Genomic DNA, 144,179 nt, shown 5'->3' on the forward strand with positions numbered 1-144,179 from the left:
TGGTCTGATCCTTCCCTTAGTGACCTGGGGCTCCGATTCCCAGTCCCCTGAAAAACTAGCTTAAACTCTCCCGAGTAGGTTGGCCAGCAAACCTCCTGGCCAGGATATTGGTCCCCCTCCAGTTCAGCTGCAACCCATCCCTCTTGTACAGGTCACCCCTTCCCCAGAAAAGGTTCCAATGATTCAAGAGCTTGAAACCCTGACCCTACTCACTCTGTCTCCTCAGCCACTCATTCATCCGTGCTATCATCCCATCCCTACCTGCACTAGCCCATAAAGGGAGTAATCTGGAGATTACAACCTTGGGGGTCTTCTCTTCAGTTTCTTTCCTAACCCTTCAGCATAGGACCACTTCTCCTTTTCTGCCCATGTCATCGGTGCCATGACCTCTGGCTGTACCCCCTTCCCCTTGAGAATATCCTGCAGCTGCTCCAATACATCATGGACCCTAGCACCTGGGAGGCAACACACCATCCTGGTGTCTCTCTTGTGGCACCAGAGTTTCTTTTCCGTCCCCTATAACTACCGCACTGCCTGAACTTGCCCTTCCCTGTTAAACCTCAGAGCTGGCCACAGTGCCAACAGCCTGGCAGCTGCTGCCATGATCTGACAGCTCATTCCCCCAGCAGTGTCCAAAGGGGAATTCTTGCTGCGCTTTCTGTAGGCTTTCCCATTCTTTGGCATTGGGATCTCTCTCACTCTATCATCTACCTCATTAAGATGTAGGGTCATGAATCTGCTAAGGGTTTGTGGAGGGGGGTGAGTTATTGTTTATGATTGGTGTTGGGGGGTGCTGCATTGTAGGGAGTGCTCAGATTTGTGTGGGTGTAGAGTTTAGGATTTGTTTTGTGTGGCACGTGGCCAAGTGGTTAAGGCGTTCATCTACTGATCTGAAGGTCACTGGTTCGAGCCTCAGCTGTGGCAGCGTGTTTGTGCCCTTGAGCAAGGCACTTAACCACACATTGCTCTAGACTGTGTGAGGAGTGGCACCCCACACAGACTTCCAATCTGCGCCTTGTAAGGCATGAAAATGCCCGACGCAGGCCTCTCATGGTCTGAGTCGACATTCCCTTTGTGTGGGTGTGGAATTTAGGGTTGGAACAGTGTTGAGATGAAGGTAAGTGCCTGGTGGGGAGAGAGAGGGAAGCCCGGTGAGGCCAGGATTTGTGGGAGTGTGGACCCATAGAAGTGTGTGGAGCTTTGGGTTAGGGTTAGTGTTGAGGTGAAGGTGAGAGCCTGGGGGAGAGAGAGAGAGGGTCCTGGTGGGGAGAGTGGTAGGCCTGGCAAATAGAGAGGGAGGGCCCGGTGTGGAGAGTGGGAGAGATCTGACGGGGAGAGAGGGTGTTCCTGGCGGGAAAAGGGAGGGGAACCTGATGAAGAGCAGAAGGGGGACCTGGCAGAGAAGGGTTTTTGCCTGGCCTGGGGAGTTGTTATTCTGAAACACTATATTGCTGTACATCCACCTGCAGGATGAGGTGGGGTGCCCCTTGAGTTGGTCTGTAACAGAGAATATACCTGGCTGTAGGTGAATTCAAGGAAGACATACCTTCCCTGCTTTGTGTGTTTTATGGTGATCTCTTTTGTATCCGGGTGCGTGGGAGTCCCCAGTCTGGATTAAATTAACAGGGAACATGTCATCACATTCTCAAGGCTCTAATGTTATAGATCCAATCAGTAATTTTAGGCCTAGTTATTAGGCTTAGTTTTGACCATTTGGGGAGTGGATTTATTTTATAGGCCTAGTTATTAGGCTTAGTTTTGACTATTTGGGGAGGAGATTTTATTTTTTTGTCCTTGTTCTTTGTTTAGGCCATTTGGGGAGTTGGTTTGTAATGTTCCAATCCACTTCCTCTCTGCTCTTTTCCCTTGAAGATTTGACCAGTCCATGTTAGTTTCCAGGACCAGGATCTCCAATGAGTGGACCCTATTTTGCTAGAAATGTCTACTAACAAGTTAGTTCTGGTCTTCTCTTGCAATATCACGGAGGTGCCCTGTACGCCTGGGTCTTAGACTGTTGCCTGTCTCTCCTGTGTATATGAAATGGCATTGTTTACACTGAATTGCCTATACTACATTCTGTTCACAAGTTATCCCCTGCTCTATCTGGGCCCACTTTCCAGTAGCTCTGTGCTGTATGCTTTATGATATCACCAAGTGTTGGCATGTCTTACATTTTCCCATCCCACAGGTTGGTGCTGCATGTAGCTTGGTACTGACTAGCATGTCCCTCAAGTTTTTACCCCTCTTAAAAGCTGACACTATTGTACATCGACCCAGTGGGCTCCCCTCTGCCTTAAGCTGTTCAAAGTGGGTTTAATTGTGACTAGGAGAGAATCCATTTTAATTTCCTCAGGGGAAAAGTATTTGGAAATCCAGGTGGGCTGCTGTGCCTGCTCCTCTGGAAGGTTCTTCCACTCACTTGCTCGGCACTGTTTTAAAAAAAAACCCTGTCTGCGTGCGGGACGCAACTTCACACTTCCTGTTGTGATTGTCTGTTCTAACCTGATGGGAGTCTAGTTAAGGTCACCTGACCCCAACCTGCTGGAATAGAACAGAACGTTATTGTCATTGCTCAAGGCAATGAGATTGCAGTGCTACTCCAGTCCATGCAAAACAGATACTTACAATCGTAAACACAAGGAAATCTGCAGATGCTGGAAATTCAAGCAACACACACAAAATTGCTGGTGAACGCAGCAGGCTGGGCAGCATCTCTAGGAAGAGGTACAGTTGACGTTTCGGGCCGAGACCTTTCGTCAGGACTAACTGAAGGAAGAGTTAGTAAGAGATTTGAAAGTGGGAGGGGGAGGGGGAGATTCGAAATGATAGGAGAAGACAGGAAGGGGAGGGATGGAGCCGAGAGCTGGACAGGTGATTGGCAAAAGGGATACGAGGCTGGAGAAGGGAGAGGATCATGGGATGGAAGGTCTTGGAAGAAAGAAAGGGGGAGGGGAGCATCAAAGGAAGATGGAGAACGGGCAAGGAGTTATTGTGAGAAGAAAAGAGAGAAATAAACAAACAAACAAGTAAATAAATAAATAAATAAATAAGAGGGATGGGGTAAGAGGGAAACTTTCAAATCTCTTACTATCTCTTTTTTCTGTTAGTCCTGACGAAGGGTCTCGACCCAAAACGTCGAGGGTACTTCTTCCTATTGATGCTGCCTGGCCTGCTGCGTTCCATCAGCATTTTGTGTGAGTAGTAGATATTTACAATGCATGGGGGATGGTTTAATTTAAAAAATGTCCCGTATTTACCTGCAATTAGTGACTTTGATTATCCATAACACTCAAAGGCCATTGACAAGCTGGAGTGTGCCATTATTCAGCTGCACAACAGCCCTCAGGAAGAAGCTGTTTTCCAGTCTTACTGACTTGGCCAAGATGTTTCTGTATCTCCTATCAGATGGCAGGAGATTGAACAGACAATGCCCATGGTGAGATGGGACTTTAACGATGTTACGGGAGCACCACAGGCATCGAGAGTTGGAGATTGTCTCCAGATCTGGTAGTTGAGTCCCAGTGATGTGCCGAGCTGTCCTAATCTCCTGTTGGAGTGCTTTGTGATCCGTCTTCTTGAAGTTAGAGTACCACACTGTCACTCCATATGTCAGTATGCTCGCTATCGCACATGAATTAAAGTTGGCCAGCAATTTTTGGGACAGCTTAGATCTCCCGGAGCACACGCGCACAGCTCTCCGGTGAAAATGATATCGTCTCTGTTAAATAGGGGCTGTGGACAATTCTGATTTGATGGAGACAGACATGAAAGCACAGAAGAACATCTGGAGGAATTTCTGAAACGCCCGTTCGCTGCTGTTGTTACTGCGCGATCGAGAATCTCCGGAGTGTAGGCCCCCAAATCCCCGGCTTTGCCTGCTGTTGGCAACCGAGATTGAGGTCGAATCGTTCGGATAGAGATGGTGCTTGGTACTCGGTGTTGGAGGGCTGATCAGAGCTCGAAGTTTTCGGATGACTCAGAGTCGGACTGTGGTCGGGCATGGCAGGGAGAGTTTTCTTCCTTCTCCCGTCTCCGTGAGATGTGGGACTTTCGAGAGACTTTGAACTTTTTTACTGTGCCCATGGGCTGTTCTTCATCAAGTTATGGTATTGTTGCACTGTTGTAACTATATGTTATAATTATGAGGTTTTGTTAGTTTTTCCAGTCTTGGTCTGTCCTGTGTTTTGTGATATCACACCGGAGGAATAATGTATCATTTCTTAATGCATGCATTACTAAATGAGAATAAAAAGAGGACTGCGTGTCCTCATAATCTAATCTAAATCTAATAAACTTTTTAAGAGATTTCTAACTCCTAATTTTAGCCAAAGTTTAATGACTCTCCTCTTGCCATGTAGTCGTGGGGCTTTATACACCATGGGTTCTGAATGGTTCTGAGGAACCACTTGCTTGTTTGCACAGTAATCTGGCCATTCATCTTATTAATTCTATCCTCTTTTGTTGGTCATGTTGTGGGTACTGGAACATTCGGTTGCACAGTCCCATTCCCTCTCCTTTGCTTTGGTTTTGCTTCTGGATGGGGTCTGCCTCCTATTCACCCAGACCTTCCTCATTTCTCTCGTTAATTTAGAGTTTGGTTATTTTGTTATCACCTTAGTGTCAGGGAACCCCTTCCCCCTCCCCACTCCAAGCCCTTTGCTTAGGGGCTCTGTGGTGTGGTTCAGTAGTGACTTGTTTTCTGTTGTCCCAGTTTGGGTTTGATTTTCTGGTTTCTTCTTGCCTTCTTGGTACATGTTTTTTATTGGCGTTTCATGAACTGGGTAATGAAAAGGCTGTCACTTCTGGTTAGGATGTAGTTACATGGGCAGTGGGTAAGTTATTCCTCTGGTCTTTCTTAATCTCATTAAGGAGATTTAGAGTCAGAGTTAGGGTCACAAGGGGAGACAAATTCCAAAGTTTATCAAGAATTGTAACTCTTTTGACTTGGGGACCTATCAAAAGTATTTCAGTTTTATCTTCATTTAGTTTGAGGGAATTATTCCCCACCCATTGGTTTATTGCAGCCAAACCAGAAGTCCGAGAAGACAGGGAGTTACTGTATCATTGTCAGGCTCAACCGAGATGTACAATTGTGTGTCATCTATATAACTGTGGCAATCAAGTTTATGCTCTCTAATGATGTCTCCTCAGGGGAACATGTATTAGGAGAAGAGTAGGGGATCAGGGCACCATATGACTAACACCAAAAGGTACATTGTATCTCTTAGAAAAATGGTCTCCAAGACAGACAAAATATTTTCTCTCTGAGCCATATAAGTGATACCAATTAAGGGCATCACCAGAGAGGCCAACTTAGATCTCAAGGTTATCTAGGAGAATAATATAAATATAATATCAAAGAGGTTTTTCAGATAGAGTGAAAGAGAGGTGAGAGTGGATGTTGGACCACTGGAAAATGACACAAGAGAGATAGTAGTGAAAATAACAAGGAAATGGCAGACAATTGAACAAGTATCAGTCTTCACTGTGGAAGACACTAGCAGAATGTTGGAAGTTCCAGAGTGTCAGGGGCAGAGGATAGTGCAGTTGCTCTTAATAATGAGAAGGTTTTTGTGAAGCTGAAAAATCACCTGGACCAGATGGACTCCATCCCAGGGTTCTGAAAAGGGTAACTGAAGATTGCGGAGTTTAAGGAGATGTAGTACATTACCAACGACTTTAGCAAATTTCTATAGATGTACCATAGAGAGCATTCTAACTGGTTACATCACTGTTTGGTATGGAGGGGGCAAGGCACAGGATCAGAAAATGCTGCAGAAGGTTGTAAACTCAGCCAACGAGTTCTGCATGCGTGCAGGAAGCAGCACCAATGCAGTCGTCGATGTAGCGAAGGAAAAGTGGGGGACAGATACCAGAATAGGCACGGAACATAGATTGTTCCACAAACCCAACAAAAAGGCAGGCGTAGCTAGGACCCATACGGGTGCCCATAGCTACACCTTTAGTTTGGAGGAAACGCATGCAGAACTCGTTGACTTTATTAACTTTGCCTCCAACTTTCACCCTGCCCTCAAGTTTACCTGGTCCATTTCCGACACCTCCCTCCCCTTTCTAGATCTTTCTGTCTCTGTCTCTGGAGACAGCTTATCCACTGATGCCTACTATAAGCCTACTGACTTTCACAGCTATCTGGACTATTCCTCTTCTCACCCTGTCTCTTGCAAAAACGCCATCCCCTTCTCGCAATTCCTCCGTCTCCGCCGCATCTGCTCTCAGGATGAGGCTTTTCATTCTAGGACGAGGGAGATGTCTTCATTTTTTAAAGAAAGGGGCTTCCCTTCCTCCACCATCAACTCTGCTCTTAAACGCATCTCCCCCATTTCACGTACATCTGCTCTCACTCCATCCTCCCACCACCCCACTAAGAATAGGGTTCCCCTGGTCCTCACCTACCACCCCACCAGCCTCCGGGTCCAACATATTATTCTCCGTAACTTCCGCCACCTCCAACGGGATCCCACCACTAAGCACATCTTTCCCTCCCCCCCCCTCTGCATTCCGCAGGGATCGCTCCCTACACAACTCCCTTGTCCATTCGTCCCCCCCATCCCTCCCCACTGATCTCCCTCCTGGCACTTATCCGTGTAAGCGGAACAAGTGCTACACATGCCCTTACACTTCCTCCCTTACCACCATTCAGGGCCCCAAACAGTCCTTCCAGGTGAGGCATCACTTCACCTGTGAGTCGACTGGGGTGATATACTGCGTCCGGTGCTCCCGATGTGGCCTTTTATATATTGGTGAGACCCGACGCAGACTGGGAGACCGCTTTGCTGAACATCTACACTCTGTCCGCCAGAGAAAGCAGGATCTCCCAGTGGCCACACATTTTAATTCCACATCCCATTCCCATTCTGACATGTCTATCCACGGCCTCCTCTACTGTAAAGATGAAGCCACACTCAGGTTGGAGGAACAACACCTTATATTCCGTCTGGGTAGCCTCCAACCCGATGGCATGAACATCGACTTCTCTAACTTCCGCTAAGGCCCCACCTCCCCCTCGTACCCCATCTGTTACTCATTTTTATGCACACATTCTTTCTCTCTCTCTCCTTTTTCTCCCTCTGTCCCTCTGAATATACCTCTTGCCCATCCTCTGGGTCACCCCCCCTCCTGTCTTTCTTCCCGGATCTCCTGTCCCATGATCCTCTCGTATCCCCTTTTGCCTATCACCTGTCCAGCTCTTGGCTCCATCCCTCCCCCTCCTGTCTTCTCCTATCATTTTGGATCTCCCCCTCCCCCTCCCACTTTCAAATCTCTTACTAGCTCTTCCTTCAGTTAGTCCTGACGAAGGGTCTCGGCCTGAAACGTCGACTGCGCCTCTTCCTATAGATGCTGCTTGGCCTGCTGCGTTCACCAGCAACTTTGATGTATGTTGCTTGAATTTCCAGCATCTGCAGAATTCCTGTTGTCTCAGTATTTTAGGAACAGTTTCTTCCCCTCTGCCATCAGATTTGTGAAGAGGCAATGCTGCCCCTTTACCTTCCTGCCTGTCTTGTCGATACAATGGGTATCCTTGGACATTACGCTCACAGCTATAGTCCTTCAGCCCTGATTCAGCGATGCCTACAATGTTATACCTGCCAATCTGCAACTGTGCTTCAAGTCATCTACCTTATTCCATATTATGAACAATTCTAAAGGGAATGCAAGAAGAGGAGATCTATATACACGAGTCTGAAGGCAAGAAAGGTTGAGAAAGCCATTTAAGGAAAGTCATAAGGCAATCAGGTCTTTGCAATGGCAATATGTACAGAAACAGGAACATAATCTAAAATCTCTGTAACTGGCGATAACTAGATTTTATCGGGCCCAATTCCGATTCTATGGCACTGAGCTGCGGTCTCTGCTGAAGTTGTGGCTCATATTTAGTTGTTTTTTTTAATTTTATAGGGATGGTTTTGGGACAGACAGGGAAGTTAGAGGCTAGCTAGGCTAGGGTTTTGGAACAGGGATGTGTGTGTGGGAGTGGGGGGGGGTTAGTATGTCAAGTTAGGGTTTAGGGACAGAGATGTGGGGGAATTAGAGGTCAGATTAGGGACATGGATGTGGGGAGTTAGAGGTCAGATTAGGGTTTAGGGGGCAGGGATGTAGGGGAGTTAGAGGTCAGATTAGGGACATGGATGTGGAGAGTTAGTCAGATTAGGGTTTAGGGGGCAGGGATATAGGGGAGTTAGAGGTCAGATTAGGGTTTAGGGGACAGGGATGTGGGGGAGTTAGAGGTCAGATTAGGGTTTAGGGACAGAGATGTGGGGGAGTTAGAGGTCATATTAGGGACATGGATGTGGAGAGTTAGAGGTCAGATTAGGGTTTAGGGGGCAGGGATGTAGGGGAGTTAGAGGTCAGATTCGGGTTTAGGGGACAGGGATGTGGGGGAGTTAGAGGTCAGATTAGGGTTTAGGGACAGAGATGTGGGGGAGTTAGAGGTCATATTAGGGTTTAGGGATAGGGATGTGGGGGAATCGGAGATCAGATTAGGGTTTAGGGGACAGGGATGTAGGGGAGTTAGAGGTCAGATGACAGGGATGGGAGGGAGTTGGAGGTCAGGCTGTGCTTGAAGGCCAACAATATGCATGTGTGATGAGAAGGTCCATGAATATCAGGCTGTCACAGGTTGGTGGGGCCCCTGTTTGGATGTCCATATGAGCAGAAGGCACGAGGATTCATGAGGGCTTGTTAGTTGGTGAGCCTGGAGTTCGAGCCTGGCATTCTGGGTCCCATCATTGGCTAGTTTGAGGATCAATACAGTAGGTCAAAGCCTGAAGGTTGATTGGAGGTTTGGGAGTCGAAGCCCAACAGCTGGAGCCTGGAGTCTGGAGGCTCAGTGGTCAGTCTGTCTGTCTGTCTGTGTGGGTGGGAGGGAGGAAAGGGGAACATTTAGCTGTGTTTGTTTCGTTGCTTGATGTTTTGCCAACCATTGTGGGATTGCAATGTTGGCGCCAGAATGTGTGACGACACGTCCAGTCAGCCCTCAGCACAACCTTAGGTGCGTTGGTTGTTAATGCAAACTGTGTTTCTCTGTATGTTTTGATGTACATGTGATAAATAAATCTATTTCTGAATCTGAAATGGGAAAAATGCATAGGACTGTCAAGAAAGAAATGCTGAAATGGAAATTGAGTGATTTCTCTTTCAGAGACTCAACTGTTTCAATGGGACAAATAAGCTTTTTCTCAGATATTAGAATTCCAGGATTTTTTTTTAACATTACCTCAAACTGAAATTGTAGGTCTTACAGAAGACAAACGGCAGTACTTCACTTGCACTTCCTTGAAAAGCCTCTAGGTGGTGCTGCCATCCATAGATTTTTCCCGATTGGGGAATTGATAACACTGGACAATTTTGTTGAAAGTGATGTTTCCTCAGAACGTTTTTTTGTTATGATAGACCACTTGAAGTTGATCACAAATATAATTTCAGGTTACTTGTATCACATAGGAATTTGGAGAAACAAGGAGTTAACTTTCATTAAATAAAATGTGCTTAATTGCACAACAGTGTTGATGCTTTGCAATTGTGTAACTGAGCTAAAAATGTTTTGTTGATGATTTTCATTTGCACTTAGTGTTTCAGGCTTCTCACTTCAGTATCCAACGATAATCAGCCAGTTTTGTTGGATTCCGGTGGCCCTGATACAGTTTCTCCAAGAATGCAGTGTCCAGTGCCTCGGTGAAACTTTTCACCGTGCTCGTCACTGACAGCAGCAAGATTTGTAGGGAAGATATTCTAAATGGGAATGTGGACAATGAATCTTTAGTGACGTTTTGCACTTCATGGCTTTGTATGCTTGAAGCATGTTGTCAACCAGCTGCACATAGCTTGGTGCTCTGTAGTTGCCAAGAAAATTTTCTACAACTTGCTTAGATGTATGAGTATCACAATGGAGTAAAGAGAAATACAGAGATATGAGAGAGGAGCTTGCCCAGGTGGATTGGAGGAGGATATACTTGTGGGCATGTCAGCAGAGCAGAGGTGGCTGAAGTTTCTGGGAATAGTTCACAAGGCAGAGGCCAGATGTGTCCCACAGAGAGAAAAGTTCGCAAATGATAGGGGTAGGCAACCGTGGCTGACAAAGGAAGTTAAGGACTGAATAAAACTAAGGAAAGGGTATATAAGGTAGCAAAAGTGAGTGAGAAGTCGGATGATTGGGAAGCTCTTAAAATCCAACAAAAGGCAACTAAAAAAAACTATAAGAAGAGAAAAGACAAAATATGAGGGCAAACTAGCGAATAATATAAACCAGGATACCGTAAGTTTTTTTGTTATACGAGGTGTAAAAGGGAGGTGAGAGTCATATTGGACCACTGGAAAATGATGTTGGTGAGGTAGTAATGGGGGATAAGGGAATGACAGATGGACTTAATGGGTACTTTGCATCTGTCTTCACTGTGGAAGCCACCAGCAATGTGCCAGAGGTCCTTGAGCATCAGGGAGCAGGAGTGAGTGCCATTGCCATTACAAAGGAGAAAGTTCTAGACAAACTCAAAGGTCTTAAGGTGGATTTGTCACCTGGGCCAGATGGACTACATCCCCAGAGTCCTGAGAGAGGTTGCTGAAGAGATAACGGATGCATTGGTCATGATCTTTCAAGAATCACTTGATTCTGGCATGGTTCCGGAGGATTGGAAGATTGCAAATGTCAATCCATTCTTTAAGAAGGGAGGAAGGCCTAACAAAGGAAATTACAGGCCAGTTAGCCTAACCTCAGTGGTTGGGGAAGTGTTGGAGTCTATTACTAAGGATGAGGTTTCGACGTACTTGGAGACTAATGATAAAATAAGTCAAAGTCAGCATGATTTCTGTAAAGGGAAATCTTGCCTGACAAATCTGTTAGAGTTCTTTGAGAAAGTAACAAGCTGGGTGGACAAAGGAGAGGCAGTGGATGTCAGTTACTTGGATTTTCAGAAGGCATTTGATAAGGTGACACATATGAGGCTGCTTAACAAGATAAAATCCTGTGGTGTTACAGGAAAAATATTGGTATTGATAGAGGAACGGCTGACAGGCAGGAGGCAGCAAATGGGAATAAAAGAGGCCTTTTCTGGCTGGTTGCTGGTGACTAGTGGTGTTCTTCAGGGGTCAGTATTGGGAGCACTGCTTTTCACTGTTTGTCAATGATTTAGCTAATAGAATTGACGGATTTGTGGCAAAATTTGTGGATGATATGAAGATGGTGGAGGGGTAGGTAGTGCTGAGGAAGCAATACAATTGCAGCAGGACTTAGACAAATGGGCAGTAAAGCGGCAGATGGAATACAGTGTTGGGAAATGAATGATAATGCATTTTGATGAAAGGAGCAATATTGTGGATGATTATCTAAATAGGGAGAAGATTCAAACATCAGATGTGCAGAGGAACTTAGGATTCCTTGTTCAAGACTCCCAGAAGGTTAATTTAGAGGTTGAGTTTGTGTTAAAGAAATCAAATGCAATGTTGGCATTTATTTCAAGGGGAATAGAATATAAAAGCAAGGAGATAATGCTGAGCCTTTATAAGACACTAGTCAGGCTGCACTTAGAGTACTGTCAACAGTTTTAGATCATAAGACCATAAAGACATAGGAGCAGAATTAGGCCATATGGCCCATCCAGTCTGCTCCACCATTCAATCGTGGCTGATCCTTTTTTCTTTCTCCTCCTCAACCCTAGTTTTCGGCCTTCTCCCCATAACCTTTGTTGCCATGTCCAATCAAGAACCTATTAATCTCCCCCTATCTCAGAAAGGATATGTTATTATTGGAGAGAGTCCAGAGGAGGTTCACAAGGATGATTCCAGGAATGAAGGGGTTAACATATGAGGAGCGTTTAGCAGCTTTGGGCTTGTACTCACTGGAATTTAGAAGAATGCAGAGGTTTCTCAGTGAAACCTCTTGAATGTCGAAAGGACTAGAGAGGGTGGATGTGGAGAGTATGTTTCCTATGGTGGGGGTATCCAGAACCAGAGGGCACAACCTCAAATTGAGGGATGACTCTTTAGAACAGAAGTAAGGAGGAATTCTATTAGCCAAAGTGTAGTAAATCTGTGGAATGTTCTGCCACAGACTATGGTGGCGGCCAGTCCGTGCATATATTTAAGACGGAAGTTGATCATTTCTTGATCAGTCAGGGCATCAAAGGATATGGCGAGAAGGCAGGTGCATGGGGTTGAATAGGATCTGGGATCAGTCACGATTGAATGACAGAACATACTCGATGGGCTGAATGGCCTAATTCTGCTACTATGTTTTACATCTTACGGTCTTATGCCTTCCTTGCAACTTCCCTGGTCCCACTAGAAGTTCTTCAAATTGCCTATCAAGAACTTGTTTGATTTGAGGACCAACAACACTGCCTTCTTTAATCTTGGCATCAGTTATTCTGATTTGCATGATGAATTAGAACATAGAACGTAGAACATAGAATAGTACAGCACAGTACAGGCCCTTCAGCTCACAATGTTGTGCCCACCCTCAAACCCTGCCTCCCATATAAGCCCCCACCTTAGATTCCTCCATATACCTGTCTAGTAGTCTCTTAAACTTCACTAGTGTATCTGCCTCCACCACTGACTCAGACAGTGCATTCCAAACACCAACCACTCTCTGAGTAAAAAACCTTCCTCTAATATCCCTCTTGAACTTCCCACCCCTTAACTTAAAGCCACGTCCTCTTGTATTGAGCAGTGGTGCCCTGGGGAAGAGGCGCTGGCTATCCACTCTATCTATTCCTCTTATTATCTTGTACACCTCTATCATGTCTCCTCTCATCCTCCTTCTCTCCAAAGAGTAAAGCCCTAGCTCCCTTAATCTCTGATCATAATGCATACTTTCTAAACCAGGCAGCATCCTGGTAAATCTCTTCTGTACCCTTTCCAATGCTTCCACATCCTTCCTATAGTGAGGTGACCAGAACTGGACACAGTACTCCAAGCGTGGCCTAACCAGAGTTTTATAGAGCTGCATCATTACATCGCGACTCTTAAACTCTATCCCTCGACTTATGAAAGCTAACACCCCATAAGCTTTTTTATCTACCCTATCCACCTGTGAGGCAACTTTCAGGGATCTGTGGACATGTGCCCCGAGATCCCTCTGCTCCTCCACACTACCAAGTATCCTGCCATTTACTTTGTACTCTGCCTTGGAGTTTGTCCTTCCAAAGTGTACCACCTCACACTTCTCCGGGTTGAACTCCATCTGCCACTTCTCAGCCCATTTCTGCATCCTATCAATGTCTCTCTGCAATCTTTGACAATCCTCTGCACTATCTACAACACCACCAACTTTTGTGTCATCTGCAAACTTGCCAACCCACCCTTCTACCCCCACATCCAGGTATTTAATAAAAATCACGAAAAGTAGAGGTCCCAGAACAGATCCTTGTGGGACACCACTAGTCACAGTCCTCCAATCTGAATGTACTCCCTCCACCACCACCCTCTGCCGTCTGCAGGCAAGCCAATTCTGAATCCACCTGGCCAAACTTCCCTGGATCCCATGCCTTCTAACTTTCTGAATAAGCCTACCGTGTGGAACCTTGTCAAATGCCTTACTAAAATCCATAGAGATTACATCCACTGCACTACCCTCATCTATATGCCTGGTCACCTTCTCAAAGAACTCTCTCAGGCTTGTTAGACACGATCTGCCCTTCACAAAGCCATGCTGACTGTCCCTGATCAGACCATGATTCTCTAAATGCCCAGAGATCCTATCTCTAAGAATGTTTTCCAACAGCTTTCCCACCACAGATGTAAGGCTCACTGGTCTATAATTACCTGGACTATCCCTACTACCTTTTTTGAACAAGGGAACAACATTCGCCTCCCTCCAATCCTCCGGTACCATTCCCGTGGACAACGAGGACATAAAGATCCTTGCCAGAGGCTCAGCAATCTCTTCTCTCACCTCTTGGAGCAGCCTGGGGAATATTCCGTTGGGCCCCGGGGACTTATCCGTCCTAATGTATTTTAACAACTCCAACACCTCCTCTCCCTTAATATCAACATGCTCCAGAACATCAACCTCACTCATATTGTCCTCACCATCATCAAGTTCCCTCTCATTGGTGAATACCGAAGAGAAGTATTCATTGAGGACCTCGCTCACTTCCACAGCCTCCACGCACATCTTCCCACCTTTATCTCTAAGCGGTCCTACCTTCACTCCTGTCATCCTTTTTTTCTTCACATAATTGAAGAATGCCTTGGGGTTTTCCTTTACCCTACTCGCCAAGGCCTTCTCATGCCCCCTTCTTGCTCTTCTCAGCCCCTTCTTAAGCTCCTAATTGAAAGCTTCTAATTGAAATGACAAATATAGGCTATAACAGAACAATGGTTTACGTTAGAGAAATTTCATGGTGATTTTCATGATCAGCAGCCCAAAATACATAGGATACACCCAAGAGTATTCAGGAAGCAAAATCTTTGTCGACCAGTGTACTTTGCCTTGTTAAAGGTGCTTATTATAAACATAGGGCAGAAAGTCCAATGGATATATTCACATTTTTAAGACAGTTATATAGGATCCTGGTCAGATCCCACTTGGAGTACTGTGCTCAGTACTGGTCGCCTCACTACGGGAAGGATGTGAAAGCTATAGAAAGGGTGCAGAGGAGATTTACAAGGATGTTGCCTGGATTGGGGGGCATGCTTTACGAGAATAGGTTGAGTGAACTTGGCCTTTTCTCTTTGGAATGGTGGAGGATGAGAGGTGACCCGATAGAGGTGTATAAGATTAGATTATTAGATTAGATTATGAGGACATGCAGTCCTCTTTTATTGTCATTTAGTAATGCATGCATTAAGAAATGATACAATGTTTTTCCAGAATGATATCACAGAAACACATGACAAACCGACTTAAAAACTGACAAAAAAACACATAATTATAACATATAGTTACAACAGTGCAAAGCAATACCGTAATTTAATAAGGACAGACTATGGGCACGGTAAAAAGTCTCAAAGTCTCTCGAAAGTCCCATCATCTCACGCAGACGGTGAACTTCCAGTGCCGCAAACTTGCTGATGCAGTATTCTGGAAGCATCCGACCACAGTCTGACTCCGAGTCCGTCCGAAAACTCCGAGCCTCTGACCAGCTCTCCGACACCGAGCACCGAGCACCATCTCTGTTGAGCACTTCAACCCTGGCCCTGGCAACAGGCAATAGGCAAAGCCGAGGATTTGGGGCCTTTCCCTCCGGAGATTCTCGATCGCACAGTAGCAGCGGCAGTGAAGCAGGCGTTTCAGAAGTTTCTCCAGGTTTTCCTCCATGCTTCTCACGGCTGTCTCCATCAAATCCGGATTGTGCACGGCCCACTAGTTAACACATAATCGATATCATTTGGTACGGCTGCGCCCTGCGTCGCGCCGCCATCTTCTCCTCCCTGGATTCTGTTGGTGTTTCTGTAGCCCTGGGTTTTTTATGAGATGAGGCTGCTCGCTCCATGCCTAACACTCCACCTTTCACAGCCGGGCTTGGAACCATCTATGGCAGGGCTCACAAGTTATTACCAGTCCAAGTTAGAGTTACAGTCCAGTGGGAGGCTTGTCCACTGTAATGGGCTACGAAGCAAAGTCAGCTGACAGCAAAGGCCCCCTCCTCAATGAGATTGTTTTGAACAGGAGGGTGATGAAGTGACACAGTACTCCGGTACATCAGTTCCCACAGTCACCTTTGTAGGTGTAAGGCCAGGTCTTCTGGAGAGTGAACCAAGGTAAAACATCCAGCCCAGATGGTGAACATGGCCGTGTCCTCAGATCAGCTGGCAGGAGTACTTGCACGTATTTTTAACATCTCCCAGCTGCAATCAGAGGTTCAAGTTCAAATTCAGGTTTAATTGTCATCCACCCAGCCACATGTATACAGCTAAATGAAATATCATTTGGACCAAGGTGCAAAACACAGTTCATACAGTCACATAAAGCACATATTGTTGCAGAGTCACACACAGTTCCAGGCCAGGACGTCCAGACTCAAAAACAGCCACTTTCCCCAAACAGTAAGTCTAACCAACACCTCCACCCACTGTCTCCACCACTGCTTTATTATTTCCCATCGGTCACCTTACGTACAGCCTGGTGTCACCTCATGGACAAACAATCAATCTATGTAGGTAAGCTATCTTATGCATTTATATTTATTGGGTGTGTTTTATATTATTATTGTTGTGTTCGTTAGCTTTCATTTTTTATAGAAATATAGAAAACGTACAGCACAATACAGGCCCTTTGGCCCACAACGCTGTGCCAAACATGTACTTACTTTAGAAATTACATCACGGGAAATATGGACTCTACATGCACTTTCCACTGGCTTAAGAAAACAGCCAGCATAATCAAAGACCTTTTCCAACCCAGATATTGGCCATGATGGAATGGCAGAGCAGACTCAATGGGCCGAGCGGCCTAATTCTGCTCCTGCGACTTATGGACGTTCTCTCCACTTTTACATACCATCCATTGGACATAGGCTAGAAAAGCTTAAAAGCCTGCACCACCAGGCCTAAGGCCTGCCTCTATCGTGCTGTTGTAGTCCTCCTGTATGTTAAAGATGAACTCTTAATCTAATAATCTGCCAACAATTTGGTCTGCCAGCACCTTCTCCGTAAGTGTAACACTATATCCTGCTTTCTGTTATTGCTCCTCCCTTTCTACGGCCTCGTGGTACCCATGTTTTTAAATGATCAGTTTCAATGATGTACAGAATAATTTCATCCACTGTTTCACAGTATACACTCTGTGGCCACATTATTAGTTCCCTCCAGAACCTGATAAAGTGGCCACTGAACATACAGCATGTCTGTGGTCTTCTGCTGCTGTAGCCCAAGTCCATCCACTTCAAAACACATGTTGTGTGTTCAGAGATGCTCTTCTGCACACTGTTGTAACGTGTGGTTATCTGAATTACTGTCACCTTCCTGTCAGCATGAACCAGTCTGGCCATTCTACTATGGCCTTTCTCATTAACAAGGCACTTTTGCCCAAAGAACTGCCACTCACCGGATGTTTATTTTTGTTTTTCACATCACTCTCTGTAAACCCTAGAGACTGTTGTGTGTGAAAATCCCAGGAGGTCAGCAGTTTCTGAGATACTCAAACCAACAATCATTCCACGGTCAAAGTCACTTAGATCACATTTCTTCCCCCACTCTGATGTTTGGTCTGAACAACAACTGAACCTCTTGACCACGTCAGTATGCTTTTAGGCATTGAGTTGCTGCCACATGATTGGCTGATTAGATATTTGCATTAATGAGCAGGTGTACAGGTGTACCGAATAAAGTGGCCACAGAGTGCATGTGGCACATATCGGCTGCCAGAAAAAGACACTACTGGATGCACCTTCTCCTCGCCTAAAAGCCTTGGGAAGGAACCACTTGTCTACAGGACACTTTGCTGTGTTGTTCCATCTCCTCCGGCAACCACCACACTTCTATAACCGCCTGCTCTCTCACCACAACCAGAGCCCCGGCTATCTCTGCAGATGAAGCAGGGAGTTACTTAAACAGCACACACAAAATGCTGGAGGAACTCAACAGGTCAGGCAGCGTCCATAGAAATGAATAAACAGTCGATGTTTTGGGCTGAGACTTTTCATCGAACCGAAACGTTGACGCTCCACAGATGCTGCCTGACCTGCTGAGTTTCAGCAGCATTTTGTGAGTGTTGCTCTGGATTTCCACCATCTGTAGAATCTCTTGTGTAGAATGACTTACTTAAACATCTCTCCATGTAACACACTACCGAATGCAGACTGGGCAATCAGAACCTACATTTGCTGTTCACTTCAGCTCTCCACTCCCACTCTTACCTCATAAACACAGAAGAATCTGCAGGTACTGGAAACTCAGAGCAACGCACACAAAATACTGGAGGAACTCAGTAGGTCAGGCAGCATCTATGGAAGGTTCAAAGTTCAAAGATCAAAATACATTTATATCAAAGTATGCTTACCATAAACAACCTTGTGATTCATTGTCTTACAGGCAGCCACAAGACAAAGAAACATAGAAACATAGAAACATAGAAAATAGGTGCAGGAGTAGGCCATTCGGCCCTTTGAGCCTGCACCGCCATTTATTATGATCATGGCTGATCATCCAACTCAGAACCCAGCCTTCCCTCCATACCCCCTGACCCCTGTAGCCACAAGGGCCATATCTAACTCCCTCTTAAACATAGCCAATGAACTGGCCTCAACAGTTTGCTGTGGCAGAGAATTCCACAGATTCACCACTCTCTGTGTGAAGAAGTTTTTCCTAATCTCGGTCCTAAAAGGCTTCCCCTCTATCCTCAAACTGTGACCCCTCGTTCTGGACCTCCCCAACATCGGGAACAATCTTCCCGCATCTAGCCTGTCCAATCCCTTTAGGATCTTATACGTTTCAATCAGATCCCCCCTCAATCTTCTAAATTCCAACGAGTACAAGCCCAGGTCATCCAGTCTTTTTTCAAATGAAAGACCTGCCATCCCAGGAATCAATCTGGTGAACCTTCTTTGTACTCCCTCTATGGCAAAGATGTCTTTCCTCAGATAAAGAAACCCAATAGAACCCGATAAGAAAAAGACCCAATGTGCAGAAAAAAAACAAATCATGCAAACAATAAAAGTAAGGAGATAGCATTCGGAACTAAAGTTTGCGAAAGTGAGTCGACAGCCCCAAAGGCAGCCCAGCCGATCCAGGAGCCCGTTAGCTGCAGGCCACAGCCTCAGTTCAGTGCAGAGAAGGGTCAACCTCGTGGAGCAGGGAGCTGAACCGGCCCCTCCCTCGCTTCCAGCCCCGACACCCTGACCTTGTTGTCAATCCAAAATCACCCAAACCTCGGATCATTCCTTGCTATGCTCTTGGGCCCGGGCCCCAACGCCTCAGTTCAGCCGAATTTGAACCGGAGTTTAAATAGATCCTGTTAATCATAAGTTGGAACAATTTGATTCATACTGGGAAAAATAGTTTAACTACATAACACCTCATAGGCCTGATTTTATTCTACAAATCAATGAATATGTTGTTAAAAAAAAAGATCACTCCCTACTTGTACATAGTTTTCTCCTTTTGCTTGTTCTTTCTTTCCTCTCTTTTCTAGAAGTGTATACTTCAGATAAATATTATGTGGAAATATGATTATATGATATACATGTACAGTATTTGAAATACATCTTATGAAAATGTTTGTTTGATGATGAAATTTAATAAAAAATGAATTACAAAAAAAAAATCAGATCTCAGTTCTTTCCTCGCTTTTGGACCTGGGCACCACCTCAACACTGCCTCGCCTCGGTTATGCCCCATCAAATTGGCTCCAAGCTTGCCCCAGCAATGGTCAAGTATTGGCTCATTCCATGGTCTTTTGTACCCAGGCCAAGCTGCTTCGAATCAGCCCGAACACGCCATACTGCAACCATCTTGCCCCTTCAAAACCTCAGTTCACACCGCAAAAATGCCAGGTCACGCAGGCGGTTCGAAAGCTCAGCTCCAAACGGGAAGTTACAAGTTATTGATTGCAGTGATTGTTCACCAGAAAAAGTGTGACTAATACAGTTGATGGTAGTTTTCTTTGTATTGCTTGCCAGCAAGTAGTCATGAAGCATTACCAGCACCATCCTAAATCAGAAGGGAACAAACAGTCGATGTCTTCTGTTTACTGCTCTCCATACTGACTACCTGACTTGCTGACTACCCCCAGCATTTTGTGCACGTTGCCCGCTCTTACCCCTCTTGGAGGCCAAAAAAGATGGCCTGTCCTGGAGTTAGAGGTAGGCGGGTGGGAGAGAGTTTTACTGTGGCTGCTTTCTCATTTTGTGTGTTCTGCTCTGGTGTGTTCTAGGTGGGCCTGCTATTCTGGTGCAGGAATGGGTGGCAACACTTACGGGCTGCCCCCAGTACGTCCTTGGGTGTGTTGAGTGTTAACACAATTGACCCAGTTCACTGCATGTTTCAATGGTTATGTGATGAATAAATCTGAATCTGAATCAGTCTTCAGCCTCTTAAACTACATTAACGAATGAAGCTCAACGCTAGTTCAGGCAGTTTGATTTTTTTTCCAATCGGTCATTTTTCAGGATCTGTGCATGTTTGGCAAGGCCACACTTACTGCCCTTTCTTACTTGTCCTGGAGATAGTGTTCATGTGGAATCTTCTCGAACTATTTTGGTCCATGAGGTCGAAAGATCCAGATTTAGATCTGACAGCAATGAAGGACCAGCACTCTACCACCCAGTGGCCACTTCATGAGGTACACCTGTACACCACTGCAAACATCTAATCTGCCAATCATCTGGCAGCAACTCAATGCATGAAAGCATGCAGACGTGGTCAAGAGGTTTGGTTGTTGTTCGGACCAATGTTCAGAATGGGGAAGAAATGTGATCTAAGTGAGTTTGACTGTGGAATGATTGTTGGTGCCAGACTGGGTGGTTTGAGTATCTAGGAAACTGCTGATCTCCTGAGACTTTCACACACACACAATCTCTAGAGTTTACGGAGAATGATGCAAAAAAAATGATGCTGTGCCCTCTGGTCCTAGACTCCCCGACCATAGAAAACATCCTCTCCACGTCCATTCTATTGTGATCTTTCAATATTCGATAGGTTTCAATGAGCTTCCCTCTCATTTTTCTGAATCCCAGTGAGTACAGGTCCAGAGACATCTTCATATGATAACCTTTTCGTCCCCGGAATCGTTCTCACAAACTTCCTCTGAACCCTCTCCAATGTCACCACATCCTTTCTTAGAAAAGGGGCCCAAAACTGCTTACAGTACTCCGAGTGAGGCCTCATCAGTGCCTTATAAAGTCTCAGTATCACATTCCTGCTCTTGTATTCTAGACCTCCGGAAAAGAATGCTAACATTGCATTGCCTTGCTCACCACCGACTCTCCCTGCAAGTTAACCTTTAGGGTGTTCTGCACAAGGACTCCCAAGTCCCTTTGCACCTCAGATTTTTGAATTTTCTCTCCATGTAGGAAATAGTCTATGCTTCTACTTCTTCTACCAAAGTGTATGACCATACACTTCCCGACACTGTCTGCTAAAACTGTGGACGTGTGCGGTTCAATGCTATTTTCCATCTGCAAAAAGGACAGTGACCCACCCACCTGGCTCACATTACTGACCTTCGACTGAACACAAATGACTCAAGTGATTCTGTGCATTTTCATTTTTTTCGTGTTGCAGTCATTCAGATTTATTTATTTATGACAAGTACATGGAAGCTCACAGTGCAATGCGTCGCTGTGTTCTGGGTGTTTGGGGGGCAGCCGGCATTGATGAGGACACAGGCAGACTAAAAGATGATTGGTGTAAGGTCAGTGTGAATGGGTGTAAGGTCAGTGTGAATGGGTGTAAGGTTAGTGTGAATGGGTGTAAGGTCAGTGTGAATGGGTGTAAGGTTAGTGTGAATGGGTGTAAGGTCAGTGTGAATGGGTGTAAGGTTAGTGTGAATGGGTGTAAGGTCAGTGTGAATGGGTGTAAGGTTAGTGTGAATGGGTGTAAGGTCAGTGTGAATGGGTGTAAGGTTAGTGTGAATGGGTGTAAGGTCAGGGTGAATGGGTGTAAGGTTAGTGTGAATGGGTGTAAGGTTAGTGTGAATGGGTGTAAGGTCAGTGTGAATGGGTGTAAGGTTAGTGTGAATGGGTGTAAGGTCAGTGTGAATGGGTGTAAGGTTAGTGTGAATGGGTGTAAGGTTAGTGTGAATGGGTGTAAGGTCAGGGTGAATGGGTGTAAGGTTAGTGTGAATGGGTGCCTGAGGGTCAGTCTGAGCTGAGAGGTTTGTTTCTGTGCTGTACAACTCTAGTGTGAGTTAGGGTGTGTGCCACCTGACTGGACTGATTGGAGTTGGCTGGGAAGAATTCGGGTACGTTACATTTCTGGAAAAGATTCAGGTTCGCTTGTTACACGTCGAACTGTGAAGTGGACGGGCTACAGCAGCAGAAGACCACAGACATACACTCAGTGGCCCCCCAAGTGGACTTCCAGCTCAGAACAGGGTGTTATTCACAGGGGAGTCTATAGGTGGCAGTATCGGCCTGCGTCTGCTGCATCTGAACCTGATGCTGGTGCTGGTGCAGGCTAGGCAGGTGTAACTGGGTGAGTAATGGCAATGCAGGCTGGGGCGGGGGGTGGCGACAAAGCAGACGGCGCTGGAGGGGATGGATGCTCAGGCTGGCCGTGGTGCCAGCCACACAGGCGGTTTACTCCTTGTCCGCAACGCACTTCTAGAGAGCTGACGAAGACGCAGCCCACCGGGCAAGTGGATTGTATTCCAACACACTTCAGGACATGCCTTGTCAAAGTAAATTTATTGCTGGGCTCTATCCACTGATTTCTGTAGACTTTTCCATTCCTGGGCATCCGCGTTTCCATACCATGATGCAACCAGTCAGGATACTCTCCACTGAAGTTAGTCAAAGTTTTTGGTGACACGTTTTGGTGTAGGTCGTGGAGAGTCTTTGTCAAGTCTGGTATGAGTCACTTATCACAGGACACATATCTGCAGTCTCCCATGTACCCAGTCTCTGGATGCTCTTGTCCAGAGTGTTTGGTGTGGCTAAAACAGTTGGATTTCTGATCTGTGGTGATGGTGGGCTACCCAGTAATGAGAGTAAAGGGTAAGTTTAATCAGGGGTAATCGGGGCCTTGCTTGATGATGAAAGAGCAGGCATCAATTACCTCTCCTGTGATTACTGTTATGCTTTGTAACTGCAGAAGCTAATCGAAAGAAAAGAACAGGAGCTGAGAGAACGAGAACACCGCCTTTACTTTAGCGAGGTGAGTTCTGATGATGTGCTGATTTAATATCATATGCCATTCACATACTTTTACATACATTATAATACATAATGAATTATGTGAATAAAGAATGTATTAATCAAATAATATATTTACAATATTACTGAACTATTAAGTACACAACAGTCTTCCCTGCTTAGCTATAAGCCCCAACTCAACAGAGAATACGTCTCAACTATAGACACAATCTACTATATAACACAATTACTAAATACAGACATCCACAGCATCATAAATTTTACATTGTCCCATTCAAGCCTAAAGATTTAATGGCTGTGGAGGATTTCTTACTCTTGCGGGATAACGTCTTTCCTGACCGGGGGTGGGGGTGCATCACTCTGCTTGGCAGGTGAGACTTGTGCTTGTGAAGGCTCTGAGGCCTCCTGTAGGCATTGACTCTGGGACTGCAGGAAGTGGTTCTAACAGCTTGGAACATCTTTCTTCTCCAACAATTGACTCTGTTTTCCTCAGCTGATCGATGTGTCATCTCCAGGTGACATTAGATGCAATCTCCACTGTGTGGGAGAGTGGTCCAGTTCTGTCCTTAATCTTTTGGAGTGTCCAGTTAGGATTACCTTTGTAGACCTTCGCTAGATCTGCTTGTCCAGGAGTGAAACATTGAACCTTCTTGTTGGAGGAGCCCTCAACTTGCCTCATCTGTTTGTCCTGCATTCTCCTTCTGAGATTGGCTTTGAGGAGATCCAAGTGTGAGTGTAATGGACAACCAAGGGACAGCATAGCTGGTGAGTTGTTGGTTATGGAGTGTGTTGCAACGTAATATGCAGGTTGGAAACTGGCGAGCTTCTGGTTCAGAGTTAGTGTGGTGTGTTCTGCTGACATTGCTCACAAGTGCTTTTTTTGGACCCTGGACAAGCCTTTCTGCATGCTATTCGTAGCTGTGTGGCGGCGGGGTAGGGGGGTACAGTGCAGATGTAATGTGTCTTATTCCATTCACTTTCAGGAATGACTGAAACAGTTCCACAGCAAACCGTGATCCATTGTCACTGACAAAGTGTTCTGGAACACCAGTCCTTGAGAAAGGCTTCTCAACACATCAACAGCATACAAGGCTGATGAGAACACTCTAGGCCACTTTGTAGTTGCATCCACTACTACCAAGAAATTTGTATGCTGAATGATCCGGCAAGACCCCCATGAATCCTCTGCCAGGGCAATGCAGGCCACTCCCAGGGATGGAGAGGAGCTGCTCTGGGCATCTCCTGTACGTCTTGGCATCCTGACCAGTGCACGGCAAGCTGCCCGATCTGCTGATCTGTCCCAGGCCGCCAGACAAAGCTCTGAGTCAATGTTTTCGTTTTGACCGTGCCTGGATAACCCAGACTAAATGTGGCTCCCCCAATGCTTACGCTGTCAGCTCGGGTGGTGCAACAACTCATTGTCCCCAAATAAGGCAACACTGGTAAAGGCCAAGTTCACCCCGGCGCTGGTAAAGCTGGGGGAGCTGGGATTTCTGTTGCATACTTCAGCCCTTTTGGGTCTCCACGTAGACCCGAGACAGTGTGGGGTCTTTTCTGGGTTCTGTTTGGATCATCTCTGCTGTAATAAGGAAACCTTTCAATTTGCATTGGGGAGAGTACGTCAAGAGGAGTGTCCTCTTCCGTAAATTTTTCAGGTATTTCCTTTTCCAAGGGTAAATGGAGCAATCCATTAGTTGTTCCATGATTAGCTGTCCTTTGAGTTTCACTTTGTAATTGTGTCCTGCAGGAAACAGAACCCATTTCTACACTCGAGCTGCCGCTGTTAGTGGAGCACCCTTCTTCAGATTGAAAATGGACACCAGTGGCTGACGACCCATAATGAGGGTAAACTCCCTCCCATAAAAGTACTGGTTGAAATGTGTTAAACCCAAAAGCAGGCTCAAGGCCCCTCTGTTAATGTGCATATTTTTTCTCTGCAGTGGTTAGGGAACATGATGCAAAGGGAAAGGCCCATTTGCTTCCATTGCTTCTGCTTCTCTCTTTGTTCTCGTGACAACACACTCATACCGTAAAGCGAGACGAGATGTCACTGGTAAGGTTCACTGGATGGTGCAGGGACCTCCAGTCAAGTTGTCGTTGTCTCAGCCACTCATGTCCCCACAGTGCTGGTCCTCCGGTTTTACCACATACAAGGCCAGTCTGGCTTGTTAGGTGTTGTATTTCACTGTTACAAATGCCATTCCCACAGGAATAGGATCTTAGCTGGATATCTGCAAACTTCAGTTCAGTACCTTTGAAGTGCCAGTCAAATTTATTTTGTGGAATGACTGAAACAGCTGAACCAGTGTCTATTTCCATTTTAATTAATTTGCCCTTCTCCTCTGGTATAAACTATCTTGCTTGTCTCTTGTTAGTTTTCACACTGTAAATATCAAGGCTACCCAGCCCTGTGTCACTCCCATCATTCTCAGATTTTTCATCAACAGCATGCTGATTAGTGCTCTTTTTGAAACAGCAACTTGACTTTCTTTATCTTTTTCGCTTCCCTGTGCAGTCCATTTATATTTGTCTGCTCAAAATGCTCTTTGTATGTGTCCTACTTTGTTGCATTTTCTGCAATTATCACTTTTAAACCTGCATTGGTCTTGTGTATGTGAGCCCTGCAAAACGGTAATACAATTTGTTTAGCCAGGTAGATTTCTGTTTTGACATCGCAATTTTGTTCACACTCACTGTCATTCCTGAGTGCAACTCAGTTGTGTCTCTACCTGTTGTTTCCACTGATACAGTGATTTTAACTGCTCTTTTAAATGTGAATTGTGCTTCCCTTGGGAGCTGGTTTTGAATGCTTTCTTGTAAGATTCCAGAAACTAAACGATCTCTCAGTGCATCATTAAGCCCATCACTGAACTCTCAATGTTCAGACAATTTCTTCAATTCTTCCTTTTGTTTTTGCTTGTGAAACCTTTATGGTTCTAAATGTTCCTGCATTACATTCATGATATCAGCAAAGTTGATTTTGGCTGGTTTGGTTGAAGCAGTCAAACTTCTAAGCAAGCTGTATACTCTTCCACCAATTACATTCAGCAAAACTAGCATTTGTTTTTTATTGGCTATTTCATTTACTTCAGGATACTGCTCGATTTGTTCAGTATAGATGATCCAGTTATCTATTGTGCAATCAAATGTGTCTATCTTTCCAATGTAGCCAGCCATTTCTGCTTTCTTTTTTATTATTGTTATCACCCAGTACTGACTGTTTATGAAACCATGAATTTCATCCATTTCTTCCTTTTTTTAACTCAGCCATCTCTCTCTCTTCTGAAGAGACACATGCTGAGCTTTTTTAAAACTCAAATGACTCCCCTCTTGCAGAGAAAATAATACATGCTCCACTTTATTTTACATAACCGTTTCTCTCCTCTTGAGTAAAAAGCATTAGAAATATAGAAACGTAGAAATCTATAGCACATTACAGGCCCTTTGGTCCACAATGTTGTGCCGACCATGTAACCTACTCTAGAAACTGCCTCGAATTTCCCTACCACACAGCCCTCTATTTTTATACTGCGCTTTTTTTAAAACTCGAACGGTCTCACTGCACTTCAACAAGTAGGTAGTTATATTTTAAAACATACTCTTTGCCAGTGTTTTGTAACTGCAGAAACTAATCAAAAGAAAAAGATGGAGCCTGGGAGAATGTGTACACTTAGTTTTCACATCAGTGTAGCACGCCTTATGATGTGATGACATGATGCTGTATGCCATTCACATACTTTTACATATATCCCATAATGAATTATGTAAACCAAGAATGCGTAATCAAGCAATACATTAACAATATTACTCAAATATTAAATATACTGCAGTTGTATGTCTAGGTGCCGTAAGAAGAGAGGTGGCTACTGTTGGAGATGGGACTGCACAGCAGAATGTCCTTCTGAATGCTTTCGATTCCCTTTTATTGGAGATGTTCATTGCTGTCACTTTTGTGATGCTAATTCCATACTGTGCCTCCGAATAAATAAATCACTGCAAATAGTACTTGCCACCTCTTAGCCATCACAAGAGTGACATCTTGATCATGCTATGTTCAGGCGCACTGCTTCATTCGGTGAGGAATTATAAATAGAATTGAACAGAGTTTAGATACCAGTGAACATCTGACCTTATAATGGAAGGAAGGTCTCTGATGAAGCTGCGGAAGTGGTTGGATCTAGGATGCTAGCTTGAGGGTGATACCAGTGAAATCCTGGGACAGAGGTGACTGACCTCTAACAACAATCACCATAGACACAAGAGATCTTGCATTTGCTGGAAATCCAAAGCAACACGCACACAATGCTGGAGGAACTCAACAGGTCAGGTTGCATCTCTGGAAAAGAATAAACAGGTCAACGTTTCGGACCGAGACCATGCATAAGGTCCATGATCTCTCCCCTGAATGTCTGTTAGTTCCCTACATTGATGCTGCCTGACCTGCATTTTGTATGTGTTGAACACAACTGCCCTCTTTTGTTCAGGGTGTGAATCTAGTCATTGGAGTGTTTTGCTCTTGATGTCCATTGATGACAGCTTTGTTGAAGCCCTTGATGTCACATTTGATCAAATTCTTCCCTATCTCCCTTCTAAATGGATGTCTTTCTATTCTGAGGCTGTATCCTCTGGTCTTAGACTCCCCCATAACAGGAAACATCCTCTCCACATCCACCCCTTCGATGCCTTTAACATTTGATAGGTTTCAATGAAATCTTCCCTCATTCTTCTGAATTCCAGTGAATACAGACCCAGAACCATCAAACGTTCCTCATATGATAAGCCTTTCAATCGCAGAATAATCTTCGTAAACTTCCTGTGGACCCTCTTCGATGTAAGCACACCCTTTCTTAGATAATGGGCCCAAAACTGCTCACAACACTCCAAGTGAGGCCTCACTGGTGCTTTATAAAGCCTCAACATCACATCCTTGCTTTTATATCCTAGTCCTCTTGAAATGAACTTGCAAATTAACCTTTAGGGAATTCTGCACAAGGATCTTCAAGTCCCTTTGCACCTCAAATTTTTGTTTTCTCTCCATTTAGAAAATAGTCTACGCTTTTATTTTTTCTATCAAAGTGCATGACCATAGACTTTCCAATGCGGCATTCCATCTACCGCTTCTTTGCCCATTCTCCTAACCTGTCTAGGTCCTTCTGTAGTCTCTCTGCTTCCTCATAGCTACCTGCCTCTCCACCTATCTTTGTATTGTCCACAAACTAGGCCACAATTCTGTCATCCAAATCATTGACATATAATGTAAAAAGAAATGGTACCAACCAGAGGAGGCTCCCTTTATTCCCCCTCTTTGTCTCCTGCCAACCAGCCAATGCTCTATCCATGCTAGTATATTTCCTGTAATACCATGGGGTTCTTATCTTATTACGCAGCCTCACGAACGGCATCTTGTCAAAGGCCTTCTGAAAACCCAAGTACACAACATCCACTGATTCTCCTTTGTCTATCCTGTTTGTTACTTCTTCAAAGAACTTCAACAAATTTGTCAGACAAGACTTTCCCTTAAGGAAACCATTCTGAATATGGCCTATTTTATCATGTGCCTCCAATACAGGTTTCTCCTGCCATCCGAAGGTAGAGCGTTCCTATGAAACGGACCGTAAGCTGAAATGTCGTAAAGCGAAGAAGCAATTACCATTTATTTATATGGGAAAAATTTGTGAGCGTTCGCAGACCCAAAAATACCTTACCAAATCATGCCAAATAACACATAAAACCTAAAATAACAGTAACATATAGTAAAATCAGGAATGATATGACAAATACACAGCCTAGGTAAAGTAGAAATCCTTTTCCACAATCGTTACTGAACTGTCCTCCGTAGCGAAACTCTCGCGCAAGCGCCGTCGGCAGAAAAACTCACGCAAGCGCTGTTGGCAAAAACACGGCGCAAGCGCTCTCCAGTAACCTTTAAGCTATGAAGCTGCCAAATCATACCAAATAACACATAAAAATACACAGCCGATATAAAGTAGAAATAATGTATGTACAGTGTAGTATCACCTACCGGAATTTGTTCAGCGCCGAGCACACTGATGATGGTGTGTTAGACTGAGTCGTCGCAGGTTGGGTGGTGCAGTGGCCCCCACCCTCCAGGCCGCCGACAGATACCGAACTGCGAAGCATGCAGGGGTGCAGCGGTAGCTGGGAGGCATCCAGCACATCTTTAAGAAAAAAGCGGAAATAAACATACTAATTAATTATGTGTCGGGAGGCACCTAATTAATTAGCATGTTTATTTCGGCTTTTTTCTTAAAGGTGTGCTGTGTGCTTCCCGGCTACCGCTGCATTCTCCGCAAATCGCGGGGTGGTGGGACACTGGGGTGTCATCTCGTCGTCTGTTTCCATTGGAACAGGCAGCTCATCTCCTATGACTGCCTGCCTCAATGTCAAAGGTCGAGGTTTGTCGTCTGCTGTGGCTGATGTGGAAGGCTTGCTTGACTGCTGAGCCTCGCGCATTTTTCTATCATACAGTTCTTTATAAGGAAGGACTCAAACCATCCTGCAAATATCCCCTAAATCTACGTACCCTTTTAAAATTAAAGTCGTACTTTATCATTGCAGCGAAAATCTCACGCAGTCACTTTCGGTCCGTTCGCTACTGCATTCGGTTTCAATTGTTATCCTTTCCTCTTCCAATTGCATCAGCTCTTCATCTATCAGTTCTTGGTCATGGGATGCCAAAACCTCTTCAACATCATGTTTGTCAACTTCCACAAGCCAAACTCACTTAGTCCTTATTTCGTTCACCACGATCAAAACGCTTAATTATGTCTAGTTTTACGCTAAGTGTAGCACCCTTACAAGCTCTTTTAGGCTTTTCCAATACCTTAGAACTCATCTTGCAAATGGCTGCTCACAGGCACGTGTTTAAGCAATGCCGGCTAGAATGCCGTTCCGAATCCGGGGAGGGCAGCTGCTCACAGGCACGTGTTTAAGCAATGCCGGCTAGAACGCCGTTCCGAATCCGGGGAGGGCTGCTGCTCACAGGCACGTGTTTAAGCAATGCCGGCTAGAACGCCGTTCCGAATCCGGGGAGGGCGGCTGCTCACAGGCACGTGTTTAAGCAATGCCGGCTAGAATGCCGTTCCGAATCCGGGGAGGGCGGCTGCTCACAGGCACGTGTTTAAGCAATGCCGGCTAGAACGCCGTTCCGAATCCGGGGAGGGCGGCTGCTCGGGGCGCGCGCTGCTTTTTTTTCGTAACAGTGAAAACACCTTCTGAGAGCGAAAACAGGGTACTAATGTAGGTCTTTCGTAACAGTGAGGTTTCGTAAAGTGAATGTTTGAAAAGCGGGGGACACCTGTACTCTGAAACCACATCCTTAGCAATTGCCTCCAACATCTTCCCAACCACTGAGGTCAGACTAATTAGCTTATAATTGTCTTTCTTCAGCCTCTCTTCCTTTTTGAAGAGTGGAGTGACATTTGCAATTTTCTTATTTTGATTCTTGAAAGATCAGTACTAATGCCTCCACAATCTCTTCAGCAACTTCTTTCAGAACCCTGGGGTGTACACATCTGATCCAGGTGGCTTATCTACCTTCAGACCTTTCAGCTTCCCAAGCACCTTCTCCAGAGTAATAGCAATTACACTCAGTTCTGTCCCCTGACATTCTCGAACTTCTGGCATATTGCCAGAGTCTTCCACTGTGAACACTGATGCAAAGTACTTAAAAACACAAACAACAGGAATTCTGCAGATGCTGGAATTTCAAGCAACACACATCAAAGTGGTTGGTGAACGCAGCAGGCCAGGCAGCATCTCTAGGAAGAGGTACAGTCGACGTTTCAGGCCGAGACCCTTCGTCAGGACTAACTGAAGGAAGAGTTAGTAAGAGATTTGAAATCTCTTTTCAAATTTCAAATCTCTTACTAACTCTTCCTTCAGTTAGTCCTGACGAAGGGTCTCCGCCCAAAACGTCGACTGTACCTCTTCCTAGAGATGCTGCCTGGCCTGCTGTGTTCACCAGCAACTTTGATGTGTGTTGCAAAGTACTTATTTAGTTTATCTGCCATTTCCTTGTCCCTCATTATTACCTTTCCACATCATTTTCCAGTGGTCCGACATCTACTCTCACCTCTCCTTCACACTTTATATGTCAGAAGAAACTTTTGGTATCCTCGTTAATATTATTGGCTAGCTTATTTTTGTATTCCATCTTTTTGTTCTTTATGACCTTTTCAGTTGCCTTCTGTTGGTTTTTAAAATCTAACTTCCCACTAATTTTTGCTCTATTATATGCCCTCATTTTGGCTTATGTGTTGGCTTTGACTTCACTTGTCAGCTAAGGTTGCACCATCCTGCCTTCAGAATATATTTGTTGAAATTCTTTGAAGAAGTAACAAACAGGATAGACAAAGGAGAATCAGTGGATGCTGTGTACTTGGGTTTTCAGTAGGCCTTTGACAAGATGCCATTCGTGAGGTTGCGTATCAAGATAAGAGCCCCATGGTATTACAGGAAATATACTAGCATGGATAGGGCATTGGCTGGTTGGCAGGAGACAAAGAGGTGGAATAAAAGGAGCCTTCTCTGGTTGCCGTACCAGCCATTGCTGTTCTGCTGTCATTCCTGTCAGTGTTCTTTCCCAATCAACTCTGGCCAACTCTTCTCTCATGCCTGTGTAATTCCCTTTACTCCACTATAAGAACCAATACATCTGACTTCAGCTTCTCCTTCTCAACTTTCAGGGTTAATTCTATCATATTATGATCACTGTTCCCTAGGGGGTTCTTTATCTTAAGCTCTCTAATCATTCCATTTCATTGCATAACAGCCAATTCAGTACAGTATAGCTAATCCCCTCGTGGGCAATATGCCATTCGGGTGTCTCCATTGAACCAACAGAATCTTGTCTCTGATCCTCTGACTATGGAATCTCCTATCACTACTGCAGTCCTCCTCACCTCTCTTCTCTTCTGTGCCACAGCACCAGACCCACCCAGTGCCAGAAACCCGGTCGCTGTGACTCCCCCCTGGTATGTCATTCTCCTTAACAGTATCCAAAGTGGTATACTAATTATTGAGGAGAATAATAAGTATAATACTAAGTATATTCTCCTGCCTTTAACACTTGTAATCTTTGACACCCTGACTAATCAAGAACCTATCAACCTCCACTTTAAATATACTCAATAACTTGTCCTCCACATCTGCCTGTGGCAATGAATTCCACAGATTCATCACCCAACGACTAAAGAAATTCCTCCTCAACCCTTTTCTCCAGGACCTCCCTCTATTCTGGCTGTGCACTCAGGTGCTAGACTCCCCCACTATAGGAAACATCCTCTCCACATCCACGCTTTCTTGCCTTTCAATATCAGGTAGGTTTTAATGAGATCCCGCCCTCATTCTTAATAACTCCAGCAAGTACGGGCTCAGAGTGTGCAAGAGAATACAGAAGGATCTGGGAATACAGGTCTATAATTCATTGAGTGTGGCATCACAAGTAGATCGGGTAGTAAAGAAAGCTTTTGGAACACTGCCTTCATAAATCAAAGTATTGAGTACAGGAAATGGGATGTTATGTTGAAGTTGTATAAGACATTGGTGAGGCCTAATTTGGAGTATTGTTTGCAGTTCTGGTCACTTACCTGCAAGAAAATTGTAGAACATAAGACGTAGGAGCAGAATGAAGCCACTTGGCTCAGTAAGTCTTCTCCTCCATTCAAACATGGCTGAGATGCTGTGTCCAATCAAGAACCTATCGATCTCTGCCTTAAGTATACCCAATGACCTGGCCTCCACAGTTACCTGTGGTAACAAATTCCACAAATCACCACCCTCCGGCTAAAGAAATTTCTCCGCATCTCTGTTTTAAATGGATACTCCTCTATCCTGAAGCTGTACCCTCCTGTCTTAGACTCCCCCACAATTGGGAAACTTCCTTTCCACATCTATTCTGTCTAGGGCTTTTAACATTTGAAAGATTTCAATGAGATCCCTCCTCATCCTTCTAAATTCCAGCAAGTACAGACCCAGAGCCATCAAACGTTCCTCCCATGATAACCATTCCCAGAATCATCCTTGTGAACCACCTCTGGACCCTCTCATCTTTCCTTAGATGAGAAGCCCAAAACTGTTCACAATACTCAAGGTGAGGCCTCGCCCAGTGCCTTATAAAGCCTCAGCATCACATCCCTGCTCTTGTCTTCTGGACCCCTTGAAATGAATGCTAACATTCATCACTACCGACTCATCATTACCTTCCTCACTACCGACTCAACCTGCAAGTTAACCTTTAGGGTGTTCTGCACAAAGACTCCCAATTCCCTTTGTATCTCAGATTTTTGGATTTTCTCCCCATTTAGGAAATAGTTTGCTCATTTATTGTATTTCATTTGCGACTTTCTTTCCATTCTCCTAATTTGTCTAAGCCCTTCTGCAGCCTACCTGTTTCCTCAACACTACCTACCTCTCCACCAATTTCCGTATAATCTGCAAACTTGGCAACAAAGCCATCTATTCCATCATCTAAATCATTTATATACAGCATGAAAAGAAGCAGTCCCAACACTGCTAGTAACTTTCCTGTAATACCATACTCTCTTAACTTGGTAAGCAGTCTCCCATGTAGCACCTTGTCAAAGGCCTTCTGAAAGTCCAAATATACAACATTTACTGCATCCCCTTTACTTGTAATCTCCTCAAAGAATTCCAACAGGTTTGTCAGGCAGGGTTTTCCATGGAGGAAACCATGCCGACTTTCTCCTGCCCTGTCCTGTGTCACCAAGTACTTCATCATCTCCTCATTAACAATTGACTCCAACATGTTCCCAACTACTGAGGTCAGGCTAACTGCTCTATAATTTCCTTTCTGCTGCCTTCCTTCTTTCTTAAAGAGTGGAGTCACATTTGCAATTTTCCAGTCCTCTAGCATGATTTTTGAAAGATCATTGCTAATGCTGCCACAAGCTCTAACACTACCTCTTTCAGAACTCTATGGTGTCAGTTCATCTGGTCCGGGTTACTTATGTACCTTTAGGTCTTTCAGCTTTTTAGCACCTTCTCACTCATAATAGTAACTGCACTCATTTCTCTTCCCTCACACCCTTCAACAACAGGATACTGCTAGCGTGTTCCACAGAGAAGACTGATGCAAAATACTCATTTAGTTCATTCGCCATCTCCTTGTCCGCTGTTATTATTTTTCTGGCCTCATTTTCTAGTGGTCCTATATCCACTCTCATCTCCATTTTATATTTTTTATATACTTGATAAAGCTTTTATATCCACTTTGATATTGTTGGCTAGCTTGCTTTCATATTTCATCTTGTCCCTTCTAATGATTCCTTTAGTTGCTCTCTGTAGGTTTTTAAAAGCTTCTCAATCTTCTGTCTTCCTGTTAATTTTTGCTTTGTTGTATGGCCTCTCTATGTAGATAGGGTTGAAAGAATACAGAAAAGTTTACAAGGATATTGCCCATCCAGAGGACCAGAGTTATTAGGAAAGATTAAATAGATTAGGACTTTATTCCTTGGCATGTAGGAGATTGAGAGGAGATTTGATAGAAGTATACAAAATTATGAGGGGTATAGATAATGGGGACACATGGCCAAGTGGTTAAGGCACTCGACTAGCGACCTGAAGGTCATGAGTTTGAGCCCCAGCCAAGGCAGCGTGTTGTGTCCTTGAGCAAGGCACTTAACCACACAGTGTTCTGCGATGACACCGCGGTGCCAAGCTGTATGAGTCCTAATGCCCTTCCCTTGGACAACATCGGTGTTGTGGAGAGGGGAGACTTGCAGCATGGGCAACTGCCGGTCTTCCATACAAACCTTGCCCAGGCCTGCGCCATGGAGAGTGAAGACTTTCCAGGCGCAGATCCATGGTCTCACGAGACTAATGGATGCCTTAAAAAATAGATAATGTAAATGCAAGCAGGCTTTTTTCCACAGAGAGTGTGTGGAACTACAACCAGAGGTCATGGGTTAAAGGTGAAAGGTGAAAAGTTAGGGGGATCATGAGAGGAAACTTCTTCACTCAGAGGGTTATGAGTGTGGAATGAGCTGCCAGCACAAGCAGTGCATGCAAGCTCTATTCCAACGTTTCAGCCAAGTTTGGATAGGTACATGGACGGCAGGGGTAAGGAGGGCTATTGTCGTTTGGATTAGGTAGTTTAAATGGTTTAGCATGGATTAGATGGGCTGAAGGGCCTGTTTCTGTGCACAGCATTACTCCCTTGCTCTTATATTCTAGTCCTCTCAAAATGCATGCTTGACATTGCACTTTCCTCCTTACCACCGACTGCAAGTTAACATTTAGGGAATCCTGCAGGAGGACTCTCAAGTCCCTCTACACCATTGATTCCTGAGTTTGCTCCCCATTTAGAAAATAGTCTGCACCTTTCTGTCGAATGCACGACCATACACTTCCCTACGTTGTATTCCACCAGCCACTTCTTTGCCCGTTCTCCCGATCTGTGCATGTCTCCCTCGATCCTTTCTCTCAGCAACTTAGAGTTTCTTGTGAATTTAATGTCTTCAACCCTATCGAGTCCTGACCATCCACCGCCCCTTTGCACGTTTCTTTTCATTCTTTCGATCAACCTTCCCAAACTTTACCATTCAGCCTGATACAAAGGGGGAATCTGCCGTGAGTGACCAGCCGACCCACAAGCCTGCAGGAGAACAACGCGTACAGACAGAAGACAACATGTACAGAGGTCAGGGTCGAACTCGGGTCGCCGACTCGCCGGAACTGCGAAACGGCGCTGTGCCCACTGCACCGCCGGTGGAAAAATCCGCGTTTCTCTCTCGATAGGCGCTGAAATATTCCCAGAAACTTCTGGTTTCACTCAGTCAATGAGTAATTTCTTTCTTTCTACCACTTGGGCCAGTTCTCCGCCGGTCTGTTTATTCCCTGTTAACCTTCTATTGTTGGCAGAACTTTGTATTATTACTTGTCACTGATAAGACAGACTTGTATGTTCTGCGTGTGTCTGTGTGTAACACCATCGCCATTAAGTGTTCTGGTTGCCAGTGGCTAGTTGTGAATCTATTCCAAAACTTGGCGTTGTTTATCTGGCCCGGGTTCGGGCAGCTAGTCTCACTCGCCTAGCCTCAGGTGATTGGCCTGCCTACCTGTTGAATGGCTCTCAGCCGTTCCCCAAGGAAGTGTCGCTCTCTCACACGCCTCTTGTCCAGATCCGGTGCTTTCGATTTTGTTTCCCGGAAGAATTGAGCTGCGGGCTATGTGACTGTTTGGAGCCGGGGCTTTCGCTCTTTCTCCCCGCGATTTTAATGTGCCCGGGGTTACCCCGGGAGACCGCGGGGAGGCCACTAGGAGAACTTTATAAATATTTTTGTTTCGCCTGGTTTAAACTGGCCGAAGGACCATGACAAACTGTGAGCGAGCTCCCCGCCTCAAGGTAAGTGGTGAATAATCGCCCCACCCCCAACCCCTCGGGAACAGCCCCGTCTCGGTCCCTCGGGAGACCACCCTACCTACCTGTGACCCACGCTACCCGGCCCTCGGGAAGACCCTGCCTACAACCTGACCCAGTCCCTCGGGATCCCACCCTCCGGCTTTCTTGCTCTCCCCGCTTCTCTCCGGAATCTCTTTCCCTCCCCACGGACGTCACTTGACCGGTTCCTCAGGGATCGCTCTCCTAGCGTAACCCCTGCAGTTTATTCCCGGTCACCCCATTCTCCGACCCCGGAGCCTGACTTTGGCTGAAACAGGGAACGTGTCCTGAATGGATGGGGGGGCGGTGGGGGTTGTGTCACCCGGTTCACCTCTCTCCACCCCGGCTCCCGCAGACGGTACATTCCCGGCTGTGGAGTAGCGCGTTTAACCGGCCTGAGCTTGGCAAAACGAAGCGGCGGGGAGGAGAGAGGAAAAGGAGGGGAGGGGAGGGGAGAGGGAAGGAGGGGTGTAGCAGGCGCAGAGCTCCTACTCTAATGAACTCGCCACTTCCGATCCGAGTCCTAAGCCCCCCGGGACAGCTGAGGCTGTCTTCCCGGTCCCGTTAATGTACCTCCTAGCGAGGATGTGTCTCTGAGAGAGTCCGGTGGTTAGCTGTCTAAAAACTACCTCACCATTCACCCCGTTGTGCGGGGGACGTTGGAAATTGGACTGCGTATGACAAAACACAGCTAAGACGAAGGCAGGGAGAGACCGGCGATTGATTTTTACCAAATTTTCGGTGCAGTTTGGAGCCACTTTTTAGCTTCCATATTTTCCGGGGTGAGGAAGAGGGAAAGGCGAACCCGTCAGTGCATACCCCCGCTGAACACTCCGAGATCTCCCTCCACAACTTCTCGGTCCATCCCCCACTTCTCATAGATGAAAGGTGCAGCACTCTTTCTCCACGACACTGAGGAAGGTATTGGCGTTGCAACTGGTCAGTTCTATCAGCTTTGCCGCTGACCTCTATCCAACTATCCACAGATAGATAGATAAGATACTTTGTTGATCCCAAAGGAAATTAAAGTGTCACAGAGTATTACAAGTGCACAGATATTCAAATATCAGAAGAGAAGTAAGAAAGAATAAAAAAGTTAACCTTAAAAATAAGATGTACAAGTTCACACCGATAAAAGATGGTAATATTATTACCGTATAATATTATCATAATATTACACAATAATGGGTGCACATTCACACCGTCCAGATACGAAGCGATGGTGGTATTGCACAGTGTCCGCGGTAACAGGGTGTGGTAAACAGAGCTAAACAGAGCTCTGGTAAGCAGGGGTTAATAACAGTCTAACAGGAGGGGGGTCATCACTTCCCTGGCTATAGGTTGACTTATTATAGATCCTGATGGCCGAGGGTAAGAATGACCTCATATATCACTCGTTGGAGCAGCCCAGTTGTCTTAGTCTGTTACTGAAAATGCTCCTCTGGTCAGCCAAGGTGGCATGCAGAGGGTGAGAAACATTGTCCAGAATTGCTAGGATTTTCATAGGATCATTTGTTCTACCACAGACTCTAGTGTGTCCAGTTTGACCCCTATAACAGAGCCAAACTTTCTAATCAGTTTATTGAGCCTGTTGGCATCACCCATGTTGATGCCACCACCCCAGCACACCACCACTTTGAAGATTGTACCGGTGACAACAGACTGGTAGAACATGTGAAGATGAGGCCCGCATACTGCAAAGGACCTCAGTCTCCTCAGGAAGTCGGGGCGGCTTTCTTGGATAGGGAGTCTTGCCACCCAGGACATGGCCTCTTCTCATTGCTACCACCAGGGAGGAGGTACAGGAGCCTGAAGACCCACACTCAACCATTCAGGAACAGCTTCTTCCCCTCTGCCATCCGATTTCTAAATGGACTATGAACACTAGCTCTCCTTTTGCACATTATTTTAATATATATTTCTTAATGTGACATAGTAATTTAATGTACTACTGCTTTCACCACATATATTCATGATAATAAACCTGATTCTGAATCTTTCTCACTTAGAACATTTCTGACAGCTCTCTCCCCTTTTGGAACACTCCATCTCAGGAGATAAACAGACACTTTCTATAAACCCATCGACTCCACTGCTGCCTAGACTAACCCTTTCCAATGTGTCTGGTGTGAGGATGTCAACCCTTTCAGTTTCCCTGTCTTCGCCACCACGGTTCACAAGATGAGGATTTCTGTTCCAGGACTTGTGAAATACCCTTATATTTCAGGTAACATGTTCGCTCCTCTGCCATAGATGATGGAGCCCTCACTTTCATCTTCCCCATTTTCTGCATGTCTCCCCCTCCCAGACAGAATTGGGCATTCCTTTGTTCTTCACCTTCAACCTAATCAGACTCCATGTTCAGCAAATCATCCTTTGCCACTTCCACGAGCCCTAACGGGACACAGCCACCTTGCACGTCTTCCCCTCATCACTCTTTCTGCTTTCTGCAGGGACCCCTCTCTCATTTTGAATCCCCCGTCCACTCATCCCTCCCCACTGGGGCATTTTCCTCTGCTACCCGAGGAGGTCCATTACTCGCCTCCACATCAGCTCCTTCACCACCATCCAGGGATAGAAACGGCCTTTCCAGGTGAGGTAGGAATTCACCTGCATCTCCTCTGACCAGGTTTACTGCATTTGGTGCTCTTGATGTGGCCTGCTCTATATCGGTGAGAATGAATGCAGTCTGGATAACTGTTTTGTGGAGAGCTTGAACTTGAAATGCAACAGCCATCTGGACTTCCTGTCATTTCAACTGCCCTTCTTGTTCCCATCCATCCTCAGTTTTTTTCACTTCCACGGACAGTCCAAACACACAAAAAGGCAACACCGCCTTTCCCTACAGCCCAATGGTATGAACGTTCAGTTATCCATTCCAGGTCACCTCTCTGTTCTGTTCCCACTCCGACTGGTGCACCCAGGGTCTCTCTCACCTTGTTTGCCTTTTGCACCCTCCTGCCAATTACCTTGAGTACTCCCCCACCACCCCACTCCCCACCGCACCCCCCCGGGCTCCATTTGCCCATCACCCACTCACCTGTCCACGTGGGTTTCTTCTCCCTAGCCCTACCCTTTCAATTTACTTGCCCATCACGTTCCCCCTGCCCATCATCCTTTTCCCACCTGATTTCACCCAATACCTTCCAGCATATGTCACTCCCTTCCCTCCCCCACCTATCTGCATTTCTCTCCTCGTTTTGATCCACCTATGCCCCCCATCACCTCATCTCACACCTCCCTCTCATCTTTTTAGGTTGGCTAACTCTGTTCCACACTCTCATTCCTGATGCATGGTCTCATTAACTGATGAAATATACACTCAGTATATCCTGTAACTAATGAAATGAACACTCAGTATCCCCTGTAACCAATGAAACGTACACTCAGTAACTCCTGTAACTAACGAAATGTACACTCGGTATCTCCTGTAACTAATGAAATGAACACTCAGTATCTCCTGTAACTAACAAAACATACACTCAGTATCTCCTGTAACTAACAAAACATACACTCAGTATCTCCTGTAACTAATGAAATGAACACTCACTATCTCCTGTAACTAATGAAACGTACACTCAGTATCTCCTGTAACCGATGAAATGTACACTCAGTACCTCCTGTAACTAATGAAACGTACACACAGTATCTCCTGTAACTAATGAAATGAACACTCAGTATCTCCTGTAACTAATGAAACGTACTCTCGGTAACTCCTGTAACTAATGAAGTGTACACTCGGTATCTCCGGTAACTAATAAAATGTACACTCAGTTTCTCCTGTAACTAATGAAACGTACACTCAGTAACTCCTGTAACTAATGAAATGTACAATCAGTATCTCCTGTAACTAATGAAATGAACACTCAGTATCTCCTGTAACTAACGAAATGTACACTCAGTATCACCTGTAACTAATGAAATGAACACTCAGTACCTCCTGTAACTAATGAAATGTACACTCAGTATCTCCTGTAACTAATGAAACGTACACTCAATATCTCCTGTAACTAATGAAACGTACGCTCAATATCTCCTGTAACTAATGAAACGTCCACTCGGTACCTCCTGTAACTAATAAAAGTACTCTCACCGGCTCCTGTAACTAACAAACTCTACACTCAGTATCTCCTGTAACTAATGAAATGAACACTCAGTACCTCCTGTAACAAATGAATCGTACACTCAGTATATCCTGTAACTAACGAAACGTACACTCAGTATCTCCTGTAACTAATGAAACATACACTCAGTATCTCCTGTAACCAATGAATCGTACACTCAGTATCTCCTGTAACTAATGAAATGAACACTCAGTATCTCCTGTAACTAATGAAATGAACACTCTGTATCTCCTGTAACTAACGAAACGTACACTCAGTATCTCCTGTAACTAATGAAACATACACTCAGTATCTCCTGTAACCAATGAATCGTACACTCAGTATCTACTGTAACTAATGAAATGTACACTCAGTATCTCCTGTAACTAACAAACTCTACACTCAGTATCTCCTGTAACTAATGAAATGAACACTCAGTACCTCCTGTAACAAATGAATCGTACACTCAGTATATCCTGTAACTAATGAAATGTACACTCAGTATTTCCTGTAACTAATGAAATGAACACTCAGTATCTCGTGTAACTAACGAAACGTATACTCAGTATCTCCTGTAACTAATGAAATGAACACTCAGTATCTCCTGTAACTAATGAAATGAACACTCTGTATCTCCTGTAACTAACGAAACGTACACTCAGTATCTCCTGTAACTAATGAAACATACACTCAGTATCTCCTGTAACCAATGAATCGTACACTCAGTATCTCCTGTAACTAATGAAATGAACACTCAGTATCTCCTGTAACTAATGAAATGAACACTCTGTATCTCCTGTAACTAACGAAACGTACACTCAGTATCTCCTGTAACTAATGAAACATACACTCAGTATCTCCTGTAACCAATGAATCGTACACTCAGTATCTACTGTAACTAATGAAATGTACACTCAGTATCTCCTGTAACTAATGAAACGTACACTCAGTATCTCCTGTAACTAATGAAATGTCCACTCAGTATCTCCTGTAACCAATGAATCGTACACTCAGTATCTCCTGTAACTAATGAAATGAACACTCAGTATCTCCTGTAACTAATGAAATGAACACTCTGTATCTCCTGTAACTAACGAAACGTACACTCAGTATCTCCTGTAACTAATGAAACATACACTCAGTATCTCCTGTAACCAATGAATCGTACACTCAGTATCTACTGTAACTAATGAAATGTACACTCAGTATCTCCTGTAACTAATGAAACGTACACTCAGTATCTCCTGTAACTAATGAAATGTCCACTCAGTACCTCCTGTAACTTATGAAATGAACACACAGTACCTCCTGTAACTAACGAAACGTACACTCAGTAACTCCTGTAACTAATAAAAATACTCTCACCAGCTCCTGTAACTAATGAAACGTACAGTCAGTATCTCCTGTAACTAACGAAACGTACACACACCATCTCCTGTAACTAACGAAACGTACACTCAGTTTCTCCTATAATTAACGAAACGTACACTCAGTTTTTCCTGTAACTAATGAAATGAACACTCATTACCTCCTGTAACTAATGAAACGTACACTCAGTATCTACTGTAACTAATGAAATGTGCACTCAGTATCTCCTGTAACTAACAAAATGAACACTCAGTGTCTCCATTAGCTAACAAAACGTACACTCAGTATCTCGTGTAACTAACGAAACGTATACTCAGTATCTCCTGTAACTAATGAAACGAACACTCAGTATCTCCTGTAACTAATGAAATGTACACTCAGTATCTCCTGTAACTAATGAAATGAACACTCAGTATCTCGTGTAACTAACGAAATGTATACTCAGTATCTCCTGTAACTAATGAAACGAACACTCAGTATCTCCTGTAACTAACGAAACAAACACTCAGTATCTCTTGTAACTAATGAATCGTACACTCAGTATCTCGTGTAACTAACGAAACGTACACTCAGTATCTCCTGTAACTAATGAAACATACACTCATTATCTCCTGTAACTAATGAATCCAACACTTGGTATCTCCTGTAACTAATGAAACATACACTCGTTATCTCCTGTAACTAATGAATCGTACACTCAGTATCTCCTGTAACTAATGAAATGAACACTCAGTGGCCAGTGCCTCCTGTTCTGAATAAAACACTCAGTGTATCTGTTGTACATAATAAAGTTCTTGGTAGTTTTCTGCTGCTGTAGCCCATCCACTTTAAGGTTGATCATGTGTGTTCAGAGATGCTCTTCTGCACACCACTGTTGTAATGTGTGGTTATTTGCGTTACTGTCAGCTTGGACCAGTGTGGCCATTCTCCTCTGACCTCTCTCATCACCAAAGCCTTTCCATCCACAGAACTGCCACTCACTGGATGCTTTTTGTTGTTTACACCATTCTCAGTAAAGTATTGTGCATGAAAATCCTAGGAGACTGGCAGTTTCTGAGATACTCAAACCACCCCATCTGGCACCAACAATCACTTTGTGGTCAAGGTTACTTATGACACATATCTTCTCCATTCTGCAGTTTTCCCTGAGCCTTTTGACCATGTCTGCATGCTTTTCTGCACTGAGTTTCTGCCACACGATTGGCTAAATAGATATTTGCATTAATGAGCAGGTGTACAGGTGTACCTGATAAAGTGGCCACTGAGTGTAGGATGAATGCAACTCCCTTCCTGTGGGATGTACAGTTGGGTCCTCAGTGTCTCTGAGAGTTCCTGTACACCACTTGTTGGATGTGTCATTAAATGGAACAGATGACACAAAAATTTGAAGTGTTGCACATCATGAGGAGGAAAGAGATTAGAGAATCGAAAGTTTGTTGTGCGGCTGCTTGCACCTGCTTCTCCATCTGAACAGATCAGGAGTAACCTTGTGGTTCAGTTCTGTATTCCTGCACTGACTCCACACTCTGGGGTTTCCTCAGCATTCCCAGATCCATCAGTCATTGCGTTGAAGTGGGCAGGGCTGCTGCTGTCCCTGTTGGATCCCGGAATTGGCCCACCCTCCTCATGGCCAAATGCATTAACACTTATTGCTCTAGTTTCCTTCCAACATCCCAAAGGAGTCACTGTTCTTGGGTGTCTTTGGCTGCTGTTACTTCCCCAAGTGGAGGGTAAAAGAATATTGGAGAGAGTTAATGGGATCGTGGGAAAAGTATGGGTTATAGAGGAATGTGGAGATTGAAATGAACTGCAGTGGGTTGAATGATTTCCTAAAGTTATCAGGGAAACAATAAAGTATGATATCAGATGACATAATCCTTGGTGACTGACCCCTTACAGGTCTCTGGGGCTGAGAACTCTATACATTGAGTACTCTCTGAATAAAGGTATTTTTCCTCATTTCCATCCATGGTGGCCAACTTTTTGTATGGAGACTGCGACTTCTGGTTCGTGCTATCCCAACTAAGGGAAATATCATCCCCGTATTTGCCTTTGGAATGAGATCACATCTGGCCCTTCTGGTACGAATCCTGCCTGTTTAATCTATTCACAGGGCAAACCTTATCACCGTATCACTCCATGGCCCTGTCACAGGGATCCAGTAATGTGAGAAACCCCATCCCATCTTCTGGCCACCTTAACGGGGATAGAATTCCTCTTGTCCTTACCTATCACCACATGAGCCTCCGCATCCAACATATCATTCTCCACAACTTCCGCCATCTTCAACTAAATCCTACCACCGAACACATCTTTATCTCCCCCCAACTCTCCACTTTCCAGGGGGATTGCTCCATTCATCATTCTCTTGTCCATTCATTCCCACCTCCCCCCCGCACTAATCTCCCTCCTGGCATTATTCCCTGGAAGGAGAAGTGCCCCAGCTGCCCATTTGCCACCTCCCACACCTCCATTCAGGCCCCCAAGTAGTCCTTCCAGGTGAGGCAACATTTCACCTGTGAATCTGCTGAGGTCGCCTGAACTGTCCGGTGCTCCCGATGTGGCCTCCTCTGCATTGGTGAGACCTGACATAGATTGGGGGACTATGTTGCTGAGCACCTCCGCTCCATCCGCAACTAGCAGCATTTCCCACTGGCCAACCGTTTTGTGGGGATGAAATAAGAAGCTGGAAAGTGATAGGTGGAAGAGGTGAACGGCTGAGGAAGAAGAAATCTGATAGGGGAGGGGAGTGGATTGTAGGAGAAAGGGAAGGAGGAGAAGAACCGGATGGATGATGGTCAAATGAGGAGCAGGGGAGCCAGAATGGGGAATGGAAAAAGAGAGAAGGCAGAGGGGGAAGAAATTATTTGGTTAGAGAAATTGATGTTCATGACATCAGATTAGAGGCTGCCCAGAGAGAATATGAGATGTTGCTTCTCCACCCTGATTGTAGCCTCATCATGGCAGTAGAGGAGAACTTGGACTGAGATGTTGGATTGGGAATGGGAACTGGAAGTTCAGTTGAACTTCGGGAGTTCATCGGGAGATCTTGCAATTTGCGAGGGATGGAACAAAGGTGATTGATGAAGAGGTCCCCTAGGTTACCTCGGGTCTCATGAATGTAATACCATGTCACATCGTGATTAGCATCAGATGAGATACCACGTAAACTCGAGATTCTGCAGATGCTGGAAATCTAGTCCGACAAATACAAAATACTGGAGGAGCTCAGCATCTATGGAAATGAATAAAGAGTCGACGTTTAAGGAATTGGGGTGCCAGGGTAGCATAGCAGTGAGTGTGATTCTATTACACCCCAGGGTGGAGAAGTTTGGAGTTCAATTTTGGCATCGTCTGTAGGGTGTTTCTTCATTATCTCTGACCACATGGGTTTCTTCTGGGTGCTCTGGTTTCCTCCCACAGTCCAAAGACGTACCGTTTAGCAGGTTAATTGGTCGTTGTAAATTGTCCTGTGATTAGGCTAGGGTTAAATAGGTGGGTTGCTGGGCTGCATCTCTAAGTAAACAAGGAATAAAGAGCCAGCATCTTTCCCGTTCCCTTCCAGTCCTGGTGAAGTGTGTCGGCATGAAACATTGACTCTTTCTTCCTCTCAATAGTTGCTGCCCGATCTACTGAATTTATCCAGCATTCTGTGTCTGTTATTCTAAGGAGTTTCCAACACCTTCGGAATTTAAAGTTGTGGGGGTCAGTTATCCAACACCCATTTGGCTAATGGGCAGTCATGTGGTGTTGGTCAGACTGCTGTGGAACTTGACAAGACCAAGACAGGGTAAAACTAAGGGATCTGTATTTATGAAAATTTACCTGCAGTTGGGAAATGTTTCTCACTCTATTCCTGGAATGTGAGTAGTATCGGCAAGCCAAGCATTAATCTCTGAACTACATTCCAATTCGTTTATCACCTGTACAAGTGGTGTGCGGGAGCCCTCAGAGACAGTGAGGACTCAGCTGTACATCCAACAGGAAGAGTGTCACATTCATCCTCCACTCAGTGGCCATTTCGTGGTGTACAGGAACTCTCAGAGGCATAAAGAACTCAGTAGTACATCACACAGGAAGAGCTTGGCATTCATCCTACACTCAGTGGTCACATATATATATATGCCTAAGATGGGGTGTATGGGGTGGTTGGTCCTGACTAAATATCAGGAAATGCCAATAGTGATTATATGGCTTCTACCACCCAAGTGAGCTCCGCCTTCATGTAGGACTTAGGTCCGGGTGCACCCTGTCTCGCTGAAGGAGCTCTGTCTACAGCGAGTGTTTGGTGCCAGAAAAATACCCAGACCACTGGTGGTGCTGTCACCCAAAATCACTGAAGTCTCCAGCTGCAGGGAGATGGATTCCAAGCTTTGGTGGAGGATTGCCTTTGTACAACAACAGCAAAGGTTGGGCGACGTCTAGTGTATGATTCCCAATTGGGAACACCAGTAAGAGGTCAAATGCTCCAGTTAGATGAGCACTGCCGCAACAGAAGGCAACGGCAGACCACTGTTGAAATTTCTGCCTCGTCAATCATGGAAAGAAACAAAAGAAGGAAACCAGACAACAGCGTGAATGGGGTTGATTCTAATCAACAGAACAACACCTCGCTCGGTAGGGGTAGTCATGTGCTGCAGGTGACACCAGACCGTCATCCAGAGACTGTAAGCAATAGGGAAAGGCTAACGGTAACAACATGGAACATCCGTACACTTTACCAGAAAGGGAAGATGGACAACACATTAAATGAAATGAAAAGGTTGGAAGTTGGTATCTTTGGCCTGTCAGAAATTAGATGGACTGACAGTGGCAAATTCACTAAGAATAGTTCTCTGATAATGTATTCTGGAGGTCAACAGCATATGTATGGAGTTGAAATTATTTTAAACAAACAAGTATCAAAATATCTCATGGGATATTGGGCGATATCCGATCGGCTGCTTTTAGTTAAGTTAAGGGATAACCTTTTTAACATTAGCATAATCCAAACCTACGTGCCAACAAATGATGCAGATGAAGAGGATATCAACAAGTTTTATGAAGATCTCGACAGTGCTTATGAACAACGTAAATCTCAGGATACAAAACTAGTCATGGGAGATTTTAACTCCAAAGTTGGACAGGAAAGGGTTGATAACATTATAAGACCCTTTGGATTAGGGGAGAAAAATGAAAATGGAGAAAGGTTTACTGATTGGTGTGTCAGAAACAACCAAGTGATCACCAATACTTGGTATAGAAACCATCCACGTAGATTGTGTACATGGATTAGCACTGGAGATAGAACAAGGAATCAGATGCAAAGTAGATTTAGTGACCATTAATGAACACTTTAGAAATAATATCACAAATTCTAAAGCCTACCCAGGAGCAGACGGTGGTTCAGATCACCATCCAGTAATAGCTACCATCAAAACAAAATTAAAGAAACTGAAACATGGAAAAAAAAGAAGGAAGTATATGTTGGGAGAACTTAAAAAAGATAGCATACTTAAGCAACAATTCAAGACAGCTGTAGAAGAACACCAGGTCACTGGTCTGAGTGCTGCTGGCACCATGTAACCCAGTACTACCTGTCGCATGGTCGGGTGGTTGGCGACTAAACCGGCTCCCCCACCAGGCTTGCCTGGTGAGGACGGTGGCTAGACACCCTGCAGGACGAAAAACGAGACCTGTCAAAGGGCGGATGAACCCTCTCGTAGGGTCAACGACCATCTAGCAAACACGTGCCGTGAAGCACGGAAAGGGCATCCCTTGCATCGAAGCTTGGTCTGGCCATTTACTTCAACAGAACTTCCCCCAACCGTCTTGGACCCCACCATGCCGCTGGATCCGGGAGGGGATGTCGAGAGGGTGGGTCTGGACCTGTGCAACCCCCTACTCACCTAAAATCCACTCACACACATGCTGTTCCTTTCTGAGGAGTGGGGTACCACCCCACTAACTGACTGAAAGGAACCATCATCATCCTATGGGATGGATAGCCAGAGAGAGAGAGAGAGAAGAACACCTCAACGAAAATGAAACAACATCTATTTGGGACGGATTTAAGTATGCTATACAGCAATCAGCAGAGGAGATAATCCCAGTGCAAGAAATCCAACACACCAACAAGGGGTGGATAACCAAAGAAGTTCTAGATCTGATGGAACAAAGAAGGGTAGTGAAGAATAATGTACAATACAGAGAGCTCGACAGACAGACCAGACAATTGTGCAATATTGCAAAGGAAGAATGGCTGAATCAAAAATGCAATGAAGTGGAAGGCCATATTAACAACAGCAAAGAAATGCACAAGAAAATTAAGGAAATTACAGGAATTAAGAAAACCTCCTCTACAGGATGCATAAGATCCAGATAAAGTATGTGAGAGGTGGATTCAGTATATGGAGCAGCTGTTTGAGGATAATAGAGGGGAACCCCCAGATATTAAACCCCCTAATTCTGACCCACCTATTACCAAAGAAGAAATAACTAAAGCAATGAAAAGCATGAAACATGGTAAAACCACTGGACCTGATGAAATTTCAGTGGAAATGATATAAGCCCGAGAAGATCTGGGCAAAGATATTCTTTTTGAACTGTTTAATGTCATATATGAGTCTGCTGTATTCTCTGGTGATCTCTTGAAGTCAGTATTTATAACACTGCCAAAAATTCCTGGAACTATTGACTGCAAAAATAATAGAACAATCAGTCTTATGAGTCACATAATAAAGATTTTGTTGAGAATTGTTCTGAGTAGAATTAAAAACAAGTTAAGACCAGAAACTTCTAAACTGCAATATGGGTTTATTGAAGATAGAGGAAATAGGAATGGAATTTTCAAACTACGAATACTTTCAGAAAGGGCAATTGAATATCAAAATGATGTCCTTTTTGTTTTATTGATTTCACTAAAGCATTCAACAAAGTACAACTTGAAAAATTATTTCAAATTCTCGCTAAACTAAACATTGACGGAAGGGACCAACAACTGCTTCAGAATTTATATTGGAGCCAAACGGCGGTGGCAAAGATTAACGATAATATAAGCAGTTGGACTAAAATTCAAAGAGGAGTTAGACAAGAATGCGTTGCCTCGCTGGAATTATTTAATATCTATAGTGAAATGATTCTCAGAGAAATAGAAGACCTAGATGGGAGATGTTAACAGCAACAATATAAGATATGCAGACGATACCACCCTAATAGCAAGTGCTGCAGAAGACCTACAAATCCTCCTTGGCAAAGTAGTACAAACAAGTGCAGATTTTGGTCTAACCATCAACTGTAAAAAACCCAAATGTATGGTAATATCAAAACAGCAGGGTACTCCCAACTGCCAATTGTACATCATTAACCAAGAGGTTGAACAAAAGACCAGCTTTAATTACCTTGGTAGTTTTATATCACAAGATGCTAGAAGTAAAGTAGAAATAAAAAGAATTGCCATTGCCAAAACCAAATTCCAAAAAATGAACTTACACTTCCTCCCTTACCACCATTCAGGGCCCCAGACAGTCCTTCCAGGTGGGGCGACACTTCACCTGTGAGTCGGCTGGGGTGATATGCTGCGTCCGGTGCTCCCGGTGCACCCTTCTATATATTGGTGAGACCCGACACAGACTGGGAGATCGTTTCGCTGAACACCTACGCTCTGTCCGCCAGAGAAAGCAGGATCTCCCAGTGGCCACACATTTTAATTCCACATCCCATTCCCATTCTGACATGTCTATCCACGGCCTCCTCTACTGTAAAGATGAAGCCACACTCAGGTTGGAGGAACAACACCTTATATTCCGTCTGGGTAGCCTCCAACCATGAACATCGACTTCTCTAACTTTGGCTAATGCCCCACCTCCCCTTCATACCCCATCCGTTATTTATTTATATACACACATTCTTTCTCTCACTCTCCTTTTTCTCCCTCTGTCCCTCTGACTATATCCCTTGCTCATCCTCTGGGTTCCCCCCCCCCGGTCTTTCTCCCTGGGCCTCCCATCCCATGATCCTCTCGTATCCCTTTTGCCAATCACCTGTCCAGCTCTTGGCTCCATCCCTCCCCCTCCTGTCTTCTCCTATCATTTTGGATCTCCCCCTCCCCCTCTCAAATCTCTTACTAACTCTTCCTTCAGTTAGTCCTGACAAAGGGTCTCGGCCCGAAACATCGACTGTACCTCTTCCTAGAGATGCTACCTGGCCTGCTACGTTCACCAGCAACTTTGATGCGTGTTGCTCCAAAATATGAAACCCATATTTACCGACAGACACATTCCTATGACAACAAGGCTTAGGCTACTAAAATGTTACATCTGGTCAATCTTGCTGTATGCTTCCGAAACATGGACTATAACACCAGAACTCCAAAGAAACTTAGAAGCAATAGAAATGTGGTTTCTTAGAAGAATGCTGAAAATATCATATAGAGATAGGGTAACGTGCCCATACAAAAAGATGAAGGTTGAACAAGTTAGGTCTTTATTCTTTGGAGCGTAGAAGGTTGAGGTGTTTAAAATTATGAGGGGGATTGATAGAATTGACGTGGATAGGCTTTTTCCATTGAGAATGGGGGAGATTCAAACAAGAGGACATGAGTTGAGAGTTAAAGGGTAAAAGTTTAGGGGTAACATGAGGGGGATCTTCTTTACTCAGAGAGTGGTAGCTGTGTGGAACGAGCTTCCAGCAGAAGTGGTTGAGGCAGGTTCGATGTTGTCGTTTAAAGTTAAATTGGATAGATATATGGACAGGAAAGGAATGGAGGGTTATGAGTGCAGGTCAGTGGGACTAGGTGAGAGTAAGAGTTCGGCACGGACTAGAAGGGCCGAGATGGCCTGTTTCCGTGCTGTAATTGTTATATGGTTATATTTTTAATGAGAACATTAAATGAGAGGAAACTTAAATTCCTGGGCCAGGTCATCAGAAAGGGAGAAATAGAATGCCTGGGAAATGTGGAAGAGGAAGGCAAAGAAGAAAATATATGGACACTGTGAAAGAACTAACAGATCTAAGTGTGAGAGATATCATTGACGCTGCGAGGGATCGTTCAATGTGGAGAGCCATGGTCGCCCAAGCGTGTAACGCGCAAGGCACATGAAGAAGAAGAAGATGCCTAAGACTTTTGCACAGAACTGTATTTGTGATAATATTTTGTTTTTTGTGCTGTGTGTGGTATGTATATTGTTGGTACACCGTGGTCTGGAGGAATGTTCTTTCATTAGATTGTACTCTGTTTATGTACAGATAACAAACTTGAACTTGTAGAGGAGAGGTCTGTGGAACTACGTTTGTTGGTGTCATTGAACTGCAGACACTTTTGTCAAATCTGGGCTTTTGTTTTGCTAGGAGGAGCAAGAATGCACCGTACCTGCCCACAGCTCAATAAGGTCACCTACTTCAGCTCAGTCCCGACCTGCCCCTGCGGTCTACAGCTGCCCACATGACTATCTCAGCCACGTGCCTGGAAAACTGAGTGAGTACCACCGTGTGGGTGGAGTCTTTGCCATGTGTCTCTCTTAGAGCTGACAGTCGTATTCTTAAACTCTACGTATTTGAATCTGATTCTCTCTACAAATACCCAGTGCCGTATCTGACCCAATATTCCCCTCCCCTAACATACACACAGAGCATTTTTGTGCAGTTATGGGAAGTGAGTAGCACTGACTTATTCCTCAATGCTGAGAGACCTTGAACAGGTGGAGGTAAGCTGCCTCCTCGGACTTCTTGTGGAGAAGACATTTGCACAGTGCTTTTGGAATGAGAGTTCCGACATTGAGATTGGTGAAGATGAAGGGAGACACTATGGAAGTGTGTGTGTGTGTGAAAGATGTAGGAGGGTCCATGCAGCTGATGGCGTTCCTGTGCATTGCTGCCTTACTTGCTTGTGCAGGTTTCACAGGTTTGCCAGGTGCTCCCAGGTTAACACTGAAATGGCTGTTTTGCAGCCTGTAGAAGATGCCACCGCACAAGTCACAGGGATGGAGAGCGTCCAAAGTGGAGGGCCGGATGCCAATCATGTGGACTGCCTCAACCCGTCTGATGTTGAGTTCTTGAGCAGCAAGCAAGTGAGGGGTACTCCATTGCAATCCTGCCTTGCAGATGGTGACAAGGATCTGGAAGGTTAAAGTGGAAGTCCTAACACTTGGTATTCGCCCTCTGAGCTCCTGTTATGGTTAGTTTCAGAATCAGGTATAATTATCACTTACGTTCAGAAATCTGTTTTTTGCAGCAGCAGTACAGTGCAAGTTATAAAAAAATGTAAATTAGAATTTTGAATAAATAAATAAACAGTGCGAAAGACAAATAAAGTTGTTTTTGTGAGTTCGCGGACCATTCAGAGATCTGATGGTGGAAGGGAAGAAGCTGTTCCTGAATTGTTGAGCATTTGTCTGCGGGCTCCTGTACCTCCTCCCTGACAATAGTGATGAGAGAAGGGCATGTCCTGGTCGGTGAGCATTCTCAATGATAGATGTTGCTTTGTTGAAGAACCACCTTTTGAAGATGTCCTCGATGCTGGAGAGGCTCGTGCCCATGATGGAGATGCCTGAGTTTACCCCTCAAATCTCCCCTCAATTTTCTGCATTCCCAGAAGTAAAGTCCTAACCTATTTAATCTTTCCTTTTAATTCAAGTCCTCCAGACCCATCCTTGTAAATTTTTCCTGCACTCTTTCAACCTTATTTATGTCTTTTCTGTGGGTAGGTGACCAAAACTGCACACAATACTCCAAATTAGGCCTCACCAATGTCTTGTACAATGTCAATATAATATCCCATCTCCTGTACTCAGTATTTTGAAGGTCAATGTGCCGAAAGCTTTCTTTATGACCCTATCCACCAGTGACACCATTTTCAATGAATTTTGGACTTGTATTCCCATATCCCTTTGTTCTACTGCCCTCCTCAGTGCCCTACTATTCATTGTGTAAGACCTATCCTGCTTGGTTCTACTGCAGTGCAACACCTCGCACTTGTCTGCATTAAATTCCATCTGCCTTGTTTCAGCTGGTCCAGATTCCGCTGTGAACCATAATAGTCTGCCTTGCTGTCCACGACACCCGCTATCTTGGTGTCATCTGAAAATTTGCTGATCCAGTTAACCACATTATCATCCATATTGTTGATATAGATGACAACCAACAATAGATGTGGCACTCTACTAGTCACAGGCCTCCAGTCAGAGGGGCAATCATCTACTACCGCTCCCTGGCTTCTCCCATCAAGCCAATGTCAAAACCATTTACGACCTCATCTTGAATGCTGAGTGACTGAATCTTCTTGATCAACTTCCCATGTGGAACCTTGTCAAAAGCCTTACTAAAGTCCACATAGACAACACCCACTACCTTGCGTTCATCAACTTTCCTGGCAACTTTCTCGAGAAACTCTATAAAATTGGTTGGACACAACCAACCACACAGAAAGCCAAGATGACTATCCCTAATCAGTCCATGTCTATCCAAATACTCATCTATCTGGACTCATAGAATACCTTCCAATAACTTTCCCAGTACTGATGTTAGGCTCACCAGCCTACAATATCCTGGTTTATTTTTAGATCCTTTCTTAAACCCTGAACAACAATAGCTATCCTCCAGTCCTCTGGTACCTCACCTATCACTAAGGCTGATTGAAATATCTCTGCTAGGTCTCCTGAAATTTCTGCACTTGCCTCTCACAGGGTCTGAGGGAACACCTTGTCAGGCCCTGGGAATTTTATCCACCTGATTTGCCTCAAGATAGCTTGTCCTCTGTAATCTGGATAGAGTCCATGAAGTTGATGCCATTTTGCCTCACTTCTATAGACTCTGTGTCTGTCTCGTGTGTTTGCAAAATATGCATTTAAGGTTTCCCCCATCTCTTTTGGTTCCATGCATAGAATCCCTTTGGATTTTCCTTCATCTTGTCAGCTAAGGCAACTTCATGCCTCCTGATTGCTGTCTTTAGTGTTCCCTTGCATCTCTCGTACTCCATTTGCACTTCATTTTTTCCAACCTGCCTATACCTGCAATGCACCTCTTTTTGTTTCTTACAGGGCCTCAATATCTCTAGAAAACCAAGGTTCCCTACACTTGTTATCTTTTCCTTTTATTCTGACAGGCATATACAAGCCTTATACTCTCAGAATTTCACTTTTGAAGGCCTCCCTCTTACTAAGTACAACTTTGTGAGAAAATAGCCTGACCCAATCCACACTTTGCCAGATCCTTTCCGACAGCATCAAATTTGGCCCTTTTCAATTTAGTATCTCAACCCACAAACCAGACATACCTTTTTTCGCATCTTTACATTGAAGCCAATGGCATTCTGGTCACTAGATGCAAAGCTTTCCTCTGCCTAAACTTCTGTCACCTGTTTTGAGGTCTATCCACAGAGTCTCAATGTTTAGGTCGGGGGACTGTGAGGGCCATAGCAAAACCTTCAGCTTGCGCCTCAATTACTCGTAGAGGGAAGAGTGAATTCAATTAAATACCAGCAAATTCTGGAAGCAAACATCACACCGACTGTAAAAAAGCTGAAAATGAAAAGAGAATGGCTTCTACAACAGGATAATGATCCTAAACACACCTCAAAATCCACAATGGACTACCTCAAGAGGCGCAAGCTGAAGGTTTTGCCACGGCCCTCACAGTCCCCCGACCTAAACGTCATCGAGAATCTGTGGACAGACCTCAAAAGAGAAGTGCATGTAAAACATCCCAAGAATCTCACAGCAAGGAAGAATAGGTGAAAATCCCCCAAACAAGAATTGAAAGATTCTTAGCTGGCTACAAAAAGCGTTTACAAGCTGTGATACTTGCCAAAAGGGGTGTTACTAAGTACTGCCATGCAGGGTGCCCAAACTTTTGCTTCAGGCCCTTTTCCTTTTTTGTTATTTTGAAACGTAAAAGATGGAAATAAAAAAAGTTTTCTTGCTTAAAATATTAAAGAAATGTGTCATCTTTAACTTTATGCCTTTTGGAAATCAGTTCATCTTTTACTCGCTTAGCTATTCACAGCAACAGAAATTTTGATCAGGGGTGCCCAAACTTTTACGTACCACTATATATGTACTTTGATAATAAAATTTACTTTGAACTTTAAATAAAATATTGTTCGATGGAAATATCTTGGGCTCCATGTTCTGGAATGTGAGTGTCATCTGCCCAAGGCTGAGCGTGATGTGGATGGCTCATTTTGGAAGATTGAGAGTGTGCAGGCAAAGAGGGGAGGTCAGAATCAGGCTCACTGTCACTGTGATAACGAGTGTTGTTTACAGATATAGAAAAGTACAGCGCAGAAACAGGCCCTTCAGCCCATCTCGTCCATGCTGAACCATTTAAACAGCCTGCTCCCATCGATCTGCACACCCCTGCCATCCAAACTTCTCTTAAATGTTGAAATCGAACTCGCATTCACCACTTGTGCTAGCTGCTCATTCCACACACTCACAACCCCCTGAGTGAAGAAGTTTCCCTTCATGTTCCCCTTAATTCACCTTTCATCCTTAACTCATGACCTCTAGTTATAGTCCCAACCAAACTCAGGGGAAAAAGCTTGCTTTCATTTATTCTACTTATACCCCTCCTAATTTGTATACCTCTATCAAATCTCCTCTCAATCTTTTACATTCCGAGGAATAAAGTTCTAACCTATTCAATCTTGCCTTATAACTCAGGTCGTCCGGACCTGGCAATATCCTTGTAAATTTTCATTGTACTCCTTCCACCTTACTTACATCTTTCCTGTAGGTAGGTCACCAAAACTACACACAATATTCCATGTTAGGCCTCATCGATGTCTTATACAACTTCAACATAACATCCCATCTCCTGTACTCAATACTTTGATTTATGAAGGCCAATGTGCCAAAAGCTTTCTTTACAACCCTGTCTACCTGTGACACCATTTTCAACAAATTATGAATCTATTCCATTCACTATGTGAGACCTACCCTGGTTGGTCCTACTGAAGTGCAACACTTGCACTTGTCTGCATTAAATTCCATCTGCTATTTTTCGGCCTATTTTTCCAGCTGGTCTAAATCCCTCTACAAGCCATGATAGTCCTCCTCACTGTCCACCACACCCCCAGTCTTGGTGTCATCTGCAAATCTGCTGATCCAGTTAACCACATGATCATCCAGATCATTGATATAGATGACAAACAACAACAGACCCAACACCAATCCCTGCGACACTCCATTAGTCACAGGCCTCCAGTCAGAGAGGCAACCATCTACTACCACTCTCTGGCTTCTCCCACAAAGCCAATGTCTAATCCAATTTACAAATTCATCTTGAATGCTGAGTGACTGAACCTTCTGGACCAAACACCCATGTGGAATATTGTCAAATGTGCTGCTAAAGCCACTGCCTTTCATTCATAAACTTTCCTGGTAACTTCCTCGAAAAACTCTTATTATTGGTTAGACACGACCTATCATGCATGAAGCTTTGCAGGCTATCCTTAATCAGTCCGCGTCTATTTAAATACTCATAGTTCTGGTCCCTTAGAATATTACTTTTTTTTATTATTTTACGTAGGGCAATAACTTCCATATAATTACATTCCATATAAATACCTTCCAAAAATTTTCCCACTGCTGATGTCATCCTGTAATTTCCTGCTTTCTGCTTAGAGCTTTTCTTAAAAAGCAGAACAACATTGGCTAGCCTCCAATCCTGTGGTATTTCACCTGTCACTAAGGATGATTTAAATATCTCTGCTAGGACTCCGGCAATTTCTGCACTTGCCTTTCTCAGGGTCTGAGCAAAAACACCTTCTCAGGCTCTTTGGAATTATCCACCCTAATTTGCCTTAGGACAGTGGACACCTCCTCCTCTGTCATCTGTTTAGGGTCCATGTTGTTGATGCTACTTTGCCTTGCTTCTATAGACTCTGTGTCCATCTCCTGAGTAAATACAGATGCAAAAAATTCACAAAAAACTCCCATCTCTTTTGGTCCTATGCATGGGTTACCATTCTGATCTTCCAGAGGACCACTCCTCCTACCCATGTCTTTGGACCATGACCTGTTCACCCTCCCACCTAAAATGCTGAGGAGCTGATCTGAAGTGCCCCGGATCCTGGCACACGGGAGGCAACATACCATCAGGGAACCCAGTTTCCAGTGTCCTGCACCTTTGGTGTAAGTATCTCTCTCTGTCCTGTCTATCACCCCCTCAGCCTCCCGAACGATCCGGCGTTCATCCTATTCCAGCTCCAACTCCTTAACGCAGATTTTTACAAACTTCAGCTGGATACACTTTTCGCATTTGTGGTCATCAGGGGCACTGGAGGTTCCCCTGCCTTCTGACATCCCACAAGATTCCACTATCTTGCCTGGCATCTCTACTGTTCTAACTGAGCATATATAAAGACAGAAGAACAATAAACTATTGGGGGGGGGGGATCTCTACCTACAGCTTTTTTGCCTTCTTATTGAAGCCTCTCCTTGCTGAGGCCTCAAATAGCTAAAGGCTAGAACATCTCCACTCTAAATCTGACCACTCCCGCAAAGGCCGCTCCACTTGCCACTGCCTTGCTTTAATTTGTCCTTGCCAATTAAAGCACCGAACCTGAGTGAGCTGCATCTTCTCTGCCTTCTGATCTCTGATTGGCCACTGCTCAGTGCTCCAAGCTGCCTTTTCTACTCAGTCGGCGTACCTGAGTGAGCCGCATCTTCTCAGGCTTCTGATCGAAGAGGGAGATAAGAATCGGGCTCGCGGTGACTGCAGTGAAATATGTTGTTCTGTCGAGTGCAGGCATGACAAATGACCATAAGTTACAATAAAAGGTAAATAAATCGTGCAAAAGAGGAATAGTGAGGTCGTGAGACCATAGAGATACAGTAGGAGCAGAATTGGGCCATTCGGCCCATTGAGTCTGCTCCAACATTCCATCATGGCTGATTTATTATCCCTTTCGACTTCATTCTCCTGCCTTCTTTCCGTAACCTTTGACGCTCTGACTAATCAAGAACCTATCAACCTCTGCTTTAAATGTACCCAAGGACTTGCCTCCATAGCCGTCTGTGGCAATGAATTCCACAGATTCACCACCTCTGACTAAAGAAATTCCTCCTCACCTCTGGTCTAAAGGGACATCCTTCTACTTTGAGCCTGTGTTCTCTCGTCCTAAACTCCCGCAATAGAACAAACATCCTCTCCACATCCACTCTATCTGATAGGTCTCAATGAAATTCACTCCCCCGCCCCCTCCCCCCACCAACCATTCTTCTAAACTCAGCTAGTACGGGCCCAAAGCCAACAAATCATCCTTATATGTTAACCCTTTCATTCCCGTGATCCTCCTCTGGACCCTCTCCAATGTCAGCACATCTTTTCTTAGACAAGGGCCCAAAACAGCTCACAGTACTCCGAGTGTGGTGTGACTAAGGCAGCAGACTTTCACCGTGCATTCAGTGTAGCAAATGAAGCTGATGGATTGGTGAATGCAAGGTACATGTGGTGACCACAGAGCCCTGGCCGGGCACTGACTACCTCCAGGTGGTAGGTATTTGAGGAAGATAATGTGTGAGAGAGAGGCTTCTGTAATGTAAGAAAACAGGAAAGGAGCGCAGAGAATTGAGTTGTGAAAATAGAGCTTCTTTTCCCTGAAGATGATATGGTGGTGTCAGTGTAAAAGAGGAAAGGAGAAGAATTTCTGACACATTTGGAAGAACTTCTCTCTCGATACTTTTTAACCCTAGCACAGGAGTGTGCCTTGACACCTGTTTCCAGGGATGAGGTGAGTCGTGTGTCGTCATGGGACATAATTAAGGAAACATTTACTGACATGGTGACAGTTTGGTAATGAAAAAACATTTAATAAAGATTCAACATAACCTTGTTAGAATTGTGCATTATGCATCTATTTAAACAGCCATTCAGTGTTCTCTGTGCGTGAGCCCAATGCACTGTGTTTCAGTCTGTACACTCTGTGGCCACTTTATCAGGTTCACCTGTACACCTGCTCATTAATGCAAATATCTAATCAGCCAATAATGTGGTGGCAACTTGATGCATAAAAAGCTTGCAGACGTGGTCAAGAGATTCAGTTGTTGTTCAGACCAAACATCAGAATGGGTAAGAAATGTGATTGAAGTGACTTTGACAATTGGTGCCAGATGGAGTGGTTTGAGTATCTCAGAAACTGTTGATCTCCTGGGATTTTCTCACACAGCAGTCTCTAGAGTTTACAGAGAATGGTGCAAAAAACAAACAAAAACATGTAGTAAACGGCAGCTCTGTGGGTGAAAACGCCTTGCTAATGAGTAAAATCAGCGGAGAATGGCCAGACTGGTTCAAGCTGACAGGAGTGTGACAGCAACTCAAGTAACCACATGTTATAACAGTGGTGAGTGGAACAGCATCTCTGCACAACACATCGAACCTTGAAGTGGATGGGCTGCCACAGCAGAAGACCACAACGTGTTCCACTCCTGTGATCACTTTATACGGTACAAGAGGTATCTAATAAAGGGTCATTGAGTGCACATTTAATCATTGTCTCAACCTCAAATACTTGTTGTGCACAAGTTGTTTGAGATGAAAAGAGGCATAGACTGAGCAGACAACTAGAGACTTTACCCAGGGTGGACGTGGCTAATCGGGGGTGGGGAGGTCACGATTTTAATGTGATTGGATGAAAGTCAGAGTTTAGTTTATCACACAGAGAGTGGTGGGTGCATGGGTCAGTGGTCGAGGCAGTTACATTAAGGATATTTAAGAAACCCTCAGATAGGCACATGGATGATAGAAAAATGGAGGGCTCTCTAGGATAGAAGGGTTAGATTGATCTTAGAGTGGATTAAAAGGTCTGAACAAAATCGTGGACTGAATACTGTAATGTTCTATTTTATATATTCTAAGTGTCCTTTCTCCTTTGTGGATCTCCCTCAAAGTTCAAAGTATATTTATTATCAAAGCATGTATAAATTATACAACCTTGAGATTCGTCTCCTTACAGGCAGCCACAAAACGAGAAACCCGAAAGAACCCGTTAACAAACACCCAAAGTTCAGAGAAAGAGAAAGAAAAGAAGCACAAATCATGCAAAGAATGAAAACAAGAAACTGCATTCAGAATGAAAGTGAGTCCATAGACCGAAAGCCCAGAGCAGGCCCTCAGCCTCAGTGGCGTGGAGAGCGGAGCAAACATCGCAGAGCAGCGAGCTGGGTCTATTTAAAGTGTGGGTTAGTAGGTTCTTGATCAGTCATGGTGTCAAAGTTTACAGGGAAAGGGAGGAGAATGGGATTGAGAGGGATAATAAATCAACCATAATGGAATGGTGGAGCAGACTCAATGGACCGAGAATTCTGCTCCCTTGTCTCCAGGCTCTGAAACTTTTGAATTGGTCATATCACCTTTCTGTGTCTGTGCTCCTCACTTCACATTCTTGTACACTAAATTTCACACACCTCACAGAGTTCAGTCTACCTTCTCTCAGCAGAACAGTTTCAGGAAGCTGTCCGGGAAGGGAAGGGAGTTCTGCTGAACCACTGGTGCAGTCACGGCCAATGCCGAGCTCAGTTCTGGGTGGGATCTGAAACAGCAATTGGAAAGGCTGTGAAATACTCAGCAGGTCAGCCAGGATCTGCAGAAGGAGAAGATGCACAGCTGAAGATCCTTTGATATAACTGGAGAAGTGAGAAGAAAACGGGTGTTAGGGAGGATGCAAAGGACGTGGATACAAGGTTAACTAGAACAATCCCTAAAACAAGGAATGTGAATGAAGATGTGATGTATCCATATTCAGAGATCGGAAACCAGAGGACCAGGGATCATCTAATCCCATTATCTCTCAGACTGGGCCCTCTGTAACACAATGAGCTGTTCTCTCACTGACCCCATCAGCCCTGAGGGACCTGCCTATAAGGAAGACACCAGTAAGTGTTTGTGATCCAGTACTGTGTTTGTGGAGGCTGGGGCAGGGTCTGGTGGCACAGTGTTGCTGGGACTGACTTTGCTCAGAGTGAGTTCAATGGCTTTAATTCACAACCCTTGTTATTGTGCCGGCTTGTTGTGTTCCGTGTGCTTCTGCCGAGCATTGTAGGCATGTTATGTTGTCAGCAGAATGTGTGGCGGCACTCGCGGGAGGCCCCTCAGCATGCCCCTAGGTTGTGTTGGCTGTAGACACAAACAATGTATTCCACTGTATGTTTCAACGTACACTTGGGGGCCACCTTTTCAGTTTCCTCTTGAGTGCCCACTGAGTGTAAGTTTGTGGTCTTCTGCTGCTGTAGCTCATCCACTTCGACTGGCGAGTTGTGTGTTCAGAGATGTTCTTCTGCACACTACTATTGTAACATGTGGTTACTTGAGCTACTGTCACCTTCCTGTCAGCTTGAACCTCTGGTCATTCTCCTCTGACCTCTCTCACTAACAAGGTGCTTTCATCCACAGAACTACCACTCACTGGATGGTTTTTGTTTCTCGCACCATTCTCTGTAAACTCTAGAGATTGTTGTGTGTCACAATCCCAGGAGATCAGCAGTTTCTGAGATACTCAAACCACCCCGTCTGGCACCAGAAATCATTCATGGTCAAAGTCACTTGGATCACAGTTCTTCTCCATGCTGATGTTTGGTCGAAACAACTACTGAACCTCCTGACCATGTCTGCATGCTTTTATGCATTGACTTCCTGCCACATGATTGTCTGAATAGATATTTGCATTAATTAGGTGTACCTAATAAAGTGGCCACAGCATGTAGGGTAAATACGCAGCTCTTCCTGTAGGAGGTACAACTGAATCCTCACTGTCTCTGAAAGCTCCTGTACACCACTTGTACATTAAAAAAATAAATTGAAATCCCGAATCTACTCAGTAACGATGCCATAATTCTGTGGTTATTAATTGTCTGACCAGTTTTTCTGCATTTCCGAAGTTCTTCGTTGGTTGTCAATTGCTCAGATTCACACTGAGAGCAAGCACAGCTCATATGTGTTGCAGTCTATGCTGCATGTATCTGTGCTGTGTGTACAGAAGAGGTGAGGGAGTTTTTATTGGCTTTCCTCCATTATGTCCTGTTTAAGTTTAGAGAAAATAAGAAGTCGGACATTTGATACATCCTTTAAACTTGAGCAAATCTGGGCCGGCTGGTGGCACAACGACACCAGCGCCGGACCCAGGAGCAAAGGTTCCCGGGTTCGAAACCAGTCGGGTCCGCCCCCGAGTACACTTTCCATCCGTGCCGGGTTGAGTGTCGAGATTGCAACTCGACCTTGTAAAATAAAGGGAAAATAACTGCGAAATGTCTGTGTGAGGAGTGGCGGTCACACAGTCTCTCTCTCTCTCTCGCTCTGTGCCTTGTAAAAGCCATGAAAAATACATCATCACAGACGCACACGCGGACATGCAGGCATGCAGGCACACGCCAAAAAACAAATTGAGCAAATCTGGGGACCTTTTATTCAATATTTTCATTTAATTTGATTTATTGCACTTCCAATTCTTTTTTTTTTGAAGTTTTTGATTTGATCAGAAAGTTTTTCTTTTTGTTTGATCGTATCCTCAGAATGGACTGCCCAGTCCCTTTTTTTTTGTATAGTGTAGTGGGGTTTTTTTCTTCATTTAAAGTCCAAAGTTTTCTCTTTCCTCTTTATGAACTGATAAGAGGAGAATTGCTGTTTTCTTTTTTATATATTATATACTAGCTTAACACTATGTGGTTAAGGCGTCGGTCTAGTGACCTGAAGGTCGCTAGTTCCAGCCGCAGCTGAGGCGGTGTGTTGTGTCCTTGAGCAAGGCACTTAACCACACATTGCTCTGCGACGACGTCGGTGCCAAGCTGTATGGGTCCTAATGCCCTTCCCTTGGACAACATCGGTGGCGTGGAGAGGGGAGACTTGCAGCATGGGCAACTGCCAGTCTTCCATACAACCTTGCTCAGGCCTGCGCCCTGGAAACCTTCCAAGGCGCAAATCCATGGTCTTATGAGACTAACGGATGCCTAAAAAACACTATGTATAATGTTGATAATGTCTATATCAATCTCAGTTGGTATTGTTATTGATATATATATATCTGAGATAATTCTCCTCTTGTTTGTATTTATGTTCCTTTTAAATCAATAAAAAGATTAATAAAGAAAGAAAAAGAGGGAGTTGAGCGTGGATCACAGCTGCTGGGAAGTCAGCCGATTTCTGACTCCAGTCTCTGCTGTAACATCAGTCCTGTCAAACTAACCCTGACCAACATCAGTCCTGTCTAACTAACCCTGACCAGCACCGGTCCTGTCTAACTAATCCTGACCAGCACCAGTCCTGTCTAACTAACCTTGACCAGCATCAGTCCTGTCTAACTAATTCTGACCAACACCAGTCCTGTTTCAACACAACACAGGAGTTCTATTTGAACTCTTCTAGTTCACATGCAACACATTGTCTCATTGTCAGTAGTCATGTCCCAGATGTTCTGACCATCCACCAGTCTGGATCTTCTCCATTTGTACAGGGTTCTTGCCCCTTGCTCTGTCCTGCTTTACCAACATTTATTCCCTGTCTCTGCGATCAATTATCTTACAAGGAATGAGCCCTTCATGGAGACACAAGGGAGACTTTCAGATGCTGGAATCACAAAGCACTGGAGGAACTCATTGGATCAGGCAGCATATGCAGATGAAAGAGGCCACCAACTTTTCAGTTCAAGATGCTTCTTCAGGACTCTTGATGCTTGTCTTGCCTGCAGAGTAATGGTACTAAACCCACCCATCACCAGTATCTTGGGCAACATACACAAAATGCTGGAGGAACCCAGCTGGTCAGGTCAGGCAGCATCTAGGAAATGAATAAACAGTCAACGTTTCAGACCGAGACCCTCATGAGTCTGATGACAGCCCTTGGCCAGAAACATCAAATGTTTATTCTCCTCCATGTTCTGCTGACTTTCTGCACCAACTTGCTCTGGACTTCCAGTGTTTGCAGAATCTCTTGTGTTTATCAGTATCTTGAGTTGCCTCCCAGGACCTCACTGAGGAGTGCGATAGAACAGAGGGATCTGGAGATACGGGTCCATAATGCCTTAAAAATGGTGTCACAGGTATATAGGGTCATAAAGAGAGTTTATCTAATATAAACGGACATTCACAAAACAACTTAAACTGCCTTAGTTAATAAAACAAAACTCAGAACATACAATGTATCATTATAGTACAGTTTGGCTAGCAATAAATCTAACCCTTCCCTCCCACGTAGCTCTCCATTTTTCTATCATCCATATGCCTATCTAAGAGTTTCTGAAATGTCCCTAATGTATCAGCCTCTAGCACCACCCCGGCAAGGCATTCCACACACCCACCGCTCTCTGTGTAAAAAAACACCTCTGACATCCCCCCTATACTTTCCTCCAATCCCCTTAAAATTACGCCCCATCATATTAGCCATTTCCACCCTGGGTAAATGTCTCTGGCTGTCCACTCAATCTATGCCTCTTGTACACCTTTATCAAGTCATCTCTCATCTTCCTTCATTCCAAAGAGAAAAGCCCCAGCTCGCTCAATCTGTGAAAGAAAGGGAAAAAAAACTAATAAGTAATCTAAACATGAAGGTCTGATTATACATTTGTATATTTACTGCCTATTTGTGCTGGGAATCCCCACTTAAGTAAATGGGGACTTTGAGCGCGCACTTTGGAGTAGACTGACAGAATTGAGCAGAATGCGCTGAGTCCCAGTGTGATCAGGCCGCACCTTTGGCTTCTGTGTGAGCTGCGACATGGAGCTCATCCCAGATCTTCAGCCAGCACGCCCAGCTCTGAGATCACTTGCCTGTGAGAGGCAGATTGCCTCCACCTCACATCGGTGCTCTGCAGAGGGCAGGCTGAAGCACTTGCCAGCATCCTATTACATAAATGCCGAACAGATCCTCAGGGGGTGATCAGCACTGCCTTGCAAAGGAGATATTGGTGTTTCACAGTGTGATTGAATTAACTATTGGCCGTGCTGCCACAGAGTAGGGTGATTGTTGTCAATATATACTCAGTGGCCACTTTATTAATGACCTCCTGTACCACTGAGTGTACGTTCATGGTCTTCTGCTGTTGTAGCCCATCCACTTCATGTGTTGTGTGTTCAGACATGCTCTTCTGCACACCGCTGTTGTAACACATGGTTATTTGAGTTACTATCACCTTCCTGCTAGCTTGAACCAGTCTGGACATTCTCCTCCGATCTGTCTCATGAACGAGGTGTTTTCAACCACAGAACGGCTGCTCACTGGATTTTTTTTTTGTTTGTCGTATCATACTCTGTAAACTCTAGAGACTGTTGTGCATGAAAATCCCTAGAGATCAGCAGTTTGAGATACTCAAACCATCAGAATCCCGCCGCCCCCCCCCCCCGGCTCCTTAACTTCAAAGTTAAAAGTAAATTTATTATCAATATACATATATACATCCCTGGCATTCATTTTCTTGTGGGCATACTCTATGAATCCAATAACCATAATAGAATCAATGAAAGGCAGCACTAACAGGGTGACAACCACCGTGCAAAAGACAGCAAACTGCAAGTACAAAAAGAAAGTAATAATAATAAAAAAGCAATAAATATCAAGAACTTGAAATGAAGAGTCCTTGAAAGTGAGCCCATTGGTTGTGGGAACAATTCAATGATGGGGCAAGTGAAGTTGAGCGAAGTTTTCCCCTTTGGTTCAAGAACCTGATGGTTGAGGGTTAATAACTGCTCTTGAACCTGGTGGTGTGGGTCCTGAGGCTCCTGTACCATCTTGTTGATGGCCACAGCAAGAAGAGAGCATGTCCTGGGTGGTGGGTGTCCCTGTTGAGGGGATCTTTTAGAAACATACAAAATTTTGAAAGGGATAGATAAGATAGAAGTAGGAAAGTTGTTTCCATTGGTAGGTGAGACTAGAACTAGGGGACATTGCCTCAAAATTCAGGGGGGAAGATTTAGGACGGAGATGAGGAGAAACTGTTTTTCTCAGAGAGTGGTGAATCTGTGGAATTCTCTGCCCAGGGAAGCAGTTGAGGCTTCTTCACTAAATATATTTAAGATACAGTTAGATAGATTTTTACATAGTAGGGGAATTAAGGGTTATGGGGAAAAGGCAGGTAGATGGAGCTGAGTTTACGGACAGATCAGCCATGATCTTATTGAATGGCAGGGCAGGCTCGATGGGCCAGATGGCCTACTCCTGCTCCTATTTCTCATGTTCTTATGTTCTTCTGATGGATGCTGCTTTCCCGCGACAATGTTCTGTGTAGATGTGCTCAGTGGAGGGGAGACCTTTACCCGTGATGGACTGGGCCATATCCACTACTTTTCGTAGGATTTTCTGTTCGAAGGCATTGGTGTTTTCACACCTGGCTGTGATGCAGCCAGTCAATATAGTCTCCACTTCACATCTATAGAAGTTGTCTGTACTGTATGGCTCTACCTAATAAAGTGATCACTGAGTTCATGGTCAAAGTCACTTCGATCACATTTCTTCCTCACTCTGATGTTTGGTCTGAACAACAACTGACCATCTTGACCATGCCCGCATGCTTTTCTGCATTGAGTTCTGCTGCATGATTGGCTGATTAGATATTTGCATTAAGGAGCAGGTGTACCTCAGAAAGTATGTGTTCCTATCCATGCTTTTACCACCTGAATGTGAGCACGTGGGTCACTACAGTTATACAGCTTAGGTCAGTTCGAGGTGAAAATCTGCCGTGAGAACACAGATGAGCAGGACCTCTGACGCATGGGTGCAAAAAGCCCCTACTCGTCACTGTTCCACACGTCCACGGCGCCTGCCTGTCAGAATGTCTTTGTTGAATGTGCCATATAGGCCAAGATACCGCAGGTCAGCTGTAACCAGTTTAGACCAGTTTTTGGGCCCCTTACCTAAGAAAGGATGTGCTGGCATAGGAGAGGACCAAAAGGAGGTTCAGGAGAATGATCCTGGGAGTGAAAGGGTTAATTATGAGGAGCATTTGATAGCTCTGGGCCTGTACTCACTGGAGTTTAGAAGACTGAGGGGGAATCTCTTTGAGCCTATTGAATATTTGAAGGTCAAGTTATGTTCCCTGAGGGGGGTGGGGTGAATATGTGGAATTTGTTGCCACAGATAACTGTGGAGGCCAAGTCATTGGGTAATATTAAAGCGGAGGTTGACACACACAAAATGCTAAAGGAACTCAGCAGGGCAGGCAGCATCTATGGGTGGGAATGAATGAATGTTTTAGGCCGAGGTGCTTCACCAGGAGTGGTTCGTGACTAGTAAGTGTGTCAAAGAATATGGGGAGAAGGCAGGAAAATGGGGTTGGGGGAGAAAATAAATCAGCCACGATTCAATGGCAGAGCAGTTTCGATGGGCCAGATGGCCTAATTCTCTTCCTATCCCTTACAGTCTAAACACGTGTCAAGAGACCAATCCAGAAAGAGAAGTAATTATCTAGAAAGTAAAGGTTACGTGCTGCATCCCGTTAGATGTAGGGGAGTGAGGTATTGATTCGGAGTCTGTGTGTCGCTGATTACTTCGCTGCCTGGACTCTACCCTTACGTGGCGTTTGGCAGTGTACCGCAAGAGCTGGTCGCTGCATACTCTAACGTTGACTGTGCTGTTGCTGTACGACAGAAATGCCGCCATCCCTCTGGAGTAAAGCTGATGTGGCACAGTGGCTGAAATGGGCGGAGAGAGAGTATTCACTGCATTCCATCGAAGACAGCAAGTTCGAAATGAATGGAAAGGCACTTTGCCTGCTGACCAAGGACGACTTCCGATACCGCTCTCCCAGCGCAGGTAGGAATGGCGGGATAGCTATGACACAAACCTTTGATGTAGCCTGTAAGCGTGGGAACGGCCAGGATTTCTCAGGACCGTGGGGGTAATCAGTTCGCGGGACAACAGCAATAAGTGTGGACGCAGAAAAGCAGAACTACAAATTATCCTGCATGCCTTCTGCATTACCCAGGGTGCTCCAGCTTCCTTCCACATCACAAAGATGTGCAGGTAGGGTTGTTAACTGCCCGTTCTCAATTCCTCTTGTGTGGATGTCAGCGCTGGAATTTAGTTGGGGTGGAGGAGGGAGTTAAGTACAAGGATGTACACACTGTGGCCACTTTATTAGTGACCTCCTGGACCTATTAAAATGGCCACTTTATGTGTGTTCGTGGTCTTTCGCAGCTGTAGCCTGTCAATTTCAAGGTTCGACAAGTTGTGCATTCAGAGATGCTCTTCTGCACACCTCTGTTGTAACACATGGTTGCTTGAGTTACTGTCACCTTCCTGTCCGCTTGAACCAGTCTGGCCATTCTCCTCTGACAGCTTTCATTAACAAGATGTTTTCACCCTCAGAACTGCTGCTCACTGGATGTTTTTTGGACTATTTTTGTAAATTGTTGTGTGTGAAATCCCAGGATATCATCACTTTCTGAGGTACTCAAACCACCCCATCTGGCACCAATAATCATTCCACGGTTAAAATCACTTAGATCCCATTTCTTCCCCATTCTGATGTTTGGTTCGAACAACAACTGAACCTCTTGACCATGTCTGCATGCTTTTAGGCATTGAGTTGCTACCGCATGATTGGCTGATTAGATATGTACATTAACGAGCAGGTGTGCAGGTGTACCTCATGAAATGACCGCTGAGTGTGGACCAGGACAGCTCAGTGCAGGCCCTTTGACAATGAGCACCATGTAATATTAAACTAATCTCTTCTGCCTGCACATGATCCAGAGGAAGACACCAGAGGTCCATTGGGGATCGGTGGTGGAGAGGGCCAGTTGCTTTAGATTCCTCGGTGTTATCATAAGTGGTTGTCTCCAGGGTCCAGCATGTAGATGCCATTACAAAGAAAGCACAGCAGCACCTCTGCTTCCTTCAGGCTTTGTGTAGCTGCGGCATCTAAAACTTTGGCAGACTTTTATAGATGCACGGCGGAGAGTATCTGGACTGGTTGCATCACAGCCTGGTATGGAAACACCAATGCCCAAGAACAGTCAAACAAAGAGTAGTGAGTACAGCCTGGTCTATCACAGGTAAAGCCCTCCCCATCTGTGAGCTCACCTGGTCCCTCAACACCAGCTCCATAGCAAAGAAAGCCCAGCAGCGTCTCTACTTTCTGCGAAGGCTGAGAAAAGTCCATCTCCCACCCCCCATCCTCACCACACTCTACAGAGGTTGTATTGAGAGCATCCTGAGCAGCTGCATCACTGCCTGGTTCAGAAATTGCACCATCTCGGATTGCAAGACTCCGCAGCAGATAGTGAGGTCAGCTGAGAAGATCATCAGGGTCTCTCTTCCCGCCATTAGAGACATTTACACCACACGCTGCATCCGCAAAGTAAACAGCATTATGAAGGACCCCACACACCCCTCATACAAACTCTTCTCCCTCCTGCCATCTGGCAAAAGGCACCGAAGCATTCGGGCTCTCACGACCAGACCATGTAACAGTTTCTTCCCCCAAGCCATCAGACTCCTCAATACCCAGAGCCTGGACTGACACCAACCTACTGCCCTCTACTGTGCCTATTGTCTTGTTTATTATTTATTGTAATGCCTGCACTGTTTTGTGCACTTTATGCAGTCCTGGGTAGATCTGTAGTCTAGTGTAGTTTTGTATTGTTTTACGTAGTTCAGTGTAGTTTTTGTATTGTTTCATGTAGCACCATGGTCCTGAAAAACATTGTCTGGTTTTTACTGATTGTACCAGTGGTTATGGTCGAAATGACGATAAAAAGTGACTTGACCTGACTTGACTTGATTTAGAGAGGGCATGACCTCAAGAAGGCAGCATTCATCAACAAGGACCCCCACCACCCAGGCCATGCTCGCAGGAGGTTCGGAAAGCTTGGGTTCCACACCACCAGGTTCAGGAAAGGCTATTACCCCTCAATCATCAGGCTCCTGAACCGGAGCGGATAACTCCACTCACCCCAACACTGAACTGATTCCACAAACTACAGACTCACTTAAAGGGCTCAGCAACTCACATTCTCAGTGTTATTTATTTATTTGGACATTTTGTGTTCTTCTGCATGTTGGTGTTTGTCAGTCCTTGTTGGTTTATTTATAGTTTTTCATAAATTCCACTGTATTTCTTTTCTCCTTGTAAATGCCCGTAAGAAAATGAACCTCAGCATTGTATATGGTTGCACATAGGTCCGTTGATAATAAATTTACTTCCCTGCATATTCACATAACAATTTATTCATTTAGAGGTTCAGAGGTGTAGGCCATTCCGGCCCTTTGAACCATACTGTCCTGCAACCCCCAATCACAGGACAAATTACAATAAGCAATTAACCCACTAACCAGTGAGAAGAGGGTGATAGGGTGGGGTCCTTAACGACAGTTGCTGCCTTCTTAAGGCATCACCTTTTGAGGATACCCATGCTGGAGCTGGCAGAGTTACAACTTCCTGTAGCTCGTCTCGATCCTGTGCAGTGGTCCCTCCACAATAGCTGTCACTATGGAGAGGAGCTGGGCGGAAACCAGAGTGTCATGTGATCACAGGGGGAGTTTGGAAAACTCCCACACGTGAATCTCAGCCAGGGGCTAGCACTGGTCAGGGTTGTGGGCCAGCTACGGTGTCGCATCACGTGAGGGGGAGCTAACGTCAGTCTTTCTGTAGGAAGAGCCCTGAACACCCAACACCAGTAGCCTGAGAAGTTCAGTCTGGCGATTGCCATGCTTTCAACAGCGGACATCTGGAGGAGGTCAAGCCTCAGGAAGAATGGGCATCCATCATGAAGGATCTCTATCACCCAGGACATGGCCTCTTCTCATTACTACCATCAGGGAGGAGCTACAGGAGTCTGAAGACACACGTTGAACATTTTAGGGAAGGCTTCGACCCTCCACCATCAGAGGAGGGAGGGAGAGGCGGAGGAGGAAGAAAGGATGGCTCCTTTGCCACAGTTGACCATGAGGTGGTAAAGGCAGAAATGCTTCCACTACCCAAATCGCTGGAAGTTCGTCAGTGGAAGGAGATCCACCCTGTAGCTCTGGGTGCTCACTGGGATCAGTGGTGTTTTGTCCATTAGAGTTTAAGTGTCAACGTTCAAAGTATATTTATTATCAGCTACATATATGTCACCACATATTACCCTGAAATTCATTATTTTGCAGGCATTCACAATAGAGCAAAGAAATTCAATAGAATCAATGAAAAACTGCACATAAACAAAAACTGATGAGCAACAAATGTGCAAAAGAAAACAAACTATACAAATACAAATAAAAACAAATAATAATAAGTAAATAAATACACTGAGAACATGAGTTGTAGAGTCCTTGAAAGTGAGTCTGTAGGTTGTGGAATCAGTTCAGTGTTGGGGTGACAGAAGTTATCCACACTGGTTCAGGAGCCTTATAGTTGAAGGGTGATACCTGAACTTGGTGGTGTGGGACCTGAGGCGCCTATACCTCCTGCTCGAAGCCAGCAATGAGAAGACCATGAATGTTGGGGTCCTTGATGATAAATTCTGCTTTCTTGAGACAAAGGTCCTTGTAGATGTGCTCAATGGTGGGGAGGGCATTTCCAGTGATGGACTGAGCTGTATTCACCATCTCCACAGACGCTCCCATTCCTGGGCATTGGTGTTGCCCTACCAGGCTAGGTTGATCTATCAATGAGCAGTCTTGGTTCAGAAAGGAGGGTTAGAACGTGTATGCTTGGCTCTACTTTCATTTGCAGGTTTACAAGAACAAGTTTTGTCTTACCTTTGGCAAGTTGCAAACAAAGTACAAAGTTGGAAAAAACACAGAAATTCTTGCACACCATAACCTCTATATATTTAAATGGTTATTTACGTTATATACATGTATATAGTTAAATGGCAAAAACTTGACTTGACTTGACTCAGTGTCTTTTCTCTTTTTAGGAGATGTATTGTATGAAATACTTCAGAAGTTTAATCACAACAGGAGCTTTGCACAAAGGAATCCCTTCATGAACCCACCTGCAGGACAGGCCATGCACACCCCTCATGTAAATCTACACAGCAGCTTCGAAGGTATGATCAGTGGCATGAGGGCAAACAGGAGGGAGGAAAGGGGCTTGATTTGCTGTTGATGTTTTGTTGCCCGCTGTGTTCCGTTCCATCGCGTTCTGTGTTTTTCTGCCGAGCATTACGGGCATGCCATGTTAGTGTAGTTTCAAAATGTGTGGCAACTCTTGTGGGCTGCCTTGTTTGGTTGTTAGCGCAAACAAAGCATTTCACTGTAGGTTTCGATGTAAGTGTGATAAATAAATCTGAATCTGAATTATTGCAACATGAAAAGATGCAAAGGTACAGCATTTCTTTGAACTTCTGGATGGTTTCTGCTTATGTTCAGTCGAAGGTCACTTATATCAGCCAGGTATATGGTTCACTGTCCCTGTTACAGATGGGAAATGGGTATTGAGCCACACACATCCACAGGTTCATAGAAGAGGAAACGCAGAGAGCTTGGATCTGTTCCGTGACAGGCAATACATGCTCGAGGGCAGAAGATGTTACAATCGTGTTCAGAAAGGGGACAAAGTTAATCACTCACATATTTCTGAGTCTTCAGCTCCAAACAAAACTTAGCACAGGGGAAATGAATAAATACGAAGACAATGGGAAAATAAATATGATATTGGAAAAGAAGACTTTTGCTTAACAAATCCAACTCCATGTTCGATGGGGAGTATGGATATGTCTATACATTTGTGTAGAGGAGATAAGAGTGCACAGCCAGCACCATTTCCCTGGCTAATGGCTAATATGAGAGGACATCATTTTAAGGTATTTGGAAGAAAGTATAGGAAGGGTGTCAGTGGTGGGTGTGTGGAACGCACTGCCGGAGGTGGTGGTGGAGGCAAATACATTAGGCACATTTAAGAAACTATTGGATACACACATGTCACCTTTGAGGGAGAGAGTTCCAAAGACTGCAATCCTCAGAGGGCAAAAAAATTACCTCAACTCTGCAATCCATGGGCAACCTTCTATTTTACACAGTGGTGCAAAGTGACAATCCATGGGCAATTTCCTATTTTACACAGTGGTCCCATGTTCTCCCACAAAAGACAGCCACTCGACAGTTCTTGAAAGGTTACTGCTAATGCCTCCCCAATCTCTTCAGCCACTTATCTCAGAACCCTCAGGTGTAATCCATCTGGTACACAGGACTTATCTACCTTCAGACCTTTCATCTTCTCAAGTGTATTAGCTATTAGTAATAGCTAATAACCTCAGTTCTGCCCCCTGACATTGAACTTCCACTCCTGTCTTTCACAAATGCAAAATGCATATTAGTTTTGTCTGCCATTTCTCTGTCTCTTATTACTACCTCTCTAGCATCATTTTCCAGTGGTCCCTTATCCACTTTTGTCTCTCATTTGCTCTTTATATATTTGAAAAATCTTTTGGTTTTCTCTTTGATATTTGGCTGGCTTACCTTCATATTTCATCTTTTCCCTTCTGTGTTTTTTTAGTTTTTAAAAGCCTTCCAATCTTCTACCTCCCCACTAATGTTTGCTATATTAAGTGTCCTCTCATGTGCTGTCTTTGATTCCCTGTCAGCCAAGATTGCCTCATCCTCTCTTTAGAATGCTTCCTCATCTTTGGGATGTACAGAGCCTATAAAAAATATTCACCCACACCACCCCCACCCCCCCCCCCCGCCGGGAAGGTCGTGTTATATTGATATACAACATTGAATCACAGTGGATTTAATTTGGCTTTTTCTGGGACACTGATCACCAGAAAAAAACTCTTTTGTGTCAAAGTGAGAACAGATCTATATCTAAGTTAGTTACAAATGTAAAACATAAAATAATTGATTGCATAAGTATTCACCCTCTTCAAGTCAGTATTTAGTAGACTGTAAGTGTCCACAAACTCTCAATTGGATTGAGGTCTGGACTCCGAATTGGTCAGTCCAGAACATTGACTTTGTTGTTTCTAAGCCATTCCTGTGTAGCTTTGGCTTTATGCTTGGGGTCATTGACTTGCTGGAAAACAAATCTTCTCCCAAATCACAGTTCTCTTGCAGACTGCATCAGGTTTTCCTCCAGGATCTCCCTGTATTTTGCTGCATTCATTTTACTCTCTACCTTCACAAGTCTTCCAGGACCTGCTGCAGTGAAGCATCCCCACAGCATGATGCAGCCACTGCCATGCTTCACAGTAGGGATGGTGTGTTTTTGATGACGTGTGGTGTTCAGCTTACGCAAAACATAGTGTTTAGTCTGATGGTCAAAAAGCTCAATTTTGGTTTCACAAGACATATAGGATTTTCTTTCAGCTAACTTCAGAGTCTCCCACATGCCTTCTGGCAAACTCTAGCCGAGTTTTTTTTTCAATAGTGGCTTTCTTTTTGCCATTCTTCCATAAAGTTGCAACTGATGAAACATCCAGACGACAGTTATTGTATGCGCAGTCTCTCCCAGCTCAGCCACTGAAGCTTGTAACTCCTCCAGAGTTGTCATAGGTCTCTTGGTGGCCTCCCTCACTAGTCCCCTTCTTGCACTGTCACTCAGATTATGAGGACAACCTGCTCTAGGCAGATTTATAGCTGAGCCATATTCTTTCCATTTCTTGATGATTGACTTAACTGTACTCCAAGGGATATTCACTTGGAAATTTTCATGTATCCATCTCCTGTCTTGTGCTTTTCAATAACCTTTTCATGGAGTTGCTTGGAGTGTTCTTTTGTCTTCATGGTGTAGCTTTTGCCAGGATACTGACTCACCAGCAGTTAGACCTTCCAAAAACAGGTGTAATTTTACTACAATCAATTGAAACACCTTGGGCACACAGGTCTCCAAAAACAGATCTCCATTGAATTAAATTATGTGACTTCTGAACCAGTCGGTAGTACCAGTGTTGACTTGGTGTGTCATATTAAAGTGCTGGGAGGGGGTGTTGAATACTTACGCATTCAATTATTCTGTAATTTATATTTGTAATTAATTTAGATCACTTTGTAGAGATCTGTTTTCACTTTGAACGAAAGAGTCTCTTTCTGTTGATCTGTGTCAAAAAAGCAAAATTAAATACACTTTGATACAATGTTGTAAAAAATAAAACATGAAAGCTATCAAGGGGATGAATACTTTTTATAGTCATGTATCTATCCTGCACCTTCCAAATTGCTCCCAGTAACTCCAGCCATTGCTGCTCTACTAGTGTCCCTTTCCAATCAACTTTGGCCAGCTCCTCTCTCATGTCTCTGTAATTCCTTTCACTCCTTTGAATCATCAGACTTTAACTTCTCCCTCTCAAACTGTATGGTGAATTCTATCATATTATGATCATTGTCTCCTAAGGGTCCCTTTATCTTAAGCTCCCTAAACTAATCTGGGGCATTACACAACACCCAATCCAGAATTGCCTTTTCCTTCATGGACTCAAACACAAGCTGCTCTAAAAAGCCATCTCGAGGGCATTCCATAAATTCTCTCTCTTGGGATCCAGCACCAGCCTGCTTTTCCCTATCTACCTGCACATTAAAATCACCCATGACTATTGTAACATTGCCCCTTTTACATGCCTTTTCTATCTCCCATTGTAATTTGTAACTCACATCCTGGTTACAGCTCGAGTCCTGTATGTAACACCTGTCAGGGTCTTTTGACCCTTGCAGTTTCATAACTCTACCCACAAGGATTCCGTACCTTCCGATCCTATGTCACCTCTTTCTGAAGATTTACCGACAGTGCCACCCCACCCCCTCTGTTTACCTACCTGTGCTTTCAATACAAGGTGTGTCCTTGGACGTTAAGCTTACAGCTGTGATCTTCTTTCAATCATAACACAGTGATGCCCACAATGTCATACCTGCCAATCTCTGACTGCACTCTAAGATCATCTACCTTGTTTTCTATATCACGTGCATTCAAATATAATACTTCCAGTCCTGTGTTCGCAATCCCTCCTCTCAAATCTATCTCTATGTGTCCTGAAGATAAATTTGTTTCTTTTTCTAAACTTTTGGCCTTGTTCTTTATTGTGGAGACCTCAGTAAGCTCTCCAATACTCCCCTCCCCTTCCCTTTTAGTTCATCCTCACTCTTGTGTTTAAAGCCGTAACCGCCACGCCAGCCACGTGGTCTGCCAGGACCCTGATCGCTACATAGTTCAGCCACGCCAGCCACGTGGTCTGCCAGGACCCTGATCGCTACATAGTTCTGCCACGCCAGCCACGTGGTCTGCCAGGACCCTGATCGCTACATAGTTCCGCCACGCCAGCCACGTGGTCTGCCAGGACCCTGATCGCTACATAGTTCCGCCACGCCAGCCACGTGGTCTGCCAGGACCCTGATCGCTACATAGTTCCGCCACGCCAGCCACGTGGTCTGCCAGGACCCTGATCGCTACATAGTTCCGCCACGCCAGCCACGTGGTCTGCCAGGACCCTGATCGCTACATAGTTCCGCCACGCCAGCCACGTGGTCTGCCAGGACCCTGATCGCTACATAGTTCCGCCACGCCAGCCACGTGGTCTGCCAGGACCCTGATCGCTACATAGTTCAGCCACGCCAGCCACGTGGTCTGCCAGGACCCTGATCGCTACATAGTTCAGGTGGAGCCTGTCCCATTGAAGCAGCTCCTTGCTCCCCCAACACGCGTACCAACATCCCACAAATTCACACACATTTCTAACACACCAATGAACTCTGTGGTTAATTTGCTGATCCTATTAACCCTTTGCTTATTTGCTGATGGCTCAGGTAATAATCCAGAGATGATTACTTTTTCAGCTCTGCTTTTCAACTTGGTCCCTGGCTGCTCACATTCCTCGATCCTACCTATGTCATTGGTACCCACAACTGGATCTTTCCTCCTCCACTCCAAATTCCTCTGCAGATCAGAGGAGATGTCCTGAACCTGGGCACTAGGTGGACAACACGGTCCCTGGGTCTCTCAATCCTTGCAATGGAGAATAGTGTTTATTCCCCTGACTATACTATCCCCAATTACAACTACATTCCTCTTCTCTCCCCACTCTTGAATGTCTCCCTGAACCAAGGTGCCATGGTTTGGTTGCTCATCTTACCTACAGACCCTACTCTTATCCTCGCAGGGTGCAACAATCTCAGACCTGTTAGACCATAAGACGTAGGAGCAGAATTAGGCCATTCAGCCCATCGAGTGTGCTCTGCCATTCCATCATGGCTGATCCCAGATCCCATACACCTGCTTTCTCACCATATTCTTTGATGCCCTGACCAATCAGGAAACAATCAACTTCCACCTTAAATATACCCATGGACTTGGCCTCCACCACAGTCTCTGGCAGAACATTCCACAGATTCACTACTCTCTGGCTAAAAAATTCCTCCTTGCCTCTGTCCTAAAGGGTTGCCCCTCAATTCTGGATACCCCCACCACAGGAAACATCCTCTCCACATCCACCCTGTCTAGTCCTTTCAACATTCGGTAGATTGGGCAAACTCAAGGTCTGGGGCCCCTCCAGCACTACCTCTGAGATCCCTCTCCCTGCCTAACTTGCAGTCACGCCATCTTGTCCCTGACTACAGATAGTCATGAGGTTCAATGTAAGCTTTTATGGACTGCACATCTTGGCAGCACCAGCCTTCCAGACTTAGTACTTTATTTAACAATTCTGGCCAGTGTACTTTCCTTGTTAACGTAAGAATTACACAAAGCACATTGCCAGCTCCATCCTTGTATAGACTCAGTGGCCACTTTGATAATTACCTCCTGTACTTGATAAAATGGCCACTGACTGTTAGTTCATGCTCTTCTGCTGCTGTAGCCCATCCACATCAAGGATGTGTTGTGTGTTGAGAGGTGCTCTTCTGCATGGCAAAACCCATGGTTATTTGAATTACTGTTGCATTCCTGTCTGCTTGAACCAGTCTGGCCATTCTCCTCTGACCTCTCTCATCAACAAGGAATTTATACCCACAGAACTGCTGCTCACTGGATGTCTCATTTACACCATGCTCTGTAAACTCTAGAGACTGTTGTGTGTGAAAATCCCAGGAAATCAGCAGTTTCTGAGATACTCAAACCACCCCATCTGGCACCAACAATCATTCCACATTCAAAGTCACTTAGGTCATATTTCTTCCCCATTCTGATGTTTGGTCTGAACCTCTTGACCATGTCTGCATACTTTTATATGTCGAGTTGCTGCCACATGGTTGGCTGATTAGATATTTGCATTAACGAGCAGGTGCACAGGTGTACCTAATGGAGTGGCCACTGAGTGTAGATGGCATGGTATATCGGGGGTAATATACTGGTACAGATGGAGTTCTGGTTCACAGACTGTGGAAAAGCATCGGTGAATTTCTGGTTCAGGGGCTGGGGTCAGGAGGGTTCTGCAGGGACTTGTGCATTGTGAGGATGAAGGATGAAGGATCAACTTTATTCACCATATACTTTTCCATGGATTAGGAATTTGCTGTGGTATGTTTTTGCAGAGGATGCAAAGAATATCATGGATGAAACGAATATCTAATGAGGATGTCATGAACAGAGCAAACACAAAAAGAGAAATAATGTATAAAATCAACGTAACTTCATTGGACATGTGATTAGGAAAGAGGAGTTAGAATGCACGGTAATTATGGGAAAGATTCAAGGGAAGAAAACAAGAGGAAGACAAAGACAAATGATGATGGAGACAGCAGCCAGAGAACTGGAAATGAATACAGATCAATTGATCCACTTGACCTGAAACAGGAGTGTGTGGGCCATGGCAGTCAAAGCTCAAACTGAGCATGGCACCTGATGATGATGATGATGATGATGATGTTTGTCAGGGGGCGATATGCAACAAAAAACAACATTCAATAATTATAAAGAATAAAGAATTCTGTAAATGTAGAGGTTAAAGTTTGGATATGGAATAAAACTGCATAAATACATACATATAGTATGTATTTACAATGTAAACAGCATTATAAAAAGTGTTTACAGTGCAGTGACGGGATAATAAATAGAGAGGTCGGGGTGGGGGGATAACTAGAATGGTTGATCAGTCTAACCACCTGGGGGAAGAAAGTTTTAAGATGGTGTGAAGGTTTTGTTTTAATAGCCCTGTAGTACTTTCCAGAAAAGAGGTTTTGGAAAAATTGTTACATAAATTATACGCATAAAATACAGACGTTAAACTCAGTGGCCACTTTACAGAGGTAAAATTGCTCCACTTTGTGACCTAAGTGACCTGTTTTATATGGCGTGGCCCAGGAGGGGCAGATGTGAGTCTGTCTGTTCGGGAGCCGGGGTTGGATTGATCTTCGTCTGGCATCTCGTCCACGGCCGTTCCAACATGGGTGGCCCTGAGCTGGCGATGCCTGATGGAGTCCTTGAAGCACGCAAACCTCCACATAGAGAGTGGTGAATCTGTGGAATTCTCTGCCACAGGAAACAGTTGAGGCCAGTTCATTGGCTATATTTAAGAGGGAGTTAGATATGGCCCTTGTGGCTACGGGGGTCAGGGGGTATGGAGGGAAGGCTGGGGCGGGGTTCTGAGTTGGATGATCAGCCATGATCATAATAAATGGCGGTGCAGGCTCGAAGGGCCGAATGGCCTACTCCTGCACCTATTTTCTATGTTTCTATGTTTCTATAACATCAATGTGACTTTGACCGTGGAATGATTGTTGGTGCCAGACAGGGTGGTTTGAGTATCTCAGACACTGCCGATCCCCTGGGGTTTTCACACACAGCAGTCTCCAGAGTTTATAGAGAATGGTGCGAAAAACAAAAAAACATCCAGTGAGCGGCATTTCTGAGGGTGAAAACACCTTGTCAGGGAGCGAGGTCAGAGGGGAATGGCCAGACTGGTTCAAACTGACAGGAAGGCGACAGTAACTCAAATCACCACATGTTGCAACAGTGGTGTGCAGAGGAGCATCTCTGAATGCACAACATGTTGAACCTTGGAAGTGGATGGGCTACAGCAGCAGAAGACCACGAACATACACACAGGGGCCTCTTTATTATGTACAGGAGGCCACTGATCGTGTGTTTCTTTAATATTGATTTGTAATGCACCAGTGTGCAAATACAAATGAACCATAGCACCTGTTTGCTTGTTCATTCTGCAGCTTGCTACCCCAGGCAACACCAGAACGCAATTTCTTTTTCATTCATCCATAAAGACTGTGTTCAGTCCCACCAGTGTGACCCCATTCTCTGATTCCGCTTCCTCGCTGCTGATGTTATCAAATCATTTCATAGCATAAACAAAGAAGGACTTTCACTTTTAATATCGAAGCAGATAATCTCCTGTGGGTAACATGATTCCCACATTCAGATAGCAGTGCCTACAGCTTCCACTTTAAAAGGGTTTTGGCCCCGTAGCTGTTTGTGGGAGGAAGGCAGCTCGAAGAAATTGACCCTGTATATACAAAGCTCGAAGCCTCTCACTTCAGGCTCCATTCTCAAGTACACAGTCCAGGCTGACACTTCAGTCTTACACTGCAGAGCTATCCGAGGGAGAGGTTTAACCACCATAACTTCCAAACTAACCAACCTCAAAGAATAACACATGATTAAAAAAATCACCTCTAATTACTTCTGCTAGTCGCACACCATGCTGACCAGATGATAGATCGCTGATCCTTCGCTGTCGCTCCATTGAGATCCTGGAGCCTCACAAACAGCCCGGTGGGACCTCCCTCACGATAAGATGCTAGAGCCTCACAAGCAGGCCGGTGGGACCCCCCCTCACTACAAGACGCTGGAGCCTCACAAACAGCCCGGTGGGAGCCCCCTCACTATAAGATGCTAGAGCCTCACAAACAGGCCAGTGGGACCTCCCTCACTACAAGACCCTGGAGCCTTACAAACAGGCCGGTGGGAGCCCCCCTCACTATAAGACGCTAGAGCCTCACAAACAGGCCAGTGGGACCCCCCTCACTACAAGACCCTGGAGCCTCACAAACAGGCCGGTGGGACCCCCTCACTACAAGACCCTGGAACCTCACAAACAGGCTGGTGGGACCCCCCTCACTACAAGACCCTGGAGCCTCACAAACAGGCCAGTGGGACCCCCCCCCCCACCTCACTATTAGACCCACTGTGCTACAAACAAACAGCTCATCGCGCCTTCTCCACAACACTCACGGACAGCGAGTGAGCTCTGGCTTCGTCAGTGATTCCCATCGGCCAGGAGCAACTGGAAAGAAAGACACCGGAAAAGCAGACTTAATTCCTTTTAACTTTTAATGTAACGATAGCTAATGGGTTAGTTGTAGAGTTGAAAGAATTAGACAGCATGAAAACAGGCCCAGCTGGTCCATACTGGAAAAAAGCCCTATTCTGAGGCTTTATAAAGCACCAGTCAGACTGCACTTGGAGTATTGTGAGCATTTCTGGGTCCCTTATCTGAGAAAAATAAGTGCTAGCGTTGGAAAGTATCCAGAAAAGGTTCATGAGAATGATCCCAGGAATGAAAGGGTTAATGCTTGAGGAGTGTTTGATGGCTCTGGGCCTGTACTCACTGGAGTTTGGAAGAATGAGGGGGTATCTTATTGAAAGCTATTGAATATTGAAAGTCCTAGATAGACTAGACATGGAGAGGATGTTTCCTATAGTGGGGGAGTCTAGACCAGAGGGCATAGCCTCAGAATATAGGGACGTCCCTTTAGAACAGAGATGAACAGGAATTTCTTGAACCAGAGGATGGTGAATCTGTGGAATTCTGGCATGGACTCTGGCACTGTACCAGAGGACTGGAAAATTGCAAATGTCACTCCACTCACCAAGAAAGGAAGAATGCAGCAGAAAGGAAATTATAGACCAGTTAGCCTGGCCTCAGTGGTTGGAAAGATGTTGAAATCCATTGTTAAGGATGAAGCGATGGAGTACTTGGTGACACGGGACAAGATAGGACAAAGTCAGCATGGTTTATTTAAGGAAAAAATCCTGCCTGTTGGAATTCTTTGAGAAGATTACAAGTGGGATAGATAAAGGGGATGCAGTGGATGTTGTATATTTGGATTTTCAGAAGGCCTTTGACAAGGTGCTATACATGAGGCTGCTTACAAAGTTAACTGTGCAGACTATTTTCTAAATGGGGAGAAAATCCAAAAATGAGATGCAAAGGGACTTGGGTGTCATAACCATGGATTCGGCAGTGCAGTAGATACGGTAATTGTGCTTGTGAGTTTGCACGTGTCAGCTAATTATTACTTAATCGTGATAGTATATAACTCCATACTTGTTGAGACTTGGACAAAGCACAGCAACACTTCACTGCTGTTTTGCATTCAGCCTTCCCTGAGATATTGGACTTTCAAGTCAACTGACTCTGAAGACTAGCGGTATTCGTTTAATGTTTAGATGTTCTTTTCAGCCGCAGTGAAGGCTTTGTGTCCCTTTTGAGAGTTTTAGTTAACAGCCCTGTTTGGCCCAGCGTTTATTGTTTATTTTCCCTTTAACACTGTGCGTATTAAAGTCTGTGAACTATCGACCTGCTTCAGCGTCTCTCACTCCGCACTTGGGCCATATCTGAACCGGTTAACAGCAAGTCTGGACCAACAAAGATGGACCCAGTGGAGAGAGAGCAGCTGACCTTGGCCGTGAGATTCATTGGTCAGGTAGGAGACAAGCTACAGGCAATGGAATCTGTTCTCAGTGAAGTTACAGAGGCAATGAGGCAGATAACCTTGTGCCGACAAGCCCAGTCTCACTTGGAGGAACAGGTATCATCCCCAGCCACAGCTGTTCAACAGCTACCACAGACAATCGGACTCGGGTGTCTGCGATTTCCGCCCTCATGGCTGCCGACCACGAACTTGCTGTGAACAGCCAGCATCAGCTGACAGCCATTAACGTTCTCACCAGCTCAATTCAGCAGCTTCAGGCTGCCTCAGTCCCACTCCCAGCATCTCACAGGTCCTCCGTTTCTGCTGCCCCGACAATCTCTGCTACTAATGCTCTCGCTCCCGCGCCCAGACCAGAGCCGACTCCCACGACCATACAGGAACCGAGTATTCCACCACCAGGCAGATATTCTGATGATCCCGATGGTTGCAGGAATTTTATTACTCAGTGCGAACTGACATTCCAAGCCCAGCCTGGTCGTTTTGGTGATGATGCGTGAAAATTGGTGTACATGGTTAATCTTCTTGATGGACCTCCACTCAGCCTGTTCAACGCTTTACAGGAGCAAGGAAGGTTTTTGATCTTCCAGTACGGGGTCAGGAGGCTGCCCACTGACTCTTGGACCTGCGCCAAGGCAGAGGAATGGTGAGAGCCAATGCAGTTAAATTCCGTACCCTTTCAGTAAAGACAGGTTGGAATGACAGATCTCTCATCACTGCCTTCCAACGTGGACTGAACGCAGGGGTCCAGCGTGAGATCGCTGTTCGGGACGAGCAGGATAGTCTGGATGACCTGATTAATCTGGGTAGTTGAGTTGACGACTGGGTAAATGAGTGGCGGGGGGAAAGAATGTTTCAGACTTCCTACACGCCGCCTGATCACCATTTTCCTCGCCCTCTCCCACTCCCTCACCAGATCACCGTTTTCCTCACGCTCTCCCCCTCCCTCACCACCCAGCACCCAGCCCACAGAGGAGTCTATGCGAGTGGGGTCATGCGCCTGTCTCAGGAGGAACGAGAGCGGTGCTGGAGAACAGGTTCCTGCCTCTATTGTTGTGATCCAGGACACTTCTGGGCAGCATGTTCCAAGCGTCTGGTAAAAGAGAATACCCGTCAGCAGGGAGGGGAATCCTGACGGGTCGTTCTCTCATCAGTCGGCTTCCCCTAATTCTGTAGTGGAGGAATACATTAAGGAGGCATTGAGCATGGAGTTTATCCGTCTGTCAACCTCGCCAGCAGGAGTGGGCTTCTTTTTTGTGAGCAAGAAAGATGGCAAGCTCCATCCCTGCATCGATTATTGGCCCCTGAACAGCATCACTGTGAAGAATCGCTACCCTCTTCCCTTGCTGGCATCTGTGTTTGAACATCTCCAGGGAGCAACCATATTTACTGAAATTAATCTGCGCAATGCTTGCAATCTGATTCGCATAAGAGAAGGGGATGAGTGGAAAACAGCTTTCAACACCTCTAATGGCCACTATCAATATCTGGTGATGCCTTTTGGTCTGGCCAAAGCCCCCGCTGTATTCCAGCCTTTGGTTATCGGTGAGCTCAGGGACATGTTGAACCTGTTTGTGTTTGTGTGTTTAGATGACATCCTTATCTATTCCCGCTCTCATCAGGAGCACATCCCACATGTCCGGAGAGTTCTCAAATGCCTTCTAGAAAATAACCTGTGCACCAAGCCTGAAAAATGTGATTTCCATAAAGACCAGATGTTGTTTTGGGCTATATTTTATGCCATCCAGTGTTCAAATGAACCCCAGTAGAGTTCAGGCAGTGGCAGAGTGGCCCAGACTGTCTACAGTCAAACAGGTACGGCGTTTCATGGGGTGGGGTTTGCAAACTTTTATCGTCGTTTCATCCAGAATTTCGGCTCAATCGCAGCTCCAATTAATGCACTCACCAAGAGGACCGCGGCAGGATTCCATTGGACGGATGATGTCAGCGAAGCATTTTCCGAGCTGAAGCGATGTTTCACCACTGTCCCACTGTTGCAAAACCCAGACCCATCTCAGCCATTTATTGTCGAGGTGGATGCGTCCGATGTCGGCATTGGAGCTGTCCTCTCTCAGCGCTCATCTGCAGATAGTCGGCTGCACCCTTGTGCCTTTCTTTCCAGTCGCTTGGCTCCAGCCGAGAGGAATTACGATGTCGGGAACCGGGAGCTTCTGGCTGTCAAGGAGGCCCTGGAGGAATAGCGAAACTGGCTGGAGGGGGCACAGCATCCATTCTTGGTCTGGACAGATCACAAGAACCCCTCCTATATTCAGGATGCTAAGAGACTCAACTTTCGTCAAGCCCAGTGGCCTCTCTTCTTCACACAGTTCAGTTTCATCCTCACCTCCGGCAGCAAGAATACAAAGCTGATGCTCTCTCCTGGCACTTCAACGGATCTGAGTACAGTGCCGATCCAGAGCCCATTCTCCCTCACTCGTGTATCGCTGCTCCAGTAATCTGGGGAATAGAGGCAGAGGTGAGAGCCGCCCAACAGTCAGACTCATACCCGGGTGGGGGACCTCCCAACCGGCTGTTTGTCCCTGCTGCAGTGTGTTCCAAAGTGTTGGAATGGGGTCACTCCTCCCATCTTGCTGGACTTCCGAGAATTCAACAGACTCAGGAGTTTGTAAAGAGACAATTTTGGTGGCCATCTATGTCCCAAGATGTCTACGACTTTGTATCTGCCTGTCCCACCTGCACTCAGAACAAGACATCACACCAGCCTCCTGTGGGTCTGTTATGTCCACTGCCTGTGCCCCACCACCCCTGGTCCCACCTCTCAGTAGATTTCATCACTGATCTGCCCTTGTCTAATGGAAACACCACCATTTTGGTCATTGTGGATCGATTTTCCAAGGCTGCCCACTTCATTGTCCTCCCCAAGCTCCCATCAGCTCGTGAGACTGCCACACTCATGGCTCAACATGTGTTCAGTCTCCATAGCTTTTCTCAAGACATTGTGTCTGATCGTGGACCACAGTTCACTTCCCGCTTTTGCAAGGCATTCTGCTCTCTTGTAAGAACCACGCCAGCCTCTTGTCAGGTTTCTACCCCCAATCTAATAGCCAGACTGAGAGAGTGGACCAGGAGTTGGAGACAACCCCGCACTGTCTTGCCTCTTCCAACCCCACGTCCTGGAGCTCCCAACTGGTTTGGGCGGAGATTGCCCACAATAACCTCCAGTCATCTTCCACTGGTATGTCTCTTTGAATGCCAGAAGGGATTCCAGCCCCCGCTCTTCCATGAACAGGAGATCGACGTAGGAGTTCCTACTGCTGAACAGCTGATCCAGCGCTACAAGTGCACCTGGAGACGAGCCAGGGCTTCTCTGCTGCACGCCCAGAAACAACACTCCCGGCAGGCTGATCGGCTCCACCGACAGGTAAGGCCATTCAAGCCAGGGGAGAAAGTCTGGCTGGCATCAAGGGATCTTCCCCTGAAAGTCGAGAACCGGGAATTGGCTCCGCGCTACGTGAGACCGTTTGTAGTGGAAAAGGGTGTCAACAAGGTGTCCTATAGATTGCATCTACCAGCATCACTGAAAATTCACCCAGGCAAAGGACATCTTGGACAAGCTGCTGATCGGGGACTTCCAGCAAACACAAGTCTGTGGCGCCTCAGGGGCTGTGCCTGGAGAGGGGACCCTGCCCAACCACAGATTCGGCAGCGTAGTAGATATGGAAATCGCGCTTGTGAATGCACATGTCAGGTAATTATTATTTAATTGTGATAGTATTTAACTCCATACTTGTCGAGACTTGGACAGAGCACAGCAACGCTTCGCCGCTGCTTTGCATTCAGCCTTCCCCGAGATATTGGGCTTTCAAGTCAACTGACTCTGAAGACTAGCAGTATTCGTTTAATGTTTAGGTGTTCTTTTCAGCCGCAGTGTAGGCTTTGTGTTCCTTTTGAGAGTTTTAGTTAACGGCCCCGTTTGGCCTGGTGTTTATTGTTTATTTTCCCTTTAACACTGTTCGTATTAAAGTCTGTGAACTATCGACTTGCTTCAGTGTCTCTCACTCTGCTCTTGGCCATATCCGAACCTGCTAACACTGGGATTCTTTGTGCAGAACACCCTAAAGGTTAACTTGCAGGTCTCGTCGGTGGTGAGGAAGGCAAATGCCATGTTTGCATTCATTTCAAGAAGTCTAGAATACAAGAGCAGGGATGTGATGCTGAGGCTTTATAAGAAACCTGTGAGGTCTCACCTTGAGTATTGTGAACAGTTCTGAGCTCCTCATCGATGTAAAGATGTGCTGACATTGGAGAGGGTCCAGAGGAGGTTCACAAGGGTGATTCCAGGAATGAAAGAGTTATCATATGAGAAACGTTTGATAGCTCAGGGTCTGTACTCACTGGAATTTAGCAGGAGAAGGGAAAATCTCATTGAAAACTTTCAAATGTTGAAATGTTGAATGGATGTTTCCCGTAGTGGGGGAGTCTAGGACAGGAGGGCACAGCCTCAGGATAGAGGGGCGTCCATTTAAAACCGAGAGCGGAGAGATTTCTTTAGCCAGAAGGTAGTGAATTTTGGCAGCTGTGGAGGCCAGGTCGTTGGGTGTATTTAAGGCAGAGCCTAATAGGTTCTTGATTGGACATGGCATCAAAGGTTACAGGGAGAAGGCTTGGGAGTGGGGCAGAGGAGGAGAAAAAAGGATCAGCTGTGATTAAATGGCGGAGCAGACTCGATGGGCCAAGTGGCCTCATTCTGTTCTGATGTCTAATGGTCTTACCCAAACTAGTCCCAGGACTTGGCCCATAACTTTCTAAACCTTTCTCATCCAGGTATCTTTTAAAGATTGTTATAGTACCTGTCTCAATTATTTATCACCGAGGTTACCATGGTCCTGGAAGGTCCTATTGTCACCCAGTTCTCTATCTGGCTGTTTCAGATCCTTATCATTTCCATCAAGATGTTGGTCAAAGTTTCTTGGTATTCGATGTTACACCAAGCCGCTGTTCAAATTAAACTCCATATATGCAGAAACTCAACATTATCCTATGCATGCATAGATCTATCGACCTATAGACCCACAGGATATTGACCTAGACACCCGCAGGATATTGACCTATAGACCCACAGGATATTGACCTGTACACCCACAGGATATTGACCTATGGACCGACAGGATATTGACCTATAGACCCACAGGATATGGACCTATAGATGGACAGGATTTTGACCTATAGACCAACAGGATATTGACCTGTACACCCACAGGATATTGACCTATAGACTAACAGGATATTGACCTGTAGACCGACATGATATTGACCTATACACCCGCAGGATATTGAACTATAGACCCACAGGATATTGACCTACAGACCCACAGGATATTGACCTGTAGACCGACAGGATATTGACCTGTACACCGACAGGATATTGACCTGCAGACCAACAGGATATTGACCTATAGACCGACAGGATATTGACCGGTAGACTGACAGGATATTGACCTATAGACCCACAGGATATTGACCTATACACCCACAGGATATTGACCTACAGGCCGACAGGATATTGACCTATAGACCCACAGGATATTGACCTATAGTTGGATAGGATATTGACCTGTAAACCCACAGGATATTGACCTATAGACCGACAGGATATTGACCTGTACACCCACAGGATATTGACCTGTACACCGACAAGATATTGACCTATAGACCAACAGGATATTGACCTGTACACCCAAAGGATGTTGACCTATAGACTGACAGGATATTGATCTATAGACCGACAGGATATTGACCTGTAGACCGACATGATATTGACCTATACACCCACAGGATATTGATCTATAGACCGACAGGATATTGACCTATAGACCCACAGGAAATTGACCCATACACCCGCAGGATATTGACCTACAGACCCGCAGGATATTGACCTATAGACCCACAGACTATCGACAGTACACCCAGAGGTCTACCACGGATGGATGTGTGTGAAGATTCATGGGCTGATCTGTGTAGGGTATTTACAGGTATGCTGTGATTCATGGACAGATGTGTGCATAGTTTGCAGACAGATGTGTGGTGGGATTCACAGACAGATGTGTGCATGGTTTATGGATAGCTATGTGAATAGTTCATAGACAGACCAATGTGTACTGGTGTTTACAGACAGATGTGTACTGGTGTTTACAGACAGATGTGTGCTGGGGGTTACAGACAGATGTGTGCTGGGGTTTATGTACAGATGTGTACTGGGGTTTACAGACCAATGTGTACTGGGGTTTACAGACAGATGTGTACTGGTGTTTACAGACAGATGTGTGCTGGGGTTTACAGACAGATGTGTGCTGGGGTTTATGGACAGATGTGTACTGGGGTTTATGGACAGATGTGTACTGGGGTTTACAGACAGATGTGTGCTGGGGTTTATGTACAGATGTGTACTGGGGTTTATGGGCAGATGTGTACTGGGGTTTACAGAGAGATGTGTGCTGGGGTTTACAGACAGATGTGTACTGGTGTTTACAGACAGATGTGTACTGGGGTTTATGGACAGATGTGTACTGGGGTTTACAGACCAATGTGTACTGGGGTTTACAGACAGATGTGTACTGGTGTTTACAGACAGATGTGTACTGGGGTTTACAGACAGATGTGTACTGGGGTTTATGTACAGATGTGTACTGGTGTTTACAGAGAGATGTGTACTGGGGTTTACAGACTGATGTGTACTGGGGTTTACAGACAGATGTGTGCTGGGGTTTACAGACCAATGTGTACTGGGGTTTATGTACAGATGTGTACTGGGGTTTACAGAGAGATGTGTGCTGGGGTTTACAGACCAATGTGTACTGGGGTTTATGGATAGATGTGTACTGGGGTTTACAGAGAGATGTGTACTGGGGTTTACGGACAGATGTGTACTGGGGTTTATGGACAGATGTGTACTGGGGTTTACAGACAGATGTGTGCTGGGGTTTATGTACAGATGTGTACTGGGGTTTATGGGCAGATGTGTGCTGGGGTTTACAGACAGATGTGTGCTGGGTTTATGTACAGATGTGTACTGGGGTTTACAGAGAGATGTGTGCTGGGGTTTACGGAGAGATGTGTACTGGGGTTTACAGACAGATGTGTACTGGTGTTTACAGACAGATGTGTTCTGGGGTTTACAGACAGATGTGTACTGGGGTTTATGTACAGATGTGTACTGGTGTTTACAGACAGATGTGTACTGGGGTTTACAGACAGATGTGTACTGGGGTTTATGTACAGATGTGTACTGGTGTTTACAGACAGATGTGTGCTGGGGTTTACAGACAGATGTGTACTGGGGTTTATGTACAGATGTGTACTGGGGTTTACAGACAGATGTGTACTGGGGTTTACGGACAGATGTGTACTGGTGTTTACAGACAGATGTGTACTGGGGTTTACAGACAGATGTGTACTGGGGTTTATGTACAGATGTGTACTGGTGTTTACAGACAGATGTGTGCTGGGGTTTACAGACAGATGTGTACTGGGGTTTACAGACAGATGTGTACTGGTGTTTACAGACAGATGTGTGCTGGGGTTTACAGACAGATGTGTGCTGGGGTTTATGTACAGATGTGTACTGGGGTTTACAGAGAGATGTGTGCTGGGGTTTACAGACCAATGTGTACTAGGGTTTATGGACAGATGTGTACTGGGGTTTACAGAGAGATGTGTACTGGGGTTTACAGAGAGATGTGTACTGGGGCTTATGGACAGATGTGTGCTGGGGTTTACAGACAGATGTGTGCTGGGTTTATGTACAGATGTGTACTGGGGTTTACAGAGAGATGTGTGCTGGGGTTTACGGAGAGATGTGTACTGGGGTTTACAGACAGATGTGTACTGGTGTTTACAGACAGATGTGTGCTGGGGTTTACAGACAGATGTGTACTGGGGTTTACAGACAGATGTGTGCTGGGGTTTACAGACAGATGTGTGCTGGGGTTTATGTACAGATGTGTACTGGGGTTTACAGAGAGATGTGTGCTGGGGTTTACAGACCAATGTGTACTAGGGTTTACAGACAGATGTGTGCTGGGGTTTATGTACAGATATGTACTGGGGTTTACAGAGAGATGTGTGCTGGGGTTTACGGAGAGATGTGTACTGGGGTTTACAGACAGATGTGTGCTGGGGTTTACAGACAGATGTGTACTGGGGTTTACAGACAGATGTGTACTGGTGTTTACAGACAGATGTGTGCTGGGGTTTACAGACAGATGCGTAGTGGGTTTTTACAGACAGATGCGTGCTGGGTTTACGGACAGATCAGTAATGGTTTTTTTCCTGGTGATCTCCTCACTCTCCCGACCAGACAGCTGTTTAATGTCTGGCTCCTTGGGTATTGGGCAGGCCTTTAACATGCAGACACAACAGACTGTGGGGCAGGGATCCGGAGCCAAGGGATTGGTTACGTGTGAGGACTGGATCAGCATACAACCCTGATGCAGGGGCCTTGGCCTGAAACATCAACATCCTCCTGCCTCCTCAGACACTTTTCAGTCTTTTCCAGTCTTTTTATAATTTTTGCTTTAAGATGTGACAGATGATACCAAGGAAGATCGATTGCTGGAGCAACATTGCCAAAGCTGCCTGCTCGCCCAACAATTCACAGAGCGAGAGGAAGATGCAGACAAATCTGGAGGTGCTTTAAACGTTCGCCATGAAAGGATGGAATTCCGGAGGTGCAGTACTGCAGACAGATATCACTTTATGTTTCACATGTTCATCCAAATATTGAAACTTGTGGTGCAAAGTCTCATTTGCATAAACTACCAACACAGTCCATCTAAGAGATAGGGAGGCTTCATAAACTGCCCAGTTTGACAGCTGAGGTATTCCTGACCACTATTTTGAGCCTTTGAACAGACGAGGGCTGGGCAAAGACTTGCTCAGTAAGTGTTCCAGGGGAGTGTTGATAAGAGGGACATAGGATGCATTGGTTGGCAGTGGAGATAGAAAACCCAGATCTCACCTCACTATACTCTCAGTCCCATGTCCACTCGCAACAACCGTCTTGCCTTTACTGTCGGTAAAACCAAGGAGTTGATTGCAGATTTCAGGAAGGGGAAGTTGAGGAAACACGCACCTCGTCCTCACTGAGGGATCAGCAGTGGAAGGCGTGAGGAGTTTCAAGTCCCTGGGTGTCAACATCGCTGAAGATCGATCCTGTGCCCAACCATGAAGAAGGCATACCATTGGGAGATTGAGGAGATTTGGTATGTCTTGAAAGACTCTAGCAAATGTCTATAGTTGTACCGTGGGGAGCATTCTAACTGGTTGCATCACTGTCTGGTGTTGAGAGACACAGGAACTGAATAAGCCACAGAAAGTTGTAAACTCAGTCAGCTCCATCATGGGCACTGGACTCACCAGCATCGAGGACATCTTCAAAAGGCCATGCCTCAAACAGGCATCGTTAAGGACCCTCATCACCCAGGACATGCTACCATCAGGGCAGATCAAATCATTACACAGGGCACGGAGCCAGAACAAGGTAAAACAATTACAATGCAGAATCAAGTGTAAAACACAAAAGATTCTGCAGGTGTGGAAATCCAGAGCAACACACACAAGATGGTGGAGGAACTGAGCAGGTCAGGCAGTGTCTATGGGAATGAATAAACCCTTCAGACCCTTCATCAGGTGTAAAGCTGGAGGGGTGCGGTGTCGGTGGAGGATGAAGTGCAGGGTTATAACGAGATGGGCAGTGAAGCCAAGAGTCCATCTTATCGCGCAAGAAGACTCTGATAGTAGTGGAATAGAAGCTGTCCTTGGGCCTGGTGAAGTATCCATGCCTTGCCAGAGTGGTTAGGAAGTGTCTAGACAGGATGATGCCCTCTGGTTAGTGTGTCTGCAGTGGCTCAAATAGTCTGTCTCCATCTCAAATCAATCCATGTAACTCCCAAATGCTTCTCAGTAAGGTCTTGGTGTGTGTTCGGCTGATTTACCTTGCTGGGGTAATTCACCTATCTGTGTGTAAAAGATTGAATGGAGATAGAAGAATCTGCAGACGCCAGAATGTAGAGCAGGAAACAAAGTCCAATAACAAAGCCAGGTAACGATTGAACCTGGCACCTTCCTGTTCTAAGTGGTTTGGTGTTTACGTTGTGATGCTCAGGGAAAGTCTCTTCTAATCAGAATCAGCAAGATTAGCAGAAAGATCAGTGAAGTTGCTGGAGGAACTCAGCGGGTTGAGCGGCATCTGTGGTGGGGGGATTATCGATGTTTTGGGTTCAGGAGGGTCCCAACCTGAAGCATTGACAATCCCGCGACCCCCCCCCCCAACAGATGCTGAGTTCCTCCAGCAGATGGTTTGCTGTTTGGAGCCGAGAGGGTGCGGACCATGAATGCAACAGGGCCGTGCTGGGTCTAGAGGGAATAAGCAAACGTCTTCAGCCGGGGGAGGGTAAAAAAGTGCACTGTTCCACACCTGGAATGCCGCCCTGTGCCATGCCAGGTAGTTTCATCGAGTTGCCTGCATAGACTGGACTCTAACCCCGGTTCGCAGCCAGATCAGCTGCAGCTACACGCCCCAGGCTGGCAGCCAATGTTTCTGGTACACAGTGTTATAACCAGCCAGGCCTGACAGATGTACAACCCTGCTTATCAGGATTTGCAAAAACTGCAAACCCAGGAACCTTCACCAGCACTTCTGAGGTGTAAATGGTTAAACCTGCTGCTTCCGTGCCAGTGATTGTTTAACAACTCTCTGATCAGTTCACTAAGCTTTTTAAACAGCGACTGGAGCTAAAAATGTATGAGCCTCCATATCTCATGTTGTTTTTCTCTAATTAGCCAGTGCGTTTCCATGACAGTAACTTCTCCCCGCTCTCCCACGCCCAGCTGGTCCAAAATGCCCACTCCCGACCCAACCAGTTCTGTCCTTCCCAGTGACACGGATAGTTCCACCCTTACCAGGAAGTTGAGATCATTCTCAGGATGACTCGCTCTGTAAACAAAGATACAGGAAGAGAATAGTTTACCTTTCATCCTCTCCCTCTGCAGAACCAGTTCCGAGCTTGTGAACTCCAAGGGAGTCTGTCCAGGACATGAAAATAGGCCACCAGAGCCCTCCAACCTAGCCTTGTGTTCAGTATGACCACGGTTGACGAAGGGTCACATTGCATGGTTCTTCTTCAGAAACGTTGGCTGTTTATTCCGCTTCATAGATGCTGCCTACCCTGCTGAGTATCTCCAGCATTTTGTGTGTGTTACTCTGGATTTCCAACATCTGCAGATTTTCTTTTGTTTGTGATCTGCAGAATCTCTTGTGACATATTTAAGTTTGTTCATTGCCACTGTGTCTCTGCCCAGTGGTACTATGGGAATACCGGCAGGTTGGGAGCCGTGGTTTAAGGAAGAGGCTTAGTACTGTCTTCTCAAAGTCAATTAGGGAGCGGTCAGTAAATACTGATTTGCCTGAATCAGAATCAGGTTTAATATCGCCAGCATACGTAGCAAAATTTGATAATTTAATGGCAGCAGTACAATGCAGTACATGATAAATATGGAAAAAATGAATTATACTAAGTATATGTATATATAGTAGTAAAGAGTTAAATTAAAAATAGTCATGTAAAAACAGAAATATTAAAAAGTAATGAGGTAGTGTTCCTGGGTTCAATGTCCATTGAGAAATCGGATGGCAGAATCAGGCTTATCATCGCTATCAAATGCCATGATCTTTGTTGTTTCATGGCAGCAGTACAGCGCAATGTATAAACAATACCATAAATTACAACAGTAAAGAAAGAGATTGATAAATAATACATAAATAAATAAATACATGAATGTACTAGCAGTGTGAAAAGGGAAGGAAGAGATACCAAGGTAGTGCTCATGGTTTCATTGTCGGATGGTGGAGGGGAAGAAGCCGTTCCTGAAACATGGAGTCTGTGTCTTCGGGCTCTTGCACCTCCTCCCTGATGGAGTAATGAGAAGAAGACATGTTCTGGACAATGGGAACATGAATGAATACAAAAGGTTTTCATTCCATTCCCTGTTAGCTGCTTCCACACCTTTGAGCACAGAACTCCAGAGCTGAGAACCGGCTGTGCTCGGTTTCCCTCCAGTTGGTTTAAACCTGTGACCTCTGTATACTGCATGTCTCTACTTGTAGATTATCTTGAAGAGATGAGTAGTGGGTTGGAGATTTCAGACTGGTAACCAGTGCTGCAGGAAATGCTGCTGGGTCTACAAGTGTACTGCTGTACATTCCTTCTTGACCTGGAATGAAGCTCGGAGGGTGGTGGGCGTGTGGAACGACCTGCCAGTTGGAGTGGTGGATAAGGGTTTGATTGCAACATTTGGATAGGTACACGGTGGTTAGGGGTATGGGTATGGAGGGGATATGGTCCAGCTGCAGGTAGATAGGGCTAGGCAGATCAAGATAAGCACAAGCTAGATGGGCTGAAAGGCCTGTTTCTGTACTAGGTGTTTTGTAACTGAATGACTCTATGTAGGTGGCATGATTAATCAATTTCAACAGCACGTGCAGGCCCTTCAGCCCACAATGTTGTGCCAACATTTTAACCTACTCTAAGATCAATCTAATCATCCATGTGCCTATCTAAGAGTTTCTTACATGCCCCTAATGTATCTGCCTTTACCACCACCACTGGCAGGGGTTCCATGCCCCCACCACTCCCTGTGTAAATGAACTTGACTCTGACAACCGCCCTCATATTTGCCTTTAGCCATTTCTACCCGGGACAAAGTCTCTGCCTGTCCACTTGATCTGGGTCTTTTTGTCATCTTGAACATCTCTATCAAGTCGCATCTCATCCTTCTTCACTCCGAAGAGAAAAGCCCTAGCTAACTCAACCTATCCTCATAAGACATGCCCTCTAGTCCAGCAACATCTCGGTAAATCTCCTTTTGCACACTCTCTCAAGATCCACATCCTTCCTATAATGAGGGGATCAGAACTGAACACAATATTCCAAGTGTGGTCTAACCAGGGTTTTATGGAGCTGCAACATTACCTCACGGCTCTTGAACCCAATCCTCTGACTAATGAAGGCCAACACACCATGTGTCTTCTTAACCACTCTATCAATACCAATGTAGTGGTCCAGCGGACCGTGGCGATGGTTGTACCAGACTGCTACTGAGATTTCTCCTGACAATTCATATATCCTCAGTGTTACTGATTTATTTATTTTGTGATTGTACAATTGGTCTTGTTTGCATATTGATCGTTTGTCGGTCTTTGTGAGTAGTTTTTCATTGATTCTGTTGTATCTCTTTGGTCTACTGTGCATGCCCACAAGACAATGAACCAATGGTGACATGTATGCGCATTGATAGTACACTTGCTTTGAGCTATGATAGTTTTAGGAAGAGACAAACTATGCTGATGTTCATAGTGATCGTTCTGCAAATTTAATCTGTTTCCTTTGTTTAGTCCAAAGATCCTAGATCCGTGCTTATAGCTTGAAATGACTGGTCATTGTTTATATATATATCTGATTATTTACTTATTTAGAGATGCAGAGATACAGAATAGAACAGGCCCTTCCAGTCCAACAAGCTACTCCACCCAGAAAACCAGGCAGCCTCTATGGAAAAGAGTACCGTTGATATTTTGGGCCGAGACCCTTCATCAGGACTGGAGGGAAAAAGATGAGGAGTCAGAGTGATTCCTCGACCTTTTTTTCTCCAGTCCTGCTGAATGGTCTCAGGCCGAGAAGTCGACTGTACTCTCTTCTACAGATGCTGCCTGGCCTGCTGAGTTCCTTCAGCATTTTGTGCGTGTTGCTTGGCTTTCCAGTGCCTGCAGATTTTCTCTTGTTTGTGATCTGCTGAGCAATCCACCTGTTTGGCCCTAGCCTAATCACAGGACAATTTACAATGACCAATTAACCTACTAAGCCGGAGCACCAGGCTGAGGAACATAAGAACTCCTCACAGATGGCATCGGAATTGAACTGTAGACTCCTACGCCCTAGTCTGGCATAGCGTCGCACTACCCCGATGCCCCAATTAACCCTAGTCGTTGATGGAGTTAATTTTAATACTGCAATGCAAATTGAATGTTATCAGTGTAAGATCTTATAAGTGGATTCCATTCTGTGCTGTGTTATTTGTGAATGTATCCCATTATCTCGGTTTGCTCTTTCAGGTATCCCAGAACTTAGACCAATAACCCCGTCACCCAGATATGTGTCCAGTAGTTCCCCCATGTTCCACTGTCCCTCCTCGACAGTCCAGCCATCTGTTGGAATCACAAGTAACCTCTTCATGGACGACAGAGAGAAGAGCAACACAGTGCCAATGCAGAGGTTCCTGTTCCACACAGGTACGTCGCAAAGGTAATTGGTAAATTGTTTTATTATTGTCAGAGGCTGGAAATCCAGGGCAACACAGACAAAAAGCTGGAGGAACTCAGCAGGTCAGGCAGCATCCACAGAAAGGGATAAACAGTTGACGTTTCAGTCCGAGGCCCTTCATCAGTCTGAGGACTGGAAAGGAAGGGGGAAGAAGCCGGAATAAGAGAGTAGGGGAAGTGGGGAGGAGTACAAGCTGGCAGGTGATAGGTGAGACCAGGTGAGGGGGAAGGTGGGAGGTGATAGGTGAGACCAGGTGAGGGGAAGGTGGGAGATGATAGGTGAGACCAGGTGAGGGGAAGGTGGGAGGTGATAGGTGAGGGGAAGGTGATAGGTGAGACCAGGGAAGGGGAAGGTGGGAGGTGATAGGTGAGACCAGGTGAGGGGGAAGGTGGGAGGTGATAGATGAGACCAGGTGAGGGGAAGGTAGGAGGTGATAGGTGAGACCAGGTGAGAGGAAGGTGGGAGGTGATAGGTGAGACCAGGTGAGGGGAAGGTGGGAGGTGATAGGTGAGACCAGGTGAGGGGAAGGTGGGAGGTGATGGGTGAGACCAGATGTGGGGAAGGTGGGAGGTGATGGGTGAGACCAGGTGAGGGGAAGGTGGGAGGTGATAGGTGAGACCAGGTGAGGGGGAAGGTGGGAGGTGATAGGTGAGGCCAGGTGAGGGGGAAGGTGGGGAATGATGTGAGAAGCTGAAAAGGGGAAGGGCAGAAGAAGAAAGAATGTGATAGGAGAAGAGAGTGGATCATGGGAGAAAAGGAATCATGGGAGAAGGGACACCACGGTTGTTGATAGGCAGGTGAGGAGAAAGGAAGAGATGAGAGGGGAGCCAGAACGAGGAATGGAAAAAAGAGAGGCGGGGAGGAGGAGCCATTACGAGAATTTAGAGAAATAGATGTTCATGCCATCAGGTTGGAGGCTGCATCTTACCCAAAACATCAACTGTTGATTCCCCTCCATAGATGCTTTCTGACCTACTGAGTTCCTCCAGCATTTTGGGTGTATCCAATGCTAGTTACCTGTGATACTGTTGTAAACGTGACAATAAACTTGACCCCAACTCTGACTTTGGTAAGGGAGAAAAGTGCAGGTGCTCAGGAAAGGTTTAAACCCCCCTTTCAAATAAACAATATACACTCTGTGGCCACTTTATTAGGTACATCTGTACATCTGCTCGTTAATGCAAATATCTAATCAGCCAATCATGTGGCAGCAACTCAATGCATAAAAACATACAGACATGGTCAAGAGGTTCAGTTGTTGTTCAGACCAAGCATCAGAATGGAGAAGAAATGTGATCCAAATGGCTTTGTGAAATGGCTGTTGGTGCCAGATGGGGTGGTTTGAGTATCTCAGAAACTGATGATCACCTGGGATTTCACACACAACAGTGTCTAGACTTTACAGAGAATGGTATGAAAAAAAATCCAGTGAGCAGCAGGTCTGTGGGTAAAAATGTCTTGTTAATGAGAGAGGTCAGTGGAGAATGGCCAGACTGGCTCAAGCTGACAGGAAGGTGACAGTAACTCAAATACCACGCATTGCAACAGTGGTGTGCAGAAGAGCATCCCTGAATTCACAACACATGGAACCTTGAAGTGGATGGGCTACCATGAACATATAATATATATCAGTTATATTAGTTAAAACGTCAGTTATAATTGATACCTGTACCCAGCTATACGTTTATATCGAACAGTAGTAGTCAACCCTATGGCCATTACGATTACAATGTCCTGCTGCCGCCAGTTTCTCTAGGTAACCCAAATGGATACACCTCCTGTGCTCCTTGTTGTGGGTTTCAACCGTGTGATCTGTCTGGCAGATATACGCTGCTCTGCATTCACAGGGAATCCCGTAACCGCCAGGTCACCTTTGAACTGCATGACCTGTGATTTGAGCTACCTAGCACAGGAGGTGTATCCGTCCGGGCTTCCCGGTGAAATCGGCAGCAGCAGAGCATTGCATTCACAGTGCAATCCCTAGGATTGACTTTGACAGCACAAGACTACTGTGCCACACCAGTGGCTTTTGGGACTACCTAATAAAGAAAGACATTGAAATAAAACTAGAGGATAAGTATTTTAACAAAGTGAAGGCCTCACTCTAAGTAAAAACTGGAATTCGATTGTAAACAAGGTGGGAGAGTGGAAACCTGATTGGATGAGGACTAACCAATCAGGAGGGGCAGATGAGGGGGGTATGATTACCACCGGACTTGATGTGCCCAGGCATCATCCCTGAGGAAGATGGCAGAGTTTGTCATCGAAACCTCGGTTATAATCGATACCTGTACCCGGCTAGAAGCCCGAGAAGAGTTTATTTGTCATATACACAGGAAAAGCGGGAGATAATTTTTATAGATCCATATTTGTGCGGAAAGGCTGCTAATATGAAGGCTGTGACTGGCCACCTCACTTTCCGTAGTGGAGTGGAGACAGGGACCTGAGTCCTGCCTGGTGTTGTGATGTGGATTCATGGCCTGTTTGATCATGACCCGTCTGTAAGGTTTACTGCAGTGCCCAGGCAGTCTCCGGCCTCTGTCACCTGAAGTGTGGATCAGGAGGGTTTGAGAGCTCTGAGACCACTTCAGATTCAAGATTGAACGTTCAAGCTTTTTGTCACGTGTTACATTGAACTCCTTGTTTACTTTAACAACCGAAACTCCCGAGCGAGTGCCACAATGCTCGGCAGAGCAACACAGAACACAACAAGCGACAAAACAACAGCAGCAAAACAAGCCCCTTTCCTCCCTCCCACACACACTCACGGTCCTTTAACCCCAAGACAGGCCTGCAGTCTCGGACTCACAGACGTTTGGTTTCGAACTCCCCAGAGGACTCGCAGAGATTCACAGACTTGGCTCTGGTCAATAGGCCTCAACTTCCAGACTTCCAATTTGCCCACTGGGCCTCGGTTCTTGATGTCAATCCCAGAACTTGCAGAACACTGAACGGTAGGCCTTGATCTCCAGACTTGTGATTCGCCCATTGGGCCTCGGTCCTCATTTTGACCCCAGGACATGCAGATCACCAAATATTAGGCCTCGAACTCTGGACTTGACGATGATGGGACCCCAAACATTAGGCCTCGAAATTTGGTCTCACCAATTTGCGAACCAAAGGCATCATTGGACCTCGTTCCTCCTGCCCTCATGGAACTCTGATTCCAGAAGCTGCCAACAACTCATTGACCAGGATGCAAGGGCCTCATCCACTCTCAGCCGGTTCGGTATCCGACATCGGACACAGATGTCCCACGTCTGCATTGATGGTCTTTGACTGGGACTCCTGCCTGGCCTCTAATTCCCCCATATCCCTGTTCCTAAACCCTAACCCCAAACTCACATCTCTGCCCCTAAAACCATCCCTACAAGCCTAAAAAAGCAATTAAAAAACTGGTAAATCTAAGCTGCGACGCAACGGCAGTCACAGCTTGGCGCCATCTTGGAGTGAAAGATGCGAATTCTCAGTCATTCCCCTTCTCCTGGCAGACTGCAGAGTGCCTCGAATCGTGAATGCCATGGTGAGCCGGGCCCCGCTGAGCGCTGGGTTTTCACTGGCCCAGGGCTCCCCCAGTAAGGAGAACGGTGCCAACCCCAACAGGAGCCACCACTGGGAAGAGCCACTAAACCTCTCGAGCAGATCAGAAGGGATGAGGAATCCTGGGATGGGTCCATTACTTCCAGCACCTCAAGGAACCGCTGATGGGAAAATTGCAGGTGAGGGCTTCACAAGCGGGGGTGGGGGGGGGTGGTCGCGGTGACTTAAAGTTGGCAGAGTTGGCCAGGTGACCAACGGGTTTCAGTCAAAAGAGACACTAGGAAGGTGCATGCTGGACCTTGGAGCAACAGATGATCTGCTGGTCTAATTAAGGGTGTCAAAGATTACGGCGAGAAGCCAGCAGAGTAGGGTTGAGAGGGGGTAATAAATCAGTCATGTGGAGCAGGCTCAATGGGCTGAATGGCTTAATTCTGTCCCTGTGTCCTATGGTGTGATAAGGGGCCTGTATCTCCAAAAATTTTTTGTTAAGAGTTACATGAATGGATTGTGAGTTTAGGATTTACTTCTGCTTTGCTGGAGGAACTCAGCAGGTCAAACAGTCGTCTTCCACCCGAAGCGTTGACAGTTCCTTCCCTCCCACGGATGCTGCTTGACCCGCTGAATTCCTCCGGTAGATTAAAGTCATCAAGCACGACAGAACAGAGGCCCTTTGGTGAATCTAATCCATGCTGGTCTGATCTTCTGCCTAGTCCAATCGACCTGCATACACTGCAGCCCTCCATATCCCTCCCGCCCATGTACCTGTCCAAACGTTAAAATCGACCCTGCAGCCACCACTTCTGCTGGCAGCCCATTCCACAACCTCACCACCCTCTCAGCGAAGAAAATCCCCCTCAGGTTCCCCTCAAATATTTCACCTTTCACCCTTAACTCAAGACCTCTCGTTGTAGTCTCACCCAACGTGAGAGGACAAAGCCCGCCTGTTGCTTCTGCGAACGTTGCTTACACAGTTGAACAAGAGAGTTTGGCATTCCATTAAAGATCACCCATTAAGAGGGGGAAGCTCTCAGGTTCAGCTTTCTTATCTCATATTAATCAGGCTGTTGCACGAAGCTGCCAGTTAAACTTGGATTTTTCTCAGTACGGCCAAAGCCACTGCCTCAGGAAGGTCCTCTCGAGTAACCAGATATGTTCCTTGTTCAGCTTGCCAGTTCAGTAACGGGCAGCATGGCATCCATTCCCTGGACAATACCTCAACTCTGTGACCAAAGACCAGGGTTTGTGGCACATAAACGAACAGACTCGTCCATCTGGTGCTGAAAGGGAGCGACACCATCACAGATCCTGTCCATACCAAGTCCCTGAGATTCACTCAGCAACACGCACAAAATGCTGAGGACTAGGCAGCTCAGTCAGCATCTATGGAGACGGATAAACAGTCGACATTTTGGGCTGAGGAACTTCTTCAGGACTGGAAAGGAGGGGGCAAAAACCAGAAGAACAAGGGGGGAGAGGGGGAGGAGCATAAGCTGGGAGGGTAAGTGCCGGGAGGGAGATCAGTACACATGAGTAAGTGTGAGGAGGGATCAGTGAGGAGGGGTAAGTGTGAGGAGGGGATCAGTGCACATGGGTAAGTGTGAGGGGGGATCAGTGGGGAGGGTAAGTGTGAATAAGGGGATCAGTGGGGAGGCATAAGTGTGAATAAGGTGATCAGTGGGGAGGAGAAAGTGTGAGGAGCTGATCAGTGAAGAGGGGTAAGTGTGAGGAGTGGAATCAGTGGGGAGAGGTAAGTGTGAGGGGGATCAGTGGGGAGGGGTAAGTGTGAGAAGGGGATCAGTGAAGAGGGGTAAGTGAGGAGGGATCAGTGGGGAGGGATAAGTGTGAGGAGGGATCTGTGGGGAGGGATAAGTGTGAGGAGGGTTCAGTGGGGAGGGGTAAGCATGAGGAAGGATCAGTGGGGAGGGGTAAATGTGAATAAGGGGATCAGTGGGGAGGGGTAAGTGTGAGGGAGGACCAGTGTGGAGAGGTAAGTGCGAGGAGGAGATCAGTGGGGAGGGTAAGTGTGAGGAGGGGATGAGTGGGGAGGGGTAAATATGAGGAGGGGATGAGTGGGGAGGGGTAAGTGTGAGGAGGGGAATCACTGAGGAGGGGTAAGTGTGAGGAGGGGATGAGTGGGGAGGGGTAAGTGTGAGGAGGGGAATCAATGGGGAGGGGTAAGTGTGAGGAGGGGATCACTGGGGAGGGGTAAGTGTGAGGAGGGATCAGTGAGGACGGTAAGTGTGAGGAGGGGATGAGTGGGGAGGGGTAAGTGTGAGAAGGGGATCAGTGCACATGGGTAAGTGTGAGGAGGGGATGAGTGGGGAGGGGTAAGTGTGAGGTAGGGGATGAGTGGGGAGGGGTAAGTCTGAGGAGGGGATGAGTGGGGAGGGGTAAGTGTGAGGAGGGGATGAGTGGAGAGGGGTAAGTGTGAGGAGGGGATCAGTGCACATGGGTAAGTGTGAGGGGGATCAGTAGGGAGGGTAAGTGTGAATAAGGGGATCAGTGGGGAGGCATAAGTGTGAATAAGGTGATCAGTGGGGAGGGGTAAGTGTGAGGAGTGGAATCAGTGGGGGGTAAGTGTGAGGGGGATCTGTGGTGTGGGGTATGTGTGAACAGGGATCAGTGGGGAGGGATAAGTGTGCGAGGGGGATCAGTGGGGATAGGTAAGTGTGAGGAGGGGATCAGTGGGGAGGGGTAAGTGTGAGAAGGGGATCAGTGAAGAGGGGTAAGTGTGAGGAGGGATCAGTGGGGAGGGATAAATGTGAGGAGGGATCAGTGGGGAGTGGTAAGTGTGAGAAGGGGATCAGTGAGGAGGGATAAGTGTGAGCAGGGAATAGTGGGGAGGGGTAAGTGTGAGCAGGGAATAGTGGGGAGGGGTAAGTGTGAGGAGGGTTCAGTGGGGAGGGGTAAGCATGAGGAGGGATCAGTGGGGAGGGGTAAATGTGAGGAGGTGTAAGTGTGAGGGTTCCATGGGGAGGGATAAGTGTGAGGAGGGGATCAGTGAAGAGGGGTAAGTGTGAGGAGTGGAATCAGTGGGGAGGGGTAAGTGTGAGGAGGGGATCAGTGAAGAGGGGTAAGTGTGAGGAGTGGAATCAGTGGGGAGGGGTAAGTGTGGGGGATCTGTGGTGTGGAGTAAGTGTGAACAGGGATCAGTGGGGAGGGATAAGTGTGCGAGGGGGATCAGTGGGGAAAGGTAAGTGTTAGCAGGGTTCAGTGGGGAGGGGTAAGCGTGAGGAGGGATCAGTGGGGAGGGGTAAATGTGAATAAGGGGATCAGTGAGGAGGGGTAAGTGTGAATAAGGGGATCAGTGGGGAGGGGTAAGTGTGAGGAGGGGATCGGTGCAGGGGGGATAAGTGTGGATAAGGGGATCAGTGAAGAGGGGGATCAGTGAGGAGGGGTAAGTGTGAGGAGGAGATCAGTGGGGAGGGGTAAGTGTGAGGAGGGGATGAGTGGGGAGGGGTAAGTGTGAGGGAGGATCAGTGGGGAGGGGTAAGTGCGAATAAGGGGATCAGTGAGGAGGGGTAAGTGTGAGGAGGATCAATGGAGAGGGGTAATTGTGAACAGGGATCAGTGGGGAGGGGTAAGTGTGAGGAGGGGATCAGTGCAGAGGCGATGAGTGTGGTGGGGTAAGTGTGAGGAGGGGGATCAGTGGGGAGGGGTAAATGTGAGGAGGGGGATCAGGGAGGAGGGGTAGGTGTGAAGAGCGGATCAGTGTGGAGGGGTAAGTGTGAGGAGAGTTCAGTGGGGAGGAGTAACTGTGAGAGGGGATCAGTGAGGAGGGGTAAATGTGAGGATGAGAATCAGTGAGGAGGGGTAAGTGTGAGGAGGGATCAGTGGGGAGGGGTAAGTGTGAGGAGGGGATGAGTGGGGAGGTGTAAGTGTGAGGGGGATCAATGGGGAGGGGTAAGTGTGAGGATGAGAATCAGTGAGGAGGAGTAAGTGTGAGGAGGGATTAGTGGGGAGGTAAGTGTGAGGAGGGGTTGAGTGGGTAGGTGTAAGTGTGAGGGGGATCAATGGGGAGGGGTAAGTGTGAGGATGAGAATCAGTGAGGAGGGTTATGTGTGAGGAGGGATTAGTGGGGAGGGGTAAGTGCGAGGAGGGTATCAGTGGGGAGGGGTAACTGGGGGGGAACAGTGGGGAGGGGTAAGTGTGAATAAGGGGATCAGTGGGGAGGGGTAAGTGTGAGGAGGGGATGAGTATGGGGTGATAAGTGTGAGGGAGGATCTGTGAGGAGGGGATCAGTGGGGAGGGATAAGTGTAAGGAGGGGATCGGTGGGGAGGGGTAAGTGTGAGGAGGGATCAGTGGGGAGGGGTAAGTGTGAGGAGGGATCAGTGGGGAGGGGTAAGTGTCAGGAGGGGGATCTGTGATGAGAGGTAAGTGTGAGAGGGATCACTGGGGAACGGTAAGTGTGAGGGGGGATCAGTGGGGAGGGGTAAGTGTGAGGAGGGATCAGTGGGGAGGGGTAAGTGTGAGGAGGGATCAGTGGGGAGGGGTAAGTGTGAGAGGGGATCAGTGGGGAGGGGTAAGTGTGAGAGGGGATCAGTGGGGAGGGGTAAGTGTGAGGAGGGATCAGTGGGGAGGGGTAAGTGTGAGAGGGGATCAGTGGGGAGGGGTAAGTGTGAGAGGGGATCAGTGAGGAGGGGTAAGTGTGAGGGGGGATCAGTGGGGAGGGGTAAGTGTCAGGAGGGGGATCTGTGATGAGAGGTAAGTGTGAGAGGGATCACTGGGGAACGGTAAGTGTGAGGGGGGATCAGTGGGGAGGGGTAAGTGTGAGGAGGGATCAGTGGGGAGGGGTAAGTGTGAGGAGGGATCAGTGGGGAGGGGTAAGTGTGAGAGGGGATCAGTGGGGAGGGGTAAGTGTGAGAGGGGATCAGTGGGGAGGGGTAAGTGTGAGGGGGGATCAGTGGGGAGGGGTAAGTGTCAGGAGGGGGTGTGGGGGGATGGGGGATCTGTGATGAGAGGTAAGTGTGAGAGGGATCACTGGGGAACGGTAAGTGTGAGGGGGGATCAGTGGGGAGGGGTAAGTGTGAGGAGGGATCAGTGGGGAGGGGTAAGTGTGAGGAGGGATCAGTGGGGAGGGGTAAGTGTGAGAGGGGATCAGTGGGGAGGGGTAAGTGTGAGAGGGGATCAGTGAGGAGGGGTAAGTGTGAGGGGGGATCAGTGGGGAGGGGTAAGTGTCAGGAGGGGGATCTGTGATGAGAGGTAAGTGTGAGAGGGATCACTGGGGAACGGTAAGTGTGAGGGGGGATCAGTGGGGAGGGGTAAGTGTGAGGAGGGATCAGTGGGGAGGGGTAAGTGTGAGGAGGGATCAGTGGGGAGGGGTAAGTGTGAGAGGGGATCAGTGGGGAGGGGTAAGTGTGAGAGGGGATCAGTGGGGAGGGGTAGTGGAGGGGGATCAGTGGGGAGTGTGAGGGGGGATCAGTGGGGAGGGGTAAGTGTGAGAGGGGATCAGTGAGGAGGGGTAAGTGTGAGGGGGGATCAGTGGGGAGGGGTAAGTGTCAGGAGGGGGATCTGTGATGAGAGGTAAGTGTGAGAGGGATCACTGGGGAACGGTAAGTGTGAGGGGGGATCAGTGGGGAGGGGTAAGTGTGAGGAGGGATCAGTGGGGAGGGGTAAGTGTGAGGAGGGATCAGTGGGGAGGGGTAAGTGTGAGAGGGGATCAGTGGGGAGGGGTAAGTGTGAGAGGGGATCAGTGAGGAGGGGTAAGTGTGAGGGGGGATCAGTGGGGAGGGGTAAGTGTCAGGAGGGGGATCTGTGATGAGAGGTAAGTGTGAGAGGGATCACTGGGGAACGGTAAGTGTGAGGGGGGATCAGTGGGGAGGGGTAAGTGTGAGGAGGGATCAGTGGGGAGGGGTAAGTGTGAGGAGGGATCAGTGGGGAGGGGTAAGTGTGAGAGGGGATCAGTGGGGAGGGGTAAGTGTGAGAGGGGATCAGTGAGGAGGGGTAAGTGTGAGGGGGGATCAGTGGGGAGGGATGAGTGGAGAAGGGTTCAGTTTCCTTGTTTCCTCATTATTTGAAGAATCCCGGGTGATATGTCCTAACCTCTCACCTACTGGTTTCTTCCAGCCTCATTAATTACAGCCATTCAATTGCTTCCTCATCATGTTATTGTGAGTGCCTCTGTATTATGTAAAAACCTGTTGTCACACTTCCTGTAGTGATCCCACACTGACGGGAATCCTGAGGTCATGGACTGTAGTATACAGTATAGAGCATGATTGTTGTTCCAGTGTTAAAGCAGAATTTAGCTGCAGCTGTTGGAAATTTTGTGTGTTTCTCAAACTATCCACCATTTCCTGTGTATCCGCAGCTCTTTCCCTCGTCCCCCCCCCACCCCTTTTTTGCTTTCCTCTATTCTCGTGGCCCTCTCATCCCTTCTTTCCCCTTCCCTACCCTCGTGCCCTGCCATCATCTCTCTCTAGTTCCTCTCCTTTCCATAGTCCACTCTCCTCTCCTTTCAGATTCCTTCTTCTCCAGTCCTTAACCTTTTCTGCTCATTTATCTCCTTCCCCTTCTCCCTTTTCCCTTTCCCCATTCACCCCTTCCTCTCCTCCCCATCAACTCCCCCTGATGCCCCTCCTCCTTCCCTTTCTCCCATGGTCAACTCTCCTCTCCCATCACATTCTTTCTTCTTCAGCCCTTTACCCTTTTCCACCAATCACCTCCCAGCTTCTCATTTCATGGCCCTTCCCCAATCCACCCACCTTCCCCCTCATCTGGTCTCACCTACGACCTGCCAGTCCGTACTCCTTCCCCTCTCCTCCCACCTCCTTATTCTGGCTTCTTCCCCCTTCTTTTCCAGTCCTGATGAAGGGTCTCAGCCCCAAATGCCAACTGTTTATTCATTTCCTTTGATGCCACCTGACCTACTGAGTTCCTCCAGCATTTTGTGTGTGTTACTCTAGATTTCAGTATCTCTTGTATCTATAATTTCCTTGTCTTTCTTCTCCCAGTTCCTCCCTGTGACTTACACATTTAAATTTATGTTTCCTGTCGTTTTCTCTTATGTAATGAGAACACATAATTCTCCCGTGCCAGCAGCACAGAAATGAACTGACACGCTCTGAATTTGAGGCAAGTTAGTGATGATAACCAACTCCACTGACCCCAGACCTCTCCTTGCTAAATGCCTGAGGCTGAAACAGATCGTTCAGGACCTTGGCGTCATATTTAACCCTAAGATGATCTTCTGAGTACACAATTGTTCTCCAAATTTTGTGTATCTGCCTCATACTTTTTGTGTAATTCAATGTCAAATCTGTTTCCAACAATCCTTCAGAATGCCCTGAGATATCTTTCTGCATTAAGGTGCTATACAAATGCATAGACAGCTTCTTAAACTGCAATGTTTCAAAGCATTGAGGAGCAGGTGATAGTCCTGACATCCATCCAGCCAATTGGCCGCCCCAGCCATACTGAACTATCTCAGTCTGACCATGGAGAATCCTCTCTGTCTCACTATGTGCATGTTGTAATGTTCACATGTGAATCCTCAGCGGTGCACACTTGCGCGTGCACGTGTGGGTATGTGTGTGTGTGTGTGTGTGTAAGAATACAGAAGAGTTAATAAAAAAGCCCCTGAATTTCAAAAGATCTCCTGTTTTTAATTGCCCATCACAATGAGCTGGAATAACAATGAGATTTGAGGGAAGAGGGAGCCGCTAGGAAGGAATGCCTAGAGCTGGGGCCAATTCTTAATGAAAATAATTCTTATGCAGACTGTAGGCTGCTCTGGGATTATGTCTACCAGCTTCTCTCCGACAGTCGATACCAAACCTACATCAGGTGGGAAGATAAGGAATCAAAGGTTTTCCGTGTGGTCGACCCCAATGGTCTGGCAAGTCTTTGGGGGAATCACAAGGTGAGTGGGCTAAAGATTTTGGTGGACTGTCACATTTCAAAAAAATCAGATCTTCCTTAATAGAGAGGCTTTTAACCTCATTTCAATTTAAAATTACATTTTTTATTTATTAAACCTCAGTTTTGAAACCTTTCAACTAAGATTTCAAAACAATATACAGGTCTTCTGGTGCAGCTAGTCCATGCTGATCACAGTGCACACGCAGGTAGTCCCAATCTCCTGTGTTTGGACCACACTCCTTTAACTGCTGCCCCTCCACGTATCAAATGCCTCTAAATCAGGGGTAGGCAACCTTAAGCACAAATGATTTTCTAGCATGTGTTATTCATTAAATTGAGGCCAAACATAACTAGCTGTATTTAAATGGATAATTCCCATATTTCAAGTTTTTCATGGCATTTATCTGGCCCACCGTCCGCTCATTAATATGTAATCCGGCCCACAGAGGCAAAAAGGTTGCCGACCCCTGCTCGAAATGATACAATGGCACCTGCCTCAACCATTTCCTCTGGCACAATGTTTCATATACCCACCAACCTCTGGGTGAAAAAGTTGCCTTTTAAACCTTTCCCCTCTCACCCTAACCCCATATCCCTAGTTTTGGACTCCCATACGCTGAGGAGCTGTTGCTGTCCACCTTATCTGTGCCTTTTAAACAATTCTGTAAGGTCACCCCTCATTCTCCTGGGATCCATGGAATAAAGGCCCAGCCTGATCAACCTCCCTCTGCAACTCAGACCCTCTACTCCTGGCAGCATCTCCGTAAACCTTCCTACACTCTTTCTAGTTTAACCACATCTTTGCTATATCAGGGTGCCCAAAGCTGTACACAGTACCCCAAGTGCAGCCTCACCAACGACTTATACGACTACAGTATAAGACCATAAAACATAGGAACAGAAAGTAGGCCATTCAGCCTGTCAAGTCTATTCTGCCATTCCACTTTGGCTGATTTCTCATCGCGCTCAACCCCATTCTCCTGTCATGTCCCCATAGCCTTCGATACCCTGACTAGTCAAGAAGGTATCAACCTCCACTTTAAATGCCCCCAATGACTTGGCCTCCACAGCCGCCTGTGATAATGAATTCCACAGATTCACCACCCTCTGGCTAACGAAATTCCTGCTCATCTCTGTTCTGCATGGACATCCTTAAATTCTGAGGCTGTGCCCTCTGGTCCTAGACAACTCACAGGAAACATCCTCTCCACATCTACTGTATTTCAGTATTCGATAGATTTCAATGAGATTCCCCCCCCCCCTTTATTCTTCTAAAGTGAAGTGAGTACAGGCCCAGAGCCATCAAATGCTCCTCACATGTTAACCCTATCGTGTCCGGACCTCTCTTGTGAACCTCCTATGGGCCCTCTCCAATGGCAGCACACCCTTTCTTCGATATGGGGCAGCATCACCTCACAGCTCTTATGCTCAGTACCCTGACTGATGGCTAGCGTGATGAATGCCTTTCTCACCACTCCATCTACCTGTGACACTGCTATCAGTAGGCTGTGCACTTGTTCTCCTATATGTCCCTCTGTTCCAATACACTCCCTAGTGCCCTACCATTCACAGTCTATGCTGGTTTGCCTTTGCAAAATGCATTGCCTCACACTTACCTCCATTGAAATCCATTTGCCACTCCTTGGCCCACTTTCCTAACTGACCAAGATCCCTCTGTAATCTACGGAAACCTTCTGCACTATCAACAACCCCTCCTAATTTTGTGTAATTCCCAAGTTTACTGATCAAACCGTGTACATTCATATTCAAATTATTGATTATAAATATGAACTACACGGCCCCCAGTGGCACACCACAAGCCATCGGCCTCCATTCCAGAAACAACCCTGCTTCTTACCTCTCAGCCAATTTTGAATCTTCTCTCTGGATTCCATAGAACCATAGAACCACAGGACATTACAGCACAGAAACAGGCCTTTTGGCCCTTCCTGGCTGTGCCAAACCATTCTTCTGCCTAGTCTCACTGACCTGCACCTGGACCATATCTCTCCATACACCTCCCATCCATGTACCTGTCCAAATTTTTCTTAAATGTTAAAAGTGAACCCGCATTTACCACTTCATCTAGCAGCTCGTTCCACACTCCCACCACTCTCTGTGTGAAGAAGCCCCCACTAATATTCCCTTTAAAGTTTTCCCCCTTCACCCTTAACCCATGTCCTCTGGTTTTTTACTCCCTTAGCCTCAGTGGAAAAAGCCTGCTTGCATTCACTCTATCTATACCTATCATAATTTTATATACCTCTATCAAATCTCCCCTCATTCTTCTACGCTCCAGGGAATGAAGTCCTAACCTATTCAATCTCTCTGTGTAACTCAGTTTCTCAAGTCCCGGCAACATCCTTGTAAACCTTCTCTGCACTCTTTCAACCTTACTAATATCCTTCCTGTAATTTAGTCACCAAAACTGCACACAATACTGCAAATTCGGCCTCACCAATGCCTTATACCAGGGGTCCCCAACCTTTTTTTGCACCACAGACCAGTTTAATATTGACAATATTCTTGCGGACCGGCTGACCGGGGTCGTGGGGGGGGGGGTGGGGGTGTGGTGAGGGGTGTTCAAGTAGGGTTAAACTCACCTCAACATGTCTTTCCAAATAAGGGACAAAAGTAGCAGTCAAATCCCGGGACACTTTACCCCAGGAAGGACTACCATGACCAAGAAGCCTTGCGTAGGCACCTGTGTGTGCGTGCGTGACTTGCGCATATGACGATCCCACAAATCGGTTTTGCCTTCATCTTCCCAACTACACTGTACATACATTATTTCTACGTTATATAGGTTGTGTATTTATCATATCATTCCTGCTTTTACTATATGTTAGAGTTATTTATTTTCGGTTTTATTTGTTAGTTGGTATGATTTGTTTGGTTATTTTTTGGGTCTGGGAATGCTCAAAAATTTTTCCCATATAAATTAATGGTAATTGCTTCTTCGCTTCACGCCATTTCGGCACGAAAGGTTTCATAGGAATGCTCTACCTTAGCGGGGGAAATACGGGACAAACCAATTTAGCTCAATATACGGGATGTCCCGGCAAATACGGGACAGTTGGCAACCCTTTGTTCAAGTTCAACAGTGTGTGACAGGGAATGAGGAAAGGTGCAGCTGACTCATATCGTTTCCTTGCGGCCCATTGGTTGGGGACCGCTGCCTTATACAACCTCACCATAACATTCCAACTCTTATACTCAATACTTTGATTAATAAAGGCCAATGTACCAAAAGCTCTCCTTACGACCCTATCTACCTGTGATGCCACTTTTAGGGAATTTTGTATCTGTATTCCCAGATCCCTCTGTTCTACTGCACTCCTCAGTGCCTTACCATTTACCCTGTATGTTCTACCTTGGTTTGTCCTTCCAACATGCAATACCTCACACTTGTCTGTATTAAACTCCATCTGCCATTTTTCAGCCCATTTTTCCAGCTAGTCCAAATCCCTCTGCAGGCTCTGAAAATCTTCCTCACTGTCTACTACACCTCCAATCTTTGTATCATCAGCAAATTTGCTGATCCAATTTACCACATTATCATCCAGATCATTGATATAGATGACAACTAACAATGGACCCAGCACTGATCCCTGTGGCACACCACTAGTCACAGGCCTCCACTCGGAGAAGCAATCCTCCACTACCACTCTCTGGCTTCTTCCATTGAGCCAATGTCTAATCCAATTTACCACCTCTCCATGTATACCTAGCGACTGAATCTTCCTAACTAACCTCCCATGCGGGACCTTGTCAAAGGCCTTACTGAAGTCCATGTAGACAATATCCACTGCCTTCCCTTCATCCACTTTCCTGGTAACCTCCTCAAAAAAACTCCAGTAGATTGGTCAAACATGACCTACCACGCACAAAGCTGTGTTGACTCTTCCTAATAAGTCCCTGTCTATCCAAATACTTGTAGATCCTATCTCTTAGTACTCCTTCCAATAAATTACGTACTACCAACGTCAAATTTACTGGCCTATAATTTCCGGGATTACTTTTAGAGCCTTTTTTAAACAACGGAACAACATGAGCTATCCTCCACAACACAAAATAATGTGTTTTCCCCTATTCCTTCTTTACTTTTCCCGCCTATCACCTCCCTGCTTCCCCTCCCCCACCCCTTTGTCTTTCAAATTACTGGTTTTTCAACTGGACCTACCAGCCTTCTCCTTCCCACCCTCCCCCACCTTCTTTATAGGGCCTCTGCCCCTTCCCTCTTCAGTCCTGATGAAGGGTTCCGGCCCGAAACGTCGACTCATCATTTCTACGGATGCTGCCCGACCTGCTGAGTTCCTCCAGCATGTTGTGAGATAAGCTATCCTCCAATCCTCTGGCACTTCATTTTAAATATATCTGTCAGGGCCCCTGCAATTTCAACACTAGTCTCCTTCAAGGTCCGAGGGAATACCCTATCAGGTCCTGGGGATTTATCTACCCTGATTTGCCTTAAAATAGCAAGCACCTCTTCCTCTTCAATCTGTATAGGTTCCATGACCTCACTACTTGATTGCCTTATTTCCATAGACTTCATGCCAGTTTCCTTAGTAAATACAGATGCAAAAAACCCATTTAAGATCTCCCACATTTCTTTTGGTTCCATACATAGCCGACCACTCTGATCTTCAAGAGGACCAGTTTTATCCCTTACTAACCTTTTGCTCTTAATATACCTGTAGAAGCTCTTTGGATTATCCTTTACCTTGACTGCCAAAGCAACCTTATGTCTTTTTTTAGCCCTCCTGATTTCTTTCTTAAGTTTTTTTTTTGCACTTTTTATACTTCTCAAGCACCTTATTTGCTCCCTGTTTCCTATACATGTCATACATCTCTCTCTTTTTCTTTATCAGAGTTCCAATATCCTTTGAGAACCAAGGTTCCTTATTCTTATTCACTTTGCCTTTAATCCTGACAGGAACATACAAACTCTACACTCTCAAAATTTCTCCTTTGAAGGCCTCCCACTTACCAATCACATCCTTGCCAGAGAACAACCTGTCCCAATCCACGCTTTTTAGATCCTTTCTCATTTCTTCAAATTTGGCCTTTTTCCAGTTTAGAACCTCAACTGGAGGACCAGATCTATCTTTATCCATGATCAAGTTGAAACTAATGGTGTTATGATCACTGGAACCAAAGTGTTCCCCTACACACACTTCCGTCACCTGTCCTAACTCGTTTCCTAATAGGAGATCTAATATTGCATCTTCTCTAGTTGGTACCTCTATATATTGATTTAGAAAACTTTCCTGAACATATTTTACAAACTCTAACCTGTCTAGACCTTTAACAGTATGGGAGTCCCAATCAATATGTGGAAAATTAAAATCCCCTACTATCACAACTTTATGTTTCCTGCAGTTGTCTGCCATCTCTCTGCAGATTTGCTCCTCCAATTCTCGCTGATTATTGTGTGGTCTATAATACAACCCCATTAATGTGGTCATACCTTTCCTGTTTCTCAGCTCCACCCATATGGCCTCGGTAGACAAGCCCTCTAATCTGGCCTGCCCGAGCACTGACTAGCAATGCCACCACCCCCCCACCCTTCATTCCTCTGCCTCTATCACGTCTGAAACATCGGAACCCTGGAACATTAAGCTGCCAGTCCTGCCCCTCCTGTAGCCAAGTTTCACTAATGGCTATAATGTTGTAATTCCATGTGTCAATCCACGCCCTCAGCTCATCAGCCTTCCCCACAATACTCCTTGCATTGAAATAGACACACCTCAGGAGATTATTACCACCACTCACAACCCTTCTGTTTGTGACCTTGTGTGAACTTTTAACATCATTTATATTCACCCACGCTCCACTATCTGCTCTGGCACTCTGGTTCCCATCCCCCTGCAAACCTAGTTTAAACCCTCCCCAGTAGCACTAACAAACCTCCCTGCAAAGATATTGGTCCCCTTGTAGTTCAGATGTAACCTGTCTCTCTTGTACAGGTCCCACCTGCCCCAGAAGAGGTCCCAATGATCCTGAAATCTGAAACTCTGCCCCCTACACCAGTTCCCCAGCCATGTGTTCATCCGCCAGAGCATCCTATTCTTACCCTCACTGGCACGTGGCACAGGTAGCAATCCTGAGATTACCACCCTCGAGGTCCTGCTTTTTAACTTCATATCAAACTCTCTATACTCACTCTTCAGGACCTCCTCACTCTTTCTTTGGTACCGATGTGTACCATGACATCCGGCTGATCACCCTCCCACTTCAGAATGCTGTGCACGCAATCAGAGACATCCCTGACCCTGGCACCCGGGAGGCAACAAACCATCCGGGACTTACCTTTCCAGGCCAGCCTACTATGTGGGACCTTCTTAAAGGTCTTGCTGAAAACTAAATAGACACCATCCACTGCCCTACCCTCAACTACCTTTTTGGTTACCTCTTCAAATAACTCTGAGGAGTCTATCAAGCTCGACTTCCCATGTACAAAGGCATGCTGACTCCTCCAAATCAGACTCTAGCCAAATTCTGGTAGATCCACTGAGGTAGGAAGAGACTAGAACTAGAGGTCATAGGTTATGGGTGAAATGTGAAATATTTAAGAGGAGGATGAGGGGGATCTTCTTCATTCAATGGGTGGTGGGAGTGTGGAACGAGCTGCCAGTGGATGTGGGTTCGATTTCAACATTTAACAGAAACTTGGATAAACACGTGGATGGGGGAGGGGTTTGGTCCAGATGCAGGTCGGTGGGACTAGGCAGATTCATGGTTCAGCTGGGATTAGGTTCACCGAAGGGCCTGGTTCTGTGCTGTACTCTTCTCTAACTCTAGGTCCTGAAACTGAGGACTTCCTCCAATAATTTCCCCATCGCTGATGTCAGTCTGACCTGTAATTCCTTGCCCTGACCTTGCTACATTTCAAACGACAGAACAATCAGCCACTTCCCCCAATCAGCCATTGAGTTTGTTAAAGTTGCCCAGTAGTACTAGACCCAATGTGTCAGTTAATTGTCGGGGGCAGGGGGGGGCGGGTCTGACTAACAGAACTAATCTGCATTTCATTTTCAACTAAACACCTCAGTTTTGGGGACTCTGATATCGTCACAGAACAAAAAAAAACGTCAATTTCGTACTTTTAGATAAGGTGAAATGTTGAAGGGGAAGTGGGAAGTGAAGCCTTTGGAAGGTCGAATTTGAAGGGAGAATACAGAGTTAATAAGAGGGGTCTTCGCAGTGTGGAAGAACAGAGGGATCTTGGAGGCTACATCCATTGATCCCTCAAAGTTGCTACACAAGTTGATTGGGTGGTTAAAAAGGTATGGTGTGTTGGCCTTTATTTGTCAGGGGATTGAGATCAAGAGCTGCAAGTTACTGCTGCAGCTCTATAAATGTCCGGTTAGACCACACTTGGAGTATTGTGTTCAGTTCTGGTCGCAGAGGTTTACCAGGATGCTGCCTGGATTAGAGAGGATACTTTATGAGGATAGGCTGTGGGAACTGGGGCTTTCCTCTCTGGAGTGAAGGAGGATGAGAGATAACTGATAGAGGTGTATAAGATGGTAAGAGGCATAGATAGAGTGGACAGCCAGAGACTTTCTCCCAGAGCGCAAATGTCTAATGCAAGTGGGCATAATTTTAAGGTGATAGAAGTGAAGTCAGAGGGAGATGTCAGAGGGAAGGTTTTTTACACAGAGGGTGGAAAACCTTGCTGGGTGGTGGTAAAAGCAGAAATATTAGGGACAATTAAGAACCTTTCATAGGCAGGTGGATGATAAAAAATGGAGGCCTGTGTGGGTGTATGTACATAGGTTGATCTCAGAGTAGATTTAAAGGTTGGCACATCATTCTGAGCTGCAATGTTCGAAGATCCATATATACCACATTCACTGCTCTACCCTCATTAATTAGATTTGTCTCTTTTCTGAACCACTTCCTTCTTAATGAAAGCTTTCCTATAGTAGGGCAACCGGAACTGTGCACAATACTCCAAGTGTGCTCTTCACAAAAACTCATACAGTCGTAACCATGTCAACCTGATCCGTTCTATCTAACATTGTACTGACCACAGCCACACAAAGTTAACAACGTCACAGAGAGGCCGCTGTTAGTTATTTCACCGGGTGAGTTTCCTCTTAATTCATGTTTTCCTGTGACATAGGAGTCCATTCAGCCCATTGAATGTTTGCTGGCTTTCAGAGCAATTTCCATACTTAGTTCCTTGAAATGCATTCACCCTCAAATGCCAATCAACTCCCCAGTCACCCACACTGCAGGGACACTATACCACAGCCAGTTAACCTTTGGCATCTTGGAGGAAATGGGAGCACCCAGGGGAAACCTACACAGTCACGGGGAGAGCCGTGCAAACGCCACACAGACAGCACCAATGGTCTGGATTAGAGATGTGAGGTTATACTCTGGGAAGAACAGCTGGTCACAAGTTTTCTTCTGCTCCATACAGAATCGAGCAAATATGACTTATGAGAAGATGTCAAGAGCTTTGCGCCACTACTACAAGCTAAACATTATCAAGAAGGAACCAGGCCAGAAGCTGCTGTTCAGGTGGGTGTCCTCAATCGTTCAAGAGGGGTCGGAGAACAGGCCAGTCACCATGGAGACACGGGGGACTGCAGATGCTGGAATCTGGAGCAATACACAAAGCCATCCACTGTCCTCTCAGATTCCACCGTCGTCTCATGTCCTTCCCACGTTCTCCCCTCCCTCATCTGCCTGTCACCCCCTCACCTGGATCCACCCATCACCTACTTGCATTTCCTCCGCTCTCTTATTCTGGCCATCTTCCCTCTTTCTTTCTTTCAGTCCGGAGAGGGTCTCGGCCCGAAACACCGAGGGTCCATTCCCCTCCATAGATGCTGCCTCTCGCTCTGTGATTGAAAAGCATTCTACCATCAGTACGGTTACATCGAGCAGCTCTGACAATGAGCACTGTTACATCTCACACATCAGCTCAACGAAGGGTGCGTGGAAGTGCCCAGCAGCACCGGAAACTCTGACCAGGCACTGAACTGAGGCCCCCGTGATCTGTACAAATGAGCAGACTCTGAAAAGATCAGCATCAGACTGATATAGACTGTACAGACCTAGTCAGTTCACCTCCTTTCTCCCTTCGGAGGCAGTTGGCAGGTCGCTACAGCCCGACTTCACTCCTAAATCAGCAAGCTGCCCAACACTTGGTGGAACAGAGGGAACAAGAGAATATTGAGGCTTTGACTGACAGCTTTTCTAGCAAGAAGCAGCTTTGCAAGTACCTTGTCTGGCCTTGCCCATGTGGCATTCTATAGGGAAAGCACAACAGCAGACTTAAAAAAATCTCTCCTGGAAACAACATGCACAATGTCAGATTGTCAGGGCAACAAATCATCTCTATCTTGCTACTTTGATTCGGTAGACAGAATGGACAGCCATCACCTTTTCTCCAGGGAACCATTGGCCAATACCAGTGTTTGGAGGGAAGTACAGGGGGGGATGTCAGAGGTAAGCTTTTTTTTTACAGGGAGTGGTGGGTGTGTGCAACTCCCTGCCAGGGGTGGTGGTAGAGGCAGATATATTAAGGACATTTAAGAAACTCTTAGATAGAGACATGGATGATAGAAAGATGGAGGGTTATGTGAGAGGGAAGGGTTAGATGGATCTTAGAGTAGGTTCAGAGGTCAGCACAACATCATGGGCTGAAGGGCCTGTACTGCGCTGTACTGTCTATGGTCCATGTTCTAGGACAGAGATGAGGCGAGTTTTATGAACTTTTAGTACTTTCAACCCAGATTGCTGTGAATATTCTGATTGAAAGGTTAAGTACAAGAAAGTGCAGCTGAGGTCAAGGTTAGACTAACAGTTACTGGAATTCTTTGCAATGGACGGCTGTGCGGGCTAGGTTGTTGAGTATACACAGGGAGAAAAATCCAAAATCTGAGATGCAAAGGGACTTCAGAGTCCTTGTACAGAACACCCTAAAGGTTAACTTGCTGGTAGAGTCAGTGGTGAGGAAGGCAAATGCAATCTTAGCAATTATTTCAAGAGGTCTAGAATACAAGAGCAGTGATGCTGAGGCTTTATAAGGCATTGGTGAGGTCTCACCTTGAGTATTGCGAACAGTTCTGAGCTCCTCATCGTAGAAGATATGTGCTGCATTGGAGAGGGTCCAGAGGAGATTCACAAGGATGATTCCAGGAATGGAAGGGTTATCATACGAGGAACGTTTGATGGCTCTAGGTTTGTACTTGCTGGAATTTAGAAGCATGAGGGGGGAATTAATTGAAACCTTTTGAATGTTGAAAGGCTAGACAGAGTAGATGTGGAAAGGATGTTTCCCATGGTAGGGAGTCTTAGGCAAGAGGACACAGCCTCAGGATAGAGGGGCGTCCATTTAAGACAGAGATGCAGAGAAATTTCTTTAACCAGAGGGTAGTGAATTTGTGGAATTTATTGCCATATGCAGCTGTAGAGGCTAGGTCATTGGGTGTGTTTAAGGCAAAGTGTGATAGGTTTCTTATTGGACACATCACCAAAGGTTACGAGGAGAAGGCCGGGGAGTGGGGCTCAGGAAGAGAGAGAAAGGATCAGCCATGATTTAGTGCCGGAGCAGACTCGATGGACCAAATGGCCTAATTCTGCTCCTATGTCTCATTGACTTGCAGTCTTATATTTAAAGTGGAGGTTGATAGGTTCTTGATCAGTCAGAGCGTCAAAGGTTACATGGAGAAGACAGGAGAATGGGTTTGAGACGGAAAATAAATCGGCCATAATGGAATGGCAGAGCAGACTCAATGGGACAAATGGCCTAAATCTGCTCCGAAATCTTATGGTCTTATGGTCTCATATCTCTCTGTTTTTGTTGTAGATGTAGCCACCGCTTTTCTAATACCTTTCCTGCAGTCTGTAATCAGATCTGGCTGTTGTTCCTTCAAACAGGTTCCTGAAGACTCCAGAAGAAATCATCCACAAACCTGACAGGTTGGAGCAACTGGAAGTTCAGGAACAGGATGGAGCAGATTTCAAAGAGGACACCTTCGAACTGTCACCATGACGATGACACAAAGACGGCACTTGGCAAAACTCCGTCACGCGTGACTGGCATCTGTCAATCATGGACACAAACCAACTTCTTTCCCCCTCTCCAATGGTACTAATGTGAAGTTTACCCCCGCAATAGGGGACAGTGATTTTTGTTTAATATTAGCACTACATTGCATCTATGCACTGGTAAAATGTAAATTAAATTCAGAAACTTGCTGTCACATTTCTGAAGGGAAATGGTGAATAAATTCTTAATATTTTGTATCTTTTCTGATTCTGGCACAATATTGGAACTGAGGCTTCACTAGAACACTCACACACAGACACTCACTCACTGTCTCACACACACAGACACTCACACACACACACACACACACACTCACTGTCTCACACACACAGACACTCACTCACTGTCTCACATACACACACACACACACACACACACAGACACTGACTCACTGTCTCACACACACACACACACACACTCACTGTCTCACACACACAGACACTCACTGTCTCACACACACACACACACACACACACTCACTCACTCACTGTCTCACACACACAGACACTCACTGTCTCACACACACACACACTCACTCACTGTCTCACATACACACACACACACTCACTCACTGTCTCACACACACACTCACTCACGTCTCACACACACAGACACTCACTGTCTCACACACACACACACACACTCACTCACTGTCTAACACACACACACACACACACACACTCACTCACTGTCTCACACACACACAGACACTCACTCACTGTCTCACACATACACACACACAGACGCTCACACACTCACACACACACACACTCACTGTCTCACACACACAGACACTCACTCACTGTCTCACACACACAGACACTCACACACACACACACACACACACACACTCACTCACTGTCTCACACACACAGACACTCACTCACTGTCTCACATACACACACACACACACAGACACTGACTCACTGTCTCACACACACACACACACTCACTGTCTCACACACACAGACACTCACTGTCTCACACACACACACACACACACACTCACTCACTGTCTCACACACACAGACACTCACTGTCTCACACACACACACACTCACTCACTGTCTCACACACACAGACACTCACTCACTGTCTCACATACACACACACACACACTCACTCACTGTCTCACACACACACTCACTGTCTCACACACACACACACACACTCACTCACTGTCTAACACACACACACAGACGCTCACACACACACACACACACACACTCACTCACTGTCTCACACACACACAGACACTCACTCACTGTCTCACACATACACACACACAGACGCTCACACACTCACACACACACACTCACTGTCTCACACACACAGACACTCACTCACTGTCTCACACACACACACACACAGAGACGCTCACACACAGACACACACACACACAGACACTCACACGCTGTCTCACATACACAGACACTCACACACACACACACACACTCACTGTCTCACACACACACACTCACTCACTGTCTCACACACACACACACACAGATGCCCACACACAGACACTCACACACACACACACACTCACTCACTGTCTCACACACACACACACACAGACGCTCACACACTGTCTCACATACACAGACACTCACACACACACTCACTCACTGTCTCACACACACACTCACACTCACACACTGTCTCACATACACATTCACACTCACACACTGTCTCACATACACACACACACACAGACACTCACACACTGTCTCACACACACACACAGACACTCACTCAATCTCACTCACACACACACGCAGACACTCACACGCTGTCTCACATACACACACACTCACACACACAGACACTCACACACACACTCACTGTCTCACACACACACAGACACTCACTCACTGTCTCACACACACACAGACACTCACTGTCTCATACACACAGACACTCACTGTCTCACACACACACACTCACACACACAGACACACACACACACACACAGACACTCACTCAATCTCACACACACACACAGACTCTCACTCACTGTCTCACATACACACACACAGATGCTCACACACAGACACTCACACACACACAGACACTCACACGCTGTCTCTCACATACACAGACACTCACACACTGTCTCACACACACACACACACAGATGCTCACACACAGACACTCACACACTCACACACACACAGACACTCACACACTGTCTCACACACACAGACACTCACACATGCTCACAGACACATGCTTTCACGCACAGACACTCATACACACATCTGTCTTACACAGGCTCTCACACAGAGGCACACACTCTCACATACAGACACTAACACACACACTGTCTCTCACACGCTCTCACACACACACAGACACTCACTCAATCTCACTCACACACACACACACAGACACTCACACACACACACTCACTCACTGTCTCACACACACACAGACACTCAGTCACTGTCTCATACACACAGACACTCACTGTCTCACACACACACACTCACACACACAGACACTCATTCACTCAAAGAACTCGCTCTCACACACACACTCATACACAGACATTCACACTCATAGACACTCTCACACACATACACTCACACATACACACTCACACTCCCACACGCACTCTCACACACTCACATACGCCCAGACATACTCACACATACACTCACTCACACTCAAATATACTCTCACACACTCACATGCACACACACTCCCACGCACGCATTCTCACTCACTCTCAAACACATACACTCACACTTGCACACTCTCACACTCCTGCACACACACACACATTCTCACACACACTGACACACACACTCACACATTCACATATTCACTCTCACACACACACTCACATGCACATAGATACTCTCCCACACTCACTCTCACTCTCAGACACACATTCACACTCACTCTCAAACGCACAGAAACATGGAAAACCTACAGCACAATACAGACCCTTTGGCCCACAAAGTTGTGCCGAACATGTTCCCAGCTTAGAAATTACTAGGCTTACCCATAGCCCTCTATTTTTCTAAGCTCCATGTACCTATCCAAAAGTCTCTTAAAAGATCCTATTGTATCCGCCTCCACCACCGTTGCCGGCAGACCATTCCACACACTCAACACTTTCTGCGTAAAAAACTTACCTCTGACATCTCCTCTGTACCTATTCCCCAGCGCCTTAAACCTGTGCCCTCTCGTACTAGCCATTTCAGCCCTGGGAAAAAGCCTCTGACTATCCACACGATCAATGCCTCTCATCATCTTATACACCTCTATCAGGTCACCTCTCATCCTCCGTCGCTCCAAGGAGAAAAGGCCAAGTTCACTCAACCTATTTTCACAAGGCATGCTCCCCAATCCAGGCAATGTCCTTGTAAATCTCCTCTGCACCCTTTCTATGGCTTCCACATACTTCCTGTAGTGAGGCGATCAGAACTGAGCACAGTACTCCAAGTGGGGTCTGACCAGAGTCCTATATAGCTGTAACATTACCTCTCGGCTCCTAAATTCAATTCCATGATTAATGAAGGTCAATGCATCGTATGCCTTCTTAACCAAGAAGTCAACCTGCGTAGCTGCTTTGAGCGTCCTGTGGACTCAGACCCCATGATCCCTCTGATCCTCCACACTGCCAAGAGTCTCACCATTAGTACTATATTCTGCCGTCATATTTGACCTACCAAAATGAACCACTTCACACTTATCTGGGTTGAACTCCATCTGCCACTTCTCAGCGCAGTTTTGCATACTATCAGTGTCCCGCTGTAACCTCTGACATCCCTCCACACTATCCACAACACCTCCAACCTTTGTGTCATCAGCAAACTTACTAACCTATCTCTCCACTTCCTCATCCAGGTCATTTATAAAAATCAAGAAGAGTAAGGGTCCCAGAACAGATCCCTGAGGCACACCACTGCTCACTGACCTCCATGCAGAATATGTCCCGTCTACAACCACTCTTTGCCTTCTGTGGGCAAGCCAGTTCTGGGTCCACAAAGCAATGTCCCCTTAGATCCCATGCCTCCTTACTTTCTCAATAAGCCTTGCATGGGGTACCTTATCAAATGCCTTGCTGAAATCCATATACACTACATCTACTGCTCTACCTTCATCAATGTGTTTAGCCACATCCTCATAAAATTCAATCAGGCTCGTAAGGCACGACCTACCTTTGACAAAGACATGCTGATGATTCCTAATTATATTATGCCTCTTCAAATGTTCATAAATCCTGCCTCTCAGGATCTTCTCCGTCAACTTACCAACCACTGAAGTAAGACGCACTGGTCTATAATTTCCTGGGCTATCTCTACTCCCTTTCTTGAATAAAGGAACAACATCCACAACCCCGGAACCTCTTCTGTCCCCATTGATGATTCAAAGATCATCGCCAGAGGCTCAGCAATCTCCTCCCACAGTAGCCTGGGGTACATCTCATCTGGTCCAACTTGATGCTTTCCAAAAGCTCCAGCACATCCTCTTTCTTAATATCTACATGCTCAAGCTTTTCGGTCCACTGCAAGTCATCCCTACAATCACCAAGATCCTTTCCATAAAGAATACTGAAGTAAAGTATTAATTAAGTACCTCTAACAACAGGAATTCTGCAGATGCTGGAAATTCAAGCAACATACATCAAAGTTGCTGGTGAACGCAGCAGGCCAGGCAGCATCTATAGGAAGAAGCGCAGTCGACGTTTCAGGCCGAGACCCTTCGTCTGACGAAGGGTCTCGGCCTGAAACGTCGACTGCGCTTCTTCCTATAGATGCTGCCTGGCCTGCTGCGTTCACCAGCAACTTTGATGTATGTTGCTTTAATTAAGTACCTCTGCTATTTCCTTCGGTTCCATACACACTTTTCACTGTCACACTTGATTGGTCCTATTCTCTCATGTCTTATCCTTTTGTTCTTCACATACTTGTAGAATGCATTGGGGTTTTTCTTAATCCTGCCTGCCAAGGCCTTCTCATGGCTCTCCTAATTTCCTTTTTAAGCTCCTTCCTGTTAGCCTTATAATCTTCTAGATCGCTAACATTACCTAGCTCTCTGAACCTTTCGTAAGCTTTTCTTTTCTTCTTGACTAGATTTATTACAGCCTTTGTACACCACGGTTCCTGTACCCTACCATAACTTCCCTGTCTCATCAGAACATACCTATGCAGAACTCGACAAAAATATCTCCTGAACATTTGCCACATTTCTTCCGTACTTTTCCCTGAGAACATCTGTTCCCAATTTAAGCTTCCATTTTCCTGCCTGATAGCCTCATAATTCCCCTTACTCCAATTAAACGCTTTTCTAACTTGTCTGTCCCTATCTCTTTCCAATGCTATTGTAATGGAGATAGAATTATGATCACTATCTCCAAAATGCTCTCCCACTGAGAGATCTGACACCTGACCAGGTTCATTTCCCAATACCAAATCAAGTACAGCCTCTCCTCTTGTAGGTTTATCTACATATTGTGTCAAGAAACCTTCCTGAACACACCTAACAAACTCCACCCCATCTAGACCCCTTGCTCTAGGGAGATGCCAATCAATATCTGGGAAATTAAAATCTCCCATCAAGACAACTCTGTTATTATTGCACCTTTCCAGGATCTGTTTCCCTATCTGCTCCTCAATATCCCTGTTACTATTGGGCAGCCTATAAAAAACACCCAGTAAAGTTATTGACCCATTCCTATTCCTAACCCCCACCTACAGAGACTCCGTAGACAACCCCTCCATGACGTTCACCTTTTCTGCCGCCGTGACACTATCTCTGATCAACAATGCCACGCCCCCACCTCTTTTGCCTCCCTCCCTGTCCTTTCTGAAACATCTAAAGCCTGGCAAGGGAAGTAACCATTCCTGTCCCTGAGCCATCCAAGTCTCTGTAATGGCCACCACATCATATCTCCAAGTGCTGATCCACGCTCTAAGCTCATCCACCTTGTTCACAATACTCCTTGCATTAAAATAGACACATCTCACCATCGGTCTGAGCATCCCTTCTCTATCTCCTGCCTATCCTCCCTCACACACCGCCAACAAGCTTTCTCTATTTGTGAGCTCACCATCCCCTCCTCCCACTTTTCAGTTTGGTTCCCACCTCCCAGAAATTCTAGTTTAAACTCTCCCCAATAGCCTTAGCAAACTTCTCTGCCAGGATACTGGTCCCCCTCAGATTCAAGTGCAACCCGTCCTTTTTGTACAGGTCACACCTGCCCCAGAAGAGGTCCCAATGATCCAGAAATCTGAATCCCTGCCCCCTGCTCCAATCCCTCAGCCACCCATTTATCCTCCACCTCATTCTATTCCTATACTCACTGTCGCGTGGCACAGACAGTAACCCCGAGATTACTACCTTTGCGGTCCTGCTTCTCAATTTCCTTCCTAACTCCCTAAAGACTTTTTTCAGGATCTCTTCCCTTTTCCTACCTTTTCATACCTATGTCATTGGTACATTCACTCACACACACTCACTCTCACACACACATTCGCACTCACACACACACTCTCACACATACTCACCTCACACACACACTCCAATGCATTCTCACACACACTCACACTTGCACACACATTCACACTTACACACACTCTCACACTTATGCACACACACACATTCTCACACACACGCTTACACACACTCATACACCCACACCACATACTTGCACTGTCTCACACACATACACTCACTAACATGCACACACTCACACAAACACAGTCACACACACACTCACTCACGTACTCACACACACACACAGATTTACATACACTCACACCAACACTCTCACACACACTCATACTAACACTCACACATAATGACACACATTAACACACACAGACTCACATAGCCATACAGACACACATACTCACACTCTGCTACAGACTCTCACACACACATATTCACTCTCACACTCTCACTTATACTCAGAGACACACACTCCCACACAAACACTCTCACACTCTCCCTCACACACACACAGAGGCCGACACGGCGGTTTAGTAGTTGGTATATTTGCTTTACAGGTCCTGCCAGTGATCACCAATCGGTGTTCAATTCCCACCAATATCAGTAAAGACGTTCTACATCCATCGCCTGGACATACAGTTTCCTCCCACATTCCAAAGACGTACGGGTTAGTGTTAGTGAATAGTAGACATGCTTTGTTGACACTGCAGGTGTGGTGTCACATGGGCTGTCCCCAGCACAGTCCTCACTGAATTTGACACAAACAGCACATTCCACCGTATGTTTTGCTGTTTCGATGTACATGGGTCAAACAGGCCAATCTAGTTATGTGTCTCCATTCTAAGGCAGAGGAAGGGGTATCTCTGTGCGGTTAATCATTCTGGATGTAGAGATATCAGTCATTCTGCTTTTCTCCTTAGTCTGACACAGTTCACAAGACAAGACAGGGGCTTGGCCTGACATGGTTCATCACTCAAGACAGGGGCTTGGTCTGACACAGTTCACCACACAAGACAGGGGCTTGGCCTGACATGGTTCATCACACAAGACAGGGGCTTGGTCTGACACAGTTCACCACACAAGACAGGGGCTTGGTCTGACGTGGTTCATCACACAAGACAGGGGCTTGGTCTGACACAGTTCACCACACAAGACAGGGGCTTGGTCTGACGTGGTTCATCACACAAGACACGGGCTTGGTCTGACACAGTTCACCACACAAGGCAGGGGCTTGGTCTGACACAGTTCACCACACAAGACAGGGGCTTGGCCTGACGTGGTTCACCACACAAGACAGGAGCTTGGCCTGACGTGGTTCATCACACAAGACAGGGGCTTGGTCTGACACAGTTCACCACACAAGACAGGGGCTTGGTCTGACACAGTTCACCACACAAGACAGGGGCTTGGCCTGACATGGTTCATCACACAAGACAGGGGCTTGGTCTGACACAGTTCACCACACAAGACAGGGGCTTGGTCTGACGTGGTTCATCACACAAGACAGGGGCTTGGTCTGACACAGTTCACCACACAAGGCAGGGGCTTGGTCTGACACAGTTCACCACACAAGGCAGGGGCTTGGTCTGACACAGTTCACCACACAAGACAGGGGCTTGGCCTGACGTGGTTCACCACACAAGACAGGAGCTTGGCCTGACGTGGTTCATCACACAAGACAGGGGCTTGGTCTGACACAGTTCACCACACAAGACAGGGGCTTGGTCTGACACAGTTCACCACACAAGACAGGGGCTTGGCCTGACATGGTTCATCACACAAGACAGGGGCTTGGTCTGACGTGGTTCATCACACAAGACACGGGCTTGGTCTGACACAGTTCACCACACAAGGCAGGGGCTTGGTCTGACACAGTTCACCACACAAGACAGGGGCTTGGCCTGACGTGGTTCACCACACAAGACAGGAGCTTGGCCTGATGTGGTTCATCACACAAGACAGGGGCTTGGTCTGACACAGTTCACCACACAAGACAGGGGCTTGGTCTGACACAGTTCACCACACAAGACAGGGGCTTGGCCTGACATGGTTCATCACACAAGACAGGGGCTTGGTCTGACACAGTTCACCACACAAGACAGGGGCTTGGTCTGACGTGGTTCATCACACAAGACAGGGGCTTGGTCTGACACAGTTCACCACACAAGACAGGGGCTTGGTCTGACGTGGTTCATCACACAAGACACGGGCTTGGTCTGACACAGTTCACCACACAAGACAGGGGCTTGGTCTGACACAGTTCACCACACAAGACAGGGGCTTGGTCTGACACAGTTCACCACACAAGACAGGGGCTTGGTCTGACACAGTTCACCACACAAGACAGGGGCTTGGTCTGACGTGATTCATCACACAAGACAGGGGCTTGGTCTGACATGGTTCATCACACAAGACACGGGCTTGGTCTGACACAGTTCATCACACAAGACACGGGCTTGGTCTGACACAGTTCATCACACAAGACAGGGGCTTGGTCTGACACAGTTCACCACACAAGACAGGGGCTTGGTCTGACACAGTTCACCACACAAGACAGGGGCTTGGCCTGACGTGGTTCATCACACAAGACACGGGCTTGGTCTGACACAGTTCACCACACAAGACACGGGCTTGGTCTGACACAGTTCACTACACAAGACAGGGGCTTGGTCTGACACAGTTCATCACACAAGACAGGGGCTTGGTCTGACACAGTTCACCACACAAGACAGGGGCTTGGTCTGACACAGTTCATCACACAAGACAGGGGCTTGGTCTGACACAGTTCACCACACAAGACAGGGGCTTGGTCTGACACAGTTCATCACACAAGACAGGGGCTTGGTCTGACACAGTTCACCACACAAGACAGGGGCTTGGTCTGACACAGTTCATCACACAAGACAGGGGCTTGGTCTGACACAGTTCATCACACAAGACAGGGGCTTGGTCTGACACAGTTCACTACACAAGACAGGGGCTTGGTCTGACACAGTTCATCACACAAGACAGGGGCTTGGTCTGACACAGTTCACCACACAAGACAGGGGCTTGGTCTGACACAGTTCACTACACAAGACAGGGGCTTGGTCTGACATGGTTCACTACACAAGACAGGGGCTTGGTCTGACATGGTTCACTACACAAGACAGGGGCTTGTCCTCCGGTTTGAGTTCTGAGCAAGTCATCAACCAGAGGTTTGATTCAACCTGGATCAGGATAAATTGTACAGTTTCAGTGGAGACCCAGAGTAGCCGTGATCCAGAACACACAACGTAGAGCAGTACAGCACAGTACAGGCCCTTCGGCCCACAATGATGTACTGACCCTTAAACTACTCCAAGATCAATCTATCCACCCCCTCCCCACTCAGCCTTCCATTTTTCTTTCATCCCTGTGCCCTTCTCAGAGTCCCTTAAACCTCCCTAATGTATTTGGCAGCAATTCCGCATACCCACACTCTCATCCTCCTTTGATCCAATGATGATTGATTTGTTGCCTTTGGCCATTCTGAACCCACTTGCCAAATTAACCGGAAAAGGCATTAACTAGCTGCAGAGTAAACTAGCTCGTACTTGTGGGAAGATTGTTCAATCATCAAGCGAAGGAGGATGAGATTTGACTTGACAGAGGTGTACAAGATGATAAGAGACATCGATCAACTGGGCAGCCAAAGACATGGCAAGGACAGGAGGCATTGTTTTAAAGAGATTAGAGGAGTGTGTTGAGGGGATATCAGATGTATGTTTTTAGAGTGATGGCTGTGTGGGACACCCCGGCAGTGGTGGTGATCAAGGCAGATACAGTAGAGACATTAAACAGCCTCTTGGATAAGCATAGGAAAACGGAGGGCTATGTGAGAGCGGAGGGTTAGACTGATCGTAGAGTAGGTTAAAAGGGGGATGAAGAGCCTGTATTGTGCTGCAGTATTCTATATTCTGTCAGATCACAGTAGTGTAGTGGCTAGCACAACACTTTACAGGGCCTGCAACAAGAGCACAATTCTTGCCGCTGTTTGTACCTTCTCCCCATGACGTTGTAGGGTTCCTCCGGGTGTTCTGGTATTCTGCCACAGTGCAAAGATATAGTGGCTGGCAGGGTCATTGGTCATTGTAAATTGAACTGGGTGGTGTGGTTCAAAGGGCCAGAAGGACCAATGCCACAAAATATCTCAATAAACAAATAAATGGCAAAACATGTCTTAATCAATAACATTTCCAGGAAAAATATCATTTCCGGAATTGACCCTGCCACTGGACACTATAGAAAAATACCTGGTCCACAAGAAATTATTTAAAGTTACCATCCCATTGCATTAACGTCCATTACTGGGCTTCGCTATGTTTGGCAGACCGGGACACTGCAGACTGTACATGGACACAGTTGGAATACCGGACTGGAACACTGCTGACTGTACACTGACACAGTTGGAATACCGGATCAGGACACTGCAGACTGTACACTGATACAGTCAGTATACCAGACCGGGACACTGCAGACTGTACACTGATACAGTCGGAATACCGAACTGGGACACTGCAGACTGTACACTGATACAGTCAGTATACCAGACCGGGACACTGCAGACTGTACACAGACACAGTCGGTATACCAAACTGGAACACTGCAGACTGTACGCAGACACAGTCGGTAAATTGGATTGGGACACTGCAGACTGTACACTGATGCAGTTGGTGTACTGTCATCTTGTTTAATGCATTATTCTGACAGTGCCAGTATACAGTAACACACATAAAAGTTGCTGGTGAATGCAGCAGGCCAGGCAGCATCTCTAAGAAGAGGTACAGTTGACGTCAGGATGAAGGGTCTCGGCCCGAAACATCAACTGTACCTCTTCCTAGAAATACTGCCTGGCCTGCTGCATTCACCATCAACTTTGATGTGTGTTGCTTGAAATTCCAGCATCTGCAGAGCTCCTCGTGTTTGCACCAGTATAGAGTATCTGTTCCTACTGCTCCAGTGACCTAGCGTCTTCATTCACCTCGGCTGTTTTCTGTCACATTCTCTCTGTGACCATGTTGATTTCCTCTGGGTGCTCCAGTTCCTCCAGACCTCAACTTATTAACCCTAACCCATACATCTTTGGATTGTGGGTGGAAGGCAATGTTTCCATTTCTCCAGCACTGCCCATTTTGAAGAATGTTCCTATCTGCAACAGCGTTTCTGTCTGACTCTTTTACCTTGTATAACAACAACCACCTCTCACTCAATGTCAGCAAGACCAAGGAACTTATTGTTGAGATCAGGAGGGGAAAACCAGAGGTCCATAAGTCTATCCTAATTGGCGGAACAGGGTTGTAGAGGGTTAGCTACTTTAAATTCCTCAGTGTTATCATTTCAGAGGATCTGTTCTGGGCCCAGCATGTATGTGCAATTACAAAAAAAGCACATCAGTGTTGCTACTTCCTTTCATGTTTATGAACAGCTCAAGTTCAAACTTTAATGTTATTCAACCATACATTTATAACCATGAATACAGCCAAACCAAACAGTGTTACTCTGGGGCCAAGGTACAAAAGACAGCACCAACAGTCATTCTCAGCACAAGACACACATAGCACTTATAAGACAGAAGTAAAATACGGTCCAAGTCCCTGAGTCCATGAAGATTGCAGCAGTCTGCAGTCGAACACAATACTGCCTGTCTTCTGCCAAGCGAGCGCTGGGGGAGCTGAGTTGGGAGCCAGCAGTGATGCCAGCACCATGCTGCCTCCGGCAGTCTGATGGAGCACCCACCTCCGACGCCTCCCATAGGCGGCTGAAAATCAGGTGAAACCATGGCTTAAGGCCTAGGCTGCACTCTGACCAAGGCCATGCAGCTCCCCCTCCCCTCACCCGTTCACCAGTAAACCAATGAATTGGACTTGCAGTGGTCCATACCACCAGTGTCCAACAGGGACTTGCGATCACAAGAGTAGTGACTAAAACAATCATTGACTGTAAGATTGTGCACTGACACCTCTCTGTCGCAGAGAGCAGCACAGTCCGCACCAAGTTTAGCTCCTTCAGTTTCTCCACCAACAAGCAACTTGCTAATGGGGTAGACTTGTATATTTTAAGTTCTTAATGTCCTGCAGGGTCTTGCGATCGTAAACCATACATTAAAAAAGACAAAGACAATAACACCTTTGGTTGACCCCATAGAAGCCATTGCATCTGAATACGCCACCATCTTACCGGAGTTTACTGCATGCCATCTAAAACTTTGACAAATTTCTATAGCTGTGCAGTGGAGAGCATATTGACTAAATGCATTATGTTATATTTCTCCCAGTTGAATGGATTGTGGTAAAGGATCAAACTCAAAATGAATCAGCACTTTCTGAAAAGATCAGGGAGTGTGATGTGTGTGTACACAGTGCAGAAAGCCATAGAACCTCTAAGAGCTTCCCTTGCAACAATTAAAATTATCTCAACAAATATCAAGAATAGGGTGAGTCAAAGATCTTCTCATTATGTGAAGTCGATGTTTAATAATTGTTAGAATCCGTGCGAAACATTTCTTTGCAAGGGAGAAATGCATTCAATACTTAAGGTCTAATGCAACTTGAAGGGATTGTCATGATCACACCTAGAGTATTGTATACAGTTTAGGCCTCCTTATCTGAAAAGGATGTACTTTCTGCGGCAGGCTATCAAGAAGGCAAGTGGAATGTTGGCCTTCATTGCCAGCGGGATTGAATTTAAGAGCAGGGAGGTTATGCTGCAACTGTACAGGGTACTGGTGAGGTCACACATGGAATACTGTGTGCATTTCTGGTCCCCTACTTGAGGAAAGATATACTGGTTTTGGAAGTGGTGCGGGGGAAGTTCACCTGGTTGATTTCGGAGAAGAGCTGGTTAGCCTGTGAAGACAGATTGAGTCACCTGGGACAATACTTGCTAGAATTCAGAAGAATAAGAGGGAATCTCATGGAAACATATTCAATTATGAAAGGGATAGATAAGATTGAAGCAGAAAAGTGTTTCCACCGGTAGAAATCAGCGCATGGCCTCAAGATGTTGGGGAATAGATTTAGGACAGAGATGAGGAGGAACTGCTTTTCTCCAGGAAGTAGTGAATTGGTGGTATTCTCTGGTGTCAGGGACAACAATGTCCAGAGAGACTGTGTAGACAGGACTTGTCTATAGAAGAATGAGAGGAGATCTCATTGAAACGTACACATTTCTCACCAGGTTTTGCAGATTGGATGCAGGGACTATATTCTCCTGAGGAGGCTCAGACCAGGTAGCACAGTCTCACAGCAAGGGGCAGGGTATGTACAGCTATTGAGAAAACATTTCTTCATTCAGGCAGTGATGAACGTTTGGAATTTTCCAGTCAGGAGGTCAGCAGATGCTCGGTCTCGGAGTCATGTTAAGAGAATCAAGGGAGATGGGGTTGGTGCAGGAAAATGATTGTATTGCAGGCTCAAGGGGTTAAATAGCCACAATACTACTTGTGTAAATATCACTTCAGCTGCCACGCACCGGCCAGCGTATTGACTACAGGCGCTGCGATGGCTCAGGGTAACACAGTCATGCCTCTCCTTCCCTGCAGTTTATGGAATAAGGCAGATGACCTTGCAGTGCAGTCAGAGACTGGCAGGTACAACATCGTGGACGTTACTGAGTCACGGCTGAAAGAAGATTATAGTCGGGAGCTTAACATCCAAGGATACACACGTTATCAAAAGGATAGACAGGCAGGCGAAGGGAGTGGGGTGGTTGTGCAGGTAAAAATAAAATCAAATCCTTAGTAAGAGGTGACATAGGATCTAGGATCAGAAGATGTAGAACCCTTGTGGGTAGAGTTAAGAAACTGCAAAGGTAAAAAGACCCTGATGGGAGTTATATACAGGCTCCCGAACTATAGCCGGGATGCGGGATATAAATTACAACAGGAGACAGAAAAGCATGTAAAAAGGGTAATGTGACACTAGTAATGGGGGATTTCAATATGGAGGTGGATTGGGAAAACCAGGATGATGTAGGATTCCAAGAGGCAGAGTTTGTAACATCCCTTCAAGATGTTTTTCTTTTAAGAGCAGCTTCTGGTAGAGCCCACTAGGAGAAAGATAATTCTGGATTGGCTGTTGTGTAATGAACTAGATTTGACTAGGGAGCTTAAGGTAAAGGAGCCCTTCAGAGACAGTAATCATAATATGATAGAATTCACACTTTAATTTGAGAAGGAGAAGCTAACCTCAGCTGATTCAGTATTACGGTGGAGTAAAAGGAATTGCAGAGGCATGAGAGAGGACCAGGCCAAAACTGAGTGGAAGGGGACACTAGCAGGGATGATGGCAGAACAACACTAGTTGGAGTTTCTGGGGGTGATTGGGAAGGCACAGGATAGATATATCCCAAAGGTGAATAAATATTCTAAAGGGACAATGAGACAACTGTGGCAGAAGTGAAGTCAAAGACAGAATAAAAGCAAAGGAGAGGGCATATGATAGATCAATATTTAGTGGGAAGTCAAAGGATTAGGAAGCTTTTGAAAACCAACAGAAGGCAACTAAGTCATAAGGAGGGAAAAGATGAAACATGAAGTTTAGCTAGCCAATAATATCAAAGATGATACCAAAAGTATAAAGAGTAAATGAGAAACAAGAATAGATATTGGACCACTAAAAAAAGACATTGGAGATGTAGCAATAAGGAACAAAGAAATTGCAGATGAACTTAATCAGCATTTTGTGTCAGTCTTCACTATGGAAGTAACTAGCAGTGTGCCAGAAATTCGAGAGTATCAGAGGACAGAAGTGAGTGTAGTTGCCATTACTGAGAAGGTGCTTGGAAAGCTGAAAGGTCTAAAGGTAGATATGTCACTTAGACCAAATGGATTACACCTTGGGGTTCTGAAAAAGGTAACTGAAGAGATTGTGGAGGCACAGATTCTTGCCAGAATCACTAGATTTTGAGGACTTGGAAGTTATAAATGTCACTCCACTCTTTAAGAAGGGAGGGAGGCAGAAGAAAGGAAATTATAGGTCAGTTAGCTTGACTTCAGTGGTTGAAAAGATTCTGGACTCCACTATTAAGATTTCCGGGTACTTGGAGGCACATGATAAAATAGGCCAAAGTCAGCATGGTTTCTTTCAGGGAAAATCTTGCCTGGTAAATCTGTTGGGATACGTTGAGAAAATAATAGGCAAGATAGAAAAAGGATGTGAGAATGGATGTTGCTTACATGGACTTTCAGAAGGCCTTTGACAAGCTGATGCACATGAGGCTACTCAACAAGATAAGAGCCCATGGTATTATAGAAAAGATACTAGCATGGATAGAAGATTGGCTGAGCAGAAGGTAAAGAGTGGGAATTAAGGCTTATTCCCTAGTTAGCTGCTGGTGACTAGTGGTAGGAAGAATGGTCAGAGTAGGGAATAGGGAAAGGGGGTGGTGATATTTGTTCACTGGGAGGAGAAATTGATATTCATATCATCAGATTGGAGACTACCCAACCGGAATATAAGGTGTTGTCCCTCCACCCTGCGGGTGTCCTCACCTTGGCACAAGAGGAGGCCATGGATCGACACTTTGGAATGGGGGTGGGAATCGGAAATAAAATGTTCGGCCACCTGGAAGTTCTGCTTGAAGCAGATGGTGCAGAGGTGCTCGATGAAGCACTCCCCCCAGTTCAGGACAAGTCTTATCAATGTGGAGGAGGCCATGTCGGGAGCACCGAACACAATAGACAACTCCAGCAGATTCACAGGTGAAGTGTTTCTCACCTGGAAGGACTACCTATGTCCCTGAACGGAGGCGAGGGAGGTGGTCAATGGGCAGGTATAGCACTTAGGCCACTTGCAGGGATAAGTGCTGGAAGGGAGTTTAATGGGAAGAGATGAATGGACAAGGGAATCATGGGGGGAGCAATCCCCGTGGAAAACAGGGGTGGGGCGGTGGAGGTAAAGATATGCAGAGTTATAAGATCCTTTTGAAGATGGCGGAAGTTGAGGAGGATAATGTGTTGGATGTGGAGGCTATTAGGTGGTAGGTAAGGAGGGTGGATACGACTAGAACTAGGGGTCAAAGCTTAAGGATGAAAGGCGAAAAGTTTAAGGGAAACGTGAGGGGAAATGCCTTCGCTCAGAAGGTCATGAGAGTGTGGAACAAGCTATCAGCGCAAGTGGCGAATACATGTTCGATTGCAACACTTAAGAGAAATTTGAATAGGTACATGGAGGGTAATGGTCCCCATGCAGGTCAATGGGATAGGTAGATTAATGGTTTGCCATGGACTTGATGGGCTAAAAGGCCTAGTTCTAGTGTTCGATGACTATGACTGTGTAATTCTGCCACACTAAGTTCATCAGAACAGCAGCCCATGTTTCCATTCACAAGTATCCAGAGTGTAGCAGATGAAACTCCTACCACAGACAATCTGGATTGTTATATTATTATTGTTATGTGTGTCATTTTACACCCTTTGTCTGTGTGCCATCCAACATATCATTCCGTACGTCAGTACGGTGAGGTGAGACGAAAGATAAAAGAAAACAGAACACAGATGATCGTGTTACAGTTACAGAGAAAGGGCAGTGCACATTGACAAATGGGGCCACGACGAGACAGAGTCAGAGCTCAGGAATTCATCTCTGTTCTCTAAGAGAGTCGTTGAAGAGTCTGATAGAAGTGGTCTTTGAGCCTGGTAGGGTGTGTCCTCATGCTGTTACATCTTGTGCCGGACGGGAGGAAGAGAAGAGAGAATGGTCAGGGAGCGAGGTTATGTTGTCTACTTTCCAAAGGCAGTGAGACATGTAGACTGATTCCATGGAGATGAGACTTGTTTACATGCTGAACTAGGCTCTGTTCATGACTCCCTGCAGTTTCTTGCAGTCTTGGCCGAGCAGTTGCCGTACCAAACTGTGATGCATCTGTAAAATCGAAGGAGACATGCTGAACTTCTGCAGAAGGAGAAGCACTGATGTGCTTTTGTGGCCATATGGTGGGTCTTCCTAAGTAAGGATAATGAGAATGAGACTCTCCCCTTAACAGCGAATCCTGATCCCAGTCCCCCTAAGGGTATTTCAAAGATGAGACTTCCCTTTTCAATAACAGATCTCGATAGTGGACTTCCCCCTTTAAAAGGGGATCTTGATGGCAGGAGTTCCTCTTTTGGTTAGAACGTCAACAGTGAGACTCCCAGTTTCACAGGGCACTTTCATGGTTTCCCTCCCGCTAGTGGGAGGAAGGGCAGCAGGAAGAAGGCGCCCAGTAGGAAATGGAATCAGATTCAAAAGAATAAATACTCAAGGCTTCAGCAGACACAGGTGTTTGGTTGTGGAAAGTTTCAGTTATAAGTTTGAACAAGAACACAGAACCGTACAGGAACAGACCGCCAGCTCACAGTATACTAATCCCATTAAACTAGTGATTAAGCATCTACCTAAACTAATTCCTTCCACCTAATTCAAGAGTCAAGATTATCGAATGTCGCTTCCAGCACACAAGTGTAAAGGAGAACAAAATGATTGTTCCTCCAGATCTGATGCAGCACAAAAGAAACACAATATTTTTTTAAAAAACAGAATAAATATAAATATGTAAGCTATCATATATACATAGATTGATTGTATGGCCATAAAGTGACGCTGGGCACAGGAGTGTCTGTACATAAGGTGACTCTGACAGGAAATGATAAAGTAGTGGTGGAGGGGTGGGTTCATGAGTGGAGGTGTTGATCAGCCTTACTGCTTGAGGAAAGTAATTGTTTTCAGTCCTAGTGTGGATGCTATGTAATCTCCTCCTTGATGGGAGTGGGACAAACAGTCCATGAGCAGGGTGTGTGGGATCCTTCATGATATTGTTGGCTCTTTTCTGTACAAATGTCCATGCTGGTGGGTTCCTTGGTGCTGGTGATGTGATGGTCAGTGTTGTCTAGCCTTTGAAGAGCCTTCTGTCCGCCGCAGTGCAGTTTCCATACCATGCAGTGATGCAGCGTGTTAGGATGCTCTCTACTCCACACCTGTAGGTCTATCCCTCCGTTCTCTGCACATTCATGGGTCTTAAGAACCTCGTAAATACCTCTTATGGGTTTTGCCACCACCACGCATGGCTGTGCATTCCAGGCAGCCGCCAATCTGTTTGAAAAACACATGACCCTCACATCTCCATTGAAATTACCTCCTCTCACCTTCAATGTATGCCCTCTGGTATTAGACATTCTAACCCAGGGAAAAAGATATTGTTTCTCTATTTATGCCTCTCATAATCTTATAAACCTCTATCAGGTCTCACTTCAGCCTCAGCCGCTCCAGAGAAAACAGCACAAGTTTGCTAAACCTCCTTTTACAGTCCGTGCCCTACACTGTAGGAGAACCTCTCCAAAGCCTCCACACCCTTTGTGTAATGAGGCAAGCCGAATTGGACTCAGCAGCAGAATGACTTCCCGACACTTGAACTTGGACTAAATAAGGTGAGCGTGTCATGCGCCGAAGGTGAGATGATGCTTGCTACAGTGGTACGATAGATGAAGCTGTTGCTGTCTCCCATCTCCACCGCAACAGCTTTGACTCTGTCGTCGGGTGAAGTTTGTACGGCCTTCTGATCGTGTGGGTTTCCCCCAGATGCCCAGGTTTCCTCGCACTGCTGGTAGATTAACCGGGCCAGCACAGTGGTGTTGCAGTTAACACAACCACTTACAGCATCAGCAGCCGCTGATCGGGGTTAGATTTCTGCTGCTCCCTGTAGGTCGTTTGCATGTTCTCCCTATGATCATCTGGGTTTCCTCCGGGTGCTCTGGTTTCCTCCCACATTCCAGAGACGTACCGGTTTGGGTCAGGGAGTTGTGGGCATGCTACGTTGGCACTGGGGGCATGCCGACGCTTACAGGCTGCCCCCAGCACATCCTTGTACCATAAACACAAAATAATCTGCAGATGCTGTTGTCAAAGGAACACTCACAATGCGCTGGACGAACTCAGCAGGTCAGTCAGCATCAGTTGAAAAGATTAGTCGACATTTTGGGCTGAAACCCTTCATCAGGACTGAAGGAAGAACTTTGGGGAGGGTTTGAAGAATGCTGGTAGTTGAAAAAAAAACAGTAATTTTTAAGATAAAGTGGTGGTGGAGGGGAAGCAGGGAGGTGATTGGCAGGAGAACAATAGTAGAAGGAGGCGGAACTATGAGGGAGGTGATGCGAAATAGGGATAGAGGAAGGAAGGGGGAGAGAATTAGCGGGTCTGAGTCAGGATGCTGATGCCGACTGACCTGCTGAGTTCCTCCGGCACATTGTGAGTGATCCTTGTACCATGCTGGACACTGATGCAAAGTGGCACATTTCACTGTGTGTTTCGATGTTTCAATGTTCATGAGACAAATAAAACTAATGTAAACAGCTCTGTAAATTGTTAGTGCGGAGGTGGACCGCAGAAGAATCACAAGGGTGGAGTTGAAGAGAGAGAAGTGATTATAGGAAAAGACATGGGGGAAGGGGACTGATGCAATGCATGAAAGCTGGAGTGGACTCAAAGGGCCAAATTCATTCTATATTGTAAGGAACTGCGTGTGGCATAACAGACCTGCCTGTAACCATGGTTGGATTTTGGTCCCAGGTACTCTGGGATTTAGAGGAGCTCATGAAAGATAGAGATGGGGAGCTGGACTGAGCTGGAATTGTACCTGCGTTTCTAAACTCCACAGATGCCAGCTGATCCGCTGGACATTTCAGGCACATAGAGTTTGAGAAGACAAAAGGCATGACTGACAGTATCAATGAAGGGAAATGGACCATGAATTTGCAGGATACACGAGCGGAGACAGGAGGGAAACTGAAGAGAGAATTGAGAATGGGGCCGGGGTGCTGTGGAGGGAAAGGAAGGGTCAGTAACAGAAGGCAGCTGATGAATGGCTTCAATCTTATTGACAATGTCTACTGAGGGCGAGAAGGAAGGAGAAAGGTTTGTGAAGATAGTTATATGGTATAGGTTGGACCGCGCTTACAGTATTGTGAGCAGTTTTGGGACCTTTATCTAAGAAAATATATGCTGACATTGGAGAGGGTCCAGGGGAGGCTTACAAGAATGATTCTGGGAACGAATCAACATATGAGGAGCGCTTGATGACTCTGGGCCTGTACTCACTGGAATTTAGAAGAATGAGGTGGGATCTCATTGAAGCCTATCGAATGTTGAAAGGCCTGGATAAAGTGGATGTAGAAAGGATAGTGGGGAGTCTAGGACCAGAGGGCTTAGGCTCAGAATAGAGGGACGTTCATTTAGAGCAGAGATGAGAAGGAATTTCTTTAGCCAGAGAATCTGTGAATCTGTGGAATTTTTTGGCACAATGGCTGTGGAGTCCAAGTCATTGGGTATACTTAGAGCAGAGGTTGCTAGGTTCTTAATTAGTTAGGGCATCAAAGATTACAGAGAGAAGGCAGGAGAATGGAGTTGAGAGAATAAATCTGCCATGATGAAATGGCACCTATGTCTTATGGTCTTATCTGTATGGTTCTACCCAATCTGATGGTGAGTATCTGTACCTATTGCCCACCTCATCCATTCTAGTCCACATCCTTCAGGTTTAGGGAGTGGAAATGTGGGCCTCACTGGGGGAGAAATAATAAGAGTTTAATGCAAGGATTCCCAATCTCCTTTATGGCATGGACCAACACCATTAAGCAAGGAATTGTGGACCCCGGGTTGGGAACCCCTGGTTTAAAGAAAAGTGGAGGCTTGGGTAGAATTCAGCAGATTGATAGCAGCAGAAATGCTATGCCGAAGAATTGACAGTTGTAGATTTTAAAATATAGATGTTTGTGAATTGAGGGAGAACTGTTTCTGCCAATCAGAGTCAGAACTAGGTTTATTAGCACTTGCTGACGATACAACCATTGTTGGTGGAATCTCAGGTGGTGACGAGAGGGCGTACTGGAGTGAGATATGCCAACTAGTGGAATGGTGCCACAGCAACAACCTGGCACTCAACGTCAGTAAGATGAAAGAGATGATTGTGGAATTCAGGAAGGATAAGATGAAGGAACACGTACCAATCCTCATAGAGGGATCAGAAGTGGAGAGAGTGAGCAGTTTCAAGTTCCTGGGTGTCAAGATCTCTGAGGATCTAACCTGGTCCCAACATATCGATGTAGTTATAAAGAAGGCAAGACAGCGGCTATACTTCATTAGGAGTCTGAAGAGATTTGGCATGTCAACAAATACACTCAAAAACTTCTATAGATGTACCATGGAGAGCATTCTGACAGGCTGCATCACTGTCTGGTATGGGGGGTGGTGGCTACTGCACAGGACAGAAAGAAGCTGCAGAAGGTTGTAAATCTAGTCAGCTCCATCTTAGGTACTAGCCTACAAAACACCCAGGACACCTTCAGGGAGCAGTGTCTCAGAAAGACAGTGTCCATTATTAAGGACCCCCAGCACCCAGGACATGCCCTTTTCTCACTGTTACCATCAGGTAGGAGATACAGAAGCCTGAAAACACACACTCAGCAATTCAGGAACAATTTCTTCCCTTCTGCCCTCCAATTCCTAAGTGGACATTAGACCTATGAACACTGCCTCACTTTGCTAGAGACTTTGTGTTATACCAAAACCTTCTCAGACTCTGAATGAAATATAGTTACTGTGGTGCCTTTGTAATTGCATCAATATGTTGGATCCAGGACAGATCTTCAGAAATGATAACACCCAGGAACTTGAAACAGTTTCCTCTCCCTAGGGTGGCACACAAGCAACCAGATTTAGGAAAGAAGTGATCAGGATTTGGGGCCGGGGCAATAGCAAGGTTGAAGGGGTTGGCGAGATTCCATAGAGGCAACGTCTGAGAAATGGAGGGCGCTGAGAAAGGTGAATTGAGATGGAGAAGAACAGCACGGAGGATAGAAACTGGCTTAATCCGAAGGCTGAAGGTGAGATACGCTAGTATTTTATTAATGAGAGTGTTTCTCCTTTTCCTCTGTTTATTCATTTTCAGGAGTTGGGCATTACTGCAAAGACCAGCACGTGTTCCCTTTCCCCAGACTGCCCATGAGTCAGAGGTACTGGGCAAAGTTCTTGAGTCACCGCAGTCCTCCTCGTGAAGGTGCCCCCACGCTTTGTGAGGGGGTCAGAACACCACGGGGTCACAGGGAGAATGTGCAGACTCCACAGAGGTCTGGGGTACAGTTCAGGTCTCTGGGGTGGTGAGGTAGCAACGCCATCTACCACACCACAGCACTGCCCGGCGATCAGAACCCACTGTGGAGGGAGTGGCATGGACACCTCCACGATCCTTCTGCTCCAGTGAGTGTATAATCTGGCAGCTGCTGTTACCAGGACGACATGTGCTTGGCTGTTTGACGCAAACGGTGAAATATTTGTGTCAAAAATACAAAGGAGGCCTTGTATTTGAAGCCTTGCCCCAAGCATTTTGTCAACACAGGAGTTGCAATGGAGTTAGACTTTCCTGCTCTATTTATGCTGGTCACTCCTTCCCAGAGAGTTTCCATCATTAAAAGCCCTCACCACCCAGGGCATACCCTCTTCTCACTACTAATATCAGAGAAGAGATACAGGAGCCTGAAGACACACTCTCTACATTTTAGGAACAGTTTCCTCCCCTCTGCCATCAGATTTCTGAACAGTCCGTGAACCTATGAATACTACCTATTACTTTGCTGTCTTTTTTTCACTACTTATTGTAAATTATAGTTACTTATTATGCCCGCTGCCACGAAACAACACATTTCACAATTTGTGTCAGTGGCAATGAACCTGATTCGGATTTTGATCTTTTCCCACCCTGGCACTGAACTCCAGCAGTTTCTCCTCTTGGGGTGAGGTCCAGGGTCCCGAAATGGGGAGCACCCACACGTCCGGGTAATTATGCCCTCTGCCCTCCGCACGAGAGCAGACTCCAGAGAGGTGGGCTCACCGCCATGGCAAATGGTACGGGGAATACCAGTAATGGGTTTGCAGAAGTCATTTTGAGTCACTCCACTTCCACAATTGACAGTGATTTTGTAACTAGCAGTGACAGGAAAGAGTGGCTGGAGGAGAAGCCACTTTTAGTCAATGCTTCAGTTGTGTGGTGAGGTAGGGGAAACTTACAAAGGCAGAAGGGGGTGGGGAGGAAAGTGGGTCCCTTACCAGTGTATGTATTCCTGTGCCTAATAAAATGGTCACTGAATGTTTGCTCGTGGTCTTCTGCTGCTGTAGCCCGACATGTGCACTCAGAGGATGCTTCTTCTCATGTTGTTACACATGGTTATTTGAGTTACTGTTACCTTCCTGTCAGCTTGAACCAGTCTGGCCATTCTCCTCTAACGTCTCTCATCAACAAGACGTTTTCACCCGCAGACCTGACACTTTCTGGATTTTACTTTGTTTTTCGCACCAGTCTCCGTAAGCACTAGAAACTGTGTTTGTGGAAATCCCAGGAGATCAGCAGTTGCTGAGATACTCAAACCACCCCATCTGGCACCAATAATTCCATGGTCAAAGTCTCTTATATCACAGTTCTTCCCCATCCTGATGCTTCACTTGAACAACAACTGAACCTCTTGACCATGTCTGCATGTTTTTCTGCATTGAGTTGCTGCCACATGATTGGCAGATTAGGTATTTTCAGTAACGAGCAGATGTACAGGTGTACCTAATAACGTGGCCCTGAGTGTACGCTTTAGATGAGTGACACAAAAGCTGGAGCCCAAGTTGGTGGAGGTTCAGGTAGTGAGTGAGTTTGGCAAAAGGCACAGCAGGATGGATATGAGGTGGAAATTTGTATAGATGCATGGAATTCACAGTGACTTGTCTGTTTGAATGTAGAATTGGCCTGCCCATGGGAGAGAAGGTGGTGGAGGTCTGTGACTGCTGTGGTCCACAGTGATCCATACAGGGATTTCTGGCATTTATGATACACAGATGTGACCTGGATGCAAACGTGGCTGGGTGGATTAGCAAGTTCACGGGCAATACAATGATGGGTGGTGTTGTGGATTGCAAAAGGATGTAGATCAATTGCAGGTATGGGCATTGAAATGGCAGATAGATTTTAAACTGGCCAAATGTGAAGGGCTGCACCTTGGTAGGTCAAATGTAAAGGGACTGCGTACTATTAACTGGCAAGACTGTTAACAGTGTTGATAAGCAGAGGGATGCAGGGGCCCTCGAACCCCTGAGAGTTGATAGGGTTGACAGGGGGGTTAAGAAGGTGCATGCATGCTTGCCTTTGTTAGGCAAGGGGCTAAGTTCAAAAGTCAGGAAGTTATGTTGCAGCTTTATAAAGCTCTGGTTAGGCTGGGTCTGGAGTACTGCACACTATGGGAAGGATGTTGAGGCTTTGGAGAGGGTGCTGAAAAGGTTTACCAGGGTGCTGCCTGGATGAGAGAGATGCTGCTTTCTGGAGCAGCAGAGGCTTAAGAAAGACCTGATACAAGTTTATAAGAGCATGGGAGGTTTATACAGAAAGCCAGTACCATTTCCCCAAAGTCAAGATGTCCAATGCCGGAGGGGATACACTTAAGTTCAAAGGGAATGAATGGGGCGCATTGTTGGCAGAGTGGTGGATGCCTGCCAGGAGTGGTAGTGGATGCAATAGGGGATGGAGTAGGCCCGTCCCGTCCTTCACGCCATGCCGCCCAGCAACCCCCAACATTCCTCAATCACAGGACCTCTTACCATGACCAATTAACCTACCCAGTATGCCTTTGGACTGTGCGAGCACCCGGGAAAAACCCACATGGTCACAGGGCACACGTACAGAGACACCTTACAGAGGGCACCGGGGCTCCCGGTGCAGCCTCCTCTACATTG

General features: G+C 46.0%; 1 protein-coding gene across 3 annotated transcripts; it reads left to right on the plus strand.

The window, feature by feature from the left end:
- Window positions 1–35,953: 35,953 nt before the first annotated feature.
- On the plus strand, window positions 35,954–119,144 carry LOC134344229 (transcription factor ETV7-like). Of its 3 annotated transcripts, XM_063043677.1 has the most exons (9): window positions 35,960–36,159; window positions 50,994–51,120; window positions 67,212–67,376; window positions 71,471–71,602; window positions 96,274–96,450; window positions 99,973–100,200; window positions 107,741–107,883; window positions 116,317–116,417; window positions 118,785–119,143. In XM_063043677.1, exons 1-9 carry the CDS (start codon window positions 36,127–36,129, stop codon window positions 118,897–118,899), a joined length of 1,221 nt encoding a protein of 406 aa, XP_062899747.1. In that variant the 5' UTR covers window positions 35,960–36,126; the 3' UTR covers window positions 118,900–119,143. The 3 variants fall into 3 exon arrangements, with proteins under 3 accessions (XP_062899750.1, XP_062899747.1, XP_062899749.1); XM_063043680.1 differs by lacking the exon at window positions 67,212–67,376 and having other exon boundaries at window positions 35,954–36,159; window positions 118,785–119,144; XM_063043679.1 differs by lacking the exon at window positions 50,994–51,120 and having other exon boundaries at window positions 36,017–36,159.
- Window positions 119,145–144,179: the final 25,035 nt, after the last annotated feature.

The sequence above is a fragment of the Mobula hypostoma genome, chromosome 3 (assembly GCF_963921235.1).
Source record: "Mobula hypostoma chromosome 3, sMobHyp1.1, whole genome shotgun sequence".
Classification (NCBI taxonomy): domain Eukaryota; kingdom Metazoa; phylum Chordata; class Chondrichthyes; order Myliobatiformes; family Myliobatidae; genus Mobula; species Mobula hypostoma.

Bases quoted from the DNA above. Each gene is read 5' to 3' on its own strand.
- LOC134344229 (XM_063043677.1), top strand. From the start codon at position 36,127: ATGACAAACTGTGAGCGAGCTCCCCGCCTCAAG. The intron at 67,377-71,470 runs GTAGGAATGGCG...TTCTCTTTTTAG, and splicing joins ATACCGCTCTCCCAGCGCAG to GAGATGTATTGTATGAAATA. The intron at 96,451-99,972 runs GTACGTCGCAAA...TTCTCCTGGCAG, and splicing joins GAGGTTCCTGTTCCACACAG to ACTGCAGAGTGCCTCGAATC.